Source organism: Salvelinus fontinalis, chromosome 22, assembly GCF_029448725.1.
Source record: "Salvelinus fontinalis isolate EN_2023a chromosome 22, ASM2944872v1, whole genome shotgun sequence".
Classification (NCBI taxonomy): Eukaryota; Metazoa; Chordata; class Actinopteri; order Salmoniformes; family Salmonidae; genus Salvelinus; species Salvelinus fontinalis.
In genome coordinates this window covers 19,659,700-19,803,878 of record NC_074686.1, presented here as the reverse complement: position 1 = coordinate 19,803,878, position 144,179 = coordinate 19,659,700, and the positions used below count along the sequence as shown (strand labels likewise).

At 44.3% G+C, this 144,179-nt stretch overlaps 6 protein-coding genes across 9 annotated transcripts in view; all 6 read right to left on the bottom strand.

Moving 5' to 3' along the window:
• Positions 1-5,172, bottom strand: part of LOC129819999 (solute carrier family 66 member 2-like) — a 27,356-nt gene extending 22,184 nt beyond the window's left edge. The window contains exons 1-3 of one of the 2 annotated variants that reach the window (XM_055876778.1): positions 4,155-5,172; positions 3,730-3,863; positions 1,889-1,948 (exon numbers count right to left, since the gene is read on the bottom strand). In XM_055876778.1, coding sequence (XP_055732753.1) covers positions 1,889-1,948; positions 3,730-3,863; positions 4,155-4,357 — 397 coding nt within the window. In that variant the 5' untranslated portion in view covers positions 4,358-5,172. The remainder of the gene's footprint in view (positions 1-1,888; positions 1,949-3,729; positions 3,864-4,154) is intronic. The other variant, XM_055876779.1, reaches the window with a different exon arrangement.
• Positions 5,173-38,141: 32,969 nt separating this feature from the next.
• Positions 38,142-39,838, bottom strand: LOC129819997 (thioredoxin-like protein 4A). Its single transcript, XM_055876776.1, has 4 exons — positions 39,534-39,838; positions 39,048-39,229; positions 38,833-38,936; positions 38,142-38,597 (listed from the first exon to the last, which is right to left on the bottom strand). Exons 2-4 carry the CDS (start codon positions 39,198-39,200, stop codon positions 38,426-38,428), a joined length of 429 nt encoding a protein of 142 aa, XP_055732751.1. The 5' UTR covers positions 39,201-39,229; positions 39,534-39,838; the 3' UTR covers positions 38,142-38,425.
• A 659-nt stretch (positions 39,839-40,497) lies between these two features.
• On the bottom strand, positions 40,498-48,322 carry LOC129819996 (activity-dependent neuroprotective protein 2a-like). 2 transcript variants are annotated; one of them, XM_055876775.1, is made up of 5 exons: positions 48,032-48,322; positions 46,928-46,982; positions 46,488-46,609; positions 46,070-46,174; positions 40,498-44,556 (listed from the first exon to the last, which is right to left on the bottom strand). In XM_055876775.1, the coding sequence occupies exons 3-5, from the start codon at positions 46,593-46,595 to the stop codon at positions 41,887-41,889; spliced, it is 2,883 nt and encodes a 960-aa protein (XP_055732750.1). In that variant the 5' UTR covers positions 46,596-46,609; positions 46,928-46,982; positions 48,032-48,322; the 3' UTR covers positions 40,498-41,886. The 2 variants fall into 2 exon arrangements, with proteins under 2 accessions (XP_055732750.1, XP_055732748.1); XM_055876773.1 differs by lacking the exon at positions 46,928-46,982.
• Positions 48,323-51,109: 2,787 nt separating this feature from the next.
• On the bottom strand, positions 51,110-59,288 carry LOC129819995 (nuclear transport factor 2-like). The gene is made up of 5 exons (XM_055876772.1): positions 59,180-59,288; positions 58,636-58,756; positions 57,786-57,857; positions 57,585-57,683; positions 51,110-51,478 (listed from the first exon to the last, which is right to left on the bottom strand). Exons 2-5 carry the CDS (start codon positions 58,732-58,734, stop codon positions 51,362-51,364), a joined length of 387 nt encoding a protein of 128 aa, XP_055732747.1. The 5' UTR covers positions 58,735-58,756; positions 59,180-59,288; the 3' UTR covers positions 51,110-51,361.
• A 560-nt stretch (positions 59,289-59,848) lies between these two features.
• On the bottom strand, positions 59,849-64,760 carry LOC129819994 (biogenesis of lysosome-related organelles complex 1 subunit 4-like). Of its 2 annotated transcripts, XR_008754141.1 has the most exons (6): positions 64,382-64,760; positions 64,151-64,222; positions 63,181-63,282; positions 62,896-63,030; positions 60,958-61,259; positions 60,617-60,705 (listed from the first exon to the last, which is right to left on the bottom strand). XR_008754141.1 is itself a non-coding variant. In XM_055876771.1 (5 exons), exons 1-5 carry the CDS (start codon positions 64,667-64,669, stop codon positions 60,616-60,618), a joined length of 687 nt encoding a protein of 228 aa, XP_055732746.1. In that variant the 5' UTR covers positions 64,670-64,760; the 3' UTR covers positions 59,849-60,615. The 2 variants fall into 2 exon arrangements, 1 of the variants encoding a protein (XP_055732746.1); XM_055876771.1 differs by lacking the exon at positions 60,958-61,259 and having other exon boundaries at positions 59,849-60,705.
• Positions 64,761-64,958: 198 nt separating this feature from the next.
• Positions 64,959-110,262, bottom strand: LOC129819993 (partitioning defective 6 homolog gamma-like). Its single transcript, XM_055876770.1, has 3 exons — positions 109,951-110,262; positions 105,661-105,883; positions 64,959-67,975 (listed from the first exon to the last, which is right to left on the bottom strand). Exons 1-3 carry the CDS (start codon positions 110,023-110,025, stop codon positions 66,918-66,920), a joined length of 1,356 nt encoding a protein of 451 aa, XP_055732745.1. The 5' UTR covers positions 110,026-110,262; the 3' UTR covers positions 64,959-66,917.
• Positions 110,263-144,179: the final 33,917 nt, after the last annotated feature.

Here is a 144,179-nt window from a genome sequence, read left to right as displayed (position 1 = left end):
AAGTGCCAACTGATTCATGTACAGTCCAGAACCATGATCCTACACGTGGCACACAAAACGGCAGCTTTTAAAATGTGTTTATTTATTTAACTAGGCAAGTCAGTTAAAAACAAATTCTTATTTACAATGGAAGGCCAACCCCTCCCCTAATCCGGATAACGCTGGGCCAATTGTGGGCCACCATATGGGACTCCCGATCACGGCCGGTTGTGATACAGCCCGGGATCGAACCAGGGTCTGAAGTGACGCCTCTAGGACTGCGACGCAGTGCCTTAGACCGCTGCGCACTCGGGAGCCCCTTTTGACGAGGTAAATTGAAGTCAGAGTTAAGCTTTTTCTACTGCGATGAGAAGAAAGCCAGCTTACCACACCACTGGAGTTGTGCTGTAGAACATCATGCTGGGTGGAAACAATTTGACAAGTTGTAAGAAGTTTGCAGCAACTCCGCCAGTCAACTCCTAGTTCCCAATCACACAACTCCAAACACAGAGGCTGAATAAAGGGTGAAAAATTATTTTGGATTGCTGAAATGAATATCTCAGACAGTCCGCAGCTTTCTCTGCAACTATCATTGGATTCTACAATGCACAATCAAAGAGAGAAGACGAGTGAACCCAATACAGTGTGATAGATAGCAGTTCTAAGGTAAATTACATCACTGTCAGTGAGGACTCTGGCCAATATACAACACAGAGCATTACTGCATCTTCACAGGCACTGTAGGCATTAGTTATTTCCCAGCTCCACCTACTGTTCACATAGAGGATAGCAACTGCTCCCCAAGTACAAAGCAGCAGTGTTAACTAGAACTAAACACAACATTGAGATCCACTGTTAGTAAATCCATATTTATGATGGGCATCACACGCTACTCACACAAACAAAGTTCTCAGCACAATGAAACAGGTACAATTGATCGATTGAAAGGTTGAGACTCCGTCCTCTCAACATTATAGCAGCTGGTCCTCAGCCCCTCTCAGCTGCCTGAGTGAGGGAGCAATACAGTAACAAGAGGGAGTTGAAACAAAGGGCAAAGATAGAGGTAGAATAACAAGGACAGAGTTAGGAAGACCACAGTCTCATAAACTGTCCCATCTGAGTTGTCTGTGCCTCTTCAGCAAGCTGGTGTGAATCCAAGTCATCATCATTGTTGTTTTACCAGACAGGACCACAGAGGAGAGGCCGTGGGTAGTGCACATTAGCTTTCACATGCAGCATTTAATACAATTGTTGTTGTAACGCTATCAACGACAACAAAAAACACTGAGCATAGTTCATTTCAAACCAAGAAACAGTCAAGTCGTGACTTTTCTAGCCACAAAATAGCCGAGCAGTTAGTCTCTCAAGGTCAATAACATCAAGTAAAGAGCAACAATCAAAGTCTTAATATATATGGTTAATCAATATATAGGAGTCTAGAATGCATGCATTTTAATGTTCTGAGTAAGAATCTGAGTCATCACAATCAGACATCTCAATGAACTGAAGCAAAATTCAATTTCCATGAACAATCACTGCAATACTATAGTAAACATGCATGCTATAGTAAACTGATATCAGAAGCATAAAAAGCATTTTACACACCAACACACTTCAAGCTACTGACTATAGCTAACATGCATTGTGAACTTCCATGCGAACACTATAACAACTATATTGGTTCTTTATGAATCACAACTATGACAAGGAAGGATCACATGTGATGCAGGAGGATGCATGCCAGGTTAATGCAGGATGATGCTGATGAGTTAGTGGCAGTTAGCACTGTAAATGGAGCATTAACAGAGAGAGTGCCACATAAGTCCATGTAGTAAGGACAGAAAGAGCAAGTTTAAGGGAGGAAGGAAGATGAATGACTGGATGGCAGAGAGAGACGGATGGCACCTACCCAGAAATAACTTCTTAGGGACTGTGACCTCCTCCTTAGTGACTGTTACTACAGACAAAACTAAATAAGAGGAAAGGGAGAAAAGAGCTTGGTTTTTCTAAAGAGAGGTAAAGAGAGCTTAAAGAGAGCTTGGTTTCACCTTGTGCTACAGACCAGTACTGACCCACAGTGTCAAGTGAGGGGTTTCTTCTTGACATACGGTTAGTGATTTCAAAAGGACGACCCCCATAACTTCCCTGTAGGAATTAACAGAGTTGAAACTTCAACGTTTGTTTTACGTCTGACAGAGTTGAAACCTCAACGTTTGTTTTACGTCTGACAGAGTTGAAACCTCAACGTTTGTTTTACGTCTGACAGAGTTGAAACCTCAACGTTTGTTTTACGTCTGACAGAGTTGAAACCTCAACGTTTGTTTTACGTCTGACAGAGTTGAAACCTCAACGTTTGTTTTACGTCTGACAGAGTTGAAACCTCAACGTTTGTTTTACGTCTGACAGAGTTGAAACCTCTACGTTCGACTAAAAGTTTGACTGATCTCAAACCAACTGACCCACCTCCCCTGATCCTGCCAATTTGATTGGTTACCAAACTCTGGATTGAGGCCCCATGAGTGCAGCACTCAGCGTTTAATGTTCTAATATTGCGTTGGCAGAGAAACACAGGTGTAGATCAGTCAGTCAGTCAGTGTATATAGCCAACAGGCTGAGGAAGGGCGTTATGAGCCAGATACAGCAGCCAGCCCCCTCTAGTTCTGCAACAAATGATCAACATCCTGTTATTATGACTGTAATGGCAATATTTAAGATGAAGAATGTTTAGTTAATGTTTAGCATTTGATATTTTCCCTGTCTGTAATACACATGAATCTACCAGTGTTCTGTTTGTGCAAGGTGCAGGTGAATTTTATTTTTCACCAGATTAGTCTCATTGAGATTAACAATATATTTTACGAGAGAGACCTGGCCAAAAATAGCAGCACACAAAGTTGCAGACACATTTACAACATAAAACACACAGCAATACACTTTTGTTTTTAACCATCCATTTACACATTGAACAGGAAGATGGTTTGGGGAAGTGTGGTGCAACTAGGGGTCAAAACATTGACAGCCCCCTGCTTCATCAGTGTGAATATTCTCAATTGTTTTCATATCTCTGTTGATAGTATTTGACACCAGACTGAAGGTGCAAGGGCCGAGGACACACTGATTATTACTGTATTTTGTGACACTGATTCTGCAGCAGCTAACAAATCAATGCCTTTTTGTTTCCCGACAAGCCTCTCGGGCTGGTGTTTACAGAACATGTGGTGCTGTCTGATTAGGATATTAAGGGCCTGTCTCCAAGAGGCCAGTTAGATATTTCTCTGCTCCTGTGCGGGATATTGTTCTCCATTTTGCAAACTTGTAATAAACTGGATCGATTTTTTATTGAGTTTCTGTGACTGCTCTTCTCTTTCGTTCACCTGGAAATTCCTATTACAAAGACGAACTAGAGGTGTACAGTACAAGGCCACGTTCAGTAGGCAAATGGTTTCAAACATTGCAGATAGAAAATGTCATGAAGAGCCAACATGTGACATAATATGATTTACTGCTTAAACAAACCATTAAACCACTCTAACTGCACACACACTCACAGAGATAAACACCCAGCTACATGTCAGAGGCATGTTTGATCTACAGGTTGGTGATAAAACCAAGCATTAGCAGTAGTTCACACCATGTTGCGAACAGAGGTTATGAACTGATTATAAAGCCACAAAGAGGAGCTAGGAACCGGGAGGTTAAAGACACGTGTAAAGAGGTGAGTAGGGACAGGCCAGGGAGGAGGATACTGACCTGTGAATGAACGTTTCTTAGTCTGGAGTTCGGTGGCCACGCGGACGTTTGTACACAGGTTGAGCATGATCAACATGGTGGCAATCATGACGATGCTCTGCCACAGGAGTGGTGTCTCAAAGTAGCGCCCAAACCTGGAAAGAGAAGACCGGGAGGGAGGGACTAGTCAGGCTCAAGGGCAGTAATAAAGTTCCCGCACTGGAGACAATAGGCATTTGTTGAAACCAACCCAGAACTGTGCTATTCAAACTAATTTGACTATTCAGTGAGAGGCAGTGTCATTTTCAAACACTGTAAATTCTGAAGGGCCAAATAGTTGACGTCTGTCTGTTCTTTAAAATGCACTTAGTTTACAGCCTTCACATGCATCAATGCATATTTGTAATAATATGCAACAAGTGTACCACACCTGTGGCAAAACGTACCTGAACAGTATACGTAGAATGTTGGCCACCAGTAGGACGAGGCAGACATAGGTGGAGAATCCCTCTGCTTTCTGTGTCGGTCTGATGTCCCTGTACTGGGGGATGTAAGGTACCACTCCACCAAACACCATGGCCCCCGCAGTGATCCATGTCACCAGTTGGTTCAGGACATACATGAGCGGCTCAAACATCTCATCTTCCATGTTCTCTCTCTGTTATCTAGTCTACCAGGGCACAGCAAAACATGGAAAGTGCCAAAGGGCTGTGCAAAGTTCTAGTGAACTGCACTTGCTTTTCAAAAATGTGGTGTAGCCTAGTCAGAGAATGTGGATAGAGTGGTGCCTTTGGATGCTTATTTACAGTCAACTACTGGATCAATAACCAATGAAGGGGACATAATGATGTCATTGGAAGAACATTTTAAAAAGTCCCTTCTTTCAACCCGGAAGTAAAGCAGGAACAACTATGTCCATCAATTATGTTCTATTGAACAGTTTAGCGTAAAATCCAGAGGGTCTACCTTAGAAGAAATGACGAGTTGATCATGTATCAATAAACATTCACGTGGCGCTACTGATACTAATATAAATTAGGTTAGAATAGCAAAATGTATGTAACAAGTTAAACGTTACAATTGAGCACATCGTCGCCCAGAGAACTCAAACTTGCAGCGGGTCGGTCGACCAATCAAATGAATGCAATATTATTTAAAAGCAGCTTCAATTTACTGGCTTGATCGCGATTTGTATAGAAACCTAAAATAGTCGACGCTCGACATTTCCTTTACAGTTAGTTGTCCCTAGGCTAGTCGAAGCGACTCAAATCCCCAGTGCTCTGGGTGGGTTTGTCGTTTTAACTGGATGGCAGCAGGAATCCATGCAGCACATGACTGTTATTTACAAACAAATCCCTTTTATCTGGAAAATATCATTCCAGCTAAAATCGAGAGAGCATGAATTGACCCGAAAGTGCTAAAACACCTGCGTCCAACGCCTCTCCCCGCCCTAGAAACCGAAAGTTCGAGCAGCGCTTCCTTCTACGTCAAAATCGTCACTCCCTGTTCTGCCAAGATCTGAGTTTGGTTTCATGGTCCTAGACAGAATTAATTTGGAAGGGGACATCGACCACTTCTTAGTATATGTATATGTAGCAGTGTGATGTTGTTCCCCTAGATTACGCACCAAATTGCACACAAGGACCAATTCAAATAGGCCAGGTCAAGAGGGGATGTTAATAATCTGATAATAATAATAATAATTCAGTGTATTTTTTTATTTAATTACAGCTGCATAGCTAATGTTTTTATTTGGTGTACAAACACTTTTTCATACCAATATTGTACATACAAGTGATTGTAAAAGTTTTGTATACTTTGGTTTGGCCCATCGCGGGTTATCTGTATCCCCATACCACTTTATCGTTCTCTTTTGCCTGACCCTCGGCTAGCAAGGTATGTTGTCCTTGGCTCCGAAACTGTTTAATATGGAACCGTCATAAGGTTATACAATGTACTGTTTTGCAACCATACGTTTGTTATAGTGTGGACAGTGTAGGAATTTATGTTAACAAGTTTCACAGAGCTCACTGACTGGGGTATCTGTTGTAACTTCTAAGTACTTGTGACAGTGGTTGAGTGAGTGTACATGTGCTCGCGCAGGTGCCGGAGAGCTGTGACTGCACCAAGGGTAACGTGTGTGTTGTCTCTTCGTGTGCAGGTATGTCTTTTATTTTGTCAGAATTATGTTCTGTATAGTTTTACTTGTATATGCTGTTGTGCAGCGAGTGTGCACGCAGCACCTGTTAATTCCTTTTGGCGCTCTCTTTTGCCTGACCCTCGGCTAGCAAGGTGCCGGAGAGCTGTGACTGCACCAAGGGTAACGTGTGTGTTGTCTCTTCGTGTGCAGGGCAAATAAAAAGATTTCAACGAGCAGACCATCAGTTGTGGCAGCGTCTTCATTAAGAATTACACAACGCAGAACGAACCACGCTACAAACTGGTGCCGCGACCTGCCGACTGGTTAGCTCAAGCTGACCACCGGAGCTGTGCATGTGGAGGAGATGTGCGACCCGCGCATGCGCACTTGTTGATGGTTTGCTATAAGTGAATGTATACTGTAAATAGTGAAGGTGAATGTAGCATATTCACTAGATAATTGTATTGGCGTTTATTTGCATGTTTTGAGGGAATTTGTTTATTGCATTTTTTTTTTGTATTTGTATGCAGTAAATTACATTGTAGTTTAGTTCTCTATTGAGCCATGGAAGACTCTCAAGTCCATAAGATGAGTTATGCTGGGGATTTTGGTGTGGTTAGTGTGGGTAGAGGGAGGGGTGTCCATGCATTTACACCATTGGTACAGTCAGCTCCTGGGAGTAGAGTGGCTGCTAGTCCTGAGTTTACAAGCACTGGGAGGGGTAGGCTGTTTACTCCACCTGACCAGGGTATCCCACCTCTGTCTCTTGATGTACCATTGTCCCCAGTCCTCAGTAATAATGGGACACCGAGTCAGCTTAGTGACCTTATAAAGCAGATTGGTTCAGAGATAGGAGAATCTATCAGGGCGAGTTTACTGCAGCCTGGGGCTTCAAGTCTTTCTCCTGCCCATTCCCCTGACCAATCACAGCAGTTTCCCCGGCCTGAACAATGTGGGTCAACTTTTATTGATGCGTCCAAGCTGAATCTGGTTGTGAAGTCAGAGGTTAGTGCTCCACCTTTCTTCAGGGGTGATGGCTCAGATAAGTACTCTGTCCTGGAGTGGGAGGAGCTAATGGGAGTCTACCTAGAGAAGAGGGGTTACACTGGGTCTGAGAATGTTGGGGAGGTGATGTCTAGGCTCATGGGGAGGGCACGGGATGTGACCAAAGTCTGGATGCGTAACAACCCTGTTGTCACAGATGTTAAGGCAGTGTTCAGTGTTCTCAAGCAACACTTTGGGGATACTGTCTACTCAGGTATGCCATTAGCTGACTTCTATTCAATGAGACCATATGCTAATGAGGGTCCACTAGATTTCTGGATTAGGCTTAACAAAGCTGCAGAAGCAGCTGAACAGTACCTTGTAAGTGAGGGTAGAACCTTGCCCAATCAGTGCTCAGAGTTGGCAGTCATGTTTGTACGTAACTGTCCTGATAAAGAGTTGGCCCAAGTGTTCAAATGCAAACCCCTTCGTGACTGGACAGCCAGTGAGGTACAGGATCGTTTGGATGAACTGTTAAGGGAGCGTAAAGCATGTAGAACACAACTTTCACAGCAGGTGGCTGCTGTCTTCGACTCCCCCCAGGAGGAAGTGGATCCTGAGAGCAGACCTAATGTGTCATCTTTTTCTCGATGTGGCCGTGAACCAGAACAGGCCCAGTCTGTATCTGAGGGTGGGACATTAGAGAAGGTTTTGATTATGCTAGAGAAGGCTCTTGTCAGCAATACTCAGTCTGTGAACAGAGGGCCACGTAAACAGTTCCCCAAACGTGAGCGTGAGTGCGCTGTCTGTGGAAGCACTAATCACTGGACCAAAGCTCACTGTCAGATGCACCAGCTGTGTTTCAAGTGCTTCTCTCCTGGCCACATGAGCTTTGACTGTAGTGAGACTGGGAAGCGAAAGAGCCCTGTATGTGGGCAGACTGGCAGGTCTCAGGAAAACTAGAAAGCCTCCATTCTGAGGAGGGCAATGTGAGGCAGTCTAATTTTTCCTCCACTGATGATGATATCCAATCTGTTTATTCTTATTTTTGTGAGTCAGTACCCAAGAACAACACAGTAATTTTTCAGAACACAATGAGAATTTCTCAGAATGACAGTTTGTTTTACACCACCGTGCTAGTACAGGATAAAGTTGAGCTGAAGGGGATGTTAGATAGTGGGTCCATGGCTACTACTCTGCGCGCAGATATTGTACCTCGGTTGAGGGAGGCAGGAGTGGTAGAGGGGAACTTTCTAGCTCCTTCAGACATCATACTGGTGGGTTGTGGTGGGACGCAAACTAGCCCAGTGGGCATGTGTGACTTGAAACTACAGCTTTATGGCTTCAAGTATGTAGTCCCAGTGCTGATTGTAGATGGGCAGGTTGATGAACTCATTGTTGGCACTAACGTGTTGAAGTCTCTGATTAGACAGTTCAAATCAAATGACAGCTACTGGCAGGTGGTGGGTACGCCAGGTCCCTCTGGACAGTGTGAGGACAGCCAGTTCCTGCGTCTCCTATCAAATCTGGAGAGATGGAGAGGAGACTCCATCCCAGATAAAGTGGGCACCATTAAGTTGAAGAGGGCAGTAACGCTCCAACCCATGAGTGAGCATCTTGTGTGGGGCCGCTTACCCCCAAAGACAAAACTCTCTGTGGGCAGTACTGTTGTTGTCGAACCCAGCACGTCTCGTTGTGTGAATCGACACATACTAGTAGGGAGAGTAGTTACGCCTCTGTGGGGGGATGGATGGCTCCCTGTGAAGATTGTGAATCCAACAACTTCGCCAGTTACCCTGAGACGAAATGCTAAAGTGGCAGATGTGTACCCTTGTATTGCATTGGAGGATTTTGATGATGTCAAGCAGAAAGCTGCTTACCAGAACGTGGCAAAAGCACAATGTGACAGCTCACATGGCAGTCTTACAGCCAAGAGTTCAGTTGATGGCAGTGTAGTTAATGGAAACAGTACACTGAGCAATCTTGGACTTCAAGGCCTGTCGGTTGAGGAGTGTCCAGTCTCACAGTTCTGGAAAGACAAACTTGTCGGTTTAATTGAGAAGTATGACACGGTGTTCTCTAGACATAGCCTGGATTGTGGAGAGGCAAAAGAGTTCTGCCATCGCATACGGCTGACTGATGACCGCCCATTTCGATTACCTTATCGTAGGCTTTCTCCAGCTGATTACCAAAAACTCAGGGAAACACTGGATGATATGGAGGAAAAGGAAATCGTCAGAAAATCCAGCAGCGAGTATGCCTCACCATTGGTGCTGGTATGGAAAAAGAATGGGGACTTGCGTCTATGTACTGACTTTAGGTGGTTAAACGCCCGCACAGTGAAGGATGCTCATCCCCTGCCTCATCAGGCTGATGTACTGGCGGCGCTGGGAGGTAATGCCTTCTTCAGCACAATGGACTTGACATCAGGGTACTACAATGTGCCACTGCATGAAGAGGATAAGAAATACACTGCCTTTTCCTCTCCTTTAGGTCTGCACGAGTACAATCGTTTGCCTCAGGGCCTTTGCAACAGCCCGGCTACGTTTATGAGAATGATGCTGACCATCTTTGGGGACCAAAACTTTCTAAGTCTCCTTTGCTATTTGGATGATCTGATGGTTTTTGCTAAGACGGAGGAAGAGAGTCTGCAGAGACTTGAGATGGTTTTCCAGCGGTTGCAGGAGCACAATCTTAAACTGTCTCCGTCTAAGTGCAAGTTTTTGAGGAGGTCTGTTAAGTTTTTGGGCCACATCATTTCTCAGGAGGGCGTAGCCACTGATCCTGCTAAGATTCAAACCATTTTGAATGTGACTGAGAGTGAGATGATGGAAGCTGATGGTGTCACTCCGTCTCCTAGCAAAATCCGTTCTTTCCTTGGTATGGTAGTATACTATCAACACTACATTGAGAATTGTTCCATGGTTGCTAGGCCATTGTTTCAGCTGACTACAGGTCAGAAGAAGCCTAGGAGAGGCAAGGGCAGAAAGAGGCCTGGTCCCTCTCGCAGGCTCACTGCTGCAGACTGGACTGCCGAGTGTCAACTCGCTTTTGAAGCTTTGAAAGCAGCACTAGTTGACCAGGCACTGCTGGCTCATCCAGATTTTTCTCAGCCATTTTTGCTTTCTGTTGATGCATCTACTAGTGGTTTGGGAGCGGTACTATCCCAAGTGCAAGATGGGAAGGCCATAGCCAGGCCAATAGCTTTTGCTAGTAAATCTCTTAATCATGCACAATCCAAGTATCCTGCTCACCGGCTGGAATTTCTAGCCATGAAATGGGCCATTCATGATAAGTTCAGCCATTGGCTGCGAGGGCATAAGTTTACGGTGTGGACCGACAACAATCCACTCAAATATATTCTTACAAAGCCGAGACTTGATGCATGTGAGCAGAGATGGGTTGCAAAGCTGGCACCTTTTGATTTTGATATCCAGTACATACCAGGGCCCAAGAATGTCGTTGCTGATGCTTTGAGCAGAGAGCCATTTGTCCGCCCCAAAGTTCTGCACCGACTGACAAGAATTCCATATGATGTCCTGCTGGAGGAAGCCAGAGGTCTTCGACTGGATGATGTACAAGACATGTTCCGTCTCTCCTGTGAGCAGCCCGAGGCTGGCTGTGGAACGTCTATGGCTCCTGGGAGTGAGTTGAGTAGAGCTGGAGACGATGTCAGTGGGTTGGTTTCCTGTGAAGAGGTGTCTGCTGTCCTCCAAGCCCATCGCCGATGGGATGATGGTGCCACAGTGAGGTCCGTTTCACATGTGCAGCACCTTGAGAAGTTGATGTCCATGGGTCAGAGCCCTTTACCTGTCCTTACACACAAGGAGCTGTATGATAACCAGTCACTGGATCCTATCATCAGCAGAGTAATGTTCTTTGTAGATAGAGGCCGGCGCCCATCTAGGAGAGAGCGAGTCTTTGAAGCTAAAGAAACAGTTTATACTCTAAGACAGTGGGGGAAACTCACCACGCGGTTAGGGATTCTGTATCGTGTCTCAAAACACCCAGTGAGTAAGAAGAAAATATTCCAGTATGTCGTACCTGTGTCTTTGAGAGGCCTTGTGTTGAAGGGAGTTCATGATGATGCTGGTCATCAGGGTCAGCAGCGCACATTGTGGCTCACGAGACAGCGGTTTTACTGGGAATCTATGGAGAAGGATGTCAAGGAATATGTGGCCCACTGTAAGAGATGTGTGTTGAGTAAAGCACCTGAGCCTGAAGCAAGAGCCCCACTTGTCTCCATTGTGACAACGGCACCTTTAGAACTTGTGTGTATTGATTTCTGGACTGCCGAAGATTCAAACAACAAGTCTATTGATGTGTTAGTAGTGACTGATCACTTTACTAAGCTGGCCTGTGCGTATCCATGTCCAAACCAGTCTGCTAAGACTGTTGCTCGTGTTCTCTGGAATAATTTCTTCTGCATTTATGGGTTCGCTGATTGCATCCATTCTGACAGGGGTGCAAACTTCGAGAGTTTACTTATTGCAGAATTACTTCAGTTATCTGGTGTTGAAAAGTCCCACACCACACCTTATCATCCCATGGGTAACGGTCAAGCAGAACGTCTGAATCGCACACTGGGTGGGATGATTAGAGCTCTGCCAGCTAGGTCTAAGGCTAAATGGCCTCAGATGTTGAACACATTGACATTCTCCTATAACTGCACTGTTCATGAGACTACTGGGTTTCCACCCTTCTTCTTGATGTTCGGACGCACCCCTAGGTTGCCGGTAGATGTTATGTTTGAAAGTGTGCTGTTGGATGGGGACACAGTAGATGTGGATAAGTATGTCCAGTCTCTGGGTGAGGATCTGAGAGAGGCCATGACATTGGCCCAGCAGCATGCCAGTAAGCAACAAAAGAGACAAGCCGAGGTCTACAACAGACGGTCTAAGGGTCACTCGGTGCAGAAGGGAGATAGAGTTCTACTTGCTAACAAGGGGGAGAGGGGCAAGAAGAAACTGGCTGATCGCTGGGAGAGTGTGGTGTACATAGTGGTTGCAAAGAACAGCTCACTGAACACATATCGTATCCAACACCCTACCACTGGACGCATCAAAACTGTGCATAGGAACCTGATTATGCCAGTCAACTTTCTGCCTTTACCTTCGTGGGAGGAACCTGAGGGTCACGGATCTCTATCGAGTGGTGACGTGATCTCTGAGATGTCTGCAATGTCCAGCCAAATGGATGGGAGTGACGCCAGGACTGTCCACTGGGTAGCAGGCCTTCCTGAGTCTTCTGGGAGGATACTCCAAGAGGATGGTGAAGTCCCGGCTGATGGAAGTGAGGTGGAACAACCGTATGAAGTCCCCTTAAGTGAGGTGTGCTCAGCAGAAGTGGACCAGAGAGATATCCCCGAAGCCTACAAGAGTTCTGATTGCGAAACTCCATTCAGTGTGGATGATGTTACCTTGGTTGAAGATGCTTCGTCAGTGTGGTCTGTGACAATCTACCAGGATTCTGATCAGTCGTCTGACACTACTAGTGTTGAGTCGGTAACTGAAAGTGTGCTGGCTCCGGAGATGCGGATCTGTAGTACTCCCCATCCTGAGGTTAGACCTCTGAGCAGGGTTAGTGCTGTCTGTGACATTCCTGCTAGGTTTGTGGGTGAGGGTGTTCGGACTAGACTGGGTAGACTTATTAAGCCAGTGGATAGGTTAATCCAAACTATGTCTACACAGGAAATGAAACAGTTCTTGTTTTCTCAGTGACGGTAGGATATTGCCTACCTTTTCTTTTGTAGAAATGTAGGAAATCTAAGCATGTCTTAGAATGATTTGTGGGTTTGTCTAATATATTTGACAATTCATGTAACTTTGTGTGTAGTCCATCGGCATAAAATGTATATGGCATTTTTCGTATACGGTTGAATAAGGGATTAGCTACCCCTTATTTTTCCTAATCCTTCGCGGGATAGCTTTTCAGCTGATCGACCATTTGTGGGTCTAGAATTAAGGGACTACACTGGGTTACTCTGTCGCCCTGTGGGTGTGAATTTTTTTTTTCTTTCTTTGCTTTGTTACCTTTGAGGTAATGTGTTTTGTTTTGGGTCTATAATCTAGTGTAAAACAGTGGGGGTGAATGTAGCAGTGTGATGTTGTTCCCCTAGATTACGCACCAAATTGCACACAAGGACCAATTCAAATAGGCCAGGTCAAGAGGGGATGTTAATAATCTGATAATAATAATAATAATTCAGTGTATTTTTTTATTTAATTACAGCTGCATAGCTAATGTTTTTATTTGGTGTACAAACACTTTTTCATACCAATATTGTACATACAAGTGATTGTAAAAGTTTTGTATACTTTGGTTTGGCCCATCGCGGGTTATCTGTATCCCCATACCACTTTATCGTTCTCTTTTGCCTGACCCTCGGCTAGCAAGGTATGTTGTCCTTGGCTCCGAAACTGTTTAATATGGAACCGTCATAAGGTTATACAATGTACTGTTTTGCAACCATACGTTTGTTATAGTGTGGACAGTGTAGGAATTTATGTTAACAAGTTTCACAGAGCTCACTGACTGGGGTATCTGTTGTAACTTCTAAGTACTTGTGACAGTGGTTGAGTGAGTGTACATGTGCTCGCGCAGGTGCCGGAGAGCTGTGACTGCACCAAGGGTAACGTGTGTGTTGTCTCTTCGTGTGCAGGTATGTCTTTTATTTTGTCAGAATTATGTTCTGTATAGTTTTACTTGTATATGCTGTTGTGCAGCGAGTGTGCACGCAGCACCTGTTAATTCCTTTTGGCGCTCTCTTTTGCCTGACCCTCGGCTAGCAAGGTGCCGGAGAGCTGTGACTGCACCAAGGGTAACGTGTGTGTTGTCTCTTCGTGTGCAGGGCAAATAAAAAGATTTCAACGAGCAGACCATCAGTTGTGGCAGCGTCTTCATTAAGAATTACACAACGCAGAACGAACCACGCTACATATAGCCTATTGTACTTGTCCTATTTTGAGACGTTGTACATTGGCCTATATTTATTTATTTGTACTTTTCTTACATCATTATCATGATGAGAATAAGGGATGATTGCAGTGAGCCCGGATTAAGAAGCTTTGCTGAGTTTACATAATGGTGGATGACTGTCATCTGTCAGAGAATAACATTCTAAATGGATGGTCTCTTATATAAAAAAAACTGTCATGGAGAGTCCCAAAGGACCTGAAATATCCCCTGAGATCAGATCAACACAGAGAGGTGCATCTACGGGTTTTAACTTGGTGTCATGAGAGAAATGCCTAAAGGTCATCACTCATCACAAAGCTGGAACATCTTGGTAAAAGACAGCAACAAAAAGGAATTGGTGTTTAAAACGAGACTGAAACAGAAAAGTAAGTTGAGCCTACCGTTCTGTAGTCCGTTCCTCTTAAACTTCGTTTCAGTTTGACTACCAACCATTCTGTGCTGTATAACCACGCCTAGTAGGCCACAATGCATTAACTATACTGAACAGAAATACAAATGCAACATGCAACAATTTCAACGGTTTCACTGAGTTACATTTCATAGGAAATCAGTCAATTGAAATAAATTCATTAGGCCGTAATCCATGGACTTCACAGGATCACATGGTGAAGTAGCAGGTGAAGAAGCCGGATGTGGAGGTCCTGGACTGGCGTGGTTACATGTGGTCTCTGGCAACAGCTCTGGTGGACATTTCTGCGGTCAGCATGCCAATTCCAAGCTCCCTTAAACATCTGTGGCATTGTGTTGTGACAAAACGGCACATTTTAGAGTGGCCTTTTATTGTCCCCAGCACAAAGTGCACCTGTGTAATGATCATGCTGTTTAATCAGCTTCTTGATATGCCACACCTGTCAGGTGGATGGATTATCTTGGCAAAGGAGAAATGCTCACTAACAGGGATGTAAACACATTTGCGCACCAACATTTGAGAGAAATAATATTTGTGTGCATATGAAACATTTCTATGATCTTTTATTTCAGCTCATGAAACATGGGACCAACCCTTTACATGTTACTTTTATAATTTTGTTCAGTATAATTTTCTGAATTAGACATGTCTTTTGTTGAAAAACATCTGATTGTTAGCCTAATTATTGATTTATGAAAAGGTACAACTCTATAGATTGTATGGAGACTACATACACACTCTTTAGTAAAGGTCTCCCAAAGTAATGTTTAACTCCCGCCTGTGCGTTTCAGTTGAAACATTGTTGCCAAGAATGACACGCAGGGACAGGGACGCACAACTTCATAGACAAACCCCATTGACTTTTAAACCACGGCTGAATCAGATGTCCGAATCCAACTCAAAAGCCGCAAATGAATTGACAGAAATGCTAAGTTTCTTATCTGTGTAGCGTTTTTCTTACGCCGATGGTAACATTTGTATCTAAGAAATGATTGTTTGTGGTGTCTCTCCCACAGATGGAAGCGACGATGCAGAAACTTCACAATACATTTCAAATCATCTCTGACAAGATTGTTTCTAAAAAAATATCATTTTAATCATACCCTACTACTAGCAACTGTTGTATAGAATGACTCTCTGCTATTGAAGAACAGCATGTAAAAGCTGCCGTTGAGCTTATGGTGCATACAAATAGGATATTCAAGCAATAGACCTAATCTCAAAATTGCAGCTGTTTTTTTAATCAGAGATTAAAAAAGGGTTTATGAAAATCCAGTGGTTTTTCAGAGAATAAAATATGCATTTGATTTATTTTCTCTGTTAAGAAATACTGTTTCATGTACAACCTAACGATGCACAGTGTATTATAATAATAATGTAAATACATATATTGCGAGACTGCCCTTAACCAACCCACTGGATGACGTGGGGACTGGAATTGATGGCCTGGAGAAGAACGTTGCTGACCTGATGACCCAGGCCGGTATGGAGGAGCAGCAGACTTCTAAGTGACCAAGCCCTCAGGTTAACACATATCAGATTGGCTAACTTCACCCGATTTCTGGGACAGAAGATATGCCTTGACAAAGGGCTACACAGAGGCTAGTTATTACTGATCTATTGTTGTGTTACATCAGCCTATGGCATTTGCTATATCATTTAATGGGATATCACCATGTAAACAATCGTCATTCCAAGTCTTCCTGTCATCACAGCACTACTCATAACATTTCAGGAGAAACAGGTCACATAGACATACAGATTAAACATAAGGGACAATTTTCCAGGCCCAGATTAAGTCTAGTCCTGAACTATAACACACTTTCAATGGAGATTCTTCATTGAAATGGAACACTGGTCATGGAACACTGGTCATTTTAATAATGTTTATATACGGTTTTACCCACTTCATATGTACAGTATATATCGTATTCTAGTCAAGGCCTATCCTATTTAACTACTGCAGTAGCTACATATTCTAACCATATTGTCTATACATCCCATCACACACATACGCCAAAATGACAAAGTGAAAACATGTTCGTAGAAATGTTTGCAAATTCATTCAAAATAAAAGTATTCAGACCTTTGCTATGAGACTCAAAGTTCCATCAGTGATGTAAAGTACTTGAGTAAAAAATACTTGAAAGTACTACTTAAATAGTTGTTATGGGTATCTGTACTTTACTTCACTACATTCCTAAAGAAAATAAATGTATTTTTTACTCAATTCATTTTCCCTGACAACCACATTTAAATGTTAACTGCTTAGCAGTACAGAAAATGGTCCAATTGTTTGTAAGTTATGTCTGAGTGATGGGAGTGTGCCCCTGGCTATCTGTAAATTTAAAAAAACAAGAAAATTGTGTTATCTGATTTGCTTAATATAAGGAATTTTTAATTATTTGTACTTTTACTTTTTATACTTAAGTATAGTTGAGCAATTACATTTACTTTTGATACTTAAGTACATTGAAAACCAAATACTTCTACTTAAGTAGTATTTTACTGGGTAACTTTCACTTTAAATTTAGTCATTTTCTATTAGGGTATCTTTACTTTTACTCAAGTATGACAATTGGGTACTTTTTCCACCACTGGTTTCCATTGATCATCCTTGAGATGTTTCTACAACTTGATTGGAGTCCACCTGTGGTAAATTCAATTGATTGGACATGATTTGGAAAGGCACAGTCCTGTCTATATTAAAGGGTACCAAAAAATATCTGCAGCATTGAAGGCCCACAAGAACACAATGGCCTCCATCATTCTTAAATGGAAGAAGTTTGGGACCACCAAGACTCTTCCTAGAGCTGGCCGCCCGGCCAAACTGAACAATCGGGGGAGAAGGGCCTTGGTTAGGGAGGTGACCAAGAACCTGATGGTCACTCTGACAGAGCTCCAGAGTTCCTCTGTAGAGATGGGAGAACCTTCCAGACGGACAACCATCTCTGCAGCACTCCACCAATCAGGTCTTTATGGTAGTGTGGCCAGACGGAAGCCACTCCTCAGTAAAAGGCACATGACAGCCAGCTTGGTATTTGCCAAAAGGCACCTACAGGATCCTCAGACCATGAAAAACAAGATAGAAACCAGATTCTCTGGTCTGATGAAACCAATATTGAACTCTTCGGCCTGAATGCCAAGCCTCACTTCTGGAAGAAACCTGGCACCATCCTGCCCTCCCTAAGTTTTTTTTAATTTTCTCCGCTTTAGCACACTCCGCCAACCCTGATGTCCTAGCCGTGTCTGAATCCTGGCTTAGGAAGGCCACCAAAAATTCTGAAATTTCCATCCCCAACTACATTTTCTGCCAAGATAGAACTGCCAAAGGGGGTGGAGTTGCAATTTACCACAGAGACAGCCTGCAGAGTTCTGTCACGCTATCCAGGTCTGTGCCTAAACAGTTTGAGCTTCTACTTTTAAAAATCCACCTTTCCAGAAATAAGTCTCTCACTGTTCCCGCTTGTTATAGACCCCTCAACCCCCAGCTGTGCCTTGGACACCATATGTGAATTAATCACCCCCCCCACATTTATCTTCAGAGACTGTACTGTTAGGTGACCTAAACTGGGATATGCTTAACACCCCGGCCGTCCTACAATCTAAGCCAGATGCCCTCAATCTCACACAAATTATCAATGAACCTACCAGGTACAACCCTAAATCCGTAAACACGGGCACCCTCATAGATATCATCCTGACCAACCTGCCCTCTAAATTCACCTCTGCTGTCTTCAACCAGGATCTCAGCGATCACTGCCTCATTGCCTGCATCCGTAAATGGGTACGTGGTCAAACCACCCCCCTCATCACTGTCAAATCCCTTAAACACTTCAGCGAGCAGGCCTTTCTAAACGACCTGGCCCGGGTATCCTGGAAGGGTATTGACCTCATTCCGTCAGTAGAGGATGCCTGGTTATTCTTTAAAAGTGCTTTCCTCACCATCTTAAATAAGCATCCCTAAAGATTGGAAAGCTGCCGCGGTCATCCCCCTCTTCAAAGGGGGAGACACCCTAGACCCAAACTGTTACATACCTATATCCATCCTGCCCTGCCTTTCTAAAGTCTTCGAAAGCCAAGTTAACAAACAGATCACTGACCATTTTGAATCCCACCGTACCTTCTCCGCTATGCAATCTGGTTTCTGAGCTGGTCATGGGTGTACCTCAGCCACGCTCAAGGTCCTAAACGATATCATAACTACCATCAATAAAAGACAATGCTATGCAGCTGTTTTCATCGACCTGGCCTCCGCAACCGTATCGACTGTCAATCATAACATTCTTATTCAACCGATAGCTGCCCGCACCTGCCCAACCGTCTAGCATCACTACTCTGGACAGTTCTGACTTAGAATATGTGGACAACTACAAATACCTAGATGTCTGGTTAGACTGTAAACTCTCCTTCCAGACTTACATCAAGCATCTCCAATCAAAAATTAAATATAGAATTGGCTTCCTGTTTCGCAACAAAGCATCCTTTACTCATGCACCCAAACATACCCTCTTAAAACTGACTACCCTACCGATACTTGACTTTGGCGATGTCATTTACAAAATAGTCTCCAACACTCTCTACTCAGCAAACTGGATGCAGTCTATCACAGTGCCATCTGTTTTATCACCAAAGCCCCATATACTACCCACCACTGCAACCTGTATGCTCTCGTTGGCTGGCCCTCGCTTCATATTCGTCGCCAAACCCACTGGTTCCAGGTCATCTATAAGTCTCTGCTAAAGGTAAAGCCCCGCCTTATCTCAGCTCACTGGTCACCATAGCAGCACCTACACGTAGCACATGCTCTAGCAGGTATATTTCACTGGTCACCCCCAAAGCCAACTCCTCTTTTGGCCGCCCTTCCTTCCAGTTCTCTGCTGCCAATGACTGGAACGAATTTCAAAAATCACTGAAGCTGGAGACTCATATCTCCCTCACTAACTTTAAGCATCAGCTGTCAGAGCAGCTTACAGATCATTGCACCTGTCACGTTCTGACCTTAGTTCATTTTTTATGTCTTTATTTTAGTTGGTCAGGGCGTGAGTTGGGGTGGGCATTCTATGTTGTTTTTCCATGTTTTGTTCTGTTATATTTCTATGCGTTTGGCCTAGTATGGTTCTCAATCAGAGGCAGGTATCAGTCGTTGTCTCTGATTGGGAGCCATATTTAGGTAGCCTGTTTTCTATTGTGTTTTGTGGGTGGTTGTTTCCTGTTTCAGTGTTTGCACCATACGGGACTGTTTCGGTTGTTTGTTCGTGTTTTGTTATTTTTGTTCTGTGTTCATTTTGATTTATTAAAAATCTATTATGGACACTTACCACGCTGCACATTGGTCCGATCCTTGCTACTCCTCCTCAGACGAGGACGAAAGCCGTTACAGCACCTGTACATAACCCATCTGTAAATAGCCCACCCAACTACCTCATCCCCATATTGTTATTTATTTTTTTGCTCCTTTGCACCACAGTATCTCTACTTGCACATTCATCTTCTGCTCATCTATCACTCCAGTGTTTAATTGCGAAATTGTAATTATTTTGCCACTATGGCCTATTTATTGCCTTACCTCCCTACTCTTACTTCATTTGCACACACTGTATATAGACTTTTCTATTGTGTTATTGACTGTACGTTTGTTTATTCCATGTGTAACTCTGTGTTGTTGTTTGTGTCGCACTACTTTGCTTTATCTTGGCCAGGTCGCAGTTGTAAATGAGAACTTGTTCTCAACTGACCTACCTGGTTAAATAAAGGTGAAATAAAAAATACAAATAAAATAAATACATCCCTACGGTGAAGCATGGTGGTGGCAGCATCATGCTGTGAGGGTGTTGTTTAGCGGCATGGACTGGGAGACTAGTCAGGATCGAGGGAAAGATGAACGGAGCAAAGTACATAGAGATCCTTGATGAAAACCTGCTCCAGAGGGCTCAGGACCTCAGACTGGGGCAAAAGTTCACCTTCCAACAGGACAACGACCCTAAGCACACAGCCAGGACAACGCAGGAGTGGCTTCGGGACAGGGAGATTGGCCCCAGTGATGTACAGTTGAAGTTGGAAGTTTACATACACTTAGGTTGGAGTCATTAAAACTCATTTTTCAACCTCTCCACAAATTTCTTGTAAACAAACTATAGTTTTGGCAAGTCGGTTAGGACATCTACTTTGTTCATGACAAGTAATTTTTCCAACAATTGTTTACAGACAGATTATTTCACTTACAATTCAATGTATCACAATTCCAGTGGGTCTGAAGTTTACATACACTAAGTTGACTGTGCCTTTCAACAGCTTGGAAAATGTCATGGCTTTAGAAGCTTCTGATTGACTCAAATGATGTCAATTAGCCTATTGGAGGTGTACCTGGGGATGTATTTCAAGGCCTACCTTCAAACTCAGTGCCTCTTTGCTTGACATCATGGGAAAATCAAAAGAAATCAGCCAAGAAATCAGACCTCCATATGTCTGGTTCATCCTTGGGAGCAATTTCCAAACGCCTGAAGGTACCACGTACATCTGTACAAACAATAGTACGCAAGTATAAACACCATGGGACCACGCAGCCATCATACCGCTCAGGAAGGAGGCGTGTCCTGTCTCCTAGAGATGAACGTACTTTGGTGTGAAAAGTGCAAATCAATCCCAGAACAACAGCAAAGGACCTTGTGAAAATGCTGGAGGAAACCGGTACAAAAGTATCTATATCCACAGTAAAACAAGTCCTATATCGACATAACCTGAAAGGCCGCTCAGCAAGGAAGAAGCCACCGCTCCAAAACCTCCATTAAAAAAAGCCAGACTACGGTTTGCAACTACACTTGGGGACAAAGATCATACTTTTTGGAGAAATGTCCTCTGGTCTGATGAAACAAAAATAGAACTGTTTGGCCATAATGACCATCGTTATGTTTGGAGGAAAAAGGGGGAGGCTTGCAAGCCGAAGAACACCATCCCAACCGTGAAGCACAGGGGTGGCAGCATCATGTTGTGGGGGTGCTTTGCTGCAGGAGGTGTCAGAGGAAGGCCCTAAAAATTGTCAAAGACCGCAGCCACCCCAGTCATAAACTGTTCTCTCTACTACCGCATGGCAAGCGGTACCGGAGTGCCAAGTCTCGGATAAAAAGGCTTCTCAACAGTTTTTACCCCCAAGCCATAAGACTCCTGAACAGGTATTCAAATGGCTACCCGGACTGTTTGCATCGTGTGCCCCCCCCAACCCCTCTTTTTACGCTGTTGCTACTCTCTGTTTATCATATTTGCATAGTCACTTTAACTATACATTATGTACATACTACCTCAATTGGGCCGACCAACCAGTGCTCCCGCACATTGGCTAACCGGGCTATCTGCATTGTGTCCCGCCACCCACCACCCGCCAACCCCTCTTTTATGCTACTGCTACTCTCTGTTCATCATATATGCATCGTCACTTTAACCATTTCTACATGTACATACTACCTCAATCAGCCTGACTAACCGGTGTCTGTATGTAGCCCGCTACTTTTATAGTCTCGCTACTGTATATAGCCTGTCTTTTTACTGTTGTTTTATTTCTTTCCTTACCTATTGTTCACCTAACACCTTTTTTGCACTATTGGATAGAGCCTGTAAGTAAGCATTTCACTGTAAGGTCTACACACGTGTTGTAATATTCTTTGATTTGATTTGAGGGACTGGTGCACTTCACAAAATAGATGGCGTCACGAGGAGGAGAAATTATGTGGAAATATTGAAGCAACATCTCAAGACGTCAGTCAGGAAGTTAAAGCTTGGTCGCAAATGGGTCTTCCAAATGGACAATGACCCCAAGCATACTTCCAAAGTTGTGGCAAAATGGCTTAAGGACAACAAAGTCTAGGTATTGGAGTGGCCATCACAAAGCCCTGACCTCATCCTAAAGAAAATTTGTGGGCAGAACTGAAAAAGCGTGTGTGAGCAAGGAGGCCTACAAACCTGACTCAGTTACACCAGCTCTGTCATGAGGAATGGGCCAAAATTCACCCAACTTATTGTGGGAAGCTTGTGGAAGGCTACCTGAAACGTTTGACCCAAGTTAAACAATTTAAAGGCAATGCTACCAAATACTAATTGAGTGTATGTAATCTTCTTGTCACGCCCTGACCTTAGAGAGCCTTTTTATGTCTCTATTTGGTTTGGTCAGGGTGTGATTTGGGGTGGGCATTCTATGCTTTGTTTTCTATGTTTCTTTATTTCTATGCTTTGGCCGAGTATGGTTCTCAATCAGGGACAGCTGTCTATCGTTGCCTCTGATTGGGAATCATACTTAGGTAGCCCTTTTTCCCTCCTTTCAGTGTGGGTAGTTATCTTTGTTAGTGGCATTAAGCCCTGTAAGCTTCACGGTTGTTTTCTTCATTTGTTGTTTTGTTGGCGTCATTTTCAAAAATAAAAGGAATATGTACTCTTACCACGCTGCACTTTGGTCCACTTCTTTTGAAGGCCGTGACACTTCTGACCCACTGGGAATGTGATGAAAGAAATAAAAGCTTAAATAAATCATTCTCTCTACTATTATTCTGACATTTCACATTCTTAAAATAAAGTGGTGATCCTAACTGACCTAAGACAGGGAATTTTTACGAGGATTAAATGTCAGGAATTGTGACAAACTGAGTTTAAATGTATTTGGCTAAGATGTATGTAAATGTCTGACTTCAACTGTACATATTACCTCAATTACCTCAACTAACCGGTGCCCCGCACATTGACTCTGTACCGTTACCTCCTGTATGTAGCCTTGCTTGTTATTTAACTGCTGCTGTAAAATTATTTGTCACTTTTATTTTCCATTTTTTACTTAACACTTATTGTATTTATTTTTCTTAACTTCTTAAAGCATTGTTGGTTAAGGGCTTGTAAGTAAGCATTTCACTGTAAGGTCTATCTATACCTGTTGTATTAAGTGCATGTGACAAACAAAACTTGATTTGATTTGCCAAGTGTTTAAATGTCCTTGAGTGGCCCAGTCAGAGCCCAGACTTGAACCTCGATTGAACATCTCTGGAGAGACCTGAAAATAGCTGTGCAGCAATGCTCCCCATCCAACCTGACAGAACTTGAGAGGATCTCAAATCAAATTTTATTTGTCACATGCGCTAAATACAACAGGTACAGAACCTACACACAATACCCCATAATGACAAAGCAAAAACAGGTTTTAGAAATGTTTGCTAATTTATAAAAAATACAAAACTGAAATATCACATTTACAGAAATATTCAGACCCATTACTCAGTATAGTACTTTGTTGGAGCACATTTGGCCGCAATTACAGCCTCGAGTCTTCTTGGGTATGATGCTACAAGCTTGTCACCTGTATTTGGGCTATTTCACCCATTCTTCTCTGCAAAGTCACTTTACCGTTACCGACATGTACGTATTACTTACAAGCCCTTAACACTTATTTTTCTTAACTGCATTGTTGGTTAAGTAAAAAATAGATAAATAAAAAATATAAATAACATAATTAAAGTAAAATAACAGTAGCGAGGATAGTTGAGGTAATTGAGGAAATACGTACATGTCGGTAGAGTTAAAGTAACACACTGGAAGCTTCAAAAGGAGGGTGGTGCTTGGAATCTGTCACGTTCGTCGTTTGGATGAAGAGAGGAGGACCAAGGCGCAGCGTGATAGTAATACATTCTTCTATTTATTTACCGAAACGAAGAACACTTGACAAACTATACAAAAAACAACAAAACGAACATGAAGCTATATACGAAGTGTAGACACAGGCAACTTACACATAGACAATAACCCACGAAATCCCTAAAGATTATGGCTGCCTAAATATGGTTCCCAATCAGAGACAATGATAAACAGCTGCCTCTAATTGAGAACCAATCTAGGTAACCAAAGACATACAAACACCTAGACTAGAAAACACCACATAAACATACAAAACCCCTAGACAAGACAAAACACATAAATCCCCCATGTCACACCCTGACATAACCAAAATAATAAAGAAAACAAAGATAACTAAGGCCAGGGCGTGACAGAATCATTGTTCTTCCTCTGTCAATCATGGTTACCTGTAAGGAAACACGTGCCATCATCATTGCTTTGCACAAAAAGGGCTTCACAGGCAAGGATATTGCTGCCAGTAAGATTGCACCTAAATCAACCACTTATTCGATCATCAAGAACTTCAAGGAGAGCGGTTCAATTGTTGTGAAGAAGGCTTCAGGGCGCCCAAGAAAGTCCAACAAGCGGCAGGACCGTCTCCTAAAGTTGATTCAGCTGCGGGATGGGGCACCACCAGTACAGAACTTGCTCAGGAATGGCAGCAGGCAGGTGTGAGTGCATCTGCACGCACAGTGAGGCAAAGACTTTTGGAGGATGGCCTGGTGTCAAGAAGGGCAGCAAAGAAGCCACTTCTCTCCAGGAAAAACATCAGGGACAGACTGATATTCTGCAAAAGGTACAGGGATTGGACTGCTGAGGACCGGGGTACTGTCATTTTCTCTGATGAATCCCCTTTCCGATTGTTTGGGTCATTTGGAAAAAAGCTTGTCCGGAGAAGACAAGGTGAGTGCTACCATCAGTCCTGTGTCATGCCAACAGTAAAGCATCCTGAGACCATTCATTTGTGGGGTTGCTTCTCAGCCAAGGGAGTGGGCTCACTCACAATTTTGCCTAAGAACACAGCCATGAATAAAGAATGAGACCAACACATCCTCCGAGAGCAACTTCTCCCAACCATCCACAAACAGTTTAGTGACAAACAATGCCTTTTCCAGCATGATGGAGCACCTTGCCATAAGGCAAAAGTGATAACTAAGTGGCTCGGGGAACAAAACCTCGATATTTTGGGTCCATGGCCAGGATACTCCCCAGACCTTAAACCCATTGAGAATTTGTGGTCAATCCTCAAGAGGCGGGTGGACAAACAAAAACCCACAAATTCTGACAAACTCCAAGCATTGATTATGCAAGAATGGGCTGCAATCAGTCAGGATGTGGCCCAGAAGTTAATTGACAGCATGCCAGGGCGGATTGCAGAGGTCTTGAAAAAGAAGGGTCAACACTGCAAATATTGACTCTTTGCATCAACTTCATGTAATTGTCAATAAAAGCCTTATGAAATGCTTGTAATTATACTTCAATATTCCATAGTAACATCTGACAAAAATATCTAAAGACACTGAAGCAGCAAACTTTGTGGAAATTAATATTTGTGCCATTCTCAAAACTTTTGGCCATGACTGTAGAGCGTTTGTATACTTTAAGAAAAAAATATTTAGTGACAGTTTCATCAGTACGTGCTTAAAGAAAGTCATATCACAAAGATTACATATGACAGTGCCCACCAAATCTATGATACTAGAGAATGAATTGTAAGCACCAAAGTGTGTTTGTCAAAATAATATCTGAAAATGTCAGTTGTTGAACATAATACTTCTATTTGCAATAGCAATTTATGATATATGCAGTTGAGGAATATTACATGGACCAACACTACATGTAGGACGGACATAAGACATTCCCACATACAGTATTTAATTTTTATTTTTTATTTCACCTTTATTCAACCAGGTAAGCCAGTTGAGAACAAGTTCTCATTTACAACTGCGACCTGGCCAAGATAAAGCAAAGCATTGTGATACAAACAACAACACAGAGTTACACATGGAGTAAACAAATGTACAGTCAATAACACAATACAAAACTCTATATACAGTGTGTGCAAATTAAGTAAGATTAGGGAGTTAAGACAATAAATAGGCCGTAGTGGCGAAATAATTACAATTTCGCAAATAAACACTGGAGTGAGATGTGCAGAAGATGAATGTGCAAGTAGAGATACTGTGGTGCAAAGGGGGAAAAAATATATATAAATAAAATAAATAACAATATGGGGATGAGGTAGATGGATGTGCTATTTACAGATGGGCTATGTACAGGTGCAATGATGTGTAAGCTGCTCTGACAGCTGATGCTTAAAGATAGTGAGGGAGACATGAGTCTCCAGCTTCAGTGATTTTTATAATTCGTTCCAGTCATTGGCAGCAGAGAACTGGAAGGAAAGGCAGCAAAAGGAGAAATAGCTTTGCGGGTGACCAGTGAAATATACCCCTGCTGGAGCGCGTGCTATGGGTGGGTGCTGCTATGGTGGCCAATGAGCTGAGATAAGGCGGGGATTTACCTAGCAAGGACTTATAGATGACCTGGAGCCAGTGGGTTTGGCGACGAATATGAAGCGAAGGCCAGCCAACGAGAGCATACAGGTCGCAGTGGTGGGTAGTATATGGGGCTTTGTTGACGAAACGGATGGCACTGTGATAGACTGCATCCAATTTGCTGAGTAGAGTGTTGGAGACAATTTTGTAAATGACATCGCCAAAGTCAAGGATCGTCAGTTTTACGAGGGTATGTTTGGCAGCATGAGTGAAGGATGCCTTGTTGCAAAATAGGAATCCGATTCTAGATTTAATGTTGGATTGGAGATGCTTAATATGAGTCTGGAAGTAGAGTTTACAGTCTAATCAGACACCTAGGTATTTGTAGTCCACATATTCTAAGTCAGAACCGTCCAGAGTAGTGATGCTATGCGGGTGGGCAGATGCGGGCAGCGATCGGTTGAAGAGCATGCATTTAGTTTTTCTTGCATTTAAGAGCAGTTGGAGGCCACGGAAGGAGAGTTGTATGGCATTGAAGCTTGTTTGGAGGTTAGTTAACACAGTGTCCAAAGAAGGGCCAGAAGTATACAGAATGGTGTCGTTTGCGTAGAGGTAGATCAGAGAATCACCAGCCGCAAGAGCTACATCATTGATGTATACAGAGAAGAGAGTCGGCCCGAGAATTGAACCCTGTGGCATCCCCATAGAGACTGGCAGAGGTCCGGACAACAGCCCCTCCGATTTGACACACTGAAGTAGTTGGTGAACCAGGCGAGACAGTCATTTGAGAAACCAAGGCTGTTCAGTCTGCCGATAAGAATACTGTGATTGACAGAGTCGAAAAGCCTTGGCCAGGTCGATGGATACGGCTGCACAGTATTGTCTTTTGTCGATGGCGAGTATGATATTGTTTAAGACCTTGAGCGTGGCTGAGGTGCACACATGACCAGCTTGGAAACCAGATTGCATAGCGGAGAAGGTACGGTGGGATTCGAAATGGTCGGTGATCTGTTTGTTAACTTGGCTTTTGAGGACCTTAGAATGGCAGGGTAGGATAGATATAGGTCTGTAACAGTTTGGGTCTAGAGTGTCTCCCCCTTTGAAGAGGGGGATGACCGCGGCAGCTTTCCAATCTTTGGGGGATCTCAGACGATACGAAAGAGAGGTTGAACAGGCTAGTAATAGGGGTTGCAACAATTTATTGATGGTGACAGTGTTTCCTAGCCTCAGTGCAGTGGGCAGCTGGGAGGAGGTGCTCTTATTCTCCATGGACTTTACAGTGCCCCAGAACCTTTGGGAGTTTGTGCTACAGGATGTAAATTTCTGTTTGAAAAAGCTAGCCTTAGCTTTCCTAACTGCCTGTGTATATTGGTTCCCAGTGGCGTGCCGTGGGCCTGGTGCCTGGGCCTTCAGTGAGGTACTACACAGTCCCACCCGAATTAATCCACCTCATTATGATGCCATGGCTCTAGAAACTATACATTTAGACAGAAACGCAGTATAACCAGGTGTTGCGTGACCTTGAAATTGACAAATTGACATTTTTGGGTAAACTGTGTTTACCCAAAAACATGACACAATCAATGAGTCTTTTCAATATTTCCCTTCACCTTTTCATTGTGCAGCTCCGTTGCCCTGCACGCTTGTTCTTTGAGCTGTAGATCCACTCCGGTGTCCCCAAAAGTTTTCAAAAGCACCATTGCTTGTTCGTGCCCAGCCGTACTTTGGTGTCTCGTTGCTGCCTTGGTTAGACAACTCAAGTTTGCAAAGCCAGTGTGGCTCCAAACACCAAATCGATCACTTGCAAATAATAGGCATTCCCAGCAGTACAGTTTGCAGTGCTTCTCTGAGCCTGTGAGCCATTGACAGCGCTCATAGTTGAAACTTTGAAAGTGGCGAGCGAACGAAGCACTTTCCCGCCTGTGACAGGCTTTGTGGCGTCGGGCGACCTCTCCTTACAATGTCTAACTTTTCTTGAAAAGTTCGTCTTGAGAATGGCGTTATAATTATATCCTCGACCAAATCGATATCTTCTCCTCCTTCCGCCATTGTGGGTTGAAAAAACAGCTTAGTAGTACGCGAATTAATTTGTTTATCAAATTCAGTTTCCTAGATCTCCATAGGACCTGCCTCTCAATATTGGTAATCCAATCAAAAGACGTACACGCACTACGCCTGCTAGCTGGCTCCTGTGTAACACTGGAGCCAGCAAGAAGGCGTACAATAGCCAACTCTAAAGCTGATTGGTTGACACTAAATTTTCATTTCCATTCACTATAAGCTACAAGCGCCCGCACTGTTGATTCTGAGGGCAGAGGGCAGATTTTAGACCCCTGGCAACACATGATGGCTGAATATGATTGGATAAAAGATCTAACATAAAGACCAGCCCTCAAAATCTCAACCTGGGGCTGGAAGCAGTGCAACCAAGAGGAAAGCTATGAAATGAAGAGTATAACTCTTACTCTGGGGAATAATTTAATACATATTTGTGGGAAAATATATTTAAAAAAAAATTATATTCTGATGATGTTTAGGCCAGCAGAGAAGGCCTTGCAGGCCCTGACGGCCCACCACTGTTGGTTCCTAACTTCCCTGAAAAGTTGCATATCGCGGGGGCTATTCGATATTAATGCAGTACGTCACTGGATGTTTTTGTGCTGGTCAAGGGCAGTCAGGTCTGGAGTGAACCAAGGGCTATATCTGTTCCTGGTTCTATCTTTTTTGAATGGGGCATGCTTATTTAAGATGGTGAGGAAAGCACTTTTAAAGAATAACCAGGCATCCTCTACTGACGGAATGAGGTCAATATCTTTCCAGGATACCCGGGCCAGGTCGATTAAAAAGGCCTGCTCGCTGAAGTGTTTTAGGGAGCGTTTGACTGTGATGAGGGGTGGTTGTTTGACCGCGGACCCATTAATGACGCAGGCAATGAGGCAGTGGTCACTGAGATCCTGGTTGAAGACAGCAGAGGTGTATTTGGAGGGCAGGTTGGTCAGGATGATAACTATGAGGGTGCCCGTGTTTACGGATTTGGGGTTGTACCTGGTAGGTTCCATAATAATTTGGGTGAGATTGAGGGCATCTGGCTTACATTGTAGGACGGCCGAGGTGTTAAGCATGTCCCAGTTTAGGTCACCTAACATTACAAACTCTGAAGATAAATGGGGGGCAATTAATTCACATATGGTGTCCAGGGTGCAGCTGGGGGCTGAGGGGGGTCTGTAACAAGCGGCAACAGTGAGAGACTTATTTCTGTAAAGGTGGATTTTTAAAAGTAGAAGCTCGAACTGTTTGGGCACAGACCTGGAGAGCATGACAGAACTCTGCAGGCTGTCTCTGCAGTAGATTGCAACTCCACCCCATTTGGCAGTTCTGTCTTGGCGGAAAATGTATACACATACATAAAGGCATTTTTCAGCTATGATTTTACCACTCAGAATGCAGAATGGATATGACAATGGGGACAGCACAGGATGTGATACACCCTTACAACAATATACTTTTATTTCTTCTTGACTTGTTATCTGGTAAACTGCTACTATGTGTCAAGAATAGAGCCCCAATTAGGGGTTAGTGTACTCAAGTAAACAGGGCTGGTTTAGATTAAAAACTATTGCCCTGTGTCCCCGTTCATAGGGGCATGAGAGACTAGTCAGTGGTAGAATTGAGTTGGCACTTTATTGGCCCAAACACCCATAGACCCACAAGGTTGAGGTTACTCATGGACAGTAATTAGTAAAAAAAGATTGTTGTTGCATTGATGCATTGTGTCTTCTAACTGTCCAAGAATAGGATCCAAAGTGCTAGGATATATTTGTTTCCATAAATACAAAGGAGGATGTCTCTCCTCATACCTCTGGCACTTTAGTCAGACTGCCAGATTGTGCACCACAGAGCCAATCAGGAGAGAATACATACAGGTCAACGGTGCCAATTGAAAGTCAAGGGGTGTGTCTGTGCCTTTTGGATTACTCTCTCTTTACAGAGAACCCCTGTGGTTCAATTCTGCTCTGCTATGTCTGAAAGTGACAGAGCCAGCAGCCAAGAGAGTTTTTCACAGTATGTCATAAAAAAGTATTACAGTGATGAATGTATGTAAAATGTTAATATGTATTAGATCCAGTACAATGGAATAACTAAGACCTGAATTTGAATGCAGCGTGTTCCGATTCCTCCTCTTTCTGTCCAGCAGGGTCAACCAAAAACACTTGGCCTGATGGTTCATGCAGATACTGGGGAAGCAAAATAGAAATTTATTGATCCCTTAAATGATTTTACTATTAAATGACCCATATCACAGCCCTCATACCGCTTCACAAAAATGTACCTAAATCAATTTTGGAAAAAAGGATTTTACTCACAAAGACGTAGGAGTTTTTTTCCCCAGTTAGAAATAGTAGGCCATGCATCAAATAACTATTTTCATCAGAAAAACAAACCCTCAAATGCAATACTGCATTTTGTAAGTTGTCTGCAGGTGGCTTGTTGTGAATGCACTCAAATATCAAGTCATTATCAGGTTATGTAAACTGTGTTCTAATACTCAACGTAGGATTTGTCTTAATGTACAGTATATGAAAGTGATGCTATGAAAAGGATTCTTTCACGTTATCAAGCGCACTGTGACTGACAAATCACTGCCTATTACCGTGATTAAAAAGAGCATATGAAACACTGTTTTTCATGAGGCCTACCTGTGCGCCTTCCTTTACGCACCTCTGTTTGAACAACTCTCCTGTCCTTCATCCATTCCACATACAGCCATTTGCGGATCTTTTCAGTTATTGCGAGGATGGAACATTTGTTGACTTAAATGTTTTTTTTAAACACCCATGTAAAATGAAGGTCTGCAAAGCTTACAGATTTAAGTCTAATAGCATGTGATGAAAGTAGACAAACATCAGAGTGTGCAATATGAAGGTATAGTCAGTGGACTTTCTGAACCTTCTTTGAGGTCAGTAGGTCACATGACCAAGGAGCTATTGAAATTCTACATTTTGAAAAATTCATGTAAAACCATGTGAGATGAAAATGGACAAACTAAAAAGTGTGCAATGTGTGTCTATGCCATCGGTTAGCTACAACCAGTTCTGAAAGTGTTTGGAGTAATGGTTAAAGAGCTATTGAAATTTAAAAAATGTGATTTGTCACCATGTTGACGATCCCTAACTGCTGTTGGTGGACGTAAGGACAACTACAGGTGAATATCCAACCTGAAAGTGCCTTTACCTCGGTCAAAAACGCTTACCTTTATAAAATGATCACAAGCACCAAAGCCCTGAACCAAACTGGTAGCCTGGGTCTGTTGGTGAAAATACGAATTCTGTTATTTACGCTTGCGCATTACGTCACTAAAAAGTAACAAAACGGCATATAAAGCCCTACAATTTGTTTCAGTATATGGCGTCTTTTTGTAGGCACAAACTCCGCCGTGGTTCATTGGACAAAGCCTATAGAGAAAATAATGTTTTTGTATAAACCCCAAAAAGGGTATTTGGTAAACCCAGGCTTAGGAGTTCTTATACCTTTTGTTCTATGAAATAATCTTCATCAGCCAATGTCACTTTTTGTGAATTTTGAAGAATTTATGTAAGCACATAAAGGCTTCATAATTCATAAAAGTCATGTTAACTGACAGTTATTATCTTATAGAACAAAACGTATAAGATCTCGTAAGCCTGTGTTGCCCTCAGACCTTATTTTCTGAGGTCATTCCATTTTTCCCATGGCCTTATTAAATTTTAAAAAAATGACTGAACCAACCAGAGGTAATTAATTTCCAGGTTTTAGGAATACAAACTGGCAAACTCTATGGCGCTTTCAAGGCTGCATTTACATTGGAATCGGAAATTGGAAGTTTCCGACTTGCTGAATCTTTGAACGCGGCACGTGTATGACTACAACCAGTTAGCAAGTCGAAAATATCAGAATTTTGTAGTTCCGACTAGCAAGGGAATAAGGCTCAAGACAACTGGGACTCGGAAAAAGATGAGATCAAATCATGACGTCAGTGATCTTCTGGTCGAAAGTCGGAGCTTAAGAAAGAGTTCTCAAATTGGAATTCTGAGTTGGATGACCTTTCAAATAGATTTTCCCCAGTCGGAGCTTGCTTTGATCGCAGTAGAGATCAAGTCATGACGTCAGTGATCTTCAGGTCAAAAAGACAGCTCTAGATGCCGAGCAGGAATTCCGTGTTGGATGACCATTCAAAACAACCTTTCACAGGACATGCACCTGTTTGTTTGTGTCAAGAACTGCAACAATGTTGGTTTTTTCACACTCAGCAGTTTTCTGTGTGTATAAAGAATGATCCACCACCCAAACGACATCCTGCCAGCTTCACACGACTGTGGGAAGCATTCCATCAGTATTTTTACAATAGCGCACTTTGTTTAGAGACCGCCTAACTTGGACATACATTCATGAGAAATAAGTCACAGCAGTGAAACATTTATTTATAAGAAAAGGTTTGTTTCGATTCTGCAGTTCTGCCACAGCAGGCTCAAAACTTCAAGTCTAAATACAAATTTGCTTCTGAAGAAGGAACCCATTAAACTCAACAGGTATAGTACAAAACTGACAATTAATTGCAAGTGACACAAGAAGTAGAAGTGAGGAATGAGCATATTAAAATAATGGTAAACAACATTAGAGGTTGTCTGTTTTCACCAAATAATAACATACAACAAAATGAGTAGACAAAAACAAAGAAGCAAACAAATAAAGAAACATAAAACACAACAATGGTGAGGACAACAAAGGTGAACTTGGAGGTTATGGCACAAATCAGTATCTGAGTGAACTATGTAATCCATTACATAGTTTCAATAGAGGGAAGAATAGCTGTTGATACACATTCTGTAAATAAGTTAGCTGGCCAACCAGTAATTACAGTACAAGGTCAGTTACAGTAGTTAATACAGTCAGTCCCATCTGGTTGATAGACCCATGTACCCACATAATAGATTAAGTTACTATTGGGAACCATGGACATTAACTATCATACAGAATGACACATTTTTTACAGAAAATAGTTATTCTGATGGTAATATAAAAACACAATATTGACAAACACTGGTCATTATGTTCTGAACATGAGAGTTAATTGTTTAGTTGTTTGAAAGTCAGCCATCAATGATCCAAGTTTGTATACTTACATAATACCAAATACAGGTGTGCTTTTATAGTTTTAACAGTTAAGACAGCATTTCAAAACAAGCAGCCAGTATAAGATTCTTCAATTTGAATCGTGGGCTCTAAACAATGGGCTGAAAAAATATCCCCCGAGGAAGAAATTGTGTATTTAGAAGAGCTGTCTGTATGATGTAACACATCGCTCAAAACAGACCCCTGAAAATGGAGTGTCACTCAGAATCAATACCTTTTGTTGAACCTGAATTGATAGCTTAACTAATAAAATCCTCACTTTTACATTTGCATACAGATGTTTGTCGTAAACATGTAGCCTGTGAGAATGTCAACATTAGATGTACAGCTCTACGAAAAAACAAAGAAGTCAACATCTACACCTAAGTCGACAATGACTCGACAACACTAGCAGAGAGAGCAACATCAATATACAAGTATACATTTCAGGGCACTGCATTCTGCTGCAGTCAGCCAGGTAAAGGTATCTAGATGTCTGTTCTTCTGTTCTGGTTCCTCTGGTTTCACTTCCTAGTCAGCCATCATCTCTAACAGGGTGGACATTTCAGCCCAGGTCAGCCAGTCTCTTGGAGAGCTCCTCAGACTACTTCTTTGTGGGATACGGCTTGGTGTGGAAGTACTGTATCTGGTGAAGTCTTTACATTGCCTGACAACTCAAACTGAATTATTCCGCTGCTCTATGTTTGCTACATGCTTACGGGCTCCACGGAGGATGTATATAAATCATCCATACGTGTTAACCCCCACAAGGCTGCCGGCCCAGATGGAGTCCCTAGTCGTGCCCAAAGAGCATGTGCAGACCAGCTAGCTGTTGTGTTTTCTGACATTTGCAATCTCTCTCTAGCTCAGGCCGTTATCCCCACCTGCTGCAACATGTTTACTATCATCCCGTGCCCAAGAAAGGGAAAGTAAATGGACGGAATTACTACCAACCCGTAGCACTCACTTCTGTCATCATGAAGTGCTTTGAGTCTAGTCAAAGAAAGACCACATCACCTCCACCCTCCCGACACACTCAACCCTCTCCAATTCACCTACCTCACGGCCTTGGGACTAAACTCCTCCCTGTGCAACTGGGTCCTGGACTTCCTGACAGGCCACCACCAGGTGGTGAAGTTAGGCAAAATTACGCCCTCCACATGGATCCTCAGCACGGGGGGCCCACAAGGGTACGGCCGCAGTCCTCTCCTGTACTCCCTGTATACCCCAGACTGCGTGGCCTCACACAGTTCCAACTCCATCATCAAGTTCGCTGACGACACAACTGTAGTAGATCTGACTCCCAACAACGACAAGCCGGCCTACAGGGACGTGGTAGGCACTCTGACGGTGTGGTGCCAGGTAAACAACCTCTTCCTTTAACGTCAGCAAAACAAAGGAGCCGGTTGTGGACTTCAGGAGGAACCAGGCTTGGCACACCCCCATCCTCATCAACGGGGCTGCTGTGGAGGCGGTCAAAAAAAGTTCCTCTGCGTACACATTTCCGAGGAGCTGAACAGACATCTACCATGCCACCACCCCAATGGACATTTATCATGCTGAATATATACACTGCTCAAAAAAATAAAGGGAACACTTAAACAACACAATGTAACTCCAAGTCAATCACACTTCTGTGAAATCAAACTGTCCACTGTGCACATTTGTGGCCTGCTGGAGGTCATTTTGCAGGGCTCTGGCAGTGCACCTCCTTGCACAAAGGCGGAGGTAGCGGTCCTGCTGCTGGGTTGTTGCCCTCCTACGGCCTCCTCCACGTCTCCTGATGTACTGGCCTGTCTCCTGGTAGCGCCTCCATGCTCTGGACACTACGCTGACAGACACAGCAAACCTTTTTGCTACAGCTTGCATTGATGTGCCATCTGCACTACCTGAGCCACTTGTGTGGGTTGTAGACTCCGTCTCATGCTACCACTAGAGTGAGCGCACCGCCAGCATTCAAAAGTGACCAAAACATCCGCCAGGAAGCATAGGAACTGAGAAGTGGTCTGTGGTCACCACCTGCAGAATCACTCCTGTTTTTGGGGGTGTCTTGCTAATTGCCTATAATTTCCACCTTTTGTCTATTCCATTTGCACAACAGCATGTGAAATGTATTGTCAATCAGTGTTGCTTCCTAAGTGGACAGTTTGATTTCACAGAAGTGTGATTGACTTGGAGTTACATTGTGTTGTTTAAGTGTTCCCTTTATTTTTTTGAGCAGTGTATTTATCATTGTCACAGTTAAAAATATGTATTATATTTTTATTGTTTCATTCACACTTGCACTTCTGAATGTCACTGTACTCTGCAACTACATCTGTGATCCAATGCATGTGACTAAATAAAAATCTAATACTTTCAATCTAGACTGCCACTTCGTTGAAGTGACGTCAAAATGAGGAGTGTTGTACAAAACAAGGTCATCGGTTTCTGGGACCAATCGGAACGGCTAGAATGTGTTCTAGAAATCGTCAAGGAGGCACTCAGATCCAGACTCATCGCGGAGAAAAAAAATGAACTTCCGTGGGCGTGGAGTAGCAAGAAGTTTGGATAGCCAGGGGTGTGTTCAGTTCGCTTGAACGTTTGCTATTTTTCGGAACGGTTTGTACTGACCAACACATTTCCCCAAAATGTTCTTGTACGTTCTTGAACAGACTTTGAGATAAGTTTGCTCAGTAAGGTGTGTGTGCCTTGGTATGGCTTCAAGCAATGAATGATGTATTTAAAGCACAGCTGTGCATTTTGAACCCACAACCCAACCCCTCCACGTTTTTCAACTGTCCATTCAGTACAGCACCATTTCCGTTCACTTGAATGTTTTATTACGTTTTAATGTACGCAGCCCAGGCAAATGTTTACACTCCTCAGAGGGGTGTTTCTCCATCCCAATGGGGTCCAATGGCAGCTGAATAGAGGGGTCTAGCTAAATCTCAGACTGAGCAGCAGTTTAGGCCTGTACTAGAGCTGCCTGTTCTCATTGCTTACGGAAGGCTGCCCGGGCCTCCCACTCTTTTTGTTAGCCTCCATGGCCTCATTAAAGGCCGCCTCAAGCCTCATCTTGCTCTGCAGCGCTGTAGATGGATGACCATTTATTTATTTCATTTAACCTTCATTTTATAAAACATGGGGAGACCTCAGGGGTGTGTGCTTAGTCCCCTCCTGTACTCCCTATTCACCCATGCACAACTCCAACACAAAGTTCGCTGACGACACGACGGTAGCAGGCCTGATCACCGACGATGAGGCAGCCTATAGGGAGCAGGTCAGAGACCTCAGATCCTCAAAAGGTTGTACAGTTGCACCATCTTGACTGGCTGCTTCCCGACTTGGTACGGCACCTGACTGCAAGGTGCCAAGTACGGACCAGTACATCACTGGGGCGAGCTCCCTGTCATCCAGGACAACTATACCAGGTGGTGTCAGAAGGCCCCAAAAATTGTCAAAGACTCCAGCCACCGAAGCCATAGAGTGTTCTCTATGTCTGGAACCAACAGGACCCTGAAGAGCTTCCCCTAAGCGGTTCTTCCCAACCTTTTCCGATTACTGTACCACCAACTGAATTTTGCTCTGCCCAGAGTACCACTGCCCTAAGCCTTAAGACTGCTAAACTTTAATGCTAAATAAATGGCTACCCAGACTACCTGCATTGACCCCTTTTTTGCACGGTCTACACATACACACATTGGACTCTACCCACACAGTTACACTGACACCCCAACACACATATTTACCTAACTCAGTACACAGGAATTTCCAGTTAGCCTTTGCTGAGACCGAGTGTGGTAAATGTCTTACGGTTAGTAATGACGTTCGGTACAGGGTGAGTTTCTGGAAAATGGCTTTATAAATGAAAACACAGTAATGTATCGACGTACGTGACAGAGGGGGGAAAAAAACATTCTGGAAGAGAATGCTAAGATGAGTACTAAACCTGCTGCCCAGATGCAGTTAATCCAACAGCTTTACTGAAGTGGCAGCTGCGTTCATATAGAGAAGCCACTCTCTGCGTGGTCTTGCCTGTGTAGACGCCGTAGCAGTAAATACATTTAAATGTTGTGGTCTTGAGGACGGCGTGGACAGGATGCAGTGCTTCCCACTCAGATGGGCCTGGTAGCTCTCCTCTGTGACACACTTCTCTTCACTGAAGTGGCAGTCGTTTTACTGGAGTTCTAACACACTTCCTGTTTACCACCAGGCTGCATCTTAAGGAAGATCAGGTCCAGAGAGTTGGTAACCACAGCCAGTTTCAGCTCTGCGTTTCCTAGGATGTCTTTGGGGGCCATGGTGTTGATGTCAAAGTTGGGGAACCGAATGTCACTGCTGTCATCTGTGTAGAGTCTTTACTCCCACCTCACGAAGTCAGTTGGCCTTCTGTGTGTGGTTGTCTTGTGTGTGTTCAACCAGTTGTTGGGTTGAGTAGAACATCCCAGCACAGTAGAGACAGTTGAGCCCGTGCAGCAGGTTTTCAAATAGGCCCTTCTCAGACAGGAGGATCTTACAACACATTGGACAGTCTTGTCAGTCATCTTCCTGAGGAAGGGAGCGCGAGGCAGCCAGGCACATCACATATACACCACAGATTAAACATATGCGCTAATTTTCCAGATTAAGCCACCCTGAACTGAAACACTTTCAATTGAGATATTTTTATTTATTTTTTTAAAATCGAGGACAAGCCTTATTCTGGGTCTGAGAATACAGGCTGTGAAGTGATAACTAAACGGCAGTATCAAATATGAACACAACATTAAATAAAATAACAAATTATGGTTTTAATAACTGCGATGGAAAAAAGGTGACTTGTCAGTAACATAAAAAGAGAGCCTGTCTGTAGTCCAGCTGTTCATAAAGTTTAATATTGAAAAGACAGATTTGCTCCCATTGGGCATCACACAAAGCAACGGGAAGAACCAATCAGTATCTGTATTTTGTGGAGTAGTCCTTCGGAGATACGACCAGACCTCGTCCTTTTCTCGCCCCTCGGTAAACGGTCTCAACAATGTCAATCATCTCCTGCTTGTCCTCCATGGTCCAGTTGATCTTGTTGTTGTTACCTGTCCCCAGATCTATCATGATGTGCTTGTTCCTGGAACAGTGCAGAGGTCGAGGGAAGGAATATTTTAGTTTGTCATGCCGGACAAAAAACAGCAGCGTGGGGCTGTTTAAAGCTGAGCATTCCTTTGCTTTTCACAACTTGCCTATATGGACTGTGTTCACAATACCCATTTTTGTTGAACATTTGCATTACTTTAGCAAGTAAAAACTAGAAATTGGTTTGCAGGGCTCTGAAGTGAAGGCGGACAGGATAACTTGAAACTCACCTGAAGAAGAACATGACAGTGCAAGGGTCATACAGCTCGTACATCTTGTTGAAGTCCGGCACCTCTGTGATGTCCACCAAATAGATGACTGCAAAATTTTTCACCTGTAGGGAGGGATAGTGATGTTGGTACTGTGAAAATAGCAACGTTCAATCAAACGTATTCACAAATGTGAAATACAAACATCAACATTGGTACAATAACATACATCTTACCTTTTCAGCTATGCTGTACAACACCTCGTCCATTTTCATACATGTTGGGTCCCAATCGTGTCCAAACCTAATAACCAGGGCTCTGTCCTCCTCGGATAGAATGGCTTGGTCGACCTGCCAGCCGTTGTGGAGATGAGGTAACATGTACGACATCTTGATGCTGCAGTGTTAGCGCGTATCTCCTGGGAGAGACATGTTGGAATGTAACACGTTTAACGTTAAAACGATTTGGTACAACTTAGTTTTTCGGGGGAAATATCAAAATGTTATTAACTATATTTAACAGCGGAACACCCGTTTACTTAGATAGAAATTAGATAAAAGGCTAAAAAGCGAGAAAGCACTATTGCCACTGTTGGAAGCCTAGCTAGATAACGTTAGCTAGCAGTGCCATGGAAATTTCCAGAAAGTCAAAGTTGAAAGAACTCAAGTAAAATTACAGCATTGAAAATATAGAGGTAGCTAAGGTTTCAAAAACACGCTTACCGTATGAAATTATTCAAGCCCGAAAGCGTGAATTGAAACAAACCGGTAGCCTGGGTCTGTACAAGAAAGTGGCTTCTATTTTGGTCGTATAGTTATAACAGCCACAAAGTCATAAACCCCGCCTATTTCTACAATTTATATTTTTAACGTTTGATTTTAACCCTCACCTTAACCACACTGCTAAGCCTAACCTTAAATTAAGACCAAAGGCGACATTCTTTTTTTTTCAGGAATTGTTACGATATAGAAATGTTGACTTTGTTTCTAGTGGAAATCCTGTTGATTACGTCACAAATAAGCGACAATATGAATGGCCGGCGCATACCAGACGAGTCGGTACATGCATAGAACAATCAGACAGATATTTCACCGGATGTATAAATGTGAAGCATCCGCTATGCGTTTGCACTCTCTACCAAATATGGTGTCCGGCAGTGGGAGAGGATGGAACGACAGGGATTTTGGCCGAGATTCTGCTAATTTTCTCATCAAATCAACATTTGATCTCAATACAGTTTTCTGTTCCCGAAACTGCAATCTGACTACGTTTTGTAGACTTTACTCTTTGCCAAAGTTGTTGCGTCATTTAGGAGCGCAAAGGCGAATTGATATATTGCACACGCGCACTTCAGCTACTCTGAACGAAAAAAATTAAATATATGCTAGAACGCGCAAATAGGATCTCACTAGTTCGTGCTTGGCTCTGTCCATCTCCCTGCTTGTTCTGCCCACTATGACTCGTATGTTTCCATTTGAAACGACGGGCTGTGGTGTATCTTGGTTAAATTATCCTTGGTACTTGTCAGACAATTAATGGCTACACAGATAAGAGATCCTAATTCTGTTTCTACAGTTAGAAATACAAGCTAGCCATTATTTGATTTTACAATATCCCACTTTGGATAGAGACCAACTTTCTCAGATGGACAGCCATTCAAGAGAAATAAGTTGCATGAGTAAAATATCTATTTATTGGAAAAAGTTTTTATTTTGCACAATGTATCAGCAGGCTCAAACCTTCAAGACTAAATACATTTTTTGCTTCTCAAGGACTGAAACCATAGAAAACCCAACAGGTATACAGTACATACACCTAACAATAAATTGCAAATGAGACAGGAAGAAGTAGAAACAAAGACAAAAAAAATAAACAAACTCGTCAAACTTCTTCCAAGGAGGGCCGAGTGTATGCAGGTTCTCACTCCCCCTTGTAATCGATTGATGAATTAAGGTCCCTAATTAGTAAGGAACTCCCCTCACCTGGTTGTCTAGGTCCTAATTGAGAATAAACAAAACAGCAGACTCTAGTCTAGGCCCTCCATGGAATGAGTTTGACATCCTTGCCATAGATTAATTAACATGTGAAAATAATGGTAAAAACACCAGGTGAGGTATTCTGTTTTACAAAAATAACAACATTCAACAAAATGAGTGGACAAAACAGCAAATTAACAAGGGTGAGGAAAGCAAAGTTGAAAGTGATGGAGGCTATGGAAAAATTCAGTATCTGAGCGAACTCATAACGATCTATTACGTAGTTTCAATAATGGGAAGAATAGCATAGCCGTTGATACACATTCTGAAAAGAAAAAAGCTAGACAGAATCTTACAGTTATGAGTATAAATCAGTCTCATCTGGTCAATGGACCACGTACTAGATTTGAGTTTCTATTGAGAACGATGACCAGTAACTATCATACAAAATGACATCACTAACAGAAAAAAAGGAATTCTGATAAACATTTACACATACTGTTCATTATGTTTTGAACAGGAAAGTTAATAGTTTAGTTGCTTAAAAAGTCAGTAATCAATTATCCCAGTTTGTATAGTATGAGTATTCCATAATACTAATTACAGGTGTACTTTATAGCTTTAACAGTTAAGACCGTATTTCAAAACAAGCAGCAAGTAAAATATCCTTCAAACTGAATCATGGTCAATGTGCTGAAAAACATCTCTAAAAGATGCCCCCTAGAAAGAAATGGTGGATTTAACCATGTGTTGGTTGTATGTAACGCAGCTCTCGTAACAAACCCCTGAAAACGGAGTGTCACTCAGAATCAATACCCTTCGTTGAACTAATAAAATCCTGGCTTTATATTTTTTTTTACACTTATACAGAGGTTTGTTCTAACATGTAGCCTGTGAGAATGTCAACATTTGAATTACAGTTCTACGAAAAGGAGAATAATAAGTAAACACCTAAAATTAAGTTGACATTTAATCTTGACAACACTAGCAGGCAGATCAACATCAATATAAAAGTATACATTTCAGGGCACTGCAATCAGCTGCAGTCAGCCAGGTAAAGGGATCTATATACACTGTACATGAACTCTGAAGTGACGACTCAGATAGCCATCGGCTCTGGTTCTAAAGGATCCATCTCTGGAACATCCTTCTGATGTGGTTCTAAAGGATCTTCTTCTGGAAGAGACATTTCTGGTTCTGCTGGTTCCCCTTCTGGAGAACCTGCCTGTTCTGGTTCCATTTCAGCCATCTTCTCAGGTTCTGCAGGTTCCACGTCTGGGATGAGGAGGTCGTGCTTAAGTTTCTTCAGCTCAGTCATGTTGAAGCCCATGAAGATGGTAGGGCTGTTGTTCCTCTGGATCGCCTTCATGCACTTGGTGCGCTTCATCCCAAACAGGGTGGACACCTCAGTCCGGGTCAGCCACAGCCTCTTGGAGAGCTCCTCAGACTCCTTCTTTGTGGGATACGGCTTGGTGTGAAAGTATCTGGTGAGGAAGTCTTTCCGCTCCTCAGAGGGGCGTTTCTCCATCCCACTGGGGTCCAGTGCTAGCTGAATAGAGGGGTCTGTCAGGGGTGCCTGCTCTCGTTTCTCCTTCTCTCGTTGTTTACGGAAGGCTGCCCGCGCATCCCTCTCTTTCTTGTTGGCCTCCATGGCCTCCCTGAAGGCCGCCTCCAGCCTCAGCTTGCTCTGCAGCTCAGCAGGAGACTCAGAGGGCTGGGGGATGCGGACGGAGGGCTGCGCTGCCATGGGGACGGGAGGGAGCTGGGCAGAGTACAGACCTGGCACACGGATCATCTGGTTAAAGGCCATGACCTGCTGCTGGCGTCCGTTGGTGGGGGTGGACTGGAGATTGTCTGCATCTTTAGGGGTCTTGGGTGCACGGCGGCACCGCTGTAGATGGATGATTATAGCTTTCTGCGTGGTCTTGCCTGTGTAGACGCCGTTGCAGTAGATGCATTTGAATGCTGCGGTCTTGAGGATGGCATGGACGGTGGGCGCAATGCAGTGCTTCCCACTCAGATGGCCCTGGTAGTTCTCCACTGTGACACACTTCTCTTCACAGAAGGGGCAGTCGGTCCGAGTCGTTTTACTGGGGTTCCGACACACTTCCTGTTTACCACCAGGCTGCATCTTGAGGAAGATCAGGTCCAGGGAGTTTGTGACCAGAGCTAGTTTCAGTTCTGCGTCTCCTAGGATCTCTTTGGGGGCCGTGGTGTTAATGTCAAAGTAGGGGAACAGAAGGTTACCGCTGTCGTCTGTGTACAGTCTATATTCCCGCCTCATGAAGTCACAGTTGGCCTTCTGTGTGGGGTTGTGTTGTGTGTTTGTGTGTTCAACCAGTTGTTGGATGGAGTAGAACATCCCAGGACAGTAGAGACAGTTGAGCCCGTGCAGCAGGTGTTCAAAGAGGCCCTTCTCAGACAGGAGGATCTTACACTTCAAACACTTGACTGTCTTGTCAGGCATCTTTCTGAGGAAGGGAGCGCGGGCAGCCAGGCCCTGCTGCTTGGCTGTTCTGGGCTGGGCCTTGTGGGCAGCCTGATGGTGAGCCTCATAGACATTGGAGGGAAGCAGTTCATTACAGATGGGACAGGTGATCCACTTCTTGGCTTTGGCGTTGAGAGCAGGGTTACCTGCTGGTTTGATGGGTTGAGGAGCCTTGCTCATCAGCTGGACGTTGCTCGTCTGGCCGGGCATGCCCACTGGCGTGGCGAAAGTGTAGGTGGGCATGCCGTTGACCTTGTTGCCCGTGGGGATGAGGTGGCTGAGGAGGGACTGGGAGGTCAGCATGGTGCCCTGAGGGGTGCTCTGGAGCATGGTACCCTGGGGGGTCCCATGGTTCAGGGGGAGGCGCTGAGTCATCATGAGGGACTGGGACATCCCTGGAATGCTGATCTGCACCCTCGGGGGCAGGAAGACCTGCTGGGGCTGCTGCTGACCTTGGACCCCTATGGTGAAAGGCACCTGATTGTGAGGAGCACCAGGTAGTGAGGCGCCAGAGGGCAGTCTGACCATGGTCTGGCCGATGGGCACGGGGGCTGAGATGGCCCCCTGTGGCATAGCACTCTGCAGGTTGACAGTAGCACCAGGCTGGAGGAGGCCTTTAGCCTCAGCACTGGCCAGCTGAACCAGGGTTGAAGCCTGTGGGGGGAGGAAGCTCTGTTTGGCCCCGGCCAGCTGCTCAGGACTGGATACCTGTGGCAACTGGTTTTTAGGGGCCAATGTTTGGTAATTTGAAGGCTTGACGTACTGAGTGTTCTCTAAGATCCAGGTCCTTATCTGAGCGCAGGCCCACTGGTGAGTGGGAGAGGACAGGATGTGGTGCAGCATGTGCTCTGTGCTTTCAATGACCAGCTTACACACCTTACAGAATTGCCTGGAGGCTGTATGGGGGAACTTAGTGTCTGATATCCGTCCTGAGAAGTGGTGCCACAGCTTCTCCAGGTGGTTAAGCAGGACGTGCTTCTTCATTGAGAACAGGTTTGAGTCCACATATCGGCACTTACGACACTTAAACCGGTCCCCTTTCTTGGTAGTTGAATGCAGAGACTCTGCATCTTGGTCCACATTCGGAGAGCCATGGAAGAGGAGGAGGTGCTTCTTGAGGACTCGGGGGTGGGCGACAAAGGGGCAGATCTGGCAGGGAGCCAGGACACACAGTTTCCTCTCATACTCATGGTTCCGCTGCAGATGACTCTTGTAGGAGTACCAGTTCCGTGTAGAGTACTTACAGAGGGTGCAGCACAACAGCCGCGTGCGGTATGGCCACTGGGGAAGTAAATGCACAGACAACAAGTGATTAGCAGAAGATTGTTTACTTCACTCTAAGGAATGAATGTTCATTCATTTTTGTCTGCCACTTCTCAGTTCCTATGCTTCCTGGCTGATGTTTTGGTCACTTTTGAATGCTGGCGGTGCTCTCACTCTAGTGGTAGCATGAGACGGAGTCTACAACCCACACAAGTGGCTCAGGTAGTGCAGTTCATCCAGGATGGCACATCAATGCGAGCTGTGGCAAAAAGGTTTGCTGTGTCTGTCAGCGTAGTGTCCAGAGCATGCAGGCGCTACCAGGAGACAGGCCAGTACATCAGGAGACGTGGAGGAGGCCGTAGGAGGGCAACAACCCAGCAGCAGGACCGCTACCTCCGCCTTTGTGCAAGGAGGTGCACTGCCAGCGCCCTGCAAAATGACCTCCAGCAGGCCACAAATGTGCATGTGTCTGCTCAAACGGTCAGAAACAGACTCCATGAGGGTGGTATGAGGGCCCGACGTCCACAGTTGGGGGTTGTGCTTACAGCCCAACACCGTGCAGGACGTTTGGCATTTGCCAGAGAACACCAAGATCGGCAAAATCGCCACTGGCGCCCTGTGCTCTTCACAGATGAAAGCAGGTTCACACTGAGCACATGTGACAGACGTGACAGAGTCTGGAGACGCCGTGGAGAACGTTCTGCTGCCTGCAACATCCTCCAGCATGACCGGTTTGGCGATGGGTCAGTCATGGTGTGGGGTGGCATTTCTTTGTGGGGCCGCACAGCCCTCCATGTGCTCGCCAGAGGTAGCCTGACTGCCATTAGGTACCGAGATGAGATCCTCAGACCCCTTGTGAGACCATATGCTGACACATGCACATTTGTGGCCTGCTGGAGGTCATTTTGTAGGGCTCTGGCAGTGCACCTCCTTGCACTAAGGCGGAGGTAGCGGTCCGGGTTGTTGCCCTCCTACGGCCTCCTCCACGTCTCCTGATGTACTGGCCTGTCTCCTGGTAGCGCCTGCATGCTCTGGACACTACGCTGACAGACACAGCAAACCTTTTTGCCACAGTTCGCATTGATGTGCCATCCTGGATGAACTGCACTACCTGAGCCACTTGTGTGGGTTGTAGACTCCGTCTCATGCTACCACTAGAGTGAGAGCACCGCCAGCATTCAAAAGTGACCAAAACATCAGCCAGGAAGCATAGGAACTGAGAAGTGGTCTGTGGTCACCACCTGCAGAATCACTCCTGTTTTGGGGGGTGTCTTGCTAATTGCCTATAATTTCCACCTTTTGTCTATTCCATTTGCACAACAGCATGTGAAATTTATTGTCAATCAGTGTTGCTTCCTAAGTGGACAGTTTGATTTCACAGAAGTGTGATTGACTTGGAGTTACATTGTGTTGTTTAAGTGTTCCCTTTATTTTTTTGAGCAGTGTATAAACTATTCTGTTTCAATTTAAACACTTGCTTGGTTTGTTGACATCCCCATCAGCTAGCTAATCTTTCCAGGTGCTATTGTACCTTTTTCTTTCTCTTGCCTGGAAAGGGCTCACTGAGGTCCACCCACTCGGTCTCCTGGAACACCTCATCAGAATCAGAGTTTTTCTCCTTCTCCTTCTGCAGCTCCTGGAAGATGGTGACAGACAACATACAGCTAAGTATCACAGGAAGAAAACAACACTGATCAATGATCTCTGACCATCCACTGTTGTGCATCCCAAATGGCATCTTATCCCCTTTATAGTACCCTACTATATAGCCCATAGGGAACAAGGTGCTATATGGGACACAAAGTCTTTAAAAGTTATGGGAAAAGTACAATCATGACTCTAAACAATGGGGAAAATGGCAATAATTAGGCATTAATCTAGCCACCAAACAATAGTTGCTACACTGATCTGATAGTTTTAAACATAAAAATTGCATAACAAATACCTACTTCCAGAAGGACTTTACAATTCTCCAGTCCAAAGTCACTCAAAATATGTTTAACTTTTCTCCTTGTTTTTCTGATGTTTTCCAAGTTTCCAACAGGGACTTGATACATTGTTCCTCAGCTTCCTAAAAGAGAGAGGCATCTTGTTAGGCCAGGTAATATAACCTACAGTACACTTTACAATTATTAACTCAGTGATCCCAGATCTGTTAGCCTATTAGTTTATCATAAACTGTGCATAAAAGTACCATAAAAATAAGCCTGGGGACATGGTTAGTATAACAACCTGGGTCCATTTTAAATTGTTAACATGGATAGGCCTAAATGAAAATACACTACCCATGAATGCAGCCTATGGATTCATGTGTTTATGGCCCATATAACCTAGTGACAATTTTAAGAATTGTAAATGCATTCATGAAGCTAGATAACGTTACACTCACCCAGCATCATCCTTTAGCTAATATAGCTACTCTCCAAATCAAAACACACAACCCACTGCAAGATAAAATGAAAAATTGGGTAGTTGCCATATGTCCAAAACAAAAGTGAAAAAATAATGTCTAAACAACTGGCCACCTTAAATGTTTAGTTTATATCCAATTTAATGTATGTATTGGTGCCTTGAATGTGTCATCTGGTGTGACATTACAATGCATGTTAATATAAAAAGGTCAAATGATTCCCAAATAGACAAGAACTTCAGTCTTTAAAATCGGTAATCATAATCTGGCATTTCAATTGAAAAACACAAATTCCTTGTATTCTCGATTCATAGTAATTTCCCTAAACCGCGATAAAAAGTTACCTGCCTCATACTAAATTATTTTTTATTTCATTTATTTTGCTTTCATTTTTTGGCGTGAACCAATTTAGAGATTGTCACACGGATACGAAACTGGCAGTCAAATGTTACTTTTAAAACATACATGTACATTTCTGACCACTAAAAAAATGACTCTAAACATCAGTTCTAAAAATCAGTATTGGATCCTCATTCAAGTATTTTATGTGTACTCATTCCAATTACAGGAACTCCAAAAGGTCCAGTATTGCTATTTTCATCACTACCTGGCTAACGTTAGTTACTACCCTCCCTGACTCGGGAGTTGATCATTTGCGTTCCTGGTGCTTTCCCTGGATGTCGTAGACGTTTTCCAGACTCCCTCTCCGGAATTAAATCCTGATTCGCAGTTACCCGTGGTCACCATTTAGGTAGGCACAGAAACTACCATGGAAGTTGAAAGGGCAACTACCATTCGAATGGGACGTCTGTGCCATTAACAGTAATCAAAAGCGGCCGGGGGACCAGAGAACAAAAATATAACTAAACCCATCGAATTGTACGCATTGGCGGGAATAAAAACACATTAGCTAAAATGCTAGCTAGTTGTGTTGAACGCAATGATAAATCATTGGTTGAACTGCATACGCACATGCCTGGTTGGCTGATTTGTGACAGGGGATCTGCGCAACTGTTGACAATGGCTACAATAGGTGTAGATTTGTGATGAACTGTTGAGGATGCTCACATGACATAAAATTACCTTTGCTTTGGCGTCTCCGGTTATAAAAGGATGGCTGTCGCGTCTTTTTTCCCCCTATCTGGATAGTTTCACCAATCCGCAAGCGCTTCAGTCTCGGTGTCACGGAAGTGTGCAATCAATCCACCTGGACAATGCTCTGCCACTTACCTCTCCAGACAACATGCAGCCGCCAAAGTTAATTCAGGAAAAAATGATTTACATTAAAGTGAAATAATTGATGTATTATGCTGTTTCACCCTCCTCCTGAAGTATAAAAAAAAAAATGGCGCTGTGTTCAGGACATGACGTTTGGGTCCTAATTAGCATATACGGAAGATGACCAATGAGATTGAAGTTAGCTGTGGACTAAATTGAGGAATGTTCCAATAATAGTTGGAAGTTTCGTAGACATTTAATTCAATTTCACGCTTAATTGATTAGTTAATTGGGCTAATAAACATTTATATAAGAGCACTAAAGAGATGTGGGAGTGGCTACAAACAAAATGAAGGCTCTGGAAAAAGCTAGCTAGTCACATGGTACAATTCAAAACAACCAATAGGCTGTCCGGAAATTGAGGCAAAGGGGAGGGCCAAAGAGAGTATGGTGACGTCATATCATGCCACTGTTCATCAGCCAATGGTAGACGACTCTTCCAGTCCATTATTTGAAGAAAATGTTTTTGTAAGAACGTGAGTACGTAGCTATCTTTATTAGAATGAAGTAATGTGTGTTATAAATGGCTAAAATAAAATTGCAATGGTATTTGAAAGGTACAAATCTGGGATAACATTATTGTTATAAACTATCTTCGGTAATGAGACATAAACACAGATTTACAAATTGTTAATTGGTTCATCATATATGCTTGTAAATGTCTTGATTGGGGCACTGACGCCATAGTCACTCGCCAGTCACTAGGCGACCATCTCTTGAAGGCCCTTAAAACAACCTTATCAACTATTTTTGCGCATAGGCCTTTCATTTGCACAAATCAAACATAATTAAACAATTCAACCCAATTGGTTAACATGTTGCTGATACATTTCGTAAAGTTGAACTTTCCTCAACTTTCACTCCTATAGTCAGGGTTATATTGTCAACAATTGCATCGCCACAATGTCTCTTCAAATCGCCACCTTCAGTTGAATATAAATAACTTCTGGCCAACTGTGATCGCCCCCTGGAGGCCAACACTAATATTGCTGACCTAGCCCAAAATTGTTACAGGCTACTGTTATTTCCTCAAATAAAAACTCTGCATTCTTTACGTATTATTGTATTCCTCATGATGGAAATGTATTTTCAAGAGCAATACTCAGCACAATGGTCTTGAGTGTGAAATTACTCAATATGCGTCATATGTGAACAAGGGGCCAGTCATGGTAGCGAGATGACAGTGTACATTGTGTCAAACTCATTCCACGGTGGGCCGAGTGTCTGCGGGTTTTCGCTTCTCCCTTGTACTTGTTTGATGACCAGGTGAGGAACTCCCATCACCTGGTTCTCTAGGTCTTAATTGAAAGGAAAAAAATAAAACGCGCAGACACTATGCCCTCCGCGGAATGAGTTGGACACCCCTGATGTACATTGTTTCAGAAGTGACAAACTAAGTACTGTAGCAGAATGCATTCACAAAGTTTTGCTCATCTTCCTGTCAGAGGATTTGGTGTCTGGGTTGCATTTACTACCAGGGTCAATAGGTCATCTGGGCCTATGTCTTGATCTTAAGCTAGAGCCTGCCGTCATAATTTCCTTGACTGCATCTGAAATGGCACCCTATTCCCTATATAGGGCACTACTTGCCCTGGTCAAAAATATTGCACCATATAGGAGGTATATACGGTGCCATTTCAGAAGCAGACATTTGTTTTGTGTTGCAGAACAACATACGCATAGCCTGGTCAACTTATAGGAGTTTACATGATGGTTGACATGCATTACTATAAAAGTGTATAAGGTTGTGGGTCAAGGGATCTTCATAACACGAAAAGGAAACTGAAAACAGTGAGGATGAAGCTGACTAGCCTTCATTTGAGCATGTGCTTCACATGATCAGCATCAAATCCGAGTGGCGCAGCGGTCTAAGGCACTGCATCTCACCCGGCCGTGATTGGGAGTACCATAGGGTGGCGCACAATTGGCCCAGCGTCGTCCAAGTTTGGCCGGGGTAGGCAGTCATTGTAAATAAGAATTTGTTCTTAACTGACTTGCCTAGTGAATTATTTTATTTATTTTTTTATTTCACCTTTATTTAACCAGGTAGGCCAGTTGAGAACAAGTTCTCATTTACAACTGCGACCCGGCCAAGAAAGCAAAGCAGTGCAACAAAAACAGAGTTACACATAGGATAAACAATCGTAGTCAATAACACAATAGAAAAATCTGTATACAGTGTGCGCAAATGAAGGAGGTAAGGCAATAAATAGGTCAATAGTGGCGAGGAAATTACAATTTAGCAATTTACACTGGAGTGATATGTGCAGAAGATGTGCAAGTAGAAATACTGGTGTGAAAAAGAGCAGAAAAACAAATATGGGGATGAGGTAGGTAGTTGGTTGGGCTATTTACAGATGGGCTGTGTACAGCTGCAGCTGGCTGCACGTAGGAGGCAGTTTATACCTTTGCAGGAGACTATGGAAAGATCAATTGCATAATCCTTCACATCCTCTACTAGTCTCCTTCTCAACCCATTGGAGGTCAGAGGGGAGGGACTTCTGGCTTTCTCATCTAATTGGTTTTGAGGAGATGAGAGGACGCGAGGAGTATCCAATTGAGATCTTCCCTAGTTAAACTGCGTCTGAAATGGCACCCTATACTTTATAGCAGGGATACTCAACTCTTACCCTACGAGGCCCGGAGCCTCCTGGTTTTCTGTTCTACCTGAATTACTCATGCCTGGTGTCCCAGGTCTAAATCAGTCCCTGATTATAAAGGAACAATGAAAAAAATGCAGTGGAACTGGCTTCGAGGTCCAAAGTTGAGTTTAATAGGGTGCCATTTCCTAATAACAAGGCATGTATGGATGAAATGTTATCCAATATTGGGAACTAATAGGTATAGTTTGAATAACAGAATAAGGCAAATCGTTCCAGAAACTTATTTGGGAATGAATTTATTATGTTGTATTCCTGTGTACCATGTCTGGACATCACAATTCACCACCACTGTAACAGTATGCAGTTAACTGTCCAGAACACATTTGTTTCAATTTCCTCCTAATACAGAATAACTGGTTAATGAGTTTATTGAAGACAAGAATCTGACAATCATTCTCTCACACACACGTAAAGTTGAAAAGTAATATAAAAAGCTATCTCTGTGGAAGGTACGTGATCCTTCCATTTCCTCCTATGCTCCAAAGTTATGTAGTGCCAATCTGAACATGTCATTTGTGCAGATCCATTTGTTGTCCACGTTCTTCAGCAGGAACGTTTGTTGAAAACCCATCACCTGGTCCGTGTCAGCCTTTTAAAGAAAAGAGAACAGATCAACATCATCCTCTACAAATATAATTTACTAATCTATCATTATTAGGGTTGCAAAGGTTCTGAAACTTTCCGCAAATGTCCAGGAAATTTTCCATGTGAAGTTAAGACCGGGAATTTTGCTTAAATTCCTCAAAAAGTTAGCTTATAACAGTGAACCTTTTTTTGTGGTATACGTGTAAGGCAAATATGGCATATGGAAGGCAAATATGTGGCATATTTTGGTTAAACTGTCCCCAATAAAATGGAACTGCAACCCTCTGCATGCACAGTGCATTCGTCCTTCGCATGTGCAGCTGATTCTCAAGATCTTGCACACTAATGAGATGCTATTGAGTCCACACTACTACACTGTCTGAGCCAAAGACTACATGCTTTCTGGTAAGTTATTACAATACTGGGTGGGATGAATATTTTATATGACATACAGTGTGGCAAAAAAGTATTTAGTCAGCCACCAATTGTGCAAGTTCTCCCACTTAAAAAGATGAGAGAGGCCTGTAATTTTCAGCATAGGTACGCTTCAACTATGACAGACAAAGTGAGGAAAAAAAAATCCAGAAAATCACATTGTAGGATTTTTTATGAATTTATTTGCAAATTATGGTGGAAAACAAGTATTTGGTCAATAACAAAAGTTTCTCAATACTTTGTTATATACCCTTTGTTGGCAATGACAGAGGTCAAACGTTTTCTGTAAGTCTTCACAAGGTTATCACACACTGTTGCTGGTATTTTGGCCCATTCCTCCATGCAGATCTCCTCGAGCAGTGATGTTTTGGGGCTGTTGCTGGGCAACACAGACTTTCAACTCCCTCCAAAGATTGTCTATGGGGTTGAGATCTGGAGACTGGCTAGGCCACACTCCAGAACCTTGAAATGCTTCTTACGAATCCACTCCGTTGCCCGGGCGGTGTGTTTGGGATCATTGTCATGCTGAAAGACCCAGCCACGTTTCATCTTCAATGCCCTTGCTGATGGAAGGAGGTTTTCACTCAATCTCACGATACATGGCCCCATTCATTCTTTCCTTTACACGGATCAGTCATCTTGGTCCCTTTGCAGAAAAACAGCCCCAAAGCATGATTCACAGTATGTATGGTGTTCTTTGGATGCAACTCAGCATTCTTTGTCCTCCAAACATGACGAGTTGAGTTTTTACCAAAAAGTTCTATTTTGGTTTCATCTGACCATATGACATTCTCCCAATCTTCTTCTGGATCATCCAAATGCTCTCTAGCAAACTTCAGACGGGCCTGGACATGTACTGGCTTAAGCAGGGGGACACGTCTGGCACTGCAGGATTTGAGTCCCTGGCGGCATAGTGTGTTACTGATGGTAGGCTTTGTTACTTTGGTCCCAGCTCTCTGCAGGTCATTCACTAGGTCCCCCCGTGTGGTTCTTGTGATAATTTTGACCCCACGGGGTGAGATCTTGCGTGGAGCCCCAGACCGAGGGAGATTATCAGTGGTCTTGTATGTCTTTCATTTCCTAATAATTGCTCCCACAGTTGATTTCTTCAAACCAAGCTGCTTACCTATTGCAGATTCAGTCTTCCCAGCCTGGTACAGGTCTACAATTTTGTTTCTGGTGTCCTTTGACAGCTCTTTGGTCTTGGCCATAGTGGAGTTTGGAGTGTGACTGTGAGGTTGTGGACAGGTGTCTTTTATACTGATAAAAAGTTCAAACAGGTGCCATTAATACAGGTAACGAGTGGAGGACAGAGGAGCCTCTTAAAGAAGAAGTTACAGGTCTGTGAGAGCCAGAAATCTTGCTTGTTTGTAGGTGACCAAATACTTATTTTCCACCATAATTTGCAAATAAATAAATAAAAAATCCTACAACGTGATTTTCTGGATTTCCCCCCCTCATTTTGTCTGTCATAGTTGAAGTGTACTTATGATGAAAATTACAGGCCTCTCATCTTTTTAAGTGGGAGAACTTGCACAATTGGTGGCTGACTAAATACTTTTTTGCCCCACTGTACATGATTTTTTGTTAACTAATAAATAGTAGCCTACAGCAAAGTGTGTTTAAATCATTTCTAACTTAACAATTTCTGCTAGTTAGTTTTTGCTACCATGTGGGTTTCAGCTGGCTTGAGCCTGCTAACTGAGGAGTGTTAATTCACCTGTTTCCATACATATTTCATTTTAAAACATTTACCTTACAAAGGAGTTATTTAATCTAATTTCCGTAACTATTTATCTGTACATGGAATTGTGTTTTTTTAAACTCTTTTTCTAATCTTTACAGGAAAATGCCACAGGTACTATCTGATGTATGGAGACATTTCACTACAGCTAATATAGAAGGAAAAGCTGTGTACATTTGCAAATACTGTGCCAAATCATATGTGAAGAAAGCAACAAAGATGCAGAATCATCTGGCCAAGTGCATAAAGTTCCCTCAGCACTCACAACAAGCAACCTCTGACAAAAGTCCCTCTACTTCTATTCGAGGTGAAAATTATGAATCAGACACCTTATCGATAGCAACAGCTCATGGTCCTCCTGGAATCAAAGTTTTTTTGACTCACTGGAGGAACGTAGTCAGAGAAATGCTGATGAATATCTTGCTCGAGCTGTGTATGCAACTGGTTCACCTCTGATTTCTGAAAGTTTTTTGCTTAGCATACACCCCTCCAACCAGACATGCTTTATCTACTAATTTGCTGGATGCAGAATTCAACAGAGTTCAAGTGAAGGTCAAGCAAATCATAGAGAAAGCAGACTGTATTGCAATCATCTCTGATGGGTGGTCGGATATTCGTGGGCAAGGAATAATTAACTACATCTCCACCCCTCAACCCATATTCTACAGGAGCAAAGACACAAGGGACAACAGACATATCGGTCTCTACATTGCAGATGAGCTGAAGGCAGTCATCAATGACCTTGGACCACAGCAGGTAGTTGCATTGGTGACAGACAATGCTGCGAACATGAAGGCTGCTTGGTCTAAAGTGCAGGAGTCCTACCCTCACATCACACCCATTGGCTGTGCTGCTCATATATTGAATCTGCTCCTCAAGGACATCATGGCACTGAAAACAATGGATACACTCTACAAGAGAGCCAAGGAAATGGTTAGGTATGTGAAGGGTCATCAAGTTATGGTAGGAATCTACCTCACCAAGCATAGTGAGAAGACTAAGAGCAACACATTGAAGTTGCCCTGCAACACCCGTTGGGGTGGTGTTGTCATCATGTTTTACAGTCTCCTGGAGGGGAAGGAGTCTCCAAGAATTGGCCATATCACAGTCTGACGATATGAACAGCCCCATCAAGAGAATCCTCCTGGATGATGTACACTGCTCAAAAAAATAAAGGAAACACTTAAACAACACAATGTAACTCCAAGTCAATCACACTTCTGTGAAATCAAACTGTCCACTTAGGAAGCAACAATAAACAACAATAAATGTCACATGCTGTTGTGCAAATGGAATAGAGAAAAGGTGGAAATGATAGGCAATTAGCAAGACACCCCCCAAAACAGGAGTGATTCTGCAGGTGGTGACCACAGACCACTTCTCAGTTCCTATGCTTCCTGGCTGATGTTTTGGTCACTTTTGAATGCTGGCGGTGTTCTCACTCTACTGGTAGCATGAGACGGAGTCTACAACCCAGACAAGTGGCTCAGGTAGTGCAGTTCATCCAGGATGGCACATCAATGCGAACTGTGGCAAAAAGGTTTGCTGTGTCTGTCAGCGTAGTGTCCAGAGCATGCAGGCGCTACCAGGAGACAGGCCAGTACATCAGGAGACGTGGAGGAGGCCGTAGGAGGGCAACAACCCAGCAGCAGGACCGCTACCTCCGCCTTAGTGCAAGGAGGTGCACTGCCAGAGCCCTGCAAAATGACCTCCAGCAGGCCACAAATGTGCATGCGTCAGCATATGGTCTCACAAGGGGTCTGAGGATCTCATCTCGGTACCTAATGGCAGTCAGGCTACCTCTGGCGAGCACATGCAGGGCTGTGCGGCCCCACAAAGAAATGCCACCCCACACCATGACTGACCTATCGCCAAACCGGTCATGCTGGAGGATGTTGCAGGCAGCAGAACGTTCTCCACGGCGTCTCCAGACTCTGTCACGTCTGTCACATGTGCTCAGAGTGAACCTGCTTTCATCTGTGAAGAGCACAGGGCGCCAGTGGTGAATTTGCCAATCTTGGTGTTCTCTGGCAAATGCCAAACGTCCTGCACGGTGTTGGGCTGTAAGCACAACCCCCACCTGTGGACGCCGGGCCCTCATACCACCCTCATGGAGTCTGTTTCTGACCGTTTGAGCAGACACATGCACATTTGTGGCCTGTTTGGAGGTCATTTTGCAGGGCGCTGGCAGTGCACCTCCTTGCACAAAGGCGGAGGTAGCGGTCCTGCTGCTGGGTTGTTGCCCTCCTACGGCGTCCTCCACGTCTCCTGATGTACTGGCCTGTCTCCTGGTAGCGCCTGCATGCTCTGGACACTACGCTGACAGACACAGCAAACCTTTTTGCCACAGTTCGCATTGTGCCATCCTGGATGAACTGCACTACCTGAGCCACTTGTGTGGGTTGTAGACTCCGTCTCATGCTACCACTAGAGTGAGAACACCGCCAGCATTCAAAAGTGACCAAAACATCAGCCAGGAAGCATAGGAACTGAGAAGTGGTCTGTGGTCACCACCTGCAGAATCACTCCTGTTTTGGGGGGTGTCTTGCTAATTGCCTATAATTTCCACCTTTTGTCTATTCCATTTGCACAACAGCATGTGACATTTATTGTCAATCAGTGTTGCTTCCTAAGTGGACAGTTTGATTTCACAGAAGTGTGATTGACTTGGAGTTACATTGTGTTGTTTAAGTGTTCCCTTTATTTTTTTGAGCAGTGTATTTTGGGAGAGAGTGGTAAGCAGCCTGAAACCTATAGCAGTAGCCATTGCACGGATTGAGGGAGACAATGCCATCCTGTCTGATGTTCAGACTGCTTGCAGATGTAGGAGAAGAAATATGTACTGCCCTGCCATCTTCACTGTTGCTCCAAGCACAGGAATCTGCAGTTCTGAAATACATCAAAAAGCATGAAGACTTCTGCCTGAAGCCAATATACACCGCAGCGTACATGTTGGTATGCTGGCAAGAGCATCCTGTCTGGTGCAGAGATCAACAAGGCCTATGGTGTCATTACTACCGTGTCTCGCCACCTTGGCCTGGATGAGGGCAAGGTTCTTGGCAGTCTGGCAAAGTTTTTATTTTTTATTTCACCTTTATTTAACCAAGTAGGCCAGTTGAAAACAAGTTCTCATTTACAACTGCAACCTGACCAAGATAAAGCAAAGCAGTGCGACAAAAACAACAGTTACACATGGAATAAACAAACGTAAAATCAATAACACAATAGAAAAATATATGTACAGTGTGCAAATGTAGAAGAGTAGGGATAATAATATTACAATTTAGCATTAACACTGGAGTGATTGATGTGCAGATGATGATGGGAAAGTAGAGATACTGGGTGAGAGAGGATCAGTAACAATATGGGGATAAGGTAGTTGGGTGTGCTATTTACAGGTACATAAAAGACACCGATGAATGTTTCAGCCCAAGTGTGCAGATATCCATCTTTATTTCATGACATTTTTTGTACCCAGGTTCACCGGCATCACTATGCTAGCTTAGCAGCTTCATTCCCTCCCTCAACCTGCCTTTGACTGGGCTTAAAGTAGGGTCATTTCAAGCAGTTGGTGAGTTTCTGGTTCGATGTCACTCAGTTACTCTCGCCTCTCAACTTGCACTACGGTGACCCCAGCCGTTGATCTAAGCTTAACTGTGAATCCAGGTCACGGCACCACTGTAACCCGCGTCACTGTGTTAGCTTAGCTTTTTCTCTCAACTCACCTCTGACTTGGCTTGACTACAATCCTCTGCTACACAAACAGTTAACACATGTGACTGTCAACTTGACAATATATACACCAGTTGTGCCACTGAAAAGGATGCAAATCACTGGCGCCACCTCAAGCTGTGGGTGAGTTTCTGGTATGATCTCCCTGTTACACCAGCAAGTCACTCAACATGTGTCCACTACTTTTGAAATGATCTACCTTGAGCTGTCCCATCACCATGCTCATTACACAGCTGTCTGGCGTGGGCTGGTGGTCCTGTGCGGTGATGCTGTGCTGAATTGACTGGAACGGTAAGCTCTGCAGTAAGGGAGAGAAGAGGTATTTTATGTCTGTACCATGTTAAAATAATTAGGCTATACATTATAATTACTTTGAAGTTTAAATGAAGATGTCACTTACAGTGATCTTCTCCATAATGGCTTTATGCCCCTGGAAACCAACTCCTTCCCATGTTAAACATGACGCATCAGTCTGGACACACAAACACCAATGATTTATTAAGACAGTGAGCTCTCACTGATCTCACATCAGTTACACACTAAACAACATGAGCAGCTGTGTATTCAGTAGTCAGATTCCGTTGCAAGATGCTTTGCGAAATGGTAGGGACCTACCTGAATTTGACCAATAGCAATTCTTGTTTTCGTTGTGAAATGTTTTCCGCTTGGAATAAACGGTTATGTTTTGCAACGGAATCTGACCAATGAATACACCCCAGGGGTCCATCTCAAAAGTCTTTCCTCGATTCCTTCTATCCTCTCCATCCATGCCACTATCTCAAAGCAATTTGGAGGATAGCCCTTGAACATGACTCTAAATTCCAATCCATTACACATAAGTCATTGGACGTGGGCATCTTCTGTACAGGTGAGTTGTTAAGAGTCCTGACACTCAAACTGAACATTAATACACATCGCTTGCAGTACCCATAGCTGTATGGATCTTGCAAAATTGCAACAGTAAGTGTATCTTTTTTATTTGAAGGATTATTTTTCGATGATGAAAGGGCCATATGTTTCGGGAAGCCCTATTGTAAGCAATGATTGATGTTTCTAAACGTTAAAACACAGCGTTGGGATTGTGGTTCACATGAGCAATGATGAAAACTGTAGGGTTATTTGAAGGAGAAAGTCCAAGTGAAGGAGGCAAGGAATTAAGAGAGGAGAGTCACCCCAGGTTTCCAGATGACAAGGTTGGTCCATGAAACACCATTACACATCTCTAACTGTGTTGAAATGTAAATACTCACATAGAGATCCGCGAGTTTGGTTCTATCAGAATCAAACTGTTGGTAATAATGTTGAACAAAGCCTGCACCTATCTGCTCCCAAACCGGTTTGCTTGCCATGATTCAAAGTGCAGGTTGGAATCTGGAGAGGAAAATGCGACTTGAATATGACGTAGCCAAAAGCGCATCTCTGATGAGCACATTCCACGTGTTGAAGAATCATTCTGAATTATTGGAATTATAATGAATGGAAAAGATAAAACTTCAGTTTGTCATCATGTATTTATCCACTTATCAAGAGAACATGAGCACGAGAATGGCTAACTAGATCTCAAAACTGGAAACACTAGCTAACGTCAGTTAACTGAATGAATACTGAGTTACATAGCGAACTTTTTATATACAGTAGCAAGCTAGCTCGCGAACTAACTAGTTTAATGTCAGTACATCATTCCACTCAGAAAAAGACAGCTAAACTTTTACTTTGTGTTGCAAAGAATAATTTCCCCGATAAACTACATGTTTTATTGTTGAATAGTTGTTTAAAACGTAATATGAAATTTACCTTAATATGCAATTTGCTAGTAATCCAGTGTGGATGCACAACAAGTCTCTCCCGCTTCATCCGGAGAAAAACTTGTGTTATCGTATACAGGGGCTAAACAACCAATAGATGCGCTCTTCGGTTTGATTGACGGGTACCTACAAGCAAGAATGGCACCCAAATGGGCGTTTCCATCAAAATGATATGGGAGAAAATACCAAAGTGCAACCAACCTTGGTAGCTCAATTATTTTCAGCACATTGATAATGAAATGAATATGAAATGTTACGTTTAATGACAATGTATACTTTTGTATAACATTGAGAATATTTTTTAATTCAACCAGGCAAGTCAGTTAAGAACAAATTCCTACTTCCTACATGGACAACTGAGTTAATGGATATGACAATGTATACTTTTGTATAGCATTGAGATTCAGATTTTTTAAATTGAGCCTTTATTTAACTAGGCACGTCAGTTAAGAACAAACGCTTTTTTAGTTAATTAGTTATTTTACACATGAGCTCTTTGTAGCCAAGAGAAAGTGACATACAATATTTGAGTTTTCAACAAGTGCTTTATGTAGCAGCTAGCTGTGTATTCCTTTGATATAGTTTGATATCTGTGGTGGTGTGAAACTCAGTAACAGCTTTCCAGATGAGGGTTTACTGAAAGTCAATAAGAAACAACTTTGATGATAATTATTTAGTATGATGATCATTAGTGACAAAAGTATCAAATAATATACAACTATGACAAAATATGTTCAACAAATAAATGTTGCTTGGTGCAGTGTGTTGAGAATTACAAAGTGCCAATTCCACTCCAGTATTAGGCCATACAAACAGGAAACAATAGCAGTATAAAAACGTAATGTTAAGTTTTACTCAAGCTTGAACATCATATACTTCAAATCATAGTATTGGTGAGAGTACAAGTGTGATGATTTAATAACATTTTCCTTATAGCAATTTAATTCAACAGGTGACCACGCAATAAAATAAAGGGAAACACTCAGAGGCACTTGAAAAACAGAGTCTTGAAGAAGAAAGGTCTTCAGATCAATAACACAATTTTCCTTTTTCAGGTGTCCGCATCCAGTCTGATTTCTTCAGCGTCTTCACAGTCACTTGATAGTGAGAGAGCCAACACTATATTGCTTGTTGAAACTGTCAGATCCTCCAGTTCAGAGGACACTAGTATTATTGTCTATAGTCAGGTCCAGAGCCATATCCATCTATGGCTCTGGTCCAGTCAAGACAGCCATGCAGACTGAGGTCACCTGACCTAGAGGAGTCAGGCTGACCATTGCATGTGCGATGTGTGGGAGCTGTAGGCATCTGTTTCAAGTAGCCTCCTAAAATGGCACCCTATTCCCTATATAGTGCACTATTGTTGATCAGAAAACAATGGGTAATACAATATGTAAGGAATAGGGTGCTATTTGAGACAAACTTTCAGTGTCCTGGGTGTGGGGTGAAATAATCATCTGTTCTCAACACTGGGGGAAGCTCCTGATGCTGCTGCCTTCTGGGGCTGGCTGGTTTCTGTAGAGACAAAAGTTATGGATTTAAATTAAATACAATTGTCACATGCGCCAAATACAACAGTTGTAGACCGTGAAATGCTTACTTACAAGCCCTTACCCAACAATGCAGTTCTGAAAATACAAATACATCCACTGAGAGCAATTTATAGGTCAGAACAACTACCATTTAATAATAACAATTATGGGGCCTCCCCGAGTGGCGCAGCGGTCAAAGGCACTGCATCGCAGTGCTAGAGGCGTCACTACACACCTGGGTTCGATCCCAGGCTGTGTCGCAGCCAGCCACGACCGGGAGACCCATGAGACGGCGCACAATTGGGCCAGCGTCGTCCGGGTTAGGGGAGGGTTTGGCCGGCCGGGATGTCCTTGTCCCATTGCGCTCTAGCGACTCCTTGTGGCGGGCCAGGTGCATGCACGCTGACTTCAGGCGCCAGTTGTACGGTGTTCCCTATGACACATTGGTCCGGCTGGCTTCCGGGCTAAGCAAGCAGTGAAGCAGTGCGGCTTGGCAGGGTCGTGTTTCGGAGGACGCATGGCTATCGACCTTCGCCTCTACCGAGTCCGTACGGGAATTGCAGGGATGGGACAAGATTAACTATCAATTGGATATCACAAAATTGGGGGAGAAAAATGGGTAGAAAGTAAAAAAAAAATTGCAATTAGGGGGAGATATGAACCAGTATCTGTACTTTAGAGACCTCTATAAAGCCCAGAAAGATTTGATTCAAACTCCCATTCACCAGCTCTGCAAGTGTTATGTCAAAATACATTCGCTCCAAATATGGAGTTTCGCTGAGCAACCATCTTTGTGATGATAGTTGCCCAGTACAGCACTGGGGCCAAGCTTCCTGACATCCAGGACCTCAATGCCAGGTGGTGTCAGAGAAAGGACCTAAAAATTGCCAAAGACTCCAGACTCCACGACAAGTGGTACCAGAGCGCAAAGTTTAGGTCCAAAAGGCTTCTTAACAGCTTCTACCTCCAAGCCATAAGACTGCTGAACAATTAATCAAATGGCCACCTGGACTATGTACATCCACCCCCACTTTTGTTTTCACACTGCTGCTACTCACTGATTATTAAATATGCATAGTCACTTTACCCCTACCTACATGTACAAATGACCTCAACTAACCTGTAGCCCCACACATTGACTCAGTAACAGTACCCCCTGAATATAGCCCCATCATTACTGTTATTTTATTGTTACTTTAGTTTAGTCAATATTTGTTAAACACTATTTCTTGAACTGCATTGTTGGTTAAGGGCTTTTAAGTACGCATTTCACAGTAAGGTCTACAACTGCTGTATTCAGCATTTCATGTATTTTGTATTACTTTTATTTAACTTGGCAAGTCAGTTAAGACTAAATTCTTATTTTCAATGACGGCCTAGGAACAGTGGGTTAACGGCCTTATTCAGGGGCAGAACGACAGATTTTTACCTTGTCAGCTCGATCTTGCAACCTTTCGGTTACTAGTCCAACGCTCTAACCACTAGGCTACCTGCCGCCTCCATGTGACAAATAACATTTGATTTTGATGTACTCCCATTATGGACATTTTTTTTATAAGCAACTGAAAAAAATGCCTCTTCGGCACCTCCAATGTTTTGAGCTGTTGTAGACTTTCGACCTGTGCGTGGCAATAATGAATGATTGGAGGTGCCAAATAGGCTTTTTTTCAGATGCTTGTAATTTTTTATTTATACCTTTTTTGGAAGCACATACTGGCATAAACGGGAGTAAATGAAGATAGTTGCTCAGCAAAACTCCACATTTGGTGATCAGCGAACGTATTTTGACATTATAACGCTTGCAGAGCTGGTGAATGACAGTTTGAGTCGGAGCTTCTTGGGCGTTAGAGAAGACTTTGCTAGTGGCATCACTACAGACCCTGGTTCGATTCCAGGCTGTATCACAACTGGTTGTGATTGGGAGTCCCATAGGGAGGCGCACAATTGGCCCAGCATGGTCCGGGTTAGGGTTTGGCCAGGGTAAGCCGTCATTGTAAATAAGAATTTGTTCTTAACTGACTTGCCTAGTTAAATAAAGGTTAAATAAAATAAAAAACACAGAGATACTGGTTCAGGGGGATAGTGATTAAGTATAGGAATACAGCATTTACACTCATAATGGATATTGCCTTAATGGTTGACTGAGATGTGCATTGATTGATTGAATCCTCACATGTAGAAAGCTCGGGACACTAATGGTACGGAAGATCTTTCTGAAGGCGCCCGGCAGGGTTCCTTGTTCCTTCTCTGCCTGAGTGACATGCTCCTCCATGACATTCACATTGGCACCCACCATCTTCACAAACACCTGGACACAACACCAGGGAACAGGGTCAGATACAGAACTACCATACCTGTGCCCCAAATAGAGAATAGGGTGCCATTTGGTACACAGATCATGTCAGGATCATCATGTCATCCTGGTCATTAACAATTACGTTAAGTAAATCACACTTACATCCAACTTGTCAATCTTTCTGTATATTTGTCTCATCTCTTCTGATTTTCTATGTATTTGAGGTAGGTTCTCGTTGACAATCTGTGATGTGTCGTTGCGGATCTATAACCAGTGGAAGAAAATTACATTTATCACCCACTTTCAAGGACAACGACAAGAGCTGCACATACAGGGATGTGCAAGAATGGCAATATACCATAAAAAGCTATGTATCAAACTACAAAATACAGAAATACATTTCCAAGTAGTAGGACCGAACAGCAACAACATTCTCAGTAACATTTACAGAAACATTTGACTTTCTCTAATTGTAATATGTTGTTTATCTACTTTAGTTGAATGCACTGACTGTTAGTCACTCTGGATAATCGTCTGTTAAATGACCAAAATATAAATATGAAAATTAACATAGCAAAATTAACTGCAAAGCACATTGGGTATTATTGACCATGTCAGGCAGAACTCATTAGAATAATACTCAGCATGCTTAGCAAATGCCAATTTTTACATATACAATTATATTTAGTTAATTTAGCACAGGGGTGTCCAACCCTGTTCCTGGAGATGTACCTTCTTGTATGTTTTCACTCCAACCACAGTTGTAACTAACCTGGTTCAGTTTATCAACCAGCTACTTATTACAATCAGGTGTGCTAGATTAGGGTTGGAGTGAAAACCTACAGGATGGTAGCTCTCCAGGATCAGGGTTGGACAGCCCTGATTTCGCAGATTCTCTTATCACACCATAGTGCCATCAGACTTCTGATACCAATGCAGGGTGAGAGGTGCCCACAAAACTGAAGCGCTATGAAAAAAAATGGTATAGAAAAGGATTTTGAAAATACAAATTACAGCTCTTGAAAGTATCTTGTTAAAAAGTACAATAGAGTGCAGTTCAGCCTTGTGTAATACAAATTACTCAAGTAAACGAAATACATATTTCAAATACTGCCGATCTCTGAGCACGTACCATGTCAAGCATTCCAACAAATTCATCCACCCTAGTAAGCATTTCCTCCAGACTTTTCTCCAAACCCAGGATCTGTGGGGTATAGAAAGCAGGACATGGTAATAACCAGTCAAGTGACATTTCTCATCACGCGTATCCAGTTATAGCTAGCTTTGGCTAGCGCTATTGCACCTCCCAGCATAGACAGGATGATATATTTTACATCCATCGGAAAGGTTGATTCTTTCTAACCTCGTCTTCAGCTGTATCTCTGATGTAAGAGGAGTAACTGAGGGCAGTGTGTCTCAGTATCTCATCCTCCTCGTTGTGGTCTGGGTCCGTGTCGGGTTCCTCGGAGTTGAAGCTCGGACTCCGCAAGACTGCTGCGTCGAAGCTGGGGCTTTGCGACACGGTACCGTTGCTTAGGGCCTCGCTCAACATAGATAAACTGCTCACACTCTGCGACACGATGCCACTGTCCCGACTCACCTCGGCACTGGACTCCTCCAGCGGGGAGAGAACATCTACCCTATTTTCCATCCTAGGCTCTATCTTTTCCCCCTTTTGTTTATTTTTGTTTTCAGCTACCGTGTTATGATTGTCAGCTGATTAAATCACGTGGTTGAATCTGTTGATGGCGGCTTACAAGGATCAAGTAGAGCTAAGTGAAAAGGCGCAATTTTAAATAAAGTCTCTTTCTCACTAATTTCCTCTGAAGTTGAATACTGAAATCTGATGACTCAATTGCCATTATAAACGTGTAAAAACACAGGAAACCATGAGTCAACTTTCTACAATAGAAAATGGGAATGAAAAACTGGACAGCAAGTGCATTTTAAACCTTTATTTCAAAATGTATCTCCCAAAACTTACAAAACAGAAAGAAAATATAAACACAATATTCACAATACAATTCAAATTAATTGCATTAAGGGTTTGAATTTCAACTGTGGAAATTAGTTGAAGTGATACTTACGGTTTACTATGTTGAAAGAGCAACTAGGCCTACTAAATATTGATTGAGCAATTACAGATCAAGCCCTAATATCCATTCAATTGTTTACATTTGAGTGCGCAGTACATATCTGGACTAAAATGAATTAAAAAGGCACAAAGTGTTTTACAAACCTTTTCTCCAATATGTGTGGAGAATGTATAGCAATGTCTGTACAGCATCATCACCATCTCATAGAATAAAAACAGTCCAGTTTACATGATATGCTGAAATATTCCCCATCATAATCATCCTCGTACCATAATACCTCATGGAATTATGTTCATATGTCATTGTTTTTCCCTTGTAAAAATCTATTATAAAATCCTTATGTACATTAAAAAGAGACAGTAAAACAATAGACATTATTCCAGAAAAAAACTAGACGTTTCTGTAATAAATATAAAACCTGTAATATTTCCTAGGCGTGAATATGTTGGCTCACACTGAGTCGATGGTACAGGGTACTACCAGAAGGGGGAAGTGACCAACACATTATAGCACTACTCAATAGGGTTGAACTGACTGTGCATAGTAAAGATATGCATGGAATAACCTCACTATGGTCATAAGAACAGTGCCAAGGTAACCAAAGCAGCCTATGGTGAGAGGAAAAGGAAAGAGCAACAAAAATGACATATTTGTGAACCAAAATAGGGTGATAATCCAATGTTAATCCTGGTACTAACATGGAGATTTAAAAGAGTTGAAACAATAAGACTGTTAATTTTTTTTTTTTTTTTTTTTTAACTTTGCAAACCTTGACAGCTTAAAAGCCTTGAACTACAATGTGAATAATGGTGAGAGGAATCCCATACAAAAATCAAACCACCGATGGATGGCTTAGTGTCCCACTGAATCCATGTACTCTTTGAAAGTTAACCATACCATGGATGGATAGATTACGTTTGTCAACCAAAGTACCACTGGATCCGTACATGGATCTCAATGTGTGTGCCCAACACAGTGTAGGAAGGTAAATGAGTGAGGTTAAGCAGATGCAGATTCAGGTGTTATCACCTTCACCTCTTAGCAGTCCTGCCTGCTGTAACAGGGTTCACATCCCCCTGCCTGCGGTAACTAACAGGGTTCACAGCCAAGCAGATGAGTTGAGTAAACAGTAAAGATAAGGATTCATTAGCGGTGAAGTGAGAGGGGTGCTAGTCAGATAGTGGCTTTTTTCCAGAGAGCATGTTGCATTCCTGGAGCTCCAAAAACAGACAACCAGTGGAGAAGACGAAACAGGATATAGACTATGTTCAGTGTAGGAAGTATTGCTTGATAGCAGTTCAAAATGTACCAGGTATAAATGACTGCTGGTAAGGGAAGTAAGAGTTTTAGTACATGTGATGATCCAACACTTCTCCTTATTAAAGCTTAGAATAATTTATTTGAGAAGATAAATCTGTGAATACACAGGTACAATACAGAGAATCAGTAGACAGGCAGCATTGTACAGAAACATAGAATTGTTCTTAAAAACAAAAGCTCATAGTTGGTCCCAAAAAGGAGATAGAGGTTCAGATTAAAAGTGGCCACTAAAGGATAGCAGGTGAATCCCATCAGGCTTACACATTAGTGGCCTAAAATGCTCATTTACAAGACATAGAAAACCTTAAAACTCAAACAATACAGAATAAACTGTCCTTATTTGTTTTATAAAAAATGAAACAAAATTAGTAGGAGGTTTGAGGAACAACGTTCATTCTCATGGTGGGTATACCGGGCAGGGGATGCTCCAGCTCACGTCCAATGTGTGTGCGTCTGTGTGTATTATTAGTGTAGGTGTGTGTATTATAGGGTGATGACGGTGCCATCCTCTTCCACCCCTCCCCGGGGCAGGGCCAGGCTGTGTCGAGGGTCCGTCCTCATGGTGCTGAGGATTTTGTGCAGGCTGCTGTTGCTCTCCCGGAGGGCTGGGTTGCTGCTGTGGTGCTGGGTTTGGTGATGCTGGGGGGTCTGTAACTGGGGGTGCTGGAGGTTCAGGTCCCTGTGCAGCATGTAGCTGAGGCTGCCGTGGTGGGAAAGGCCATTGAGGCTGTGCTGGGAGTGGGAGGGCTGGGAGTGAAAGGAGGAGGTGGAAACGACAGAGAGGGGTCGGATCGGGGGTTTGGTGGGTTCCACGGGGGCCTGGGGAGGGGCTTGGGTATGGGAGCGTGACGTTCTTGAAACCACGGACACCATTGATGCGCTGGAGCGCCTCGACGGCCGCTTGAGGCTGCTCTCGATGACGATGTCTGACTCCTCATCGCTTTCCAGCTCGTCGGGGTAGCCATGGGCACCGGTCGCCATTGCTGCGGTGGACAGGCTGGGGTAGCCGGTGGAACCGCTGCTGTCTGACGACTGACCGGAGCTGCCGGATATCCGGCTGGCTCGCACCACATTGTTCCGCTGGTTCACCGGCTTCACTGTGACAATCAGGTTGTGACTGTTGGCGATCATCATGTCCGTTACCTGGTCTAGCGTCTTCCCAGTCACCTCAATGCCATTGACCTCCAGGACCTCGTCATTGACGGCCAGCAGGCCCGTGCTCTCAGCCAGGCCCCCAGGCACCATGCGGGAGATAAAAATCCCAGGCACCTTCTCCAGGCCATGGGGCGTCACCCGTACGCTTGTCCCATCCCGGATGTAGAACCCCAGGGGTTTGTCAGAACCATGGCGGTAGAGACGAACGCGGCGGTGGGACTCTGGCAAGATGTCCACATCGATGATGGAGGAGACTGGCCGGAAGTCCTGCGGCATGCCAATGCGGATGTGAGGTCGCTTCCTGTTGACGTCGTTCCGCAGGGCCACCACAGCCTTCTTCTTTCGGGTCAGAGAGTGAGTCCCATAGCTGCTGTAGTCGACCTCCTCTGAAACACAACAGGAGAAATATAACTGGTTAGAACCTTTTCTGAAACCCAGAACAGAACTGCTAAGAACTGAAACACATAAAATATAGAACCCCTTGGAAGACAGGAGAAAACAACCGCTCAGAACTATGTCTGAAACACAGAACAGAACTACTTAGAACAGCTTAGCTCTCAGGAACACTTCACTTGAAGCATATGAGCCTCAAATGGTGAGCAGATGTTTTCCTTAGAAAGAACACAATACATAAAGGTTTCATTTGTAGCAAGAAATGTATGCAGCGCTCATTACCATACACGTCAACAGGTCTTAGTCCAAACTCCTCTAACTCTACCCCTGGGTAAAGCAAGCCTAAACCCTTCATGTTTTTAAAATGGACAAATGACCAAAACACACATAAAACTGCAAGATGACAACATGAACACAGATTAACTTTATTCCAGACTTGGGACATCAACACAACAGAATAGTGAAGCTGCCAATACATTCCAGATTGCAGTCCTAGAGTCATTAATAAAACGCTGAGAGGGCAGAGCAGAGTTGACAGTGTGGGGGTGTGTGTGTGGGGCGTTCCTGTCTGTGCTGACAGAGCTGTCCCGCTTTACTGGTACTGCTTAGACAGCTGCTGTTGGGGAGGCCCTGCCTGCCAAGCCAAACGATGGCCAAAATGGGACCAGAGTCACTGCGTACTGACTGTTTACCAGTCCCACTCTAAAGAAACACCCACACAAGGAGTTGAGGACAATGGGAAGTTTATCATTAAAACTCCTCAGCTTGTTTACTGTGAAAGCCTTTCCCTCCACTTCAGAACAAAGCTTTAACTGGGCTGAACTTGTGGCAGACCCAGTTGCACTCTGGGCCATAGAGAAAGTCTGACGAGTGCTGTGCTGGTCTGGTGTAGCTCTGCAGTCAGTGGGGTGGAACAACAGAGCCACAGGAAAAACAGTTGTAATCAAACCAAACACCAGGATGGGATTACAGTTGGAATACCGATCATTCTGATCTTCACTTGTACACGACTCGCTGTCTGCAAGCAAGGGCAACGAAGTGTTCACGCAAAACCATTTTCACAGTTCAAAAAATATATAAAATATACAATTTCAATACCGTCAAAACTACTTATTTGAAGTTGTTCAATACATTTGAATATTTATAGAAACTTTTTAAGTTAATACCTACAGTCAACTTTTGCAATACGTTAGGAGACAAAGCAGATTGTCTTTTTCATTCCACCCCTCACATTATGAACCTCTGAACCAGTCACGTGTTTGTTTGTAAATAGCACAACGTGAGAAAGCAGGAGCTGGTGAGTCCATAGCGTTGTATGTCTATAGTGAGTCTCTGTTGTGCAGCGCACATGAGGTGATGAACACCTGTATGCAATTCACTACTACATTTTTGCCATCAGATATCTTACGTCTTTCTGCCATGTTTGAGAAGTCAAAAAGCTCTGGATGAGTTCTGTACAGGTGCCATTTTTTCCCCTGTGCTTCCTACTAGCGTTTTTTCCCCATTCTCCTCCTTTCTTCTCCCCTCTGCTCCTTGTACACAAAATGCTCTTCCTTCAGAAAAGCATTCATCACAACTTTGTTCATTTGCACAATTTCTCGCGTTCACTTCCGCTTGTAAAATGTAAACACTCACTGAAAATGACATTAGGTAGCTACTATCTATCCAACTTGACAATGGCAGGAAGAGAAATAAAGAGAGACATGGAGAGACAGAGAATGCCAGAAACAGAGATACAGTATGATAGTGAGAGGACTACTCAGGCATAATAAACTCATCCTGTGACCTTCCTCTCAGGACATGTCTGTACTGCTAGCTGTGTTGATCCAGATCCAAGGAGGAAGTTTGTCCGGATAGTGTGAAGCACAGTGCTGCAGGAACAGGAACTAGAGGTCCTACGGGGGGGGGGGGGGGGGCAACCACCACTTCCATGGCAATGGGCCACGAGTCATAGTCCCTACTGGGGTGGACACTTGCCTGGGTGAATGTGTTTGACGTTATAGCATATGCAAGTGGGATAACCATATGGTTACATGGTATAGATGTGTTCCCTCTGCTGGAAAAGTGTGTTACTTCCTATGCTAAAGTATTTTTGGGGGGCCAATTCTCTGTGCTAATAGTTTCAGTGGGAGTATTTTGTGCACCACTGTACTGAACCTTACCTCCCAGGCCGACTAATGACTTTCTGCATCTCCTCCCCACTAATGACGGAATCTAATGACAGGACACAACACACTGTTTTAATAACACTGTTCTGAAAGCAAACTGCTGCACTCCTTGCTGCAGATACAGATGGCCACAGCTAGGTTTGCAAAGGGTCGGTAACTTTCCGGTAAATTTCCAGAATTTTTCCGGAAATTTTCCATGGGAAGTTAAGCCCGGGAATTTTGCTTAAATTCATCAAAAAAAGTTAGCTAATAACAGTGAACCTTTTTTGTGGGATACATATAAGGCAACTATAGGTAGTGTGTCATTTTGGTTAAACTATCCCCAATTCAATGGAATTGCAACCCTCTGCATGCACAGTGCATTCTTCCATCACATGTACAGCTGATTCTCAAGATCTTGCACACTAATGAGATGCTATTGAGCCCACACTACTACACAGTCTGAGTCAAGGACTACATGCTTTCAGGTAAGTTTTGATTACAATACTGGGTGGGATGAATATATTTTATATGACATACAAGATTTTTTGTTAACTAGTAAATAGTAGCCTACAGCAAAGTGTGTTTAAATCATTTCTAACTTGTTAACCTCTCTTGGGCAGTATTTTCACATCCGGATGAAAAGCGTGCCCAGAGTAAATTGCCTGCTACTCAGGCCCAGATGCTAGGATATGCATATTAGTAGTAGATTTGGATAGAAAACACTGAAGTTTCTAAAACTGTTTGAATGATGTCTGTGAGTATAACAGAACTCATAGGGAAGGCAAAAACCTGAGAAAAGAATCCAACCAGGAAGTGGGAAATCTGAGGTTCGTAGTTTTTCAACTCTTGGCTTATCCAAGATACAGTGGAAATGGGGTCATATTGCACTTTCTAAGGCTTCCACTAGATGTCAACAGTCTTTATAACCTTGTTTGAGGCTTCTACTGTTAAGTGGGGGCGAATGAGAGGGGAATGAGTAAGGTCTCTCCTAGAGTGCCACGAGCTGACCATGCGCGTTCATGTGAGAGGTAGCTTGCGTTCCATTGCATTTCTGAAGACAAAGGAATTCTCCAGTTGGAACATTATTGAAGATTTACGTTAAAAACACCCTAAAGATTGATTCTATACATCGTTTGACATGTTTCTACGGACTGTAACGGAACTTTTTGACTTTGTCTGTGCATCATGAATTTTGATTACTGGGCTAAACGCGTTAACAAATAGGATGTATGTGGACATAAATGATGGACTTCATCGAACAAAACAAACATTTATTGTGGAACTGGGATTCCTGGGAGTGCATTCTGATGAAGATCATCAAAGGTAAGTGAATATTTATAATGCTATTCTGACATCTGTTGACTACACAACAAGGCGGAAATCTCTTTGGGTTGTGTTGGTCTCTGAGCGCTGTACTCAGATTATTGCATGGTGTGCTTTCTCTGTAAACTTTTTTTGAAATCTGACACAGCGGTTGCATTAAGGAGAAGTGGATCTAAAATTCCAAGCATAACAGTTGGATCTTTTAGCAATGTTTATTATGAGTATTTCTGTAAATTGATGTGGCTCTCTGCAAAATCACCGGATGTTTTGGAACTACTGAACATAACGCGCCAATGTAAACTCAGATTTTTGGATATAAATATGAACTTTACCGAACAAAACATACATGTATTGTGCAACATGAAGTCCTATGAGTGTCATCTGATGAAGATCATCAAAGGTTAGTGATTCATTTTATCTCTATTTCTGCTTTTTGTGACTCCTCTATTTGGCTGGGAAAATGGCTGTGTTTTTCTGTGACTTGGCTCTGACCTAACAATCTTTCGGTGTGCTTTTGTCGTAAAGCCTTTTTGAAATCGGACACTGTGGCTGGATTTACAACAAGTGTATCTTTAAAATGGTGTAAAGTACTTGTATGTTTGAGGAATTTTAATTATGGGATTTCTGTTGTTTTGAATTTGGCGCCCTGCAGTTTCACTGGCTGTTGACGAGGTGAGACGCTACCGTCCCACATACCCTAGAGAGGTTAACAATTTCTGCTAGTAAGTTTTTACTACCATGTGGGTTTTAGCTTGCTTGACCCTGCTAACTGAGGAGTATTAATTCACCTGTTTCCATACATGTTTAATTTTAAAACTTTTTTTTTATCTTACAAAGGAGTTTAACCTCTAACGAGCACCTACCCCGGGTCCGGGAGCACCCCCCCCCCCCACACTGATTAGCATCGCTAGCATAGCGTCACAATTAAATAGTAGCATCTAAATATCATTAAATCACAAGTCCAAGACACCTAATGAAAGATACAGATCCTGTGAATAAAGCCACCATTTCAGATTTTTAAAATGTTTTACAGGGAAGACACAATATGTAAATCTATTAGCTAAACACGTTAGCAAAAATCACCATTTTTCTTGTCCACCATTTTCTCTCAACACCAGTAGCTATCACCAATTCGGCTAAACTAAGATATTGATAGCCACTAACCAAGAAAAAACCTCATCAGATGACAGTCTGATAACATATTTATGGTATAGGATAGGTTTTGTTAGAAAAATGTGCATATTTCAGGTAGATATCATAGCTTACAATTGCACCCACCGTCACAAATGGTCTAGAATAAATAAATAGAGCAACGTGTATTACCTAATTACTAATCATCAAACATTTCGTAAAAATACACAGCATATACTAATCAAAAGACACAGATCCTGTGAATACAGACAATATTTCAGATTTTCTAAGTGTCTTACAGCGAAAACACAATACATCGTTATATTAGCATACCACATGTGCAAACAGTACCAGAGCATTGATTCTAGCCAAAGAGAGCGATAACGTCAACATTGCCAAAATATATTAATTTTTTCACTAACCTTCTCAGAATTCTTCCGATGACACTCCTGTAACATCATATTACACAATCCATATAGAGTTTGATCGAAAATGTGCATATTTAGCGGCACAAATCGTGCTTACACAATGGAAATACTGTCCAACTACTCAAGCAATCTGCCCGGCACCATCATGAAATTACAACTATTTTTATCGAAAACTATTCATAAACTTGACTAAAAAAATACAGGTTGGCCATGAAATGAAAGATGCATTAGTTATTAATGCAACCGCTAAGTTAGATTTTTAAAATTAACGTTACTAGACATACAGTGTGCGTTACAGACAGACTAGTGCCGCAATGACGGCGTCACTATTTACCATTATTGAGTTTACATTTTTCCACATAAAAATGTAATAACATCATAAATAGCTCTTACTTTTCGACGAGCTTCCATCGGAATCTTGGCCAAGTGGTACTTTGTCCAAAAGAATCGTTGCTTGGTTGTAAAACGTTGCATTCAACTTCTGATATAGCAGCTAACTATAGCTAACAATTGCTAACATTAGCTATTTTGCCACAACGTGTCCAAATTCTCAATACGCAATACTGAGGAAATTCCGAAAAATAGCAATATATTCGCATAATCTGATATAACTCGGTTTCAAATAGCTTCGTTATGATGTTTCTAACACTTATATCAAAATAAATTACAGACTGATATATCTAAAGTTCATTACTGAGCGTTCGAAAATGGCATCCCGAGGTCTCTCTCTGCGTAAAGTTCAGCGTTGAAAAGAAGGCGTACCTCACTCCTTGGTCTTTTATAACCTCTGAGAGCTACCTAGGAAGCCCATTCCACTTCTCATTGGTTACTGACATCCAGGGGAAGGCGGGTGCAGTTCGTGTCGTTCCATAGGATACACACAGACCTTTAAACTGATCTGAGACCAGAGCTTCGCTCTCAGACCTTCGCAAAACCTGTCATGGATTTCGCTGTAGAAAGAGTTCTGTTCCACTCAGAGACATAATTCAAACGGCTATAGAAACTAGAGAGTGTTTTTCTATCCAATAATAGTAATAATATGCATATTGTACGATCAAGAATTGAGTAGGAAGCCGTTTCATCTGTAGAGACAATTATACTAATTTGAAACAGCACAATCAAATTTGCTTAACTTCTTGCAACTATAGGGGGTGCTGTTTCGCATTAGCATAAATTTCTCTACAGATTAAACTGCCTAGTACTCAATTCTTGCTCGTACAATATGCATATTATTGTTATTATTGGATAGAAAACACTCTAGTTTCTATAGCCGTTTGAATTATGTCTCTGAGTGGAACAGAACTCATTCTACAGCACTTTTCCTCCCAGTGAGTGAGTTTTCAGAACTCTTGGCCTCTGGTTCCAGATCAGTTTTAAAGCCACTGTTAATCCTATGAGGATACAAACACTGCCCACGCCTTCCTCTAGATGTCAGTAAGTGGTGACAATTTGAATGGAGTCGATTGCGCAATCATTGGCTCTATAAATCACCAAATACCGGAAGTAGCGTTCCTTTGGACACTGCGCTCAACGCAAGAAGGATATCTGACTGGCCTTTTCCCAAGCCTTGGTTTAGCCAGTAATATAGCGTCGGTCATCTTTTTACTCGTTAAAGGTGTTAGAAACATCATAAGGTAGTTAATTTAAACCGTTTTATAGCAATTTATATCCGTTTAGTGCGATTTTGAGGCATTGCTTTGTAATAGACTTTGAAGCTCCGGGCACGTTTCGGGGTCCCGGTCGTACGTTAGTGGGCATTTCGACGGACAAGTGGACATCTTTCGACCAAAAGAAGATTAGACCCAAGAAAGGATTCATTGTCCAAGATTCTGATGGGAGAACAGCTCATAGTAAGAACAATTTATGATGATAAATCGTGTTTCTGTCGAAAAATGTTAAACGCTTATGCCGCCATTTTGTTTGCTATAGCTTCGCTTGGCGCAACCTGTATTGAAAAGTAAGGATAATTTAAAAAATGTAATTCCGCGGGGGGTGCTCCCGGACCCGGGGTAGAGGCTCCTGAAAGGTTAACTATTTATCTGTACATGGAATTGTATATATTTTTTTTAACTCTTTTTTGTCTAATCTTTACAGGAAAATGCCACGGGTACTATCTGATGTGTGGAGACATTTCACTGCAGCTAATATAGAAGGAAAACCAGTGTACATTTGCAAATACTATGCCAAACAATTTGTGAAGAATGCAACAAAGATGCAGAATCATCTGGCCAAGTGCATAAAGTTCCCTCAGCACTTACAACAAGCAACCTCTGACAAAAGTCCCTCTACTTCTATTCAAGGTGAAAATGATGATTCAGACACCTTATCGATTGCAACAGCTCATGGTCCTCCTGGAATCAGAAGCTTTTTTTGACTCAATGGAGGAACGTAGTCAGAGAAATGCTGATGAATGTCTTGCTCAAGCTGTGTATGCAGCTGGTTCACTTCTGGTGCTCACAGGCAATGTGTATTGGAAGAGATTTCTGAATGTTCTTCACCCAGCATACACCCCTCCAACCAGACATACTTTATCTACTCATTTGCTGGATGCAGAGTTCAAGTGAAGGTCAAGCAAATCATAGAGAAAGCAGAATGTACCCACTCTGATGGGTGGTCAAATGTTTGTGGACAAGGAATAATTAACTACATCTCCACCCCTCAACCCGTATTCTACAAGAGCACAGACACAAGGGACAACAGACACACCGGTCTCTACATTGCAGATGAGCTGAAAGCAGTCATCAATGACCTTGGACCACAGAAGGTATTTGCACTGGTGACAGACAATGCTGCAAACATGAAGGCTGCTTGGTCTAAAGTGGAGGAGTCCTACCCTCACATCACACCCATTGGCTGTGCTGCTCATGCATTGAATCTGCCCCTCAAGGACATCATGGCACTGAAAACAATGCATACACTCTACAAGAGAGCCAAGGAAATGGTTAGGTATGTGAAGGGTCATCAAGTTATAGCAGCAATCTACCTCACCAAGCAAAGAGAGAAGAATAAGAGCACCACATTGAAGCTGCCCAGCAACACCCGTTGGGGTGGTGTCATCATGTTTGACAGTCTCCTGGAGGGGAAGGAGTCTCTCCAAGAAATGGCCATATTACAGGTCTACCGATATGGACAGCCCCATCAAGAGGATCCTCCTGGATGATGTATTTTGTGAGAGAGTGGTAAGCAGCCTGAAACTCCTGAAACCTATAGCAGTAGCCATTGCACAGATTGAGGGAGACAATGCCTTCCTGTCTGATGTTCAGATTCTGCTTGCAGATGTAAGAGAATAAATCCATACTGCCCTGCCCACTTCACTGTTGCTCCAAGCAGAGGAAACTGCAGTTCTGAAATACATTTAAAAAGTGTGAATTTCTGCCTGAAGCCCATACATGCCGCAGCGTACATATTGAACCCAAAGTATGCTGGCAAGAGCATCCTGTCTGGAGATCAACAAGGCCTATGGTGTCATCACTACCGTGTCTCGCCACCTTGGCTTGGATGAGGGCAAGGTTCTTGGCAGTCTGGCAAAGTTGTAATTTTTTATTTCACCTTTATTTAACCAAGTAGGCCAGTTGAAAACAAGTTCTCATTTACAACTGCAACCTGACCAAGATAAAGCAAAGCAGTGTGACAAAAACAACAGAGTTACACATAAACAAACATTCAACATATCTCATCAGCCACCTGGTGGGACTTTGTGGATCTGAGGCTCTTTCCCGTTTCCTCCATCATCCTCCAAATCCCACCACCAACAGCCACCTCAGAGCGCAACTGGTCCTTGTTTGGGAATACACACACCAAAGCTGACCAATACAAAAGTTGAAAAATTGGTGGCCATCCAGGCAAATGAGGCTTTTTGAGCCTGACAACAAGCCATCCTCAACAAGTTTGGAAAGTGACAGTGAAGATGAGGCCTCAGAGTCTGATGTTCAAGAGGTGGACATTGAGGAGGTCTAGGGAGAAGACATGGAAGCCTGAGAGGAAGACAACCAAAGCTTTAGTTAAATCATTTTACAGATGTATGTTGAAAATGTTTTTGGGAGATGCGGTGGATCATTGGGGATCAGTCAATATTCCCTTTCTTTTGTTGTTCAGGGAAATCATCCCATGTGAAGCGTCAACTCATTTAATTCAAGTTCAATTCGTAACGAAATTGCTTTTTTAATTTCTATTGAAAGGATTTAATAATTTGCAATTATGTCTACTTATGATTAGGTAAAAGGTTTATGTTTGTCTCCATATGATATGGTAAATATACCCAATGCAAAAAAACATCTACATTTAAATGATATTAATATGAATTTGCATATATCTCCATTAATACCCATATTTTCCCACAGAAAGTTTCCACCTCTGAATATTCCCCAACATGTGCAACTCTAGCCACAGCTATAAAAGGTACAGAACCACAAGCCACAGAACCCAGTCTGGCCAGCTCTACTGTGGATTTTCATATAGAACCCACCCTGCCAACTCCAGCTCCTGCCCTGCCCACCCTGTCAGAGAGAGGCTGGAAAATACCTGTAGACACCCTTTTCTGTTTCACTGCTGCTTTCAACTCTTGTTTTTAAGAATGCTTCCCAAAGCTTCTGAATATCATCAAAGTAGGGTGCCGAAATTATTCTTAGTTGTCGGTCGAGGCAGCAGGAAGTGTAATTATTTAGATTGAAGCCAGACAGGCTTTTATTATGGGGAGGAATTTATGCCACAAGTGCAAGTCTGCTGATGGGAAACACATTGAGGCTGTACTGCTCCATCTCATTACCGAGGTGGACTGGTGTACAAACACTTCCCTCCACTGTCCCGCCTCTAGTCCCAAAACCCCAGGCACGCGACACACTGATGAAACTGAACAACACATTCCCCCCACTTAATCCCAAAGTCCTTTCCAAACTAACAGTTGAGGGTCAAGAAAGAGACTCTGAACTATCTGAGAAACACAAGAGCGAGAGAGAGAGAGAGAGCAAAAAGGGTGGCATCTCACCAAGATCCAGGCCGCATGAACAGACTGCTGACTAGAATGGAAAGACAATTTATACAAACACAAATAATTGGATGGTAAGATGGAAGTACAATTAGCCCAGTAATGTAAGAGCTGCAGCCCTGTTGGATAAAAGAGAATGATCATTAGAGCATGATGATTATGTGGCTTCTAGAGCATCGGGGGGGGGGGGGGGGGAAGGAATTTAGAAAAAGTCTGAATGCTTCCGGAGTCAATACCTTCAGCCGGATGTTGACTGACGCAGCACAAAACAAGACATGTAATAAAGCTACTAATGCGGAGCCAAGGGAGTACAGCTAAATAGTTTGGCATGGAACTGAAAACACTGACATGAACCAAATCAACTTTACCATCTTCCCCAAGAGAACTAATCTGAAAACTAACTAGGTGGCACCCGAAATGGCATCCCCATAGGTTCTGGTCAAAAGTACTGTACCATTTAGGGAATAGGGTCCCATTTCAAATGCGTCACAGTGAATTCAGTTCGAAGGTACAACAACAATAAACAGCCTCAACCAAGCCATGTGATGCTGGCCAGTCACCTGACCTGGCTCTCCCATCCCAGTATGGGTCAGGGTTTAGGGATTAAAGGTGAAGTGCCTAAATTCCTTTGTTTGTAAGAGGGCCGAGAGGGCCTCCCACCCACAATCCGGTCAGACTGCCAGGCTGGCTCTGTAGGGTTTCACCAGTCAGGAATGTGGCACTTGATGGATATATCTCTGGACAGGTTTAACTTAACTCAGTTTCTGTAGCTGTGGCTACTCTAGCCTTGCCTAGTCCTAATCCTGCATCCCCTTTAGGCTGGGCTAGGTCTGAAATGGCATCCTATTTCCTACATAGTACTCTCCTCCTTGTTAACTGGACCTGTGAAAAAGAGCCTCCTTCAAGTCCAATAAAGGGTTTGATGATCAGTCATTAGGACTCCCCATGTGCTTTGTTCTCAAACACCTTGTTGTGCGTTTAGTGCTGAATGTATGTATTCGCCAGCAAGCAGAATGTGTTGGCCAGAAAGCTGAATGTAGCCTACTGGCCAGCACAGAGTACAACGATAAACACAAAGTAGAAAATAAAATGTTATATTTTGAGCCACTATTTCTGAGCCCATTTGTTCAGTTCGAATCTAAGAACAGTGCATATTGTTGTGATGTAGTGCTGTCGTGATAATAAGTTCACGTTGATGGGAAAATTAACATACATTAGTCTAGACTAATCTGTCGGCTCTGTATAATGTTGCGGCAGGTAGCCTAGCGGTTAGAGCGTTGGGCCAGTAACCGAAAGGTTGCTAGATCGAACCCCTGAGCTGACAAAAATCTGTCGTTCTGCCTCTGAACAAGGCAGTTAACCCACTGTTCATAGGCCTTCATTGTAAATAAGAATTTGTTCTTAACTGACTTGCCTAGTTAAATAATGCCCCAAAAAATTGAATGTAAAAAATAAACTCTGCACAAAAAAGACTGGTTTCGATGACACAGACTGGTTTATAAATGGTAACATTCTACACCTCTGTGACAAACCACTCATAAGCCTGGCTTTACAGAACGTTAATAAGCAACATAAATCACGTGTTGACTTGTTCCGTTGCATAATCTGTTTAGTAATTAGTCTGACGTGAGCCTAACGATCTGAGGGAACATTCAGGGTCTTAGTTGGTGTTTGTGATGGACGACAACACGTGGCATATTACACCTCCGTTACGCAACAGTTATGATGCAGAGATGTTTGGGAATCTCAGTACCTCTCTGTTCACCAGGTATACTGTAGGCATCTAGGATCCCCTCTGCTCACCGGGTGTCGCCTACGGGAACTAGACCCTGAATGTTCCTTCAGTTTGAATACATTACTTAACATAGACTCCTCAGAACCATGTTGGCCAGCGAGCAGTAGCCAGAGGAACAAACCAGCAGGTTTCTGCCAGGCTGGTGTGAGAGATCGGAGGTTGGAGGTCAGGGAGAGAGAGGGGTGAGAACATCCTCCCCCCAGGCCAGGCTTGGGTTAGCCACTGGGAGTGACCACTTGAAGAGATGTTAGTATTTAGACGTGACCCTGCTACAGACCCCTGCTAGGCCTGAACAGCCAGCTCACTGATGAACACATGACCTCAAAGATCAAGAGCCTCCTTTAAAAACAGCATGGGTAACCAATACTCTGGGCCAACAAACTACTCTGGCTGTACTCTGGATTACGCAAACACCACTCACACAACACAGCTAGGCTATCCATCTTCCATAGAGACAATAAAAAGGGTCTTTCCTCCACCACCACAGGAACAAAGTGACTACCCACAGACTAAACAGTGACTAACTGCTCTTACTGCCAGTATAGACCAGGGGTGTCAAACTCATTCCATGGACCTAGACAACCAGGTGAAGTGAGTTCTTCAGTGACCTTAATTCAATCAATCAAGTGCAAGGGAGGAGCGACAACCCGACGTGGAATGAGTTTGACATGTGGTAAAGACCATAACCACCACAGAGAGGTGTATAGAAGGTATGCAGGGCACGGGACACAGCTGTCTTTTCCATTATGCCCCTGGCTGCCGTGGCTAGCCTGGCCCTGGCCAGAGAGTACTCGAGAAATTCCCATCCACTCATCTCCACACCAGCCACCAGAGGTGTTGCATCACCTGCAGGGAAAAGGGTCAGTTAGAGGTTCTAAAACCTGTGTGATCACGTCTGTCCGTCCAGCATCGGGGAGGTCTGAGATGTAGCAGGAAGACTGCTGCCAAGGCATCCCTTATTCCTTTAACACTAACATGGAAAAAGGGAATCACCTAGAATTTAAAATAAGCAATGTTTGCCACGGTAGCAGGGTCAGGGGGGGAATGTTTAGGGGCCTAAGCACATACATAGTAGATGACAGCTAGAGTGGCCGGTGAGGGAGGAAGTTATTTAAGTTCCAGCTCCACCATAACCACAGAAATATCCTGTCGTCTCGCTCGTCACACACAAAGTTCAAAGAATCCGAGCAAGAACTATCGGTCTGACCCCTTCCAACCACTGCTCCTCCAGAACTGGGAGCAGAGCTAGAAGCTGGAGACAGGGAAGACAGCGGAAAGCCTCTGGAGATTTGACTTTACTCAAATACTCTCGAGAGACAGACGGGGCGAGGGAGGAGCTCGTGCTCCCTGAGAGTGCACAGTCAGCAGCACGGCCCTCCCCCTTCCTCCGCTCCCCCCTGCCTGTTACCACCAGACATCTGGGACCAGTTAGGGGGCTGCTGCTGAAGAGATCAGGGTGGAGAATAGGAATGGCAACACTACGAGGGAGGATTAGCCTTCTCTCCTCCTCTTTTTCAGACGCATCACATTTTTTAACACAGGTCATAGTTGCCGACTTGTCTAGTGGTTGGGGGGGGTTAAATGATAAATGGTCTCCACCCAGAAGTCGGAACACGTGTTGTCGGTTAATGTTGAGTGTTTTCTTACCACTGTCTATAAGCTCCACAAGTATGGAAGGCGAGGCTTTTAGCAGTAAATTGGGAGTTCAGGGCCCATATTTGACATCGCAGAGTTTGCCATTTAGATCAAACTGAATAAGGGCTCATCCTAGATCTCAGCTGATCTGTGAATACAGGCTAATAGCATGACATTTACAGCAGCAGCCAAACACAGCAGAATTTAGAAACAGAGGAGGTTGTGGGACAGATTTTGGCAGCTTATCGGAGCAGGGTGACTTAAATCACAGTGGCATGCTGGGAGTCAGGGCCAGCTGTCTGTTTACAAACAACAGAGAGACTGGAAGGAGACAGGAGAGAGAGAGAAAACGCAGGAATACACCTCTCCTAATAGACATCTGAGTCTGGACCTCGCCAGGGAGTGAGTCCATCTGAGGGAGCGAGTCCAACTTTCCAAAAATGGGTAAAAAAGTGATTTCTAAAATCTTCCAAAAAGGATGTCCAAAAATCTTCTTTGTAAAAAATGACACATTTAGAGCTCATAGCCATCTTAGTCCACTAGAGCATGAGAGTGAGGGGAGACATGGTGCATTGGGGACAGATGTTATTTGAACCACAACAGCAGGAGACTGCTGCCGTTTCTAGCCTGCTACAATAGAGCTTTTAGCTTTAGGAATAGAGACAGCACTACAGAGCAGGAAGGGACAGACAGAGACAGCACTATAGAGTAGGAGTCAGACAAAGCACACTGACAGAGGACAGCTAAATTAGCGAGAGCTTCAGACTCTTTAGTCCTTTAATAATGTTTAACCAGCTCCTAGGTTGAAAGATTAGATTTCTATTCAATCGGGTTCACACTGTTCATTACGAGAGAGCATGTATGTGTCCTTAGTGGATACGTTAGAAGTAATTTACACTGATCCAGGCTGAAGAGGAGTAACCTAATAAACTAGACTCACAGAGCTGTATTAGTCATAGACAGCCTCATTTAGACTGTAAATCAAGGGCATCATTGGATGTTCCAGTAATGATTTCAGAATGGTTTATTAGTTCAGGGGAGGGGGTGAGAGGGTGCGCCATTTGATTAAAGTGCCCAATAATGGAGTTTCCTAAACTCCAAAGAGAAGTCTTTCCACCACTGTCCCAGTGAGACATCTACCTGAGCAGCCAGGGAGGGAAAGGAAGAGGGTCAACTGATAAACTCAGTGTGGGGGTCAATGAGGGTGTACCGATGATCCCATCCCTGCCTGGACACTAGATACAGCCTCTCCCTGGCTTGGTCTGGTCTGGCCTAGCCTGACCTCACTCCACCCCCTCACCAGCCTGGCTGTCTCTGTCAGTGAGCAGAGCCAGACCTCCTAAACCTAGCCTCCTCATAACCCTCTCTCTAATCTCCCCAGGTTCTGGGTAACAACTAACAGGTCCTGAGAAAAGTTAGGATAAGGACTGTACCCCCACAGACAGACACCCCATCTCTCTCTATCCCCATCCAACATCTCCTCCTGACCCCACTTCTCCCCCTCATCAGAGAGGATCTGGGGAGTCTGACTACCATGCCACATGGTGCTCTATACCCAGTAGGGATTAATATTTTGACCGAAAATCTACCATGTTTTAATACCGGGAATAATTAATGTATCCCGAGAGTCCTGGGAAATTTAAAGGGTTTAAAACCGAAATATGGTCACTATGCTAGGGTTCTCCCAAAATAAGGATTGGCTGTGCCACTATCTGAAGATTTCAGCGTAAATTAAACTGATGTTTAGTAATGATAGAGTAACTATCTTTGAACACCAATGACATTGCTGTGAATTGCCAAGCAGGCCTTATCAGAGCTTTATCATGTTCCTCAATTAATTCAGCAGTCAGTTCTCGACACAGAGAGCGCTCAGGACGCACCCCGGGTAAGCCTATAGCGTTATAGAATCACACACACTTTGTCAAATTACCAAAGTTGCTAAACTTGCTAGAACCTCCTTCAAATGAATGAGCCCATGAATAAACAGTGAGACGAAGGGTGGAAATCGTTTAAATAGCAAGCTGTCTTAACGGTGTCCAACTGCGTTTTAAAAATATTCATAACTACTCTCATACCGTTTGTTGATCGCATGCATAGGTGAGAGACATGCTTTGATAATGCAACCTATGGATTACAGAATAAAGTTAGGAATTTTCATGCAAAACACGAGTCATGATTTTGGGTTTCAGTGGCATTGGGATTGGGACTGGATAGAAAAATAGCCTAGGTTCTAGGACAATAGCATTTTCCTTCATGTCTCTCTGAATTGTTAACAGTGGTTTATTGTGCATAGGCCGATCACATTTGGGACTGTCTGAAGAGTCACAATGACAGATCAGAGGCACACATTTGATTGGCTATACTGTAGGGGTTTCTTGTAGGGTTTTATTAGCATTTGGGTCATGTGTGTAGTCGGCAGTGTCAATTAAGCGTGCGCTTTGAATTTATGGCGACTTTGTGGTTTCCACGCTACAACCTGTTTGGATAATGTGCTCTTTTATTGTTTTGCTAATCTGCTACTGCACATGTGTATTTTGGGGAATTGCATTAGTGTGACATAGGGGGGAAATGTTTCCCGGGTCTTGTAATGTATTTGTTTCTGAAAATGTGGAGTGTTACCAGGACAGGATCCTGGTTACCAATGTTAATCCTAATACCCAGCCTATCCAAGCACAACAATCCAGGTTGACATTCACATACCAGCTCTATCAATTTACACTGGCAAACACACACACGACTCACACTGGCAAACACAAACTCACGTACTAGTGAGAATTACACCAGCGGCCAAGTGGAGTCGGGACTTCACCGCAGCCTATTAACGTGTGGTTTTCATGTCAGGCACAGGGACAAGTGAACTAGTACGTATCATTAAAACGATAATAGGGGGGGTGGAACGGGAAAGAAGGGATTTGGATGGATAATTGCAGTCTAATGGTAGCAAAGCTTCATGTTTCATCCACCATTAAAGAAAGACAAAGCACACACACACACACACACACACACACACACACACACACACACACACACACACACACAGAGACAGAGACTCACAGTAAGCTGATGCTGATTAGGGTTTAATTCAACCACAGTAAAACTGCTGTCACTATGATTCCCTCTCAGAGAGAGGTACATCTTATTCGGTGGTTGACAAGAATATGAAATTCAATTTACTGTCTGTAAATCACATCTCCATAACAACGTGAGATAATCTGATAATATCCTGCGTATGTTAAGTCCTACTGTGCAGAGCATATATTTCATTATGTTCCTTAGCCATAATACTGTATCACATTGTGAAATTCCCCTGTTTACATTGTTTAAGACACAGAGGGTGGTTCTGTCCACACGGGGCAGTGTCAGCCTCTCTCCTCCCCAGTTGAGGCTCACCGTCCCTGGGTGTTGTTGGGTAGCCGTTAGGCAGGCTGCATGCTGGGACAGGCCCGGGCTAGAACTACACCTGAAACAACAACAGGACTGGTCTGGATCTCTGCTGCTACACCTGAACCATCCACACCTTTGTACACAACCAGACTGCTTCCTGTGTGCTTCTGAAGTGTCAGGTTCTCCACTCCTGCCAGGCTCCACTGACTCTGTTTGCAGACGATGACACACACTAACGAGATCCTACCCTGCCCACATCTCAATTTCTCCAACAAAGCAAAAAAGTGAAATACAACTATTTTTCTACAATGGGCTCCCTGAGATAATATCCAAAGAGTTTAGAGTAGTGGTCGTCACGGATCCACCTGTACCCGAATACCTAAGACCCAATTTTGGACCAGTGAAGGCCTCTACTTTAAAAGTCAGGACTGCTAACAACGGCGATAAGACAGGAACATAAACTGTACTCAATAAATGGAGGTATTATAATGTAGCATCAGGAACTTCCCCAGATTGCTGAGCCAAACTTCTGTATGATCAACTGAAGTGCTTCTAGCTGTCAGTATCTATCATCTACAAATCTAAACGATTCATATTGTCTACAGGTCTAGTCTCCACTAGTCATCTGAGAAGAGTTGGAGCTCCTTTCTCCTCCTCCCGCCATCCCAGAACTGAAATTGTTCTCCTCTAAAATATATTTTCTGCAATATGACTAAAGAGGTTGGGCATCATTGTTTTATTTCAAAAGTTCATGCGCAGGTCTGTCACCTGCCTGCATGTCCCAGCTCAGCCAGTCAGCAAATATATTTTTGTGATTGACAACTCTCCTGATCCACTGTAGCCAATCAAACATTGAGCAAGTGCCTCCCTGGTCCTTGTGGGGTGGGGGAGGTTAGAGTTTAGAGGGGGGGGGGGGGGGGGTATGGCACAGCAGGCTGTCTCATTGTTTTACAGCACGATGACCTATATATGCCTCTTCTTTGAACACATTCTAAACTCAGCTTAATTGTTCCTTTACTTCCCCTTCAGCGGATTCAGCACACACATACGCCCCCCCCCCAACCACCAACCGTGGACTAGAAGCCCATACTACAGTCCGAAGAGTGTTGTTTTAGCCTGTTCATACTTAATCTATACAGAACACCATTTGGAGATCAGCGAAACAAGGACAAACAGACAATCCGAATTTAACATGCTATCGCCAAGGTGATCCAGAATAAAGCAGATGAATAATCACACCCTGTAGAACACACCCTGTAGAACACACCATCTGACTGCAAGTCACAACTAAGCCTTTCTAGGAAAAACAGATATTTTACTTGTGCCCAATGAACCGCTGCATCAGGGCTAATCATGTTAGTTCACTGAGAGGGGGTGGAGGGGGAGAGGCTGTAGCGAGAGCCCCCCCCCCCCCAGCAGGGCTTGAGCAGGGACCATGCAGATATGTTTTTTCTCATTGCTTCATGGACTAGATATTGACTGCCGCCAACAAGTACACAGGGTGGCTTGTCTTGTGGATGAAGATGTGATGGCTTTCAGGTGACGGGATATGCGGATCCCTACATGCTAGGTGTGGACGTCCCTAAATAATAAAATCGAAGCTTCCTAGAGCAATTCTGTTCTTCTAATTCCTTGTTTCATGGTCCATAGCATATTTCTGCTTCCCAGACAGACCAGTGTGTTGCTGGGTGTTTGGTGTTGTGAGTAGATGAGGAGCAGAGGCCCTCCTTAGTAATTATGTCCTCCAGAAATAAAAACGGTGGCAGAGGAGGCAGTGGCGATGTTTAGAACACAACAACTCTCCCTGCACCGCTCCGTTGACTCTCGCACTACTTTTTCCTCACAGCTCAAACCCATGAAAAAGGCTGTTCCCCGGTAGGCCGCCATTGTAAATAAGAATTTGTTCTTAACTGACTTGCCTAGTTAAATAAAAGATTACATTAAAAATATTTTTTTTTAATATGTGTTCGCAAGCTGCTGGGACTGTTAAAGGGCCAGGACACTGTAGCACGTGTAGCTGTGCTGCCTGAGAGAGAGACGAGGCTGATTACGACTGCTACAGAACTCATCTCTGTTGCCCGGTCATCAAACACCACAGGATTCTACAGGGACAGAGATATTCATGTTTACAGCATTCCAAAATGCTTTAGAGAGAGACCATTTTTTTTGTGAAAGACAAGAAAAATGCTGAAAATGCTGCAAAAGTTAACCTTAATATAGTCTTACTACGATGTACGAGACAGTAAAACTAACAGAAATAGACTCCGTGGTTAAAAAAATGTGAGAACTAGAATAAAGGACGTCATCTCAGCACAGCACTCAACAGGAGATGAGGCATGTCCGTGCCAATTTACAGTGAATGCAGCGAGACTTTAAAACAAGATAGAGAAGGAACTAGGTTAAGGGCACCATAATCCCCACACAAGCACGTACTTTTGTTCTCAGCTGTAACGGCACACACACACACACACACACACACACACACACACACACACACACACACACACACACACACACACGGCCTCGTCCTACAGTAGATCAGTAATTAGAGGAACTAGAGAGAGCTGGTCTCTGGTTTGCATAGATACACTGCCTGCTCCCATCCTAACCTCTCCTCTGCTCAAACAGCCCACAGACAAAGTACACTAAACGCTTCTCTCCACAACCAGCACCCACAATGAACCTCTTCCAGGGTTCGCCCAGCACAGGGATAGTTCTCTCCTAAACCACATGTGACTGGGTTGGGTCCAGAATCCACTAAACACAGCCTGGCTGGGGCTATAAACAACGATAGCCTTGCTCTAGGCTTAACGTCCCCTCCTTTACCCGGTCTAAGAACATACACTCACGGTTCAAGCTGCTGCAGGGTTAGAAGGAATAGGTAGACAGTTGTATTTACAGAGCTGACAGCTGGCAGAAAGGGTTTGGTGGTGGTTGTTAAACTGTTAAGTCTCTGGGAGAACTACAGCCATATTAATCACAACAGGTCGTATAGGCTAACATGTATTGGTACAGAAACAGTCTCAGATTATGTGGGAGAGAAACTCACACAGGAATCATGGCAGTGTGTCTGGAAACATAGGCTGTGGGAGCTGACACAGCGAGGCCTTTTCAAAGCAGGTTGTTAAATCAAACAAAGCAGGGAGAGAGGAAAAAAAACATCTCCAAGTTTGCCAAATACAACAGACGTTTAGAGTTTAATTAAAGTGAACACACTCCTCCCTCCGTTCTAGTTTAGGGATCAGAGGGAGAGGATGGGAAGGAGTGTGTGTGTGATCTCAGGAGCAGACAGATGAGAGAGGCGACCAGGAAGGAGGAATCCAATGAGGGGGGATATTAATAAAAAGGAAGGAGTGCAGATTCCTCTCACCAATCCTCCACACGTCTGCTCTCATCCCAACCATCCCTGCTCCCGTGAAACTCCTAAACAACAAGCAGCTGCTGTGTTGTTGTTGCCATGAACGTATAATGACTAACTCCACAAAAAAAACATTAAACTACAAAACACCAACAAACACCAAGACACAAACAGGGGAAATCAAAGTAAAGCAATGGGAAAAAAACTTGCCTGGGTAAACTAAACCAAACTATTTGGCCCCTGTTGATGGGAAGAGCAGGGGTGGAGGTGGTGTGGCACGACTGAGACCCTAACAAGTGGGTTGACTTAGGGCCCATCTAAACTGTCGATAATGGTCCTGCTACAACAGAGCAGGCAGACAGAGAGGGCCTGTCCCAATCAGGCATGAAGCTACCCCTCCATGCTGCTCCTAGCAGGTAGCTACAGTGCCATCACACTCCAACTACTGCTCTCTGTGAGGAGCACAGGAGAAAAACGACCCCTCTTCCACACACAAAACCACTTTTAACTGCTCTGGCCATGCCACCTTAGAGAAGATACACTTGACATGGTCCAGGAACACACAGGATAGCCTACTACAAGAAGCAGGCAGGATAACCAAATATACTGTAGAGGTAAGCCAAATACAGACCTGCTATGAAACAAATAGGAAGGTAGAAGGTATTTCAATGAACAGCATGCTGGTCTGTTCATCTGCAGCCAGCCAGTGTCTCCCCTCTCTGGGAGTTATTTGTCCAGCATGGTGCTGTGATGCTCAGACCGTCTCCCCTCTGGATATGACTGGGATTACCAATGACCCAGACAGGGCTGTCTGATGCCTGACAGAGGAATAACAGAACCACAGCAGACTGGACTAGCCTAAACCTGCAGAGGCCATTCTCTCCCTTTCGGTTCACCCTCTTTCAGACTTTCTCTGAACGGTCATACTGTCAGCTTCAGCACTTCTACCAAAGTGAGAGGAAAGAAACCTAATGCTGGGGAGTGGGGGAGGGGCACAGGGGCTACTGACAGCTGGTTCTCTTCCTCCCCTTTCAAGAGCCTGTCTGTTTGTCCAGAGCAACATGTGGACCAGCTCATACATATGGACCCATTTCATAGCCACTCTATCCCAAACAGAACCAGGCTTTTAATCCCTGCAGAGCATTCAGACATCGGAAATGCATTAACTGTAGGGATGCACGATATAAAAATCGGTGAACATATCGAAATTGGACAACATTAGCTAAAAATGCCAACATCGGTATCGGCTAGATGTAAAAGCTAACGTGCATATCTATATAATGTAGGTACATGACGTAATGACGCCACGTAAAATGTTGCGCTACACGTGCAACACAGCATTCCTAACCTAGCCCACAATGTCTGCTGTGTGGATCGAGCAGTCAACAAGTCCAGAAGTCATTTGAAAGTGTAAGAAAATTTCATCGTGACAACTCAAATGTGAAATACATCAAAGCCAAGATAATGGAATTCATTGCCCTTGACAACCAACAGTTCTCTGTCGTGGGTGATGTTGGCTTCCGATGACTGGTCGAGCACCAGTACACACTACCAAGTGTGCTATTTTTCAGATGTTTCCCTACCGGAGTTACACAGTGATAGCATCACTGCATACATACTATGAAACGTCGTTTGGGTCTTTGCGTGTCAAAAAATATACAGTAGCACTGTCAAAGCTGTACAAAAAACCCCGCAACATCTGGGGTAGCTAGCTTTAGCTTGGTACCTAGCTAGCAACAATAAAACCAGCCTGAAAACAATGACCAGTAGAAACTGCAGTCATTTTCATTATTCTTAGCAATGATTTAGGAATCCTTGTGAGTAAGTATTAGCTAGGTTGCCACTTGTTGTTCACCTATTGAAATTGAACTTCAGTTCATAAAAATAAATAGCTAGCCAGCTACTAAACCCTGTTGTCCAAAACTAAAGTTATAAGCAGCCAACTAGCTTCATCTGGCTGGTGAGGCTCGACCGGACTTGGTTATGAGTTGTGAAGCTAGCCACAATAGGGATCAGGCACAATAGTGGAATTTGCGGTTTGCCTTCAAAATAAAAGTATGTCATTGACAGTGAATACAAATAGTAGAATTATGCCATACTTTATTTTGAAGGCTAACAGCAAAGTCCACTATTGTGGCTAATCCTTATTGTGGCTAGCTTCACATAGATGGGTCCAACCACCATTAATCAAATAAAAACTGTCTTATCAATTAAGGTTATTTTAGATGACCCCAAGCTATATAGTTAGCTAGCTAACTATAGCTACTGAAACAGATGATGTCGTGTTATTTGACGTGTATCTTTTTTGACATGCAAAGACCCAAACCGTTCCATAGAAATCCTGGTTGAGAATTAAATGACTGAACAATGAAACAGCACAGCAAGTAAGTGAAAGAATTAGGTTTTGATTATGTTTTACTGGTAATGGGGACATACGTAAAATGGCAACAAAATATTTTTTTGTGTCAGTGTGGTGTGTGTGTGTGTATATGTATGTATGTATGTATGTATGTATGTATGTATGTATGTATGTATGTATGTATGTATGTATATATATGTAACTAGGCAAGACAATTATGAACAAATTCTTATTTACAATGACAGCCCGGACGACACTGGGCCAATTGTGCGCCACCCTATGGGACTCCCAATCACAGCCGGATGTGATACAGCCTGGATTCGAACCAGAGACTGTAGTGACGCCTCTGCACTGAGATGCAGTGCCTTAGACCGCTGCGTCCGTGTGTGTGTTTTAACTATTTAACTGTACTAGAATACGTAAAAGCCGCCAAAATGTCAAAATAAATTGTTCTAGTTTTTTTGGGCAAGGAAAATATTGGATATCGGTCACAAATGTCATATCGGTGCATCACTAATTAACTGTGCAGTAGACTTGTCTCATTGTCCATCTCTTGCTCAGATTCTTTTTTATTTCAAGTCAACGTGGCCCAGACAGCAGGCCTCTACTTTCATGCTGTAGCCGTTCTTTTGTCCTCTGGAAGGGAGCCATGGCCGATAATACAAGGGTTGCTGCAGTCCTCTCCTCTGGCCAGGCAGCATGTGAGTTGCATAATCCAGTAGCACACTTACATAAGGCCTGGAGAAGAGGAGAAAGGCAGAACTCTCGCATGAATAAATACTACATTAAACTAATCAGACATCTAATCCGAGCTCAGCACAGGAGTGACATCCCTAACCCTGCTCTGCTGTCACTGTCCTGACTGGGGGGGATAAAGGGCTAATGCTATATGACTCTACACCCTGGTTCAAAACGCTCAGAGGGCACAGCTTTGTACACTACACTGGTGGAGAGGTGAAAACACATCTGTCAGGTGTGCTTCTCTTCAGGAGGAGTGTCCAGTACAATGACGGGGGTAACAAATCGTGGTCCTGTTCCAGGGAGCGTTCTCGGGAAGCCCCGTCGTCATGAAGGGTCTGGGTCTGGGTAGACCAGATGTTCAGACAGTACCCCGTGGTTGGCTGCTGTGGTAGACAGACACAAATAACACCCAGCCTTCATAGGAGGGATGTATTGACAGACTAATGGTGCAGTGAAGCTACAGGAAAGTCTTCAGGATTTTTTTTGGGGGGGGGGGGGGGGGGGCTACACCGGGGGGAAATGAGATGTGTTGCTAACAGAGGCGTGCTAAATGCCAAAAGGACTCTCCTCCAACAATAACACATTATCATGATGAGAAGGAGAAACTTATGGATCTAAGAAAAACAATGTCACGGAAGATTAACTATGGTTAAAATTAATATCGAAAATGGCAATAACAGTTTTACTTCCATCTCGTTACGAGTTCAACCCAATTAGATCTCATCTGAGGGGTTATTTGTCAGTCTGGGCCTTCTCTATGTCTCTAGCTGGCCAATCCAGTCTGCAGTCTTGGCTCTCCATCTCAGACCTCTGTTGGGACTTCAGACACTGGTCTGGATCACATCCTCTCTGGGGAATTCAATTATACTTACTGGAGAGGGTTGTTTTTTTCAACACTTTGTAAAGCACCACCACACTTTGATTAGCAATTACAGAAATATAACAAAGCAGCTGGTTTACTCAGTCCAGTCACTGCCCAACAGCAGGGTTCTGTTGCAGTGTGTATGACATTCCTTTATTCAGACCATGCCCAGCTACATTCCTCAACAACCGATTTATGCTTGAAATAGAGTCTATACACTGGAGTATACATTCGTCAGGGCATGGACTCTACAAGGTGTTGAAAATGTTCCACAGGGATGCTGGGCCTTGTTGACTCTAATGCTTCCCACAGGTGTGTCAAGTTGGATGGGTGTCCTTTGGGTGGTGGACCATTCTTGATACACACAGGAAACTGTTGAGTGAAAAACCAGGCAGCGTTGCCATTCTTGACACAAACCGGTGCGCCCGGGACTCACTACCATACCCCATTCAAAGGCACTTAGATTTTTTGTTTTGCCCATTCACTCTCTGAATGGCACACATACACAATCCATGTCTCAAGGCTTAAACATCCTTCAAACTGTCTCCTCCCCTACATCTACGCTGATTGAAGTGGATTTAACAATTGACATCAATAAGGGATCATAGCTTCCACCTGGATTCACCTGGTAGATCTATGTAATGGAAAGAGCAGGTGTTCTTAATGTTTTGTATACTCAGTGTAATTACAATAATACTTTCCCTGAACGTCTGCTGTGCAAGCAACTCAATACACGTTTGAGTCTAAAAGCAGCAAAAACAATAGTAACAATTGGTTCACTATGACGGACTGAATTTTAGTTCTCCTTGCCACATTAAAGCTGCAATATCTAAACTTTCTGGGCGACCTGACCAAACCCACATAAAAATGTGTGTGTGTTATAGATCTGTCATTCTCATTGAAAGCAAGTCTAAGAAGCGGTATATACACTGCTCAAAAAAATAAAGGGAACGCTTAAACAACACAATGCAACTCCAAGTCAATCACACTTCTGTGAAATCAAACTGTCCAATTAGGAAGCAACACGGATTGACAATAAATTTCACATGCTGTTGTGCAAATGGAATAGACAAAAGGTGGAAATTATAGGCAATTAGCAAGACACCCCCAAAAAAGGAGTGATTCTGCAGGTGGTGACCACAGACCACTTCTCAGTTCCTATGCTTCCTGGCTGATGTTTTGGTCACTTTTGAATGCTGGCGGTGCTCTCACTCTAGTGGTAGCATGAGACGGAGTCTACAACCCACACAAGTGGCTCAGGTAGTGCAGTTCATCCAGGATGGCACATCAATGTGAGCTGTGGCAAAAAGGTTTGCTGTGTCTGTCAGCGTAGTGTCCAGAGCATGGAGGCGCTACCAGGAGACAGGCCAGTACATCAGGAGACGTGGAGGAGGCCGTAGGAGGGCAACAACCCAGCAGCAGGACAGCTACCTCCGCCTTTGTGCCAGGAGGTGCACTGCCAGAGCCCTGCAAAATGACCTCCAGCAGGCCACAAATGTGCATGTGTCTGCTCAAACGGTCAGTAACAGACTCCATGAGGGTGGTATGAGGGCCCGACGTCCACAGGTGGGGGTTGTGCTTACAGCCCAGCACCGTGCAGGACGTTTGGCATTTGCCAGAGAACACCAAGATTGGCAAATTCGCCACTGGCGCCCTATGCTCTTCACAGATGAAAGCAGGTTCACACTGAGGACATGAGCACATGTGACAGACGTGACAGAGTCTGGAGACGCCGTGGAGAACCTTCTGCTGCCTGCAACATCCTCCAGCATGACCGGTTTGGCGATGGGTCAGTCATGGTGTGGGGTCGCATTTCTTTGTGGGGCCGCACAGCCCTCCATGTGCTCGCCAGAGGTAGCCTGACTGCCAATAGGTACCGAGATGAGATCCTCAGACCCCTTGTGAGACCATATGCTGACACATGCACATTTGTGGCCTGCTGGAGGTCATTTTGCAGGGCTCTGGCAGTGCACCTCCTGGCACAAAGGCGGAGGTAGCTGTCCTGCTGCTGGGTTGTTGCCCTCCTACGGCCTCCTCCACGTCTCCTGATGTACTGGCCTGTCTCCTGGTAGCGCCTCCATGCTCTGGACACTACGCTGACAGACACAGCAAACCTTTTTGCCACAGCTCACATTGATGTGCCATCCTGGATGAACTGCACTACCTGAGCCACTTGTGTGGGTTGTAGACTCCGTCTCATGCTACCACTAGAGTGAGAGCACCGCCAGCATTCAAAAGTGACCAAAACATCAGCCAGGAAGCATAGGAACTGAGAAGTGGTCTGAGGTCACCACCTGCAGAATCACTCCTTTTTTGGGGGTGTCTTGCTAATTGCCTATAATTTCAACCTTTTGTCTATTCCGTTTGCACAACAGCATGTGAAATGTATTCTCAATCAGTGTTGCTTCCTAAGTGGACAGTTTGATTTCATAGAAGTGTGATTGACTTGGAGTTACATTGTGTTGTTTAAGTGTTCCCTTAATTTTTTTGAGCAGTGTATGTTCTATGTGCACTAGTTCTATGAATCCGGTTCCTAAGTTAAGTTTTTGTGTCTTTTACTTTCGATTTTGTACACCAGCTTCAAACAGATGAAAATACAATATTTTTGGTTATGCAAAATATATTTTACAGCGGTTTGGATGGTACAATGATTCTCTACACTATCCTTGCTTGCTTTGTCACAAACTGAAATTCAGAAAACTATTAGAATGTTTGCAACCAGGAAATGGCGAAGAGATTTCTACAATAGTGCATCTTTAAGCGTTAAATGTGGATGAACTAAGAGTTCAACTTAAATGTTGATAAAGCAGTTTCCTTCTGACAGCCAGTACTGTGCATTTGTACTAAAACAAGAGAGACACTGTTTTGCTAACAATATTATCAGTCTAGTGTCCCAGGTGGGTTTCCAGAAGGTTAATCAGGTTATGTACCCATAACACCACATGTTAAACAAGCTACACTGCCACCGAGACAACCTTGGCCTATATCACCCACCTAGTTCCCAACTTCCCAGTTTTTATTTAAAGTGTGGGTTTTGCGAAAAAGGTGCACTTGTCATCTGTTTAAAGTGGAGTCTGTTCAGCGCTGGCATTGTCTTTAAAAACATTTCCCCCAAAACCAAAGCAAAAACATATTTTGCTTGAAGGCAGGAAGTCCGCTACATTCGTGTAGTTGTAGGTAGGATTATGACTGGCACACATTCAAAATTAACTTTATATATCTCTACATAAGTGTGTTTTTGTTTTTTTAATGAATTCCTTGCACGGGAGGGGATTCCGGTACGTCAAACAAGCAGTGCTTTGAGCCAGAAGAAAAACACTTAACTGTACCTGACAATGCAGGTCAATAAGACCTTTAATAAGGAAAGCTTGTTGACTGTGTGCACCTCAGTAACATGTTAAGTGAAATGTCTATGGGCATTTCCATGGAAAAGGACCCATGACCACCAACATGTGAAGTTCATTGGAGCATATCAAATTGGGTGTCAAAGGAAAATGAAGTCTTTATTGTTGAGAAATGAAGGCATAGATACATTTGAACCATTTTCCATCTTAAGACTTAAGCATAAGTTGTGTTGTTACGAGTTAATAACATTAAGACTGTCACCCAGCAGGCTATGCGAGGGTGGGGGAGTTGTGTAGCCATGCAAGGCATACTTCAAGGACATTTCTAGCTGAAGTATCTGTTTATTAAAAGTAGTTAAACCTACGCTCCGGTTTGTCATCATACGAAGAATGACTGCATTGGAATATGTTGATGAGCAAGTTGAGCAACTTACCGAAGAGATATTGAAACTGTACCCGTTTCCCGGTCATGGATAGGCTTAGTCCTCCTACTCCTGTGCAGTTAACAGGCAATCTAGCCGACAAATGGAAACATTTCAAGCAGAAATCCAATATCTACATAGCAACCAGTGGAGCAAGGGGAGAAATTGAACGCTTCCATTTTTCAGCATGTTATTGTTGGGGATGCATTGGACATTTACAATAGCTTTCAGCTAGACGAGGCAAACTTGACATTGACAGTGTTGATGGCTAAATTTGAGGAGTACTTTGTATCAAGTCAGAACATCACGTTTGAGAGATAAAAGTTCAGAAACAGGGAGTCAGTTGACCAGTACTTGGCTGAGCTGAACACACTGAGCAAAACATGCGAGTCTTTCAGATTTTCAAATTCACTAGTGAAGGACAGGATTGTCTGTGCCATACTTGATAATTGACTCAAGGAGAGATTGCTGCGTGAGCAAGATGTAACTTTGGATAAAGCAGTGAATATGTGTCGAGCAGCTGAAACCACCAGAGCACAAGCTAAAGAGCTGTGCAGGGATGAGACGTCAGTGCATGCAATAAAAAGAGAGGAGCACCACACACACACACACACACACACACACAAAACAAAAACAACCAAAAGAGAAAAATCTTAACACCACATGTGGAAAATGTGGAGTTATCCACAAGCCAAAAAATTGCCCTGCATATGGCAAATTATATAACAAAAGCTGAATGGATTGTGCCATTAACTGCGAATGAAACTATAATACCATTCAAGCTTGATACTGGAGCACAGGTAAACCTGTTGTCGCTGGATGACTACAAAACACTGAAAGTGAAGAGCAAAATACACCCGGTGAAAATCAAGGCTACTAGTTATACTGGGAAGAACGTAGCAGTCAAAGGAAGCTACATAGTAACTTTACAGCACAAAGGAAAGCATTTCAAAGCACAGCTGCTGAACGTGGAAAAGAGTGTACAGCTTATCCTAGTGCTTGTGAAAAGCTAAATTTGGTGAAAAGAGTATGTAGTGACATCAGACTGAAAATGACCAAGAATCACTACTGACTGAGTACAAGGACGTGTTTCAGGGTCTCGGATGTTAACCTGGAGAACACAAAATATGTATTGATGACAAAAATACTCCAGTTGTGCATGAAAAAAGCTCAAGGAGGAACTTGGACGCATGGAAAAGATGGACGTCATCACAAACATGGACGAACCTACAGATTGGGTAAGTTCACTGGTTATTGTGATAAAAAAGAACGGCGATCTCAGGATATGCATTGACCCGAGAGATCTCAAAAAAGCAATCAAGCGAGAGCATTTCAAGTTGCCAACCAGAGAAGAGGTAATGTTGCAGTTTGCTGGAGCAAAGTGGTTCAGTAAGCTTGATGCCTCATCAGGATTCTGGCAAATGACGCTAGATGATGCAAGCTCAAGGCTATGCACATTCAACACACCTGAGGGCAGGTACAGATTTCGTTGTCTACCATATGGGATTCTCTCAGCGCCAGAGGCCTACCACAAGACAATCTATGAGCACAATCCAGGACTAGAGACCATGATGGACAATATCATCATCTGGGGGTCCACAAAATAAGAACATGACGTGAGAGTGAGACAAGTGCTGGACCTGACACGAAAAGTCAACCTGAAACTAAACAAGGACAAATGCGAGTTTGGTGTGAAAACACATACCTTTGTGGGAGACGTACTTTCAGAGGATCGAGTCAAACCAAACCCGAGGAAAAACATCAACCACCAACAATATGGAGTACCCGAAGAACAAGGACAACGTCAGACGCTTCACGGGCACGAAGCGTCTGAAAAGTCTTGCAAAATTCATACCTCAACTGTTAGCACAGTCCACACCACTCAGATGTCTTCTGGAACAGACAAACGGATATGGACTCATGAGCAGGAAAACTGCTTCAAAAACAACCTGAAGACAATCACAGAAGAGCCAGTGCTAAGGTTATATGATCCAGAGAAAAGCACAAGGATTTCTGCATTCGTGTCACAGTTTGGCCTGTGAGTAGTTCTTCAGCAACAGCATGACGACACATGGCAACCCGTTGCTTATGCGTCCAGAGCCTTGACAGGCGCAGAGACAAGGTATGTACAAATAGAGAAAGAACTACTGGCGAACATACATTTGCAAAAGGTTTCACCAATAAGTCTACAGACAAGCCTTTGAAGTAGAAACTGACCACAAACCACTGGTGTCAATCATGTCTAAGCAACTGAATGATTGTCCAATGAGAATCCAGAGAATGTTGATCAGACTGCAAAAGTATGACGTGAAGATGATACACACACCGTGAAAGTGAAATGTCTGCCTCTGACACTCTTTCTCGAGTAGGTGACAAGAAAGAGAGCACCGACACGCATTAAATCAGATTTAGGCCTATGTCGATATGATCATAGCATCACTTCCTGTGTCTTCGGAGATAATGGAGCAGATCAAAAGAGAGAAAGCAGCTGACCAAACAATGACAGAGTTGAAAGAAACAACACTGATAGGATGGCCCACAGAAAAACAACTGTCCAAAGAGAATACAGGATTGCTGGATGTGCAGAGCAGAGCTCACCGTTGTGGATGACAGTGTTCAAAGGCAACAAAATTGTCATTCCCATGACACTACGCAAAGCAATGCTACAGAAAACACACAAGGGCTACTTGGCTGAGGAAAAATGCAAACAACTAGCATGAGAAGTAATGTACTGGCCAAGAATGAACCAGGAAATCAGCCAGACACCTGCTTCAACTGTGTTTGACCTACAGGCCAAAGCAGCAAGCAGAACCGCTAATGCCTCATCCAGGACCCAACCAACCCTACTACAAAGTTGGAGTTTACCTTTTTGACTGCAAAGGCAAAAAATAATTTTGTTACTGACTACTACTCAAACTACCCTGAACTAGCAACACTGCCAACTACCTCCAGCAAAGCTGTAATCACCTACCTGAAATCAGTCTTCGCAAGACATGGGGTTGCGTCTGAACTGTAATCCGACAATGGCCCGCAGAGACCCTTAGCATTAATTTGACACCAAATTTGAAATGCTTCTATGAACTTCACATGTTGGTGTTCATGGGTCTTTTTACATGGAAATGACCATATGAGAAATACATCAAAACACAAACATGTTGACGTAAAGAACCATGCCGACTAATAGCAACACTTATATTTAGTTTTGGAGAATGTTTTTAGCTTCTGTAAATGTAAGAAATATTTCCTTGTAATTCAATTATCAAAATCCCACTCATCTTTAAGATATTTTCTAATTTCTCACCCTCATGAGAGAGGATAATGAAAGTTCACAAAAGTAACAAGTAATGGTCGACCTACCAATTACTTGTAGTGATTTAACTGATTTCAATTTTGTTTATTAATTAAGTGATTAAAATTCAGAATAATAATACTATAATTTTAAAACATTAGTAACACCAACTGACATTTACTCCTGAGGTACTGACCTGGTGCACCCTCTACAACCCCTGTGATTATTATTTGACCTTGCTGGTCATCTATGAACGTTTGAACATCTTGAAGAACAATCTAGCATTAATGGCCATGTACTCTTATAATCTCCACCCAGCAGAGGACTGGCCACCCCTCAGAGTCTGGTTCCTCTCTAGGTTTCTACCTTTCTAGGGAGTTTTTCCTATCCACTGTGCTTACATTTACATTTAAGTCATTTAGCAGACGCTCTTATCCAGAGCGACTTACAAATTGGTGCATTCACCTTATGACATCCAGTGGAACAGCCACTTTACAATAGTGCATCTAAATCTTTTAAGGGGGGGGGGGGGCAGAAGGATTGCTTTATCCTATCCTAGGTATTCCTTGAAGAGGTGGGGTTTCAGGTGTCTCCGGAAGGTGGTGATTGACTCCGCTGTCCTGGCGTCGTGAGGGAGTTTGTTCCACCATTGGGGTGCCAGAGCATCGAACAGTTTTGACTGAGCTGAGCGGGAACTGTACTTCCTCAGTGGTAGGGAGGCGAGCCGGCCAGATGCTTCTACATCTGCATTGCTTGCTGTTTGGGGTTTTAGGCTGGGATCTGTATAGCACTTTGTGACATCTGCTGATGTAAAAAGGGCTTTATAAATAAATTACATTGAGTAACAGAATTACTACAAGTAAATTGGCTACAATAGGAAACAATTGTCACAAACCACAGTTGGGTCACCTGCTACTGTCCTCCCTTCCACTGGCATACTTATGTTCAGCTCATAGCAGTTCTCTCTGTTGTCCTTTGGTAAAACCAAGAGTGTTAAGAGTCTGGAGAATCTCACTCACTCACCTACCCCATGAGCCACCCCCCTCTCTTTCCATTTACTGTAACCAGCATCCTCACCCACTGAGCACCGGGCATCCATGGACGTTGAAAAGCAGTTGAAATTTGGTCAGTCCACAGACGGAGTGGACCAAATCTGAACCTATCATAGACATTTATTTCACAAGTTTGGACAATACAGTACAATACAGTGAGCAGAGTACACTCCAATACAGTAAAGGAAGAGTACAGTAAAGTATACTCTGTTAGATGGTTCTGTACAGTGCAGTACACTACTCTGTTCTGCTGCGCTGTCCAAACTTGTGAAACATGACGTTTGGAGAATCTCATTCATATCCATAATTATGCAATTCTGTGTAGTACAGATCAGTGACCCGTGATGCATTTCCATTACCGTAATTCCGTTACTGGGTGTAAATCCACTTCACTTACTGTAGTTCAATAACCATAAGCGATTTTTTTCTATGTGTCATGTTAATTCAGAGCAGATGCCTCCCGAGTGGCACAGTGGTCTAAGACACTGCATTGCAGTGCTAGCTTTGCCACTAGAGAACCTGGTTAGAGTCCAGGCTCTGTCGCAGCCGGCCACGACCGGGAGGACCCATGGAGTGGCGCAGAATTGGCCCAGCATCGTCCGGGTTAGGGGAGGGTTTGGCTGGCAGGGATGTTCTTGTCCCATCGTGCTCTAGTGACTCCTGTGCGGGCCGGGAGCAATGCACACTGACACGGTTGCCAGGTGTACTGCGTTTCATCCGACACATTGGTGCGGCTGGCTTCAGGGTTAAGCAGGCATTATGTCAAGAAGCAGTGCGGCTTGGCTTGGTTGTATTTCGGAGGATGCACGGCTCTCGACCTTCGCCTCTCCCAAGTCCGTACGGGAGTTGCAGCGATGAGACGAGTGTAACTACCAATTGGATACCACGAAATTGGGGAGAACAGGGGGTAAAAGTAAAATTCGGAGCAGATATCTAACAGTTCTTGGCAAACATGGTCGCATTAAAACCTGAGGGAGATTTTACCAAAATTCTGTTACCAAAGTTTACATCAGCACAGCTCTTCCACTAAATTCTTTTTAATACATTTTTCTGTGGAAATTGTTAAAAGTAGTCCTTGTGCATAGACTTGTATGGTTTGTTAAAAGTTGAAATTCCATTATTGTGGAATTGATCCAATGCAAAACAATAAAACCCAAATCTATGCTTTGCATGTATACCAGTGGTTGCAACAGGTGGCCCTTGTCGCAAAAATCAGCCAGAGAGTCATTTATTTCTGTCCCCCCAAAGTTGTTTGTTTGTGTATGTGTGTGTATGTATAAAAAAAGCCGACTTTGAATAGGCCTCTTTGAGCATGGTGAAGTTATTAATTACAATTTTGAAGGTGTATCAATACACCCAGTCACTACAAAGATACAGGCGTCCTCCTAACTCAGTTCCCGGAGAGGAAGGCTGTGATAGGAGAAAACTGAGGATGGATGAACAACATTCTAGTTATTCCACAACACTAACCTAAAGGACAGGGTGAAAAGAAGGAAGTCTGTAGCAAATAAAGATATTCCAAAACATGCATCCTGTTTGCAACAGGGCACTAAAGTAATACTGCAAAAAGTTTTGCAAAGCAATTCACTGTGCTAATATTGGATTTGCCCCAAACAAAAATATTACTGAGTACCACTCTCCATATTTTGAGGCATAGTGGTGGCTGCATCATGTTTGGGGTACGATTGTATATATATATAAAAAAAGTTATTTAACTAGGCAAGTGAGTTAAGACCAAATTCTTATTTACAATGACGTCCTACCCCAGCCAAACCCTCCCCTAACCCGGACGACGCTGGGCCAATTGTGCATCGCCCTATGGGGCTCCCGATTACGGCCGGTTGTGATACAGCTCAGGATCGAACTCAGGTCTGTAGTGATGCCTTTAGCATTGCAATGCAGTGCCTTAGACAGCTGCACCAGTCGGGCCCCGTTAAACTCCCCATTACTTAATGATTTTCAGGATAAAAAATAAACAGAACGAAGCCAAGGGGCAAAATCCTAGAGGAAAACCTGGTTGTCTGCTTTCCACCAGACACTGGGAGATGAATTCCCCTTTCAGCAGAACAATAACCTAAAACACAAGCCCAAATCTACACTGGAATTGTTTACCAAGACAGTGAATGCACCTGTGTGGCCGAGTTACAGATGACCTATATCTGCTTGAAAACGGTTGTCTCGCATTGATCAAGAACCAATTTGACAGAGCATGAAAAATGTTGAAAATAATAAAATGGGTTTCCCCAGAAAGACTCTCCAGCTATAATCAGTCAAAGGTGATTCTAATTTGCATTGACTGAGAGGGTTGAATACTCATCTATGGAGATGGTGTTTTATTTTTTACTGATTTTCTTTTTACAAAAGGTTAGAGTTTTTCTTCCTCTTTGACATTGAGTATTTTGTGTATAACATTTACAAAAAAATTACATTTTAATCCCACTTTGTAACACTGCAAAATGTGGGAAAAGGGTTGTGAATACTTTCTGAAGGCGCTGTATGAAATTGTTATTTTCAAATACAATTTATTTTTGGTCAATTTGCAGTGTACAAATTATTATAATTATGTTCCGGCCCCCACGACATTTCACTCTGACAAAAATCATCCCACAACTGAATCTGTTTGCCTACCCCTGATACATACCATGAGCGCCAGCTATTTCATTCTGTATTTATAATGCAATTTGACTCAATTTGCATTGTGGCAAAGATTTTTTATTAAAAGTTACAACTCACAAGTTGAACCTTAACCTTTGCAGCAATTATCCTCTTGAGCTACATTAGAAGTGGTCATGCCAGAGCTGGTCTAAAGAGAAGGCCAGACTAAGGCCGCTTCCACAATGGCTCCCTATTCCCTATAGGGGCCTGGTCAAAAGTAGTGAATTATATGGTGAATAGGGTGACATTTCAGAGACAAACTAAAGCTACACCACCGCAGAACAAGGGAGGCCAGACAAAGCTCCACCCCTGCAGCTCTCTGACCCAGAGCTAATGTGAGTGACCAGCAGGCTCCACATGACTGGACAGCTACAATCACACCCACACATTGTCTCAGGCAGGGAGCCTGAATACAGGCATGCTTTCCACTACTCCTTTCCCCTCTCTTCTCATACTCATGCTGTATCTTCCAAAGCTCCCAAACTGTAAGTTATACACTAGAATAGACTGTTCCAGAGTTCAGCTGTCTCTGCTCTATACGTCTACAGGACAATCCTAATACTGTTCCCCCTCCGTAACCAGCTTACTAGTCGAGGCCACAGCTTCCCCATCTCTGAACTTTATTAATCATGATTTTGCAAACAGACGTGGCTCCAGTAACAGGATTAGTAAATTATGCAAAGAAATGATTCCAATCTCCCTGGATCTCCCCGTTTAACAGGAAACTACTGTGTAACAGCAGGTGGAGAAAGATCCTTAACCCGCTCTTCCTCAGTCTGATGTTGATTGTCCTACAACCTCATAACTCACTGAACAACGGAGAGCACAGGCAGGACGGGTGAAAGCCAGATGCAATGATGCATGTGGCTACTGACTGATCCCTCTAAACTAACGACAGGCCTGGTTACCGGTCAGAGAGAGAGACACCCTTGTAAAAGCAGCAGCAAGGTCTCCAAACTCACACGGGGTAGGGGGTTGGGGAAAGGTAGGGGGTGGGGTGGTGAGTTCAAATTAAACCAGGAGGAAGTGGGCCCTTTGCAGGGCTCTTCCAGGTTCAGTTCCCCCCCTGGACTCAAGATTAGTCATTACCCAGAGATCTGAGGGTCTTAGTGGGTCCCGGGCAGAGGGGAGAAGTGCACCTGTGCAGCAGCACATCAAATGGGTCCTTGTCATGGCAGTGGACCATGGAGGTGATCTAGTGACCCCCCTACCCTGACTTTATTCTGACTTTATTTCTCTACTCTGACTGGGTCCGAGGTCATGTGGTGGGAGAGAGAAGACTATAAATTGACAGACAGTGAGGGGTTCTGGGCTTTGGACCTCCATTGTCAGGCACATTTACCTGCTCTGTTCAGTCTTATATACCCATTCCAGAGTTTCACTCAGAGGGGTGTTTTGCATAAGGAATTTCCTTTCCAGCTTTCTCACAAAACATAGAGAGGGACAATGTTTAAGTCTGTTGCTGTTATGAGCAGTATTGTTGTCTCTGTGAGGTTAGGGTCTAGTTAAGTGCTTGTTCAGTCAGTCTGCAGGTCCAGACGACCCATACTGCATTAGAATAGGATCAGTGTGATCAGAGTGACAGAGTCGTGACGCTGAGTCAAACTAATGTCTCTGTGTGAGGCCCTGAGAGATGGCAATAGTTCTAACTACTGACCGTCTCTGACAGAGGCCAGGATTGTTCTCAGGGTGGTCAGGAGATGCTTGGACAGCGTGACTGACGGGAAACCTGTGGTGCTTGTAGGTTGGTATTACCCAGCGCTACTCATCACAGGGGATTTTTACTTCCAGATACACAGGCAGGAATAGGCCTCAGTATGACTAGACGTTAGAACAATGGCCTCCAGTAAGGTTCAATACACAGCTCCAGAATGCTGACTCATCTCCAAAGTAACTAGTGTGAATTCCTGTAAATAGTACTCACGCTTACACCATGAGTTCCAATGCAATAAGTTCACCTTAACCTGCTGCACACATATGAATACTTCACTATCATTACTTAACTCTTCAACAACAAAAAAACACCTGAAATCTCTTTGTTAGGAGAGGCATTGTATAATCTTCCTTCCTACTGGAGCGGCATCCTTTCAACAGACAAATCCTTTGTGTCAGCAATGTGCCATGATAACACCCCACTTAGTACAGCCACTTGTATTACAATCATTGGGAGTATTGTCATAACACGAACTGTAGCAGTTCGTAGCGGGACAGTATACCAGGAAACACAACACAGCCAATGACGTGAACATTCCACATGAAAGGTGATGGATGCATTTGTATGCTGGGGCCGGCTGCAGTCGGCTCCCCATGCCTGGTCCCATGCCTGGTATACAGGGGAAGAGGCTTCCGCAGGCCTTGTGTATATGGGGGAGGGATGCCGGCTGGCATTCAGTGTTTATGAGCAGTGCCTTTGGATGAGCTGTGCTATGTTCAGCCCTACATAGTGAGGAGCATCTCATTCAAACAGGGCTTTTGTTCTCAGTAATGTCTGGCATGAAAGAAGACGTTCCCATCGGCCTCCTTTCTATTGGCTGCTTTCGCCTGCAAGCATTTCCCTTTTAGTTAGCACACAGGACTGACCCATCACACACACATGGAGGACCAGCAGTACAGGACAGTAACCCCCCCAGTGTGAGGGAAACAAAAGGATCCTGACCGCTAGGTGAGAAAACAGACCCTAATCATTACCAATGACTACGTAGAAGAAAACGATTGTTTCTGATAGAGCAAACTGCAACACCATATATTAGTCCAGCTCATCCTCACCTTGTCTCTGTATGAAGACTCGGAGCAGCGGGTGGGCCGTAGACACCGCCTTGCAGAAGTTGTCGTCATTGTTGATTGGCAGCAGGTCTCCGTGGATGTCAGCGTAGCCAATCATGACCTCCATGTTGGTGATGCGGTGAACGTGCATGATGAGCTTATAGAAGTCCTCGAACTTCCCCGGTTTGAAACGGTCCACGGAGAACCGTCGGAACTCTGCTCCGTACTGCAGGGACAAGACAGAGGGATGAGTTAGCAAGACTTGGTGACAGAGCACAGCACTGAACACAATTTGAGCCGACCTTATACTTGAATCTGGATCAATATCGACCTGGCCTATAAACGTATAGTAAGACATAAGAGACCTCAGTGGAACAGAGTCCTAAAACACTAAGTAATCACAGTGTTTCACATTGTTCTCTAATCCACCACCAAGGTTAGACGATGTTCAGCCAAAACAGAATCGGCAGACAGACACAATATTCCTTCAGGACGTCTAAAGAAGATGATTTCTCTGAACTTCACACACAGTCTTAACCACAATAAAACTATTTACACAATGTAACGCTCAAAACAAGCCACGACACGGGTAAAGAAAAGAGCCGTAATTGCTATGTCCATGTCTTCCATTTATCCTACTGAAGCAAGGGGGAAGTGGAGGTTTAGGCTTGTCCCAAATGCACCGTTTTCCCTAAATACACAGTGAGCTCCAAAAGTTTTGGGACAGTGACAATTGTTTTTTTTGGGGAGGGGGGGGCTCTGAACTCCAGAACTTTGGATTTGAAATGATACAATGACCATGAGGTTAATTAGCTATAATTTGAGAGTATCTTCATCCATATCGGGTGAACCGTTTATAAACTACAGCACTTTTTGTACATAGTCCCCCATTTTAGGGGACCAAAAGTATTGGGACAAATTCACTTTTGTGTATTAAAGTAGTCAAAAGTTTAGTATTTGGTCCCGTATTCCTAGCACGCAATTATTACATCAAGCTTGTGACTCTACTGTACAAACTCGTTGGATGCATTTGCTGTTTATTTTGGTTGTGCTTCAGTTTATTTTGTGTCCAATAGAAATTAATAGTAAATAGTGTCATTTTGGTGTCACTTTTATTGTAAGTAAGATTAGAACGTTTCTAAACACTTCTACGTTAACGTGGATGCCACCTATGTACAAAAAAGTGCTTCATTTCTAAACGGTTCACAAGATACAGATCAAAATACCCCTCAAACTAAAGCTGGCAGTCTGCACTTTGACCTCATAGTCATTGTATTATTTCAAATCAAAAGAGCTGGAGTACAGCGCCAAAACAACATTAACATTGTCACGGTCCCAATACTGTTGGAGCTCACTGTAGTCCAGTACCATTGATCAAGAACCCTGGTCAAAAGTAGTGCACTATATAGGGAGTAGGGTGCCATTTGGGAAGGCGCCTGAGACAAAGGAACAATGCAGGTGAATGAGTCAGCAGTAAACAAGCCTATCTGGATGAGATGACGCCAACAGACTAAACAGTTCGGGTCAGAACAACATTATATGGGGGTGGACAAACTGACTGAGCATGCACACACACACCAAGGTTTGCTCAAACAGGATGCCCAGAGGCGTGATTGTCTGTACTGGCATGTCTGTGTGTGTGTGTGAGAGAGAGAGAGACTGGACCACCATGGAGAGCAGCTGGGGTGACCCAGGGGTCACAGCTCTGGTCATGTAACTGACATAGCCATTAGAAACTCTATCACTGTATGCGTGGGCACTGGGCCTGCACAACACAAGCTAGGCTTTGTCTCTGACGATAGCAGTCACATTACAACAGTAGTGACTTGTGGATGGTGGCGCACTGTGCTGCACTATGCTATGGTGCGGTAATTATCTGCTCAGAGAGGAAGGCCGGATGACAGTCTGTCCTAGAGGAAGGCCTAGGTTTGACTGCTGGGAGGTTTGTGTTAGACTGGGCCTGTCATGCAGTTTGTCATTACATCGTGAAATATCGTCTGAATATGTTGGCGAGGCAGTGTGATGCCAGGTGTGTTATCCAACTCATACTGATGCCAAACACAACATGAATAAACACACAGAAACACACGCACAGACAGACAGACCAAAATAAATCATCAAATCAAACCTACATTTAGCAATAAGTGATGAGTTTGTGACAGACTGTTCTCCCTCTGCTTGTGGGCTAATGAGGTCTTGTGAAAACCACTGAGTCATGATATGATTTTATGATTAAAAAAAAGAAATAAAATAGATTCAAAAATAGAATTCTAAAAGTGCTAGATATGTTAGCTGTTGAAAAGTAGAGGTCAGTGTATTTTTTTCAGTTTCAGTATGTTACCGTGTCATCCGTGTGACTGAGCTGTTAAACCAGCCTGTGTTTAAAACATGAACACAGCCTAAAGGGAATCAGCCAGCTACAAGTCTGAACAAGATCATGAGCTAAATTTGAATCAGAACCTGAAAATAATACATCACACTAACAAAGAGTACCTCCTCCTCTTTCACAGGAGAATGTTAACGGGTCCAGACAGGTACAGACTGACATGCTGAGCTGCTCAAGCAGTAGGCCGACACACTGACTGACATGGATGGAGGCTAGACTAAGTTTGCTAATGGCTTCTCTGTCTTGTCACGTTTCTTCCCCGTGTGACAATCTAAACTACCCAGCCGACCTACGGACAGTTTTGTATGGAGATGCAAATTCCAGTGGTTGAGAGATGAACCGTGATGCGTGAGGGAGGGAGAGGGTGAGGTAGATACTGTCGGGTGAGTGAAGACATCTCTACAGAGAGCACCTGGCGCTGAGACAAACCAGCCCGTTGCAACACAGCTCATCTTTGAGAAGCCACGTTGTTCTAGTCTGGTGTTATCAGAACAACTCCTGAGAACAGGTTTTCCTCCTGGGTCAGTGAAAACAGGAACTAAACTCCTTTATGACATCACAAAGACTGATACCGATTCACTCGCTCAGTGGGGAGAGATGGTGCCTGATTGAGGTCACACTCCAACAGGCCTGAATAGAACGGTGATGGTGAGTTAGGTTGTTGTGTCACCAGAGGATGACACTGGTTGACTCACTACAACAGCCAATTAGTTCTGTGATGACACGTTTAGTCCTGCTCTACCTAGCCCAACCCAATATGGCTCTTGATGACAAGTTTCCTCTCCACCTGTCAGAGGTTGTTTTAAACACACAAACACAACTTTAAACTGCTTGCTCCTTAAGGGGTTCCCAGGAGAGATAAGCCAGAAGGGGGCCCTAACCCTCTAATAGGGCTCCTGAAATAAGACCTCCTTTCACCACAGACAGAGACAGACAACGGGTCAGCAGCATTCCAGCCCCGGTATGAATTCGTGAGACTGAATATTAACTCTGAATTAGAGCTGAATACTCACTCAGCCCTCTGAAACAATAGAGGGGATCAGCTCTGCGGCGGACAGGCATGGTGCCATGATGCACTTCACCAACGAGAGCCTTGAGCAAAAACACTGGCAGCCACAATACTACACAAAGATTATACAACCTGCCTAAGAAGTGTACAGGCTGTGAAATCCACCTGAGGATGAAGTAAACATCAGCACCAGCTCCATCCTAAACCTTGTATGAGAGGAGGAAAGAGAGGAATGATGGAGGAACATAACCTGAGCAACAGATATCATAGTAGTAGAAGAATATACTATCAGTGCAATATATTGACATGTCAGAATGGAGGAAGGACACGACATGGGCCAGTAGTGAAGAGATCTAGTCGTCTGAATTGATCTATTCCACTAATGGTTTCAGGGCCAGTGTCAACTCTGTTAGTATCAAAACAATCAAGTGTAGTTGCAACAAATGTTGCAAAAAATAACCATATCTCGACCGCTACTCTTGCGAATTAGAATAATTAACACATTTAATCGACCCTTCCTCAATGCAAAACCAGTTTTTCTAGAACATCTGCCATGGCATCAGGATTCGCATGAATAGTCCCAAACTTCAGCGGGTTTTCCACTAGAAATTTGAAAAAGTTGCTTTGTGAAAATCACAGTAGTTTACAACCAATTCATCAACTAACCAACTGTGGCTTAATTGTTGAGAGTTTGTGAGTTTTCCCATTGCATGTGGCAGGTCAAAACTAGACAAGTAGCAGTACGGTCTACTACCTCTTCCACCACAGCCGAGTCTATTTAGCCAGAAACCCCATTCCAGAGCATGTGAAGTAGCTTAGGCTAACTATTTAGCCTACTTCAAAGACAATTGTCATGATGGTGTCTAAATGTGTTCCATCGATAGGCTAGTCGGCTTACCTTGCTTTTCACTTCAACCGCGATGCAATCAAAATATTGCAGGGAAGATTGGGATTTATTAAAACTCCGATTCATTTTTGCGGTTCCAGTAAAAGTTCACGCGCTCGCCCACAGAAAAGGGGCTGTTCGGGTCTATGTCCAGTCGCTAAATCCGTTAAATCCCACGTCGTTTAGACAGCAAAGTTTAGTTATCTGACTTCCTCGGTTTGTGCTGCGGTCCGCGACGCATTGGAGAAACTTCAGTGGGGAAATAAAACGAAGACAACAAATCGGTGCCTCTGACTTGGGGGAGTGAGTTCGCAGATGACATCATCGAGCTCCTGCATGAACGTTTTCAGCTTTCAACAAACACCCGTCCTCCAAGACGCCAGGGGACGCGATGCCATGGCCAAAATACCACGGCTAAGGACTGTTCTTGCGGGGTGCCTGAATACAGCCCTTAGCCGTGGTATATTGGCAATATACCACAAACCCCCGAGGTGTCGTATTGCTATTATAAACTGGTTACCAAAGTAATTTGAGCAGCAAAAATACATGATTTGTCATACCTGTGGTATATGGTCTGAAATACCACGGCTCTCACCCAATCAGCATTCAGGGCTCGAACCACCCAGTTTATAATGCTTAGGACCCAAACTACCTGGTTTATAATAAGCATTATAAACTGTGTGGTTCGAGCCCTGAATGCTGATTGGGTGACAGCCGTGGTATTTCAGACCATATACCACGGGTATGACAAAACATGTATTTTTACTGCTCTAACTCTGCGTTGCGTCGTGCATAAGAACAGCCCTTAGCCATGGTATATTGGCCATATACCACACCTCCCCTGGCCTTATTGCTTAAATATACCACACCCCCTCGGGCATTATTGCTTTATAGCCTAAGCACTTTGAAACGATTCAATCTGACTGAGAACAATAACCTAGTTTAAAAATCATGCATCATTCGCTCACTGAATAATACAAACTGGTTTACACCCCTTTGTCCTATTTTTTCACCAGAAATAATTTATAGGCTTAGTAGAGAGATCCACATAATGTCCCAAGAAAGACAAGAGACACCAAGTTATTCAGGGCCAGCCATGAGGATAGAGAATTCTGTAACTGTATAAAGCAGCATGGTCATGGTGTGTGTGTTTATATGTGTGTGTGTGTGTGCGTATGTAAGTGTGAAGCTGTGTCTGCAGGTTTACTGTCTGCATTCTGGCGGCATGGAGACGCCTGCAGAACGGAACAGCTGCAGCCCAGCCCTCTGCTCCAAGCTGCGAGGTTACGGGAGCATCTCTTGACCTGCTGGGTGTCTGTTGACTCTGTGTGTGAAGCTACCTCCTCCCCTCACACTGTAAACATCATTCTAAACACTAATGTTTTTCTACTCTAGGCCTGTTGTGTTATTGTGTGTACTATAAAGAAACCAAAAGGGAATATCATTTCATTCTGATTAAGGCCTCAAACAGAATGTGGGAGTTAGGCCTAAAGTTGCATCTGAAAAATATCTATAACTTTAAGATATTACTATGTTAAGTAGGATCTATAATAATTGTATTATTTGAGATCATAACAGTTTGGTCAAGATCAGAAGTGTCACTTTGATAGTAACAACGTTTGTCAAAGTAATATTTAAAACATGAATCATTGTTACAAATTGAGTGTTATGGACTGACCAGAAATAAATATATCAGATGTTAGGTAATGTAGTTCATATTGGTCTGGTATTGAACCAGTTGACATACTACTAAACTAGACTATGTGTCAAAAACTACCTGTCCTAAGCTTAGACTGCAGTCCAGTGGACTGTGGATGTCATTGCACATGTGCCCATATTTTTGGGATGTTGGCACAGTCGGCATGAGGACCTAGATAGACGTTTATAAAATAGCCTAACTTACAGTCTACAGATAGTATCAGTATGATACTATATATAGTATAAAGATGAATTTGCAGGAATATTTTATTACTTGTGTTTTTGACAGAGTAGATTATGTCCGTCTCTGTAGGCTCGAACCAGCAATCTTCTGGTCCCCTCAGCAACACCTGCAGTCGGGCAGACTCTAATGTTGGGTTCCAAGGATTATTACTAACACTGTCCATTTCTGTTCCCCATCGAATACCTGTGCCACACCCTTTATACATGTGTCTAAAGTAAAGTGAAAGAGCTAGACAAAATTGTTAGGAAGTCACAGCTATCTCCAGAGCAGGTATCTAGGCACAATACTACATTTAACTTAAACTAAAGATGGAGGTGTGAGTATTTTGTTACATAATTTCTGCTGTGTTAGTCTACTTTGTTTATGAACGTATTATTTGAAAGTGATACTGTAATGAAATAACCTTGTCGGTCAGGACCAGCACTTCCCTTGTTACTGATTCAGAGGGGTTGGGTTAAATGTGGAAGACACATTTCAGTTGAATGCATTTAGTTGTAAAACTAACTAGGTATCCCACCTTTCCCTTTCAAAGAAAAAACAAAGAAATTCAAAATTGATGACCAGACCTGTAATCATCTAAACTGATAGTGTTTGTCTCTTTATCTCTTGGTCTGTCAATTCAATTTCCCTTCATTTCTACTTCTGCTTGGTGTTTGGCTGACATCTCTGCTCCAGTTTACCAATTGATCAATCAAACAAACAATCTGACTTATTGCTTGTCTGTCTGTGTATCTGAACATAGTCTAATAGTTTACTAAGGGAGAGCGCTCAACTAAATCAATGCTGAAAAGTTAAATAAAATATTCTTTCTCCCCAGAAAATGCAACAAAGTTGCTCTCACCACTGGACTCTGGGGTATGACATTTACATTACATTTAAGTCATTTAGCAGACGCTCTTATCCAGAGCGACTTACAAATTGGTGCATTCACCTTATGACATCCAGTGGAACAGCCACTTTACAATAGTGCATCTAAATCTTTTAAGGGGGGGGGGGGGGGGGTCAGAAGGATTGCTTTATCCTATCCTAGGTATTCCTTGAAGAGGTGGGGTTTCAGGTGTCTCCGGATTGTGGTGATTGACTCCGCTGTCCTGGCGTCGTGAGGGAGTTTGTTCCACCATTGGGGTGCCAGAGCAGCGAACAGTTTTGACTGGGCTGAGCGGGAACTGAACTTCCTCAGTGGTAGGGAGGCGAGTAGGCCAGAGGTGGATGAACGCAGTGCCCTTGTTTGGGTGTAGGGCCTGATCAGAGCCTGAAGGTACTGAGGTGCCGTTCCCCTCACAGCTCCGTAGGCAAGCACCATGGTCTTGTAGCGGATGCGAGCTTCAACTGGAAGCCAGTGGAGAGAGCGGAGGAGCGGGGTGACGTGAGAGAACTTGGGAAGGTTGAACACCAGACGGGCTGCGGCATTCTGGATGAGTTGTAGGGGTTTAATGGCACAGGCAGGGAGCCCAGCCAACAGCGAGTTGCAGTAATCCAGACGGGAGATGACAAGTGCCTGGATTAGGACCTGCGCCGCTTCCTGTGTGAGGCAGGGTCGTACTCCGCGGATGTTGTAGAGCATGAACCTACAGGAACGGGCCACCGCCTTGATGTTAGTTGAGAACGACAGGGTGTTGTCCAGGATCACGCCAAGGTTCTTAGCGCTCTGGGAGGAGGACACAATGGAGTTGTCAACCGTGATGGCGAGATCATGGAACGGGCAGTCCTTCCCCGGGAGGAAGAGCAGCTCCGTCTTGCCGAGGTTCAGCTTGAGGTGGTGATCCGTCATCCACACTGATATGTCTGCCAGACATGCAGAGATGCGATTCGCCACCTGGTCATCAGAAGGGGGAAAGGAGAAGATTAATTGTGTGTCGTCTGCATAGCAATGATAGGAGAGACCATGTGAGGTTATGACAGAGCCAAGTGACTTGGTGTATAGCGAGAATAGGAGAGGGCCTAGAACAGAGCCCTGGGGGACACCAGTGGTGAGAGCGCGTGGTGAGGAGACAGATTCTCGCCACGCCACCTGGTAGGAGCGACCTGTCAGGTAGGACGCAATCCAAGCGTGGGCCGCGCCGGAGATGCCCAACTCGGAGAGGGTGGAGAGGAGGATCTGATGGTTCACAGTATCGAAGGCAGCCGATAGGTCTAGAAGGATGAGAGCAGAGGAGAGAGAGTTAGCTTTAGCAGTGCGGAGCGCCTCCGTGATACAGAGAAGAGCAGTCTCAGTTGAGTGACTAGTCTTGAAACCTGACTGATTTGGATCAAGAAGGTCATTCTGAGAGAGATAGCAGGAGAGCTGGCCAAGGACGGCACGTTCAAGAGTTTTGGAGAGAAAAGAAAGAAGGGATACTGGTCTGTAGTTGTTGACATCGGAGGGATCGAGTGTAGGTTTTTTCAGAAGGGGTGCAACTCTCGCTCTCTTGAAGACGGAAGGGACGTAGCCAGCGGTCAAGGATGAGTTGATGAGCGAGGTGAGGTAAGGGAGAAGGTCTCCGGAAATGGTCTGGAGAAGAGAGGAGGGGATAGGGTCAAGCGGGCAGGTTGTTGGGTGGCCGGCCGTCACAAGACGCGAGATTTCATCTGGAGAGAGAGGGGAGAAAGAGGTCAGAGCACAGGGTAGGGCAGTGTGAGCAGAACCAGCGGTGTCGTTAGACTTAGCAAACGAGGATCGGATGTCGTCGACCTTCTTTTCGAAATGGTTGACGAAGTCGTCTGCAGAGAGGGAGGAGGGGGGGGGGGAGGAGGATTCAGGAGGGAGGAGAAGGTGGCAAAGAGCTTCCTAGGGTTAGAGGCAGATGCTTGGAATTTAGAGTGGTAGAAAGTGGCTTTAGCAGCAGAGACAGAAGAGGAAAATGTAGAGAGGAGGGAGTGAAAGGATGCCAGGTCCGCAGGGAGGCGAGTTTTCCTCCATTTCTGCTCGGCTGCCCGGCGCCCTGTTCTGTGAGCTCGCAATGAGTCGTCGAGCCACGGAGCGGGAGGGGAGGACCGAGCCGGCCTGGAGGATAGGGGACATAGAGAGTCAAAGGATGCAGAAAGGGAGGAGAGGAGGGTTGAGGAGGCAGAATCAGGAGATAGGTTGGAGAAGGTTGGAGAAGGTTTGAGCAGAGGGAAGAGATGATAGGATGGAAGAGGAGAGAGTAGCGGGGGAGAGAGAGCGAAGGTTGGGACGGCGCGATACCATCCGAGTAGGGGCAGTGTGGGAAGTGTTGGATGAGAGCGAGAGGGAAAAGGATACAAGGTAGTGGTCGGAGACTTGGAGGGGAGTTGCAATGAGGTTAGTGGAAGAACAGCATCTAGTAAAGATGAGGTCAAGCGTATTGCCTGCCTTGTGAGTAGGGGGGGAAGGTGAGAGGGTGAGGTCAAAAGAGGAGAGGAGTGGAAAGAAGGAGGCAGAGAGGAATGAGTCAAAGGTAGACGTGAGGAGGTTAAAGTCACCCAGAACTGTGAGAGGTGAGCCGTCCTCAGGAAAGGAGCTTATCAAGGCATCAAGCTCATTGATGAACTCTCCGAGGGAACCTGGAGGGCGATAAATGATAAGGATGTTAAGCTTGAAAGGGCTGGTAACTGTGACAGCATGGAATTCAAAGGAGGCGATAGACAGATGGGTAAGGGGAGAAAGAGAGAATGACCACTTGGGAGAGATGAGGATCCCGGTGCCACCACCCCGCTGACCAGAAGCTCTCGGGGTGTGCGAGAACACGTGGGCAGACGAAGAGAGAGCAGTAGGAGTAGCAGTGTTATCTTTGGTGAGCCATGTTTCCGTCAGTGCCAAGAAGTCGAGGGACTGGAGGGAAGCATAGGCTGAGATGAGCTCTGCCTTGTTGGTCGCAGATCGGCAGTTCCAGAGGCTACCGGAGACCTGGAACTCCACGTGGGTCGTGCGGGCTGGGACCACCAGGTTAGGGTGGCCGCGGCCACGCGTTGTGAAGCGTTTGTATGGTCTGTGCAGAGAGGAGAGAACAGGGATAGACAGACACATAGTTGACAGGCTACAGAAGAGGCTACGCTAATGCAAAGGAGATTAGAATGACAAGTGGACTACACGTCTCGAATGTTCAGAAAGTTAAGCTTACGTTGCAAAAAACAAATAAAATAAAAGATCTTATTGACTAAAATGATATAGTACTGCTGGCTGGTGAAGTAGGCTGGCTAGCAGTGGCTGAGTTGTTGAAAGTGAAGCTGGCTAGGTAACCTCGACAATTTCTCTAAATTTCTCTAAACTACACAATTATCTTGGATACAAGGACAGCAAAGACAACTATGTAGCTAGCTAACACTACGCTAATCAAGTCGTTCCGTTGTAATGTAAGTTTCTACAGTGCTGCTATTCGGTAGAAGTTGGCTAGCTAGCAGTGTTAGCTAGCAGTGTTGGCTAGGTAGGAGGACGGCAGCGCGGCAGGCGAAAATAGCTGGCTAGCTAACCGATAATTACTCCAAACTACACAATTATCTTAGATACAAAGATAGCAAAGACAACTATGTAGCTAGCTAACAATACACTAATCAAGTCGTTCCGTTGTAATGTAATCGTTTCTATAGTGCTGCTATTCGGTGGCTAGCTGGCTAGCTAGCAGGGTTGACTACGTTACGTTACGTTACGTTAGGACGAGAATACCTGGCTAGCGAACCTCAGCGAACCTCAATAACTACACAATTATCTTTGATACAAAGACGGCTATGTAGCTAGCTAAGTAGCTAGCTAAGATCAAACAAATCAAAGATAGCAAAGACAACTGTGTAGCCAGCTAACACTACACTAATCAAGTCGTTCCGTTGTAATGCACTCGTTTCTACAATGCTGCTATTCGGTGGCTAGCTGGCTAGCTAGCAGTGTTGGCTACGTTACGTTACGACGAAAATAGCTGGCTAGCGAACCTCAATAACTACACAATTATGTTTGATACAAAGACGGCTATGTAGCTAGCTAAGATCAAACAAATCAAACCGTTGTACTGTATTACTTTGACAGCAGTGTCTGTTCTAGGTGTAATTGTGTTCTGTAGTAGCCTGTCGCCGGCATACCGGCTCCTAGCCTTAGGCGTTCGCATCCTTCCTAGCCGGAACAGTTTGGAACAGTTCCTGCATATATTATGATTGTCACGGCTGTCTTCGTCCTCCTCATCTGAGGAGTAAGAAATGTCAGACCAATACGCAGCGTGGTAAGTGTTCGTCATTTTAATGGAAAACTGAACACTACAAAACAACAAAGTGACAACCGTGACGCTAATGAACAATCGTGCTGACACAAACACTACACATAGACAATCACCCACAACCCACAATGACCAAACAGGCTACCTAAATATGGTTCCCAATCAGAGACAGCGAAAAACACTTGCCTCTGATTGAGAACCATATCAGGCCAAACACATAGAAATAGACAAACCAGACATACAACATAGAATGCCCACTCAGATCACACCCTGGCCAAACAAAACATAAAACATACAAAGCAAACTATGGTCAGGGCGTGACAATGATGACATTTTGTGACGTTTTTGTTCGTTTTGGTCTTCGGCAAGGGTTATTTAAGCAACCACCCGAGCCACGGTCTGTTCACCCTGCTATCATCCAGAAGGCGAGGTCAGTACATGTGCAAAGCTGGGACTGAGAGACTGAAAAACAGCTTCTATGTCAAGGCCATCAGAGACTGTTTAATAGCCATCACTAGCCGGCTACCACCTGGCTACTCAACCCTGCACCTTAGAGGATGCTGCCCTATGCACATACTGTAGACACGGAATCACTAGTCTTTTTAATAATGTTTACATACTGCTTTACTCATCTCATGTGTATATACTGTATTTTAGTCAATGCCACTCCGACATTGCTCGTCCTAGTATTTATATATTTCTTAATTCCATTCTTTTACTTTCGGATTTTTGTATTGTACTGAATTGTTAGATACTACTGCACTGTTGGAGCTAGGAACACAAGCATTTCGCTACACCTACAATAACATCTGCTAAATATGTGTATGCGACCAATAACATTTGATTTGATTCATATGGCCAATATACCACGGCCAAGGGCCGGAGTGCCTGGACACAGACCTTAGCCGTGGTATATTGGCCATATATCACAAACCCTGAGGTGCCTTATTGCTATTATAAACTATGTATCAACGTAATTAAAGCAGTAAAAATAACTGTTTTGTCATACCCGTGGTATACGGTCTGATATACCACACCTGTCAGCCAATTGTTAAGGCAGTCAATGTCGTTCTCCTCCTCAGACGAGGAGGAGCATGGATCAGACCAAGATGCGGAGAGGTAAGTGTTCATGATTTAATGAAAATAACAGGAAAACACTACAAACTACAAAACAACAAACGTGACATACCTCAAAACAGTCCTGTGTGGTCCAACCACTGACACAGGAAACAAACACCCACAAAACACCAGTGAAACCCTGGCTGCCTTTGTATGACTCTCAATTAGAGACAAACAATACACACCTGTCTCTAATTGAGAATCATACCAGGCCGAACACAAAACCCCACATAGAAATACAAAACATAGACAAACCCACCCAACTCACGCCCTGACCAACTAAAATGAATACAAAACAAAGGAAAACAGGTCAGGAACGTGACAGAACCCCCCCCTTAAGGTGCGAACTCCGGGCGCACCAGCACAAAGTCTAGGGGAGGGTCTGGGTGGGCGTCTGTCCACGGTGGCGGCTCTGGCGGTGGACGAGGTCCCCACCCCACCATAATCAATCCCCGCTTCTTTATCCCCCTCCCAATGACCACCCTCCCACTAACCCCACCTAAATGAAGGGGCAGCACCGGGATAAGGGGCAGCACCGGGATAAGGGGCAGCACCGGGATAAGGGGCAGCACCGGGACAAGGGGCAGCACCGGGACAAGGGGCAGCACCGGGACAAGGGGCAGCACCGGGACAAGGGGCAGCACCGGGACAAGGGGCAGCACCGGGATAAGGACCAGCACCGGGATAAGGGGCGGCAGGTCCTGGCTGAGGGACTCCGGCAGGTCCTGGCTGAGGGACTCCGGCAGGTCCGGGCTGAGTGGCAGCTCCGGACTGTAGGGCAGCTCCGGACTGTAGGGCAGCTCCGGACTGTACGGCAGCTCCGGACTGTACGGCAGCTCCGGACTGTAGGGCAGCTCCGGACTGTCGGACGTCTCTGGCAGCTCCTGACTGGCGGGCGTCTCTGGCAGCTCCTGACTGGCGGGCGTCTCTGGCAGCTCCTGACTGGCGGGCGTCTCTGGCAGCTCCTGACTGGCGGGCGTCTCTGGCAGCTCCTGACTGGCGGGCGTCTCTGGCAGCTCCTGACTGGCGGGCGTCTCTGGCAGCTCCTGACTGGCGGGCGTCTCTGGCAGCTCCTGACTGGCGGGCGTCTCTGGCAGCTCCTGACTGGCGGGCGTCTCTGGCAGATCCTGACTGGCGGGCGTCTCTGGCAGATCCTGACTGGCGGGCGTCTCTGGCAGCTCCTGACTGACGGACGGCTCTACTGGCTCGGGACAGACGGGCGGCTCTAATGGCTCGTGGCAGACGGATGACTCAGACGGCGCTGGGCAGACAGATAGCTCAGACGGCGCTGGGCAGACAGATGGCTCAGACGGCGCTGGGCAGACAGATGGCTCAGACGGCGCTGGGCAGACAGATGGCTCAGACGGCGCTGGGCAGACAGATGGCTCAGACGGCGCTGGGCAGACAGATGGCTCAGACGGCGCTGGGCAGACAGATGGCTCAGACGGCGCTGGGCAGACAGATGGCTCAGACGGCGCTGGGCAGACAGATGGCTCAGACGGCGCTGGGCAGACAGATGGCTCAGACGGCGCTGGGCAGACAGATGGCTCAGACGGCGCTGGGCAGACAGATGGCTCAGACGGCGCTGGGCAGACAGATGGCTCAGACGGCGCTGGGCAGACAGATGGCTCAGACGGCGCTGGGCAGACAGATGGCTCAGACGGCGCTGGGCAGACAGATGGCTCAGACGGCGCTGGGCAGACAGATGGCTCAGACGGCGCTGGGCAGACAGATGGCTCTGGCCGGCTGAGACGCACTATAGGCCTGGTGCGTGGTACCGGAACTGGAGGTACCGGGCTGAGGGCACGCACCTCAGGGCGAGTGCGGGGAACAGGAACAGGGCACACTGGACTCTCGTGGCGCACTCTAGGCCTGGTGCGTGGTACCGGAACTGGAGGTACCGGGCTGAGGGCACGCACCTCAGGGCGAGTGCGGGGAGAAGGAACAGTGCGTCCAGGGCTCTGGAGACGCACAGGAGGCTTGGTGCGTGGTGCCGGAACTGGAGGCACTGGGCTGGAGACACGCACCATAGGGAGAGTACGTGGAGGAGGAACAGGGCTCTGGAGATGCACTGGAAGCCTGGTGCGTGGTGTAGGCACTGGTGGTACTGAGCTGGGGTGGGAAGGTGGCGCCGGATATACCGGACCGTGAAGGAGGACACGTGCTCTTGAGCACCGAGCCTCCCCAACCTTACCAGGTTGAATGAACCCCGTAGCCCTGCCAGTGCGGCGAGGTGGAATAGCCCGCACTGGGCTATGCAGGCGAACCGGGGACACCACCTGTAAGGCTGGTGCCATGTACGCCGGCCCGAGGAGACGTACTGGAGGCCAGATACGTTGGGCCGGCTTCATGGCATTCGGCTCGATGCCCAACCTAGCCCTCCCAGTGCGGCAAGGTGGAATAGCCCGCACTGGGCTAAGCACGCGTACTGGGGACACCGTGCGCTTTACCGCATAACACGGTGTCTGACCAGTACGACGCCCTCTTACTCCACGGCAAGCCCGGGGAGTTGGCTCAGGTATCCAACCCGGCTTCGCCACACTCCCCTTTAGCCCCCCCCCCAAGACATTTTTGGGTGAGCCTCTCGGGCTTCCAGCCGCTCTTACGTGCTTTTGCCTCATAGAACCTCCTCTCCGCTTTCGCTGCCTCCAGCTCCGCTTTGGGGCGGCGACACTCCTCTGGCTCTGCCCAGGGTCCTTCTCCGTCCAGAATCTCCTCCCAAGTCCATTCCTCTTTTCCCCATTGCTGTTGTTCTTGCCTTCCTTCCTCAATCCGCTTGGTCCTGTTGTGGTGGGTGTTTCTGTTAAGGCAGTCAATGTCGTTCTCCTCCTCAGACGAGGAGGAGCATGGATCAGACCAAGATGCGGAGAGGTAAGTGTTCATGATTTAATGAAAATAACAGGAAAACACTACAAACTACAAAACAACAAACGTGACATACCTCAAAACAGTCCTGTGTGGTCCAACCACTGACACAGGAAACAAACACCCACAAAACACCAGTGAAACCCTGGCTGCCTTTGTATGACTCTCAATTAGAGACAAACAATACACACCTGTCTCTAATTGAGAATCATACCAGGCCGAACACAAAACCCCACATAGAAATACAAAACATAGACAAACCCACCCAACTCACGCCCTGACCAACTAAAATGAATACAAAACAAAGGAAAACAGGTCAGGAACGTGACACCAATCAACATTCAGGGCTCAAACCACCCAGTTTATAATTAAGCATTATACAACGGATGGGTTAAATCCTGAATGCTGATTGGTTAAAACTGCCTGCCAGCCCGTGTCTTTTCCACAAGTTACCAACGGCTAAATCTATGACATAAAAATGCCTATTTACTCTGTTCCATCTAACTGAGCAAACCACTGTCTCATCAGCCCAGCCAGGCAAGTTCTAAACTTGATCTCCACTATAAAAAATCACTGAAGCTGGAGACTCATATCTCCCTCTCTAACTTTAAGCACCAGCTGTCAGAGCAGCTTACAGATCACTGCACCTGTACATAGCCCATCTGTAAATAGCCCATCCAACTACCTCATCCCCATACTGTTATTCATTTTTTTGCTCCTTTGCACCCCAGTATCTCTACTTGCACATTCATCTTCTGCACATCTATCACTCCAGTGTTTAATTGCTAAATTGTAATTATTTTGCCACTATGGCCTATTTATTTCCTTACCTCCCTTATCTTACCTCATTTGCACACACTGTATATAGACTTTTCTATTGTGTTATTGACTGTATGTTTGTTTATTCCATGTGTAACGCTGTGCTGTTGTTTTTGTCGTACTGCTTTGCTTTATCTTGGCCAGGTAAATGAGAACTTGTTCTCAACTGGTCTACTTGGTTAAATAAAGGTGAAATAAAAATAAACAAAAAAGCATCTAGATGTTATCTCACATGTCTTTTAGACTAACATTTAGTTTTCAACCCCAGAGATTTGTATAAACCTTGCTTTCTGTCTCTCGGAAATTTGCAACATTGTTTCAATATTCAAAGACATGAACATGTCAGGAGTCAGGATGTCACGTTCCTGACCTTATTTCCTTTGTTCAGTCTTTGTTTAGTTGGTCAGGACGTGAGCTGGGTGGGCATTCTATGTTATGTGTTTCTATGTTTGGTTTAGGGTTGTCTAACTAGCCTGATATGGTTCTCAATCAGAGGCAGGTGTTTTACGTTGTCTCTGATTGGGAACCATATTTAGGTAGGCTGTTCTCACTGTTTGTTTGTGGGTGATTGTTCCTGTTCGTTGCGTTCTTGGTTTTATAGGTTCACATGGTCAGGACTGTAGCGTCGTTGGTTTCGTTTTGTTTATTGTTTTTGTTCGTGTTGAATAAGTGTTCGAATAAATATGGATACATACCACGCTGCGTTTTGGTCCTCCGATCCTTCTAACTTATCCTCCTCAGACGAGGAGGATTACGACGATCGTTACACAGGACGAGACAGACAGGCTGTCACGTTCGTCGTAAAGATGAGACGAAGGCGCAGCGTGAGTAGAGTTCCACATATTTTTTATCAACTGAAACTCACCTAACAAAACAAAAAACAACCAACCGAACGAACGAACGAAGCGTGAAGCTACAGGTGTGCACTCAGGCAACTCAATGTAGACAAGATCCCACAACACAAACGAGGAAAATGGCTACCTAAACATGATCCCCAATCAGAGACAACGATAAACAGCTGTCTCTGATTGGGAACCATATCAGGCCAACATAGACATACAAAACCCCTAGACAGAGGCTCTGAACTGGGAACCACCACTGGAGGCTCCGGACTGCAGATCGTTGCCGGCGGCTCTGGACTGCGACTCGTCGCCGAAGACTCCGGATTGCGGACCGTCGCCGGAGGCTCCGGACTGGGGACCGTCGCCGAAGGCTCCGGAATGGGGACCGTCGCCGGAGGCTCCGGACTGTAGACCGTCTCAGGAGTTTCCGGACTGTAGACCGTCTCAGGATGTTCCGGACTGTAGACCGTCTCAGGATGTTCCGGACTGTAGACCGTCTCAGGATGTTCCGGACTGTAGACTGTCTCCGGAGTTTCCGGACCGTAGACAGTCTCCGGAGTTTCCGGACCGTAGACCATCTCAGGAGGTTCCGGACTTGTATCATTTCAAATTCAGTGCTGGAGTACAGAGACAAAACAACAAAACATGTGTCACTGTCCCAATAGTTTTGGACCTCACTGTGTATGTGTATTGATTGCTGATGAATAATACCAACCCTGTTGTTGCAGAAAGGGGATTTTAAACAGCCTAACCTGCATGGGGATGAAGTCAGATCAACTGAAATTATGTTTCCAGCTCTCCTTTGAGACCAGGCAAAACTCAAGGCTCCACATGTTTGCCCTGATGCATTCAACAATTAATAAAGAGATTGGACTAAAACTAGTAATTTTGTGTGTGTGTATTGGGGTTGTTGTTGTTATTGTTATTGCACCTTTAAAAATACAAATAGTTTTCTGAAATAGAACCACAAAACATTTGATTTGACATAACTATAATATATCACATGGCCAGCAGAGGTCATTACGACCATGAGGGACAGGCCAAGGGAATAACCAGTTACAGTTTAATCCAGCAATTTTTAATTGAATAATCACAAAGCATGCTGTCTAATTCCTGATTAAGTTCTAATAACACTTAGGGTTGAAGAGGAGAAAAATGAAATCTTGTTTTCCAGTACAGACACAGAAACAGACTGAGGTCATCAGCAAGGTCAGACTCATTTAAAGAGTTTCTGGCGCATGTCTCTGCCGGGCAAAACGGTCAAAACTCAAAGATTCTATTCTCTCTGCTTGGAGAATGTTAGTGTGACTGCAGCAGTGAGAGTGTTCTACTGTCTGACAGGACAATATTAGTGTAAAAACTCTCTTCTCTCCCCCTGACACTAGAAATCAGTGGTCCTAACAATGTTTACATTCATGAGAGTGAGGGAGGGATGGAGAGAGTGAGAGAGCGAGAGAGCATGAGAGAGACATAGCATTGCCTTGAGGTGTTTACAATCACAATAACATACTACAGGAGTAGCCTACATTATTACATAATTAACATAATAAAATATACAGTCCTTAAAAATAGAAAAAAACTGATCACTCAACGGACAGTCAAATCAAATCAAATGTTATTTGTCACATGGGCCTAATTCAACCGGTGTAGACCTTACACTGAAATGCTTACTTACAGTTGAAGTCGGAAGTTTACATACACCTTAGCCAAATACATTTAAACTCAGTTTTTCACAATTCCTGACATTTAATCCTAGTAAAAATTCCCTGTCATAGGTCAGTTAGGATCACCACTTTATTTTAAGAATGTGAAATGTCAGAATAAGAGTAGAGAGAATGATTTATTTCAGAAGTTTACATGCACTCAATTAGTATTTGGTATCATTTCCTTTAAATTGTTTAATAACCTGGGTCAAACATTTTGGGTAGCCTTCCACAAGCTTCCCACAATAAGTTGGGTGAATTTTGGCCAATTCCTCCTGACATAGCTGGTGTAACTCAGTCAGGTTTGTAGGACTCCTTGCTCGCACATGCTTTTTCAGTTCTGTCCACAAATCTTCTATAGGATTGAGGTCAGGGCTTTGTGATGGCCACTCCAATACCTTACCTTTGTTATCCTTAAGCCATTTTGCCACAACTTTGGAAGTATGCTTGGGGTCATTGTCCATTTGGAAGACCCATTTGCGACCAAGCTTCAACTTCCTGACTGATGTCTTGAGATGTTGCTTCAAAATATCCACATAATTTTCCTTTCTCATGATGCCATCTATTTTGTGAAGTGCACCAGTTCCTCCTGCAGCAAAGCACCCCCACAACATGATGCTGCCACTCCCGTGCTTCACGGTTGGGATGGTGTTCTTCGGCTTGCAAGCCTCCCCCTTTTCCTCCAAACATAACGATGGTCATTATGGCTAAACAGTTCTATTTTTGTTTCATCAGACCAGAATACATTTCTCCCAAAAGTATGTTTTTTTTTTAATGGGGGTTTTGGAGCAGTGGCTTCTTCCTTGCTGAGCGGCCTTTCAGGTTATGTCGATATAGGACTTGTGTGACTTTGGATATAGATATTTTTGTACCGGTTTCCTCCAGCATCTTCACAGGGTCCTTTGCTGTTGTTCTGGGATTGATTTGCTCTTTTCGCACTAAAGTACGCTCATCTCTAGGAGACAGAACGCGTCTCCTTCCTGAGCGGTATGATGGCTGCGTGGTCCCATGGTGTTTATACTTGCACACTATTGTTTGTACAGATGAACGTGGTACCTTCAGGTGTTTGGAAATTGCTCCCAAGGATGAACCAGACTTGTGGAGGTCTACATTTTTTTTCTGAGGTCTTGCTGATTTCTTTTGATTTTCCCATGATGCCAAGCAAAGAGGCACTGAGTTTGAAGGTAGGCCTTGAAATACATTCACAGGTACATCTCCAATTGACTCAAATTATGTCAACTCGCCTATCAGAAGCTTCTAAAGCCATGACATAATTTTCTGTAATTTTCCAAGCTCTTTAAAGGCACAGTCAACTTAGTGTATGTAATCTTCTGACCCACTGGAATTGTGATAAGTGAAATCATTTGTCTGTAAACAATTGTTGGAAAAATGACTTGCGTCATGCACAAAGTAGATGTTCTAACCGACTTGCCAAAACTATAGTTTGTTAACAAGAATTTTGTGGAGTGGTTGAAAAATGTGTTTTAATGACTCCAACCTAAGTGGATGTAATCTTACGACTTCAATTGTACAAGCCCTTAACTAACAATGCTTAAAGAAGTTAAGAAAAACAAGTTTAAAGTAAAACGTTTTTTTAAAAAAAGTAATAAATAATTAAACAGCAGCAGTAAAATAACAATAGCAATATGTTCAAGTAGGTGGAGTTAAAGTGACTATGCATAGATAATAAACAGAGAGTAGCTGCAGCGTAAAAGAGGGTTCTGGCTAGCCCTTTGATTATGGCTTGGGTGTAGAAGCTAATAAGAACCCTTTTGGACCTAGATTTGGCCCTCCTGAACAGTCTATGACTAGGGTGGCTGGAGTCTGACAATTTTTAGAGCCTTCCTCTGACAACACCTGGCATAGAGGTCCTGGATTGTAGTAAGCTTGAGGCCGAGCAGTTGCCATACCAGACAGTGATGCAACCAGTCAGGTTGCTCTCGATGGTGCACCTGTAGAACCTTTTGAGGATCTGAGGACCCATACCAAATCTTTTCAGTCTCCTGAGGGGGAATAGGCGTTATCGTGCCCTCTTCACGACTGTCTTGATGTGTTTGGATCATGATAGTTTGTTGGTGACGTGGAAACCAAGGAATTTGAAGCTCTCAACCTGCTCCACTACAGCCCTGTCGATGAGACTGGGGTCGTGCTCGGTCCTCCTTTTCCTGTAGTCTACAATCACCTCCTTTGTCTTGATCACATTGAGGGATAGGTTGTTATTCTGGCACCATCCGGCCAGGTCTGACCTCCTCCATATAGGCTGTCTCATTGTTGTCGGTAATCAGGCCTACCACTGTTGTGTCATCGGCAAACTTGATGATGGTGTTGGAGTCGTGCCTGGCCATGCAGTCATGAGTGAACAGGAAGTACAGAAGGTCACTGAGCATGCACGTCCGAGGAGCCCCCCTCTTGAGGATCAGAGTGGCGGATATGTTGTTACCCACCCTTACCATCTGGGGGCGGCCCGTCAGGAAGTCCAGGATCCAGTTGCAGAGGGAGGTGTTTAGTCCCAGGGTCCTTAGCTTAGTGATGAGCTTTGAGGGCACTGTGGTGTTGAACACTGAGCTGTAGTCAATGAATAGCATTCTCATGTAGGTGTTCCTTTTGTCCAGGTGGGAAAGGGCAGTGTTGAGTGCAATAGAGATGGCATCTTCTGTGGATCTGTTGGGGTGGTATGCAAATTGGAGTGGGTCTAGGGTTTCTGGGATAATGGTGTTGATGTGAGCCATGACCAGCCTTTCAAAGCACTTCATGGCTACAGATGTGAGTTCTACGGGTAGGTAGTTATTTAGGCAAGTTACCTTAGTGTTCTTGGGCACAGGGACTATGGTGGTCTGCTTGAAACATGTTGGTATTACAGACTCAGTCAGGGACAGGTTGAAAATGTCAGTGAAGACACTTGCTAGTTGGTCAGCGCATGCTCGGAGTACACGTTCTGGTAATCCGTCTGGCTTTGTGGCCTTGTGGATGTTGACCTGTTTAAAGGTCTTACTCACATCGGCTACAGAGAGCGTGATCAACAGTCTGAGCCAAAGTCAGATAGTATCAGTTTAATATTATATTTACATTATAAAGATACATTTGCTGAAATACTTTGAGTTTTCCTATATGTGTGTGTAACAAGGAAGATTGTCTGTTCCTTTATGGGAGTAGGGCTTGGTAATGTTCTCTAGTTGTGCCTTGATTGGCTCAGTGTTCTGTCACTTATGGGGACACTGCATCACTGCAAAATCTACAGGAAGAGCTTGACAATTCAAGCCTGTGGGTGCTGCCGTAGATTTACATTAGAAGTGCTCATCCAAGAAGGCTCAAGGTCATTGGCCACAGATAAAATAGTCAAATCACATTATATCTACCGTAGCTTTGATTAGACTGTCCATGTCAACATCATACTTTCAAAATCTTAGCTAGCGAGCTAGACAAGCAGTCATCATAATGAATTGAGTCGACATTCTACTGGCAAATCCTTCTCAATCCTTGTCATATGAAGAGAAGTTATAGATAAACCATATCGGTGCTCATTGGCCATGAACATTACACAACAAGTCAGGAACTCAGGCTTCTTTCTAGAGCTCTGACCTGAAGACCACTGATGTCATGATTCAAATTTTCTTTTCCAGAGTACCCAGTTGTCTTGAAAGCACCATAAATCCAGAGAATGCCAGTCTTTGATGACAAAGTTTCATGACAAATTTTGCCCACAAGAACAACTGTTGCGCAACCTTCCTGTTCAAGTCAGCACAGCACAACAATGCTGCTGCATAAATGATGTCATATACCAGGGAAATATGGACACACACTTCAAAAGTTTGGGGTCACTTAGAAATGTCCTTGTTTTCGAAAGTAAAACACATTTTTGTCCATAGAAAATATTTGAAGTTTGTCCTTAAAAACATGATCCAAAATGCTAATTTCAAACAGTGCTGGTAGGGATATTTAAGACCAACCAAAAGCTGCTTTTAGCGGTAACACAGTTAGTTATGGTACAAATGTTGACAGTGGAAACGCAGCCTATCCAGCCATGACTTACACTGCCCATATTTTTTTTTTTTTTTTTTTCACCTTTATTTAACCAGGTAGGCTAGTTGAGAACAAGTTCTCATTTGCAACTGCGACCTGGCCAAGATAAACGCATAGCAGTGTGAACAGACAACAACACAGAGTTACACATGGAGTAAACAATAAACAAGTCAATAACATGGTAGAAAAAAAGAGAATCTATATACAATGTGTGCAAAAGGCATGAGGTAGGCAATAAATCGAATAATTACAATTTAGCAGATTAACACTGGAGTGATAAATCATCAGATGATCATGTGCAAGAAGAGATACTGGTGTGCAAAAGAGCAGAAAAGTAAATAAATAAAAGCAGTATGGGGGTGAGGTAGGTAAATTGGGTGGGTAGTTTACAGATGGACTATGTACAGCTGCAGCGATCGGTTAGCTGCTCGGATAGCAGATTTTTAAAGTTGTTGAGGGAGATAAAAGTCTCCAACTTCAGAGATTTTTGCAATTCGTTCCAGTCGCAGGCAGCAGAGAACTGGAAGGAAAGGCGTCCAAATGAGGTTTTGGCTTTAGGGATGATCAGTGAGATACACCTGCTGGAGCGCGTGCTACGGGTGGGTGTAGCCATCGTGACCAGTGAACTGAGATAAGGCGGCACTTTACCTAGCATAGCCTTGTAGATGACCTGGAGCCAGTGGGTCTGACGACGAACATGTAGCGAGGGCCAGCCGACTAGGGCATACAGGTCGCAGTGGTGGGTCGTATAAGGTGCTTTAGTAACAAAACGGATGGCACTGTGATAAACTGCATCCAGTTTGCTGAGTAGAGTATTGGAAGCTATTTTGTAGATGACATCGCCGAAGTCGAGGATCGGTAGGATAGTCAGTTTTACTAGGGTAAGTTTGGCGGCGTGAGTGAAGGAGGCTTTGTTCCGGAATAGAAAGCCGACTCTAGATTTGATTTTGGATTGGAGATGTTTGATATGAGTCTGGAAGGAGAGTTTGCAGTCTAGCCAGACACCTAGGTACTTATAGATGTCCACATATTCTAGGTCGGAACCGTCCAGGGTGGTGATGCTAGTCGGGCGTGCGGGTGCAGGCAGCGAACGGTTGAAAAGCATGCATTTGGTTTTACTAGCGTTTAAGAGCAGTTGGAGGCCACGGAAGGAGTGTTGTATGGCATTGAAGCTCGTTTGGAGGTCAGATAGCACAGTGTCCAGGGAAGGGCCGGAAGTATACAGAATGGTGTCGTCTGCGTAGAGGTGGATCAGGGAATCGCCCGCAGCAAGAGCAACATCATTGATGTATACAGAGAAAAGAGTCGGCCCGAGAATTGAACCCTGTGGTACCCCCATGGAGACTGCCAGAGGACCGGACAACATGCCCCCCGATTTGACACACTGAACTCTGTCTGCAAAGTAGTTGGTGAACCAGGCAAGGCAGTCATTTGAAAAACCGAGGCTATTGAGTCTGCCGATAAGAATATGGTGATTGACAGAGTCGAAAGCCTTGGCCAGGTCGATGAAGACGGCTGCACAGTAATGTCTTTTATCGATGGCGGTTATGATATCGTTTAGTACCTTGAGCGTGGCTGAGGTGCACCCGTGACCGGCTCGGAAACCGGATTGCACAGCGGAGAAGGTACGGTGGGATTCGAGATGGTCAGTGATCTGTTTGTTGACTAGGCTTTCGAAGACCTTAGCTAGGCAGGGCAGGATGGATATAGGTCTGTAACAGTTTGGGTCCAGGGTGTCTCCCCCTTTGAAGAGGGGGATGACAGCGGCAGCTTTCCTTGGGGATCTCAGATGATACGAAGGAGAGGTTGAACAGGCTGGCAATAGGGGGTGCGACAATGGCGGCGGACAGTTTCAGAAATAGGGGGTCCAGATTGTCAAGCCCAGCTGATTTGTATGGGTCCAGGTTTTCCAGCTCTTTCAGAACATCTGCTATCTGGATATGGGTAAAGGAGAAGCTGGGGGGGCTTGGGCGAGTAGCAGCGGGGGGGGGCGGGGCTGTTGGCCAAGGTTGGAGTCGCCAGGTGGAAGGCATGGCCAGCCATTGAGAAATGTTTGTTGAAGTTTTCGATTATCACGGACTTATCAGTGGTGACCGTGTTATCTAGCCTCAGTGCAGTGGGCAGCTGGGAGGAGGTGCTCTTGTTTTCCATGGACTTTACAGTATCCCAGAACTTTTTGGAGTTAGAGCTACAGGATGCAAATTTCTGCTTGAAAAAGCTGGCCTTTGCTTTCCTGACTGACTGCGTGTATTGGTTCCTGACTTCCCTGAACAGTTGCATATCGCGGGGGCTCTTCGATGCTATTGCAGTTCGCCACAGGATGTTTTTGTGCTGGTCGAGGGCAGTCAGGTCTGGAGTGAACCAAGGGCTATATCTGTTTTTGGTTCTGCATTTTTTGAACGGAGCATGCTTGTCTAATATGGTGAGGAAGTAACTTTTAAAGAATGGCCAGGCATCCTCAACTGACGGGATGAGGTCAATATCCTTCCAGGGTACCCGGGCCAGGTCGATTAGAAAGGCCTGCTCGCAGAAGTGTTTTAGGGAGCGTTTGACAGTGATGAGGGGTGGTCGTTTGACCGTGGACCCGTGGCGGATACAGGCAATGAGGCAGTGATCGCTGAGATCTTGATTGAAGACAGCAGAGGTGTATTTGGAGGGCAAGTTGGTCAGGATAATGTCTATTAGGGTGCCCATGTTTACGGATTTAGGGTTGTACCTGGTGGGTTCCTTGATGATTTGTGTGAGATTGAGGGCATCAAGCTTAGATTGTAGGACTGCCGGGGTGTTAAGCATATCCCAGTTTAGGTCACCTAACAGAACAAACTCTGAAGCTAGATGGGGAGCGATCAATTCACAGATGGTGTCCAGGGCACAGCTGGGAGCTGAGGGGTAGCAGGTAGCAGGCGGCAACAGTGAGAGACTTATTTCTGGAGAGATTAATTTGTAAAATTAGAAGTTCAAACTGTTTGGGCATAGACTTGGAAAGTATGACAGAACTTTGCAGGCTATCTCTGCAGTAGATTGCAACTCCTTCCCCTTTGGCAGTTCTATCTTGACGGAAAGTGTTATAGTTGGGTATGGAAATCTCAGAGTTTTTGGTGGCCTTCCTAAGCCAGGATTCAGACACGGCAAGGACATCAGGGTTGGCAGAGTGTGCTAAAGCGGTGAGTAAGGCAAACTTAGGGAGGAGGCTTCTGATGTTGACATGCATGAGGCCAAGGCTTTTTCGATCACAGAAGTCAACAAATGAGGGTGACTGGGGACATGCAGGGCCTGGGTTTACCTCCACATCACCCGAGGAAGAGGAGTAGTAGGATGAGGGTGCGGCTAAAGGCTATCAAAACTGGTCGCCTAGAGCGTTGGGGACAAGGAATAAAAGGAGCAGATTTATGGGCGTGGTAGAAAAGATTCTGGGCATAATGTGCAGACCAGGGTATGGTGGGGCACGGGTACAGCGGAAGCAAGCCCAGGCACTGGGTGATGATAAGAGAGGTTGTATCTCTGGACATGCTGGTCTCAATGGGTGAGGTCACCGCATGTGTGGGGGGTGGGACAAAGGAGGTATCAGAGGTACGGAGAGTGGAACTACGGGGTCCATTGCAAACCAAAACAATGATAACTAGCCTGAACAACAGTATGCAAGGCATATTGATATTTGAGAGAGACATACAATAAGGCATAAAGTGATTGCAGGTCATGATTGGGAGAGCTAGCTGAAACAACAGGTGAGATAACAGCAGCTAGTCAGCTAACACAGCAACAGAAGGTAAAAATGGCGACGACTGGGCAGAGAGGGTCGGATTAACTACACACAGATCCTGAGTTAAGGCACAGAGCCGACAGATAAAACACAAATAAACAGAATGGAGTACCATGAATTAATGGACAGTCAAGCAGGCATCAGCTATGTAGCCAAGTGATCATAGTGTCCAGGGGGCAGCCGTAGATGGAGCAGTGAGGCCTCCACTAAGCTAGCACGCATTTAAAGTTAGTAGCCCGGGGGGTGGTCTGCTCAGACGGAGGGGGTCTGCTCAGACGGAGGCCGGTTGAGGGCACCGGTTGAGGGCACGTCTGCAGACCAGACGTGGTCGTGTCGACAGAGAATCCAAGCCGGATAGCGATGGCGAAAGAGAGGTTGTGAATTGTAGAATTGTGTTTGCTAACTGGTGCTAGCTTCCTGGCTGCGCTAGCTGCAAGATAAGCTAGCAGTTAGCAGACCGGGGCAGGCAAGTTAGCCTTTGGGGGACGTCGCGATGGGGGGGAAGTCTGTTTTTGCCTCTTCGTGCGGTGACGTCGATAGACCAGTCGTGGAATTAGTAGGGTTCCAGGTAGCTCTAGGTAGCTAACAGGCCTAGTAGGTTAGCAGAATGGGCCTTCAGCGGGCGTCACGCCTGAGGGGCCTGTTGGAGTCCTCGGGCAGATTATGTCGGTATTCCAGTCGTAGAGGATCGGCGGGGTTCCGTGCTCCGTACCGGCAGTAAAGGGGTCCGGATATTGTAGCCCAGGAGTGGGCTTCAGTGGTAGCACAGGAGCCCTAGCCGGGCTAGCTTCAGGCTAATTGGTGCTTGCTCCGGGATGGAGACGCTAGCCAGGAGTGGTCACCCGGGATTGTGGTTAGCTAGTTGCGAAGATCCAGATGAAAATGTTCAGAGTTTGCGGTAGGAATCCGGGGATATGGAGAGAAATAGGTCCGTTATGCTCTGGTTTAAGTCACGTTGTTCGAACTAGCGAGAGCTTTCCGAGCTAAAGGTTAGCTGATGACCGCTAGCAATGGTTTGCTAACTGATAGCTGGTAGGCAGTTAGCTGGCTATCTTCAGTAGATGGATTCCAGATCAGAAGTAAATAGAAATACTTTAGAAAAAAAGCAGATCCACGCCGCATTGGGTGAGGCGGGTTGCAGGAGAGTATTTAGAAGTTGAGGTTTAAGAAAGTATTTTTAAAAGATATGCGAAGAAAAAGATGTAAAAAGATATATACAAGGGACACGGGACACGACAGGACAAAGACGTCTACACTGCTACGCCATCTTGGAATTGATGTGATATGCTCATGGACCTAGAGTAGCCTAATGTGCTTTTGGTGCCTGTATACTTTGTATTTAGAAACATAAACAACAGATGTTTTTTGTATTAATGATGTCTTAAAAACCAAGCATAAAAAAAAACCTCCTCTTAATGAATGCTTTTTTGTCTGCCCGTTGCTATCACAAAGTACTCAAGAATGTTAATAAAAGGATTGGCTCCTGAGACCGCTTGTAAATACATCTTAATCACCAAAGCTTTATTAAAATATCAAGTTTGAGAGGAGGAAAATAGTGAGCTGTCATTCCCTTTTTATCTATGCAAGGTAGGCAGGCCCACATTATTTTAGCCATGCAGGTCTCGTTTTGGACGTGCTTGAAACCCCCTCCATGATATAGGCTACGTGTCCATGCACATCATGAAGATGAGAACCTTCGTGAATACCGGTGAACCTCATATTTAGAAGTTATCTGTAACCTGTAAAAAATTGCTTATTTTCTGTTTGATATGTTCAAACCAAAGCCCTCCCTTAGGCCTACCATAATGGAGGCTTTTTTTATTATGCGATTTTATGATATCATTACATTTTACATGTATTTATTGTTGTTGTTTTAAAATAATAACTGATTGCTTGTTTTTCGTTTAATTTTATTACAATCAAACTTATTAGAATGATTCACCTTCCTGATTTTATTGTGACAACGTCCGTGGCTTCTGGAGATGTGTTCATATGATTATGTTCATAAACAATAGGAGTATTTGGGAGCAGTACAACAGTGAGTGGATATTCACCCTTTTTCTATTTACAGTGACTTCGGAAAGTATTCGGATTTCTTAACCTTCTCCACTTTGTTACATTTTACAACCTTATTCTAAAATGGATTAAATTGTTTCCCCCCTAATCAATCTACACACAATACCACATAATGATGACGCAAAAACAGTTAGTATTTTTTTGATGCAAAAAAAAGGAAATGACACATTTACATAAGTATTCAGAGCCTGTAATAAGTACTTTGTTGAATCACCTTTGGCAGCGATTACAGCCTTGTGTCTTTTGAGGTATGATACTACAAGCTTTGCACACGTGTATTTGGGGAGTTCCTACCATTCTTCTCTGCAGATCTTCTCAAGCTCTGTCAGGTTGGAGGTGGAGCGTTGGTGCACAGCTATTTTCAGGTCTCTCCAGAGATGTTCGATCGGGTTCAAGTTCGAGCTCTGGTGAGCCACTCAAGGACATTCGTAGATTGTTCCGAAGCTGCTACTGCGTTGTCTTGGCTGTGTGCTTAGGGTCATTGCCCTGTTGGAAGGTGAATCTTCACCCCAGTCTGAGGTCCTGAGCAGGTTTGAGGTCCTGAACCGCTCTGGTGCAGATTTTCATCAAGGATCTCTCTGTGCTTTGCTCTGTTCATCTTTCCCTCGATCCTCACGAGTCTCCCAGTTCCTGCCATTGAAAAACATCCCCACAGCATGATGCTGCACAGAGGAACTCTGGAGCTCTGTCAGAGTGACCATCGGGTTCTTGGTTACCTCCCTGACCAAGGCCCTTCTTCCCCAATTGCTCAGTTTGGCCGGGTGGCCAGCTCCAGGAAGAGTCTTGGTGGTTCCAAATTTCTTCCATTTAAGAATGGAGGCCACTGTGTTCTTGGAGACCTTCAATGCTGCAGAAAGTTTTTGGTACCCTTCTCCAGATCTGTGCCTCGACACAATCCTGTCTCTGAGCTCTACGGACAATTCCTTCGACCTCATGTCTTGGTCTTTGTTCTGACATGCACTGTCAACTGTGGGACGTTATAGACAGTTGTGTGCCTTTACAATTCATGTCCAATCAATTCAAATTTACCACAGGTGGACTCCAATCAAGTTGTAGAAACATCAAGGATGATCAATGCAAATGGGACGCACCTGAGCTCAATTTCGAGTTTCAATGGCACAGGCTCTGGGTATTTACTTCGTTTAAAAAAAAAATACATTTGCATAATGTTTTGCTGTGTCATTATAGGATATTGTGTGTAGATTGATGAGAAAAAAAAATATTTTGTCAATTTTAGAATAAGGCTGTAACGTAGCAAAATGTGGGGAAAATGAAGGGGTCTGAATACTTTCCCGAATGCGCTGTATAGGCCTAAGGCCGAGACAATAAGAAGACACAGTAGCAGAGTAACTTCAACCACACATTTGTTTCATTGCAAAACCGGAGAGCAACATCTGTCCGGTGAAGTCCACAAAACATATGACATGTAACAAACAGTTACATGACCTACAGCATGGTCAAGCAAGGTAATATTTCTGACATTTTCTGATTACTAAACTACTAATTTAGAACCACGGAGTTACCGCAAGTTGCAAAGAACACAGTAGCTGCCTCCACGTTTCCAGCACCATTTCAAATTCAACATTTCAACCTATTCTATTCAACTATGCTTAGTCTAATACAGTGACAACTAAAAGATACCAAAAACTATTTTGTCCAATCAACGTAAGCTAAATATGATGTGGCTGTCCATGGTACTGATTTATGTATGTGTGTGTGAAGAAAACGTTGACTCACCCTACTTGTAGAGAAATGCCAATGCCATCCTCCTCTTTCATGTTGCCTAAATGGTCTATGACTCTTTCATACAGTACATGCTTGTTTTTGTTGTCCTAGGCTACCTGGCTAAAATACTTGGTTGCTAGCCTAACTTACTTTCATGGGCAATGATACGCTAGGCCAGCTAGTTAACATCAGCATGCTATATCTAGCTACATGTTGAACTTCCATCCTCTCAGGCCAGGGGTACAAGATATGAATTTGGGGTTGGATCAGAATTGCCGTTATAATCATTGGATAGTATGGAGAATTAAGATAATCCCGATCACCATTGATGGCTAATTTAGGAAAGGGATGATTTTAGCTAGCTAGCTAGCCACTGGAGAACACTTAAACGAGATGCAATAATTCAAGTTTTTTTCTGTCAATAATGATGACTGGCCTGTGATGTGATTGGTCTGAAGCCAAATCCAAACTGGCTTCGCATTGCACTCTCAACTCTTTAGCTCAACTCTGATTGGCAACTAGTATTATTTTTTATTATCAAGGGAGGCCAAATGCTTGCTGGCTTCCCTTGCATTCAATACTACAGGCGGCAACAATGTCATACTGTTTCTGACCAGAGATAGAGACGATACACATACTGAGGCAGAGGGCCACTGTTTTGTTTGCTCGGATGCTTTCTCCAGTGAGATACATTCAGCCTTTTGCGAATTGAAGGACATTTTTGAAAAACAGAGAAGAAATATAATTTATTTTGTACGTTTTTTCTTGTAATGTTTTGGGGTAAGCCTGGCTTCCCTTGTCAGCCATGAATACATGCAACTGCATATAGGATCATCAGATCATGGTATTTTGCTCTTTCACACTGACGAGGCTTAGTGATTATAGGTCTGGAGTGTTGGAAAGATTTTTCAAATACTGAGGAACTATAATTCACAATGGATGTAATTTTTTTTTTAAATGAATAAAAATACTGTTTAAAATGTGTCAAGTGAAGAATAAATGACTGAGAAGCTCAGTTTATTAGTGGTGGACGTGGTGAATTAAGACGATCAAAATCCGGCATTGCCAAATGGGCACTTGACTACATTTGCACACAGCAGCCAGCATGCCAGGTACATGACTGTAATTAATACATTCATTAACAGAAAGGAATGTAACCAAATGACGGGGGATTAACAAGGTGAGGATTATTTAGATATTGTTTGAAGGTAGGGTTTCAGATATTTTGGAAGATGGGCAGGGACTCTGCTATCCTAACTTCAGGGGGAAGCTGGTTCCACCATTGCGGTTGCCAGGACAGAGAAGAGCTTGGACTGGGCTGAGTGGGAGCTGCCGTCCTGTAAAGGTGGGAGGGCCAAGAGACCTGAGGTGGCAGAACGGAGTACTCGGGTTGGGGTGTAGGGTTTGAGCCTGAAGGTAGGGAGGGGCAGTTCCTCTTGCTGTTCCGTTGGTAAGCACCAGGGTCTTGTAGTCGATGCGAGCTTCGGCTGGAAGCCAGTGGAGTGTCCGGAGGAGCGGGGTGACATGAGAGAAGTTGGGAAGGTTGAAATCCAGGCGGGCTGCAGCATTCTGGATAAGTTGCAGGGGTTTGATGGCACAAGTGGGGTTCCCAGCCAACAGCGAGTTGCAGTATTCCACAGTGGAGAGGACAAGTGCTTGGATTAGGACCTGTGCCGCTTCCTGTGTTATGTAGGGTCGTACTCTATGGACGTGGTAAAGCATGAACCTGCAGAAGCGGGTCACTGCTTTGATGTTTGCATAAAACGACAGAGTGTTGTCCAGGGTCACGCCAAGGTTCTTTGCACTCTGGGAGGGCGACGCTGTAGAGTTGTTAACTGTGATGGAGAGGTTTTTGAGCATGCAGGCCTTCCCTGGGAGCAGTTTTGTCTTGTCGAGGTTGAGCTTGAGGTGGTGGGCAGACATCCAAGTTGAGATATCTGCCAGGGACGCAGGGATGCGTGTCGCCACCTGGGTTTCAGAAGGGGAAGGAGAAAAGTAGTTGAGTGTCAACCGCATAGCAATGATAGGAGAGACCATGTGAGGATATGACGGAGTCGAGTGACTTGGTGCATAGACAGAGGAGGAGAGGGCTTAGAACGAACCCTGGGGGACACGAGTCGTGAGAGTGCCTCTCCATGTCACCTGTTAGGAGTGGCCTGCCAGGAAGGATGAAATCCAAGAGTGTGCAAGAGCCTGAGATGGCCAGACCTGAGAGGGTGGGAAGGAAGATCTGATGGTTCACATTGTCAAAGGCAGAGGATAGATCTAGGAGGATGAGAACAGAGGAGAGAAAGTCGGCTTTGGGAGAGCCTTCGTGACACAGAGAAGAGCAGTGTCAGTTGATTGACCCGTCTTAAAGACTGACTGGTTAGGATCAAGAAGATCATTTCGAGAGAGATAACGAGAAAGTTGATCAAAGAGAGCACACTGAAGTGTTTTGGAAAGAAAAGAAAGAAGGGACAGAGGTCTATAGTTTTTGACGTCAGATGAGTTGAGTGTTGGTTTCTTGAGACGGGGAGCAACTCTGGACATTTTTAAGTCATAGGGGACGCAGAGAGGGAGGAGGATTAAGGAGGGAGGAGAAGGTGGAAAATAGTTTCCTAGGGTTAGAGGCAGAAGCTTGTAATTTAGAGTGGTAAAAATGGACTTTAGCAGTGAATACAGAGGAAGAGAAGGCAGAGAGGAGGAAGTGAAAGGATGATAGGTCGTCCGGGAAGTTGAGTTTTTCTCCATTTTTGCTTAGCTGCCCGCAGCCCGGTTCTGTAAACCGCCCTGTTCTGTAAATCCAATGAGTCACTCAGCCACGGAGTAGGAGGGGAGGGCCGGGCCGGCCGGGAGGAAAGGGGACAGTGTGAGTCATAGGATGTGGAAAGGGAAAAGAGTAGGGTTGAATAGGCAGCATCAGGATAGAGAAGGATTTAGCAGAAGGGAGAGATGATAGGATAGAAGAGGAGAGAGTAGTGGGAAAGAGAAAGCGTAGATTGCGACGGCGCATGACCATCTGGGTAGGAGCTGAGTGGTTAGGATTGGAGGAAAGGGAGACAGAGAAGAAAACAAAGTAGTGATCAGGTTGCAGTGAGATTAGTAGGTCTACAGTCAATCACGGATTACATAAAGAAAACCAGCCCCGTCGCGGACCAGGATGTCTTGCTCCCAGACAGACTAAATAACTTCTTTGCTCTTTTTGAGAACAATACAGTGCCACTGACACGGCCCGCTACCAAAACCTGAGGACTCTCCTTCACTGCAGCCGAAGTTGAGTAAAACATTTAAACGTGTTAACCCTTGCAAGGCTGCAGGCCCAGACGGCATCCCCAGCCGCGTCCTCAGAGCATGCGCAGACCAGCTGGCTGGTGTGTTTACGGACATATTCAATCAAGCCTTATCCCAGTCTGCTGTTCCCACATGCTTCAAGAGGGCCACCATTGTTCCTGTTCCCAAGAAAGCTAAGGTAACTGAGCTAAACAACTACCGCCCCATAGCACTCACTTCCGTCATCATGAAGTGCTTTGAGAGACTAGTCAACGACCATATCACCTCCACCCTACCTGACACCCTAGACCCACTCCAATTTGCTTACCTCCCCAATAGGCCCACAGACGACGCAATCGCAACCACACTGCACACTGCCCTAACCCATCTGGACAAGAGGAATACCTATGTGAGAATGCTGTTCATGGACTACAGCTCAGCATTTAACACCATAGTACCCAACCATAGTACCCTCCTGAAGAAATTTAGCTTGTCATCTAAAACACTCACAAACTTTTACAGATGCACAATCGAGAGCATCCTGTTGGGCTGTGTTAGAGTTTCACCTAGGGGTCATGATTGGGGCTGTACAAATGTTTGATGTATTACAATAATTGATTATGCTTATGTTGTATTAATTAGAGCGGAGGGTTTATATGACCCCTCCCTCCTTACATTTATAGGGTCCTAGACTACAGATTAACAATATATATATTCATTATAGAGGTTTAGAAATGTTCCACATGTCACGACTCCGACCGAAGGTGGCTCCCCTTCCCGTTCGGGTGGTGCTCGGCGGTCGTCGTCGCCGGCCTACTAGCTGCCACTGATTCTTTCCTCCCCCTCCTTGTATGTTTATTGGTTACACCTGTTATGAGTTTGTGGTGATTAGTTGGGCTTTATTAGTCAGCCGGCCCGCCTGTTTCTTTGTGCGGGATTGATTGTGGTAACATTTGTGTATGTTGGGGACGAACGTGTTTGTTCCTGTTCGTGGGTTTTGCTGGACTGTTTTAGTCCCCGTGTTTGGGGCATTTGTTTTTCGGCACCCAGTGTTTCGTGAGGTGGCCTATGTCCGCCATGTGTGCATTAAAGAGCGCTATCTTGAACTCTCTGTTTCCTGCGCCTGACTTCACACCCAGATCATTACACCACAGTTGTTTTCTAGTTATCTCTCTCTCTCTTATAAAGAGACCCTTCTGAGAAACGTGTGACTGAGACAGAACTCTGCATGGGGAGTGAAGGAGATGTCGGGCCCTCATACCACCCTCATGGAGTCTGTTTCTGACCGTTTGAGCAGACACATGCACATTTGTGGCCTGCTGGAGGTAATTTTGCAGGGCGCTGCCAGTGCACCTCCTTGCACAAAGGCGGAGGTAGCGGTCCTGCTGCTGGGTTGTTGCCCTCCTACGGCCTCCTCCACGTCTCATGATGTACTGGCCTGTCTCCTGGTAGCGCCTCCATGCTCTGGACACTACGCTGACAGACACAGCAAACCTTTTTGCCACAGCTCGCATTGATGTGCCATCCTGGATGAACTGCACTACCTGAGCCACTTGTGTGGGTTGTAGACTCCGTCTCATGCTACCACTAGAGTGAGAGCACCGCCAGCATTCAAAAGTGACCAAAACATCAGCCAGGAAGCATAGGAACTGAGAAGTGGTCTGTGATCACCACCTGCAGAATCACTCCTTTTTTGGGGGTGTCTTGCTAATTGCCTATAATTTCCACCTTTTGTCTATTCCAGTTGCACAACAGCATGTGAAATTTATTGTCAATCAGTGTTGCTTCCTAAGTGGACAGTTTGATTTCACAGAAGTGTGATTGACTTGGAGTTACATTGTGTTGTTTAAGTGTTCCCTTTATTTTTTTGAGCAGTGTATTTATATGTACATACTCTTATTCGTCCCTTTATTTTTGTGTGTATTAGGTAGTTGCTGTGAATTTGTTAGATGACTTGTTAGATATTACTGCATAGTCAGAACTAGAAGCACAAGCATTTCACTACACTTGCATTAACATCTGCTAACCATGTGTATGTGACCAATAAAATTTGATTTGATTTGATTTGGTCTGCTCTGGGCTGGAGAGGTGGCGCGAGCCAGACCTGGGTTCAAATAGTATCTGAAACCTTTGCAATATTTCATTTGTGTTTATTTAAGCTTGCGTGGTGCAATGGAACCAATGGCAGAGTCCCGTAAGTGCAAAACCCCCACTCAGCTGACAGTCTAGGCAGGCTCAAGCAAACACTCTTAGATTTGAAAGATGTCAAACACTGTTTGAACCCAGGTGAGTCGAGTGTCTGGCGTAGGTCTGGTAGAGCCTGGGATCAGATATGTGGCAGGTCAGGTACCACAGTCAGCCATGTGAGGCTCCAGTTAGTTCCTGCCCCGGTCTCAGTAATGTAGATGTAGGGCTCAATAACATGGGACTCAGTCAGTAAAATGTGGAGCAGCTTTCAGTTGGCCTCCTGCTGCTCCTCGTCTGTAGGCCGAGCCGACCGCTGAGCGCCATCTGTAGACCATTACACCCTGTCCATCTTGAAGACTGTCCATGTAGTCTACAGGACCACATCTATAACCACATGGAGAAAAACAGCGTCCCCTCAATGTCATCCCTACCATACGTTATTCAATTAGAGTACCCATTCCACAAACCCTGTTAACACTGTGTTATTATATTAACAACACTGTATGAACACACAACCTTGTAAATAAAGTGTCACTTCACCACCGCTTGGTGGTGAGCCAGCATCGCTGGCTGGCTGGCTGACTCGCACTCACAGCAGAGAGAGGAGTAGAGAGGTAGAGAGCAGAAACTCTCCCAAGGCCACATGACTGCAGTAGGATTAAGGGTCACAGGTCTCGGGGGGCTTGGTGTAACACCAATCAGAGCTAAATGGGACTTTTTCTAATAGTTAAAAATATCCAGACGATGACCTTTGAACCATGTGGCTCAGTGACGAGGAAGTCCCCTCTGGGGTCGGAGTCCTGAAACACCTCTGTTAATCTGCAGGATTAGTGAGGGGCTCAGAACACAGCAGCCTTTCTTTCTCCCCTAATATCTCTCTTTCTCTCTTTCTCTCCCTTTCTACATTCCTTGATCCCTACAACTCTCTTTCCTTAAATTGACAGGGGCGAAAACATTGGTTTTAAGGATAGTGCATCTTTTTATTGTGGACACATTCGTGTTGTTATGGTATCTGCTGACAGTCAGTCAGACAGCAACATAATACCTCTGTTATATACATTTGATGCTGCTAATCTAGCAGCATAAAAGGGAGCTCAGATCAATCTGAGCCAGCCAGGCAGGCAGAAGCTCCTAAATATATAATACCGTTAAATCTAATTAGAGTTCAGTGTTGCTGGAACAAAACCCAACGTGTGTCTCTGCATCGAGATAATTCAATAGGAGTAAAGAGTAAACAGAGATTCATTTGGGTTAAAATGATCCATTCTAGATTGTTTCGACAAACATTTCCATCATTTTATTTAATTATATTCCAGTTTATACCAAGGCTGGGTGGAACATGACATCTCGGCAGTGTTGAGGTGTTTTCGAGGATATCATGCCTGTTTTATCTGGGTAAACACATTTCTCTCATTTGTGTTGGCAGATGAATGATTGTACATTATGCCAGCCCCTCTGTCTGGCAGGGTGGCCTACTGTAAGGTCTGCCTTTCAGGAGGCAAGGCTGGCTCACCTTATCTCTCTCCATCTCTCGCTCTGTCTCTCTCTCCTACCTCAGATATCTGTGTCTGTTTCTGGTCTGGGTGGCTCCGTATTCACTTACAATACACAAACAAAGATTCAAACAGACATCATGTCATACAGTATAAAACACTCAATCCACATTCAGTGTGATGTGTGCAAACCTTCTAAATGTCATCAGTGAATAGCATTGACCATGATGAATGCATGGCTGTAACAACTTTGCTCTTAGGACCACAGGACTCTCCATGGGCAAGGCTGTGTTGGGACTGGAGCTCGGACTGGGGCTGGGCTCTGGGCTGGTAATAGACCACTCCTGATCTGTGGAAAACACAACTGGCACTGAAGTGAAATGCTTACCCCACAAGGCATTTCTCCACTTAAATGTGCTGCTATTTGTCCCACATGCCTAGGCCTCTCAGCCCACAAGCCTCCAGCCCACCTTCTGTGACTTCCTCTCCTTCAGGGTGGTCGAAAACTCAAGATGAGACTCTGGATTTTATTTTTATTTGAAACTTTATTTAACTAGGCAAGTCAGTTAAGAACAAATTCTTATTTACAATGATGGCCTAGGAACAGTGGGTTAACTGTCTTGTTTATGGGCAGAAAAACAGATTTTTACTTTGTCAGCTCGGTGATTCAATCTAGCAACCGTTCACGTTACTGGCCCAATGCTCTAACTACTAGGCTACCTGCCACCCTGGATGACTCATGTGTGCTCCACATTCAGTCTTCAGAGCGAGGGAACAAGAGAAAGAGAAAAAGAGAGAAAGAGGTAGAGGCAGAAGGAGGGGAGAGAGACTTGAAACAGTATAGAACTGTCAGACATAATGACATTAGAGAGGACCATGGTGTGACCTGTAGTACTCACTTCCTAATCTAGATTTCTCTGTTTCCTGCAGAAACACACAGAGGCACATAATGTTTTTTCTTGCTGTAAATTTTGCAGGCAACTTAGACATGGTTCAGTATTGTACAGACTTGTATCATACTGTATCATCAGACCCGCAGCCCGCGGACCACATAGCACATCAGGAGCGGCTGATCAAGATAAAAGCTGTGTATAAAATGAGAAGAGCAGAGTTGCCTTCCAACTGCTCAGGGTAGTAAAGAGTCAGTACGATGCATTCATACCAGGCGCTTCTTACAGACCACACACACACACACACACAGCACGGCTGCTATTTTATTACATCAGAGGATGTTTTTTCTTCAAATCATAGCGCTAAACCTCAGGAATGCTCAAACAATTCATTTGAGTAGAGTACA

What these genes read in the sequence shown, in the direction of transcription:
- LOC129819997 (XM_055876776.1), bottom strand. Translation starts at nt 39,200, where the DNA reads ATGTCGTACATGTTACCTCATCTCCACAACGGCTGGCAGGTCGACCAA. An exon ending in TGTACAGCATAGCTGAAAAG is followed by an intron (nt 38,937 to 39,047) that starts GTAAGATGTATG and finishes CCCTCCCTACAG; the next exon opens with GTGAAAAATTTTGCAGTCAT. An exon ending in ACTGTCATGTTCTTCTTCAG is followed by an intron (nt 38,598 to 38,832) that starts GTGAGTTTCAAG and finishes GCACTGTTCCAG; the next exon opens with GAACAAGCACATCATGATAG.
- LOC129819996 (XM_055876775.1), bottom strand. Translation starts at nt 46,595, where the DNA reads ATGTATCAAGTCCCTGTTGGAAACTTGGAAAACATCAGAAAAACAAGG. An exon ending in ATTGTAAAGTCCTTCTGGAA is followed by an intron (nt 46,175 to 46,487) that starts GTAGGTATTTGT and finishes ACCATCTTCCAG; the next exon opens with GAGCTGCAGAAGGAGAAGGA. An exon ending in CAGGCAAGAGAAAGAAAAAG is followed by an intron (nt 44,557 to 46,069) that starts GTACAATAGCAC and finishes TTACTTCCCCAG; the next exon opens with TGGCCATACCGCACGCGGCT.
- LOC129819995 (XM_055876772.1), bottom strand. Translation starts at nt 58,734, where the DNA reads ATGGCAAGCAAACCGGTTTGGGAGCAGATAGGTGCAGGCTTTGTTCAA. An exon ending in CCAAACTCGCGGATCTCTAT is followed by an intron (nt 57,858 to 58,635) that starts GTGAGTATTTAC and finishes TTGTGTGTCCAG; the next exon opens with ACTGATGCGTCATGTTTAAC. An exon ending in CCATTATGGAGAAGATCACT is followed by an intron (nt 57,684 to 57,785) that starts GTAAGTGACATC and finishes CCCTTACTGCAG; the next exon opens with AGCTTACCGTTCCAGTCAAT.
- LOC129819994 (XM_055876771.1), bottom strand. Translation starts at nt 64,669, where the DNA reads ATGGAAAATAGGGTAGATGTTCTCTCCCCGCTGGAGGAGTCCAGTGCC. An exon ending in GAGATACAGCTGAAGACGAG is followed by an intron (nt 64,223 to 64,381) that starts GTTAGAAAGAAT and finishes TATACCCCACAG; the next exon opens with ATCCTGGGTTTGGAGAAAAG. An exon ending in TTGTTGGAATGCTTGACATG is followed by an intron (nt 63,283 to 64,150) that starts GTACGTGCTCAG and finishes CACTGGTTATAG; the next exon opens with ATCCGCAACGACACATCACA.
- LOC129819993 (XM_055876770.1), bottom strand. Translation starts at nt 110,025, where the DNA reads ATGAATCGGAGTTTTAATAAATCCCAATCTTCCCTGCAATATTTTGAT. An exon ending in CGGTTGAAGTGAAAAGCAAG is followed by an intron (nt 105,884 to 109,950) that starts GTAAGCCGACTA and finishes TTGTCCCTGCAG; the next exon opens with TACGGAGCAGAGTTCCGACG. An exon ending in AGTCTTCATACAGAGACAAG is followed by an intron (nt 67,976 to 105,660) that starts GTGAGGATGAGC and finishes GTTGTGTTTCAG; the next exon opens with AGGAGGTCGACTACAGCAGC.